Source organism: Chionomys nivalis, chromosome 11 (genome assembly GCF_950005125.1).
Source record: "Chionomys nivalis chromosome 11, mChiNiv1.1, whole genome shotgun sequence".
NCBI lineage: Eukaryota > Metazoa > Chordata > Mammalia > Rodentia > Cricetidae > Chionomys > Chionomys nivalis.
The window spans coordinates 29,000,083-29,141,813 of record NC_080096.1 but is presented as its reverse complement, the minus strand read 5'-3'; the positions used below and the strand labels follow the sequence as shown (position 1 = coordinate 29,141,813).

Genomic DNA, 141,731 nt, shown 5'->3' with positions numbered 1-141,731 from the left:
CCAAAGATGCTCCCAGGTCAGCCACTGGCAGTAAGGAAGTTGACGGGCATGTCTGAAGGCTTCCTGGGGGAGCTGAGAGCAAGCCATCCTCCCGGCTGTTCACAAATATGAATGCAAAGCTGCACTAAGTTGCTGGCATCCTTGTTTTTGCTGTACTGACCATTCAGACTCAAATCCTCCTTTTATAACCATCTCTAAGCGATTGTGAGGTCTGGGGAAACCCCCCTCATCCCATCATGACTAGGGACCAGCCTGAAAGACCCCTTCATCAGTACCACATGCCCTGTACGCACCATGATGGCCAGGAGGAGGTTCTGGAACTCATTTCGGAAGCCCAAGGTATAGGTGCAGAACAAGGCGAAGTTGCCCTCCACCAGCTGGGGAAAGGGGCAGGACAAGGAAGTGAAAGGGAAAAGGTGACTTGGAGATTCCAGAGTCCTCGATGTGCCCCACTCCTTCCTGCCTGCCCCTCAGCCTCACCCCAATCCAAATCCTCTCCAATCCCATCTAACAGACCTCCTCTCAGCATGAGCATCTCAGGCCCCACTCACCATGAACGCCAGGGAGGTGAAGAGAAAGCCCGCGATGAGCTTGACGTAGGGGCCGTGACTCATGACCAGCCGGAGGCCCTGAAAGAAGGGCATCGACTCGGCCTGCTGGGCCTCATAGGGCTCTAGGGATCAGAAAGGGTGATGAGGAGGAAGCAGAAGTCCCTCCCAAAGCCTGGAGACCAGGCAGAAGGGGACCACTGCTCCCTGGGCTGCGGGCTGAGCCCTCCCCAGCACGCTTCTCACCTCTCTGCTCCCGCACGCCTAGAACCAGAATGACGGCGCAGATGACGTAGATAGAGGCAATGATCCCTGCTGCCAGCAGGTATGCATTTTGCTATGACATACAGAGACAGGGTCAGTCTGATCTCAGCCCAGCAGCCCCACTCCACGATCTCAGGCCAGGCCTTTCTCCTGTGGGGGCCTCACTGTCTCCATCTGTGGACCAGGGGGGGTCATCCTGGACCTGCTGCTGCTTCCCAAGGCTGGGCTAAGTCCAAGTATACAAAACGTTACACGGCCAGACTACGTAGTGTGTGAGCCCACAGCCCAAGTCTTCCCCCCATCTCTGCAACTCGCTGGAACCCCAGACGAGTTACTCAGCCTCCCAGGCTTTACTTTCCTTGTCTATAAAGTGGGCATATGTACATACTAATATTTACATTTACCAGATGCCCACTAATGAGTAAACACTAGCTCTATTACTACTTTTAGGATAACTGCAAAGTGCCCCATTTGTTCTCCCCCAACAAAGCCCTGCCCAACCAGGGCCTCACCGTTTCTTTGAGGGAGCCGGTGCTCTGTGTGCGATTGACAGCTTCCAAGGTCACTTCAGAGTCGTTCTGGTCCTGAAGGCAAGGTGCTTTGGCTTGGCCCACAATTTGTCCTTGGATCGCCGTGCCTATCACTGTACCCAGCACCTCCACCGTCATCCCTAGACAGGAAAAGGGTCTTTTTGGATGTGCCTCAAGGCCCGTGGGCCCAGGGAAGAAGGTCAGATGGGAGCCACTGTTGGCTCCAGGTCAGGTGGGCTAGGGGACAGGGTGGTGACATTTCAACCTACATTCATGGCCTTTCTCTGTGTGACCTTCAGAACAGTCCCTGCATCCTCTGAGTCTCGCTTGAGCAATAAAGGGATTGAGTTATTTTTAATATGCTTTCATAGGCTGAGGGATATAATTCAATGTTTAAGTGACTGCTTAGGAGAGACAAGGCTCTGGGATCAATCCCCAGCATTGAAGAGACAAGGGACAGCAGAAGGGGGGGTTTGCCTCCCCCACCTTCCCAGGCACACACATGAGTAGAGCAAAGAGCTGGGCCCACAAAGTACAAGGTGTCTGTGGTGGTAGGCTAGGAGCAGAGCTGGGCCCACAAAGTACAAGGTGTCTGTGGTGGTAGGCTAGGAGCAGAGCGTGGGCCCACAAAGTACAAGGTGTCTGTGGTGGTAGGCTAGGAGCAGAGCGGTCCAGGGCCAGGCTGATGAGGAAGGGACTTACTGTAGGCCGTGGCGGAGTCTCGCTCACTCTGATCTGTGCTGATGAACATGGTGAGGGCTGAGTAGGGAACGTGGAAACACTGTTGTGGAAGAGAAGCTCTCGGCCAGTTAGATGGATGGAGAGACACGCAGAGGCCCCAGGGTTCACCCTTGACTCCTGCCCCTCATCAAGTTACCCACACTCACCGTGACCAGTGTCTCAAAGAGGCAGTAGAAAAGCAGGTACCAAAGGAACCCATGCGACCTTTCCATCCCTAGTGGGAAGTCAGGCACGAACCAGATGAGGAAGTAGGCAATGATGGCCAGGGGAGTGGAGAAGATGATCCTGAGGAAGGGGAGGGTCTGAGCGGAGGCCGGAGAATTCTAAGAGCTCAAATCTGTTCCACAGTTGCCAATCAACGGAGGAGGAAATTCCTACTCTGAACCTCCCAACCCAGAGCCTCAGGGGAAGACTGAGGGCCTTGCCTGAAGGACTGGAGTGGGGCCAAGTTCATGAACCAAAGTCCTGAGCAAGGAACTTGAAGGGGTCCAAGAGAAAGGAGCATGAGACATATCTTTCCTGATGCGAGAGTCCCAGTGAAGGGGACAGGCCTGTCCCCTACCCTCCGTGCTCCATCTGTACCCACACGGGGAAGCTAGAATGGGTGGGCGAGGCCAACTTGTGGTGAAGGAGGAGAGAGGGGCCACGTGGGAGGATTGGACCCAGCCACGGAACTATAAGGAGGGTGGGGACAAATGCCTGGCCTACATGTGAGTTCACCTCATCACGAGAGGTTATTAATACCTCAGGCTAGACCAACTTCACAGCATCAGCAGAGTACAAAGGTTAAAAGGAAGAAGGCTTCAGACCAGCTCAGTGGGTAAAAGCACTTGCTGCCAGGCCTAACAACCTGATATTTTCCCCTGGAGCATGCATGGTGGAAGGGAAACACAAGTTGTCCTCTGGCCTCCACATGTACCATGGCATGTGCACGTGTAGGCACACATACACACACATACACGCACACACACAAACACACTAAATATTTTTAAAAAGAGGAAAGTCCTGTGTTGCATATACTTCTGGGATCCATTTCTGAGTCTGTTACTATAAAAACTTAGTCTTAGGCAAGTTACTTAACTTCTCTGAGAGTCACTTCCTCACATATGAAATGAAAACAAGAAATAATACACTGCCTACATTCAACATTTGCCCAAGTATTTATGAAGCTCCATGATGTCCTTGGCACTATTCTGACTGTTGAAGATGTGTCCATGAAGGAAAAGCACACTGATCTCGCAAAACTCACTCTAGTGAACAACATAAATGACATATTCGGCCCTGAAAACAAAAATCTTGACACATGCTACAACACAGAACCTTGGCCTTCATAGGTCAATGAAATAGGATTGTCTCTAAAAAACAAGTATTGTACAGTTTAACTTATAGGGGAGTCACCAAATCCATAGTTTCATATTCATCCTGCAAGATACGTCAGCTGCTAAGGGTACTTACTATGCCTAATGACCTGAGTTCAAATTCATGAATCGGCCGGGCGGTGGTGGCACTTGGGAGGCAGAGGCAGGCGGATCTCTGTGAGTTCGAGGCCAGCCTGGTCTACAAGAGCTAGTTCCAGGACAGGAACCAAAAGCCAAAAGCTATGGAGAAACCCTGTCTCGAAAAATCCATAAAAAAAAAAAAAAAATTCACGAATCAACTCCTGAAAACTGTCCCCTGACCCCATCCTCCCCCCATATATCCTTCTTGAACCCAAAAAAAAAAAAAAAAAAAAAAAGGAGGAGAGAGGGAGGGTTTGACAGGTTGACAGGGGGAGGGTAATGCAGCAGGGATTATTTTTTGACGAACTCAAAGTTTTGGTTTGAAAAGAAGAAAAAGTAGTGGTGGTGCACACCTTTAATTCTAGTGCTCAGGAGGCAGAGACAAGGGGATCTCTGTGAGTTCGAGACTAGTCTGGTCTACAAAGTGAACTCCAGGACATCCAGGGCTATGCAGAAAAAGAACAACAACAAAAAATAATGGGATGGAAGACAGTGATGGTCACACAAGGATGTGAACGTTCTTTTTTTTTTTTTTTTTTTTTTTTTTTTTTTGGTTTTTCGAGACAGGATTTCTCTGTGGCTTTGGAGCCTGTCCTGGAACTAGCTCTGTAGACCAGGCTGGTCTCGAACTCACAGAGATCCGCCTGCCTCTGCCTCCCGAGTGCGATGTGAACGTTCTTTTTTTTTTTTTTTAAATATTTTCTATAGTTTATTTAATGTGCATTGGTGTGAAGGTGTCAGATCCCCTGCAACTGAATCTTCAGACAGTTGTGAGCTGCCATGTGGGTGCTGGGAATTGAACCTAGGTCTTAACCACTGAGCCATCTCTCCAGCCCCCGATGTGAACGTTCTTAATGCTACTTTATTGGACATCTTAAAAGAGCCAAGTAGTGATGCCTCATGACTTTAATCCCAGCTCTGGGAAGGCAGAGGCAGGTGGATCTCTGTGAGTTTGAGGCCAGTCTGGTCTACAGAGAGTTCCAGGAAAGCCAGGGCTACACAGAGAAACCCTGTCTCGGGAAAAAAAAAAAAAGCTGGGCATGGTGTTACAGGACTGTAGTCCCCACATTCAAGAGACAGAAGCAAAAAGATCATGAGTTCAAAGTCAACCTGGGATACAGAGTGAGATCTCTTTAAAAAAAAAAAAAAAAGAAGGGCACAGGGACTATTGGGATGGCTCAGCAATTAGGAGCACTTTTCTTGCTCCTAAGATTAAATTTTAAATAAGACATAGATTAAATTTTCAGCACCCACATGGTAGCTCACTACCATTAATAACTCCAGTTTCCGGAGACCCAGTGTCCTCTTTGGACCTCAGGTACCAGGCACAGGTGTACATCCAAACAAAACACTCATACAGTATTGTGTGTGTGCGTGCACACACATATGTTGATGTATTTGGTGTATATAGTCTCACACACATATGTTTGATTTTGCTTTTTCATCTTGACACAGGATCTCTCTATGTGATCATGTAGACCAGGCTGGTCTTAAATTCAGAGAATCTCCTGTCTCTTCTCTCAAGAGGCAGGCAGAAGCAGGTGGATTTCTGTGGGTTTGAGGGCTACTTGGTCTACATAACAGGTAGTAGGGCAGCCAGGGCTACATAGTGAGACCCTGTCTCAAAAACAAAGCGAACCAAGCAAGGGTTGAGCTGGAGGGGATGGCACATGACTATAATCTGAGCATCCAGGAGGTGAAGAATCAGGGGTTGGAGGCCAGCCTGGGCTACAGGGAACCTAGTCTTCAAGGAACAAAACGAAGATCAAGGCTGTAGAATGCTTGCCCAGCATGTGCCAGGCCCTGCATTTGAGTTCTACCACAAATAAATCCATAAATAGGGTAAATGCTAAGCTTGAGGTTTTTTTCATAGTCTTTATACACTTAGTCAACATAATAAAAGGTGGCAAATGCTATGGAGAAAAGAAAGACGGCTACAGCAGGCACAAGACTTGGGGTGCAGTTCACAACCGGCTGAGGGGGCAGTAACTGAGAAGGCGTGGATGTGATCAGGGAGTCTGCATTGCAGATCTCTGAGGCAAGTGTGGGTCCAGGCAGGGGACAGTCAGTACAAAGGTCCTTAGGCAGGACCCGTGGGCTGAAGGGCAGTGAGCAAGGAAGATGGAATCAGGAGATAATGTGGAGAAAATGGGACACCTCACAGGCAGATGTAAGGACTTCAACTCTGTGGGTTGAAGTAGGCTCAAGTCTTAAGTAAGTTGATAGAAAAAATGTTGAACAGTACTTGGGGCATTAAGTGTTTGCCATGATCATTTCAGGAGGGCTCAACAGGAGAAGTGGCATTCGGGAAACTACAGGCCAGAGCCACAAGTGGGCAATGCCTGGTAATCACTTCATCTCAGTCTCTCAGTGTGACCCTGCTGACGGTGTCTCACGGGCGGCCTTAGGAAGTTCTGGGGAAAGGAATGTCAGCATTTCAGTGGTTTGCAGGAGGGGTTTGGGAGTAGGAACTGCACTAACCTGGGAGGAGACCCAGCTAAGGCTAACACTAACCAACCGGCTCAGACCCAGCCTCTTTATGGTCTCTGGGCCTGAGCAGATGCAACCTGGGAGGAATACAAGGGCCCCTCAGCCTATGAGCCACCCCATGCGTTTCTGACTCACACCCGGGCACTTGCTACCCAGACAGCAGCCTAAGGGTTTCCAGCAACTTTCCTGGGGTAGCTGTCATAACTGACCAAGCAAAAGTCCTCAGGTCCCCTCTCACAGGGAGGCCTTGCTGGCCCTCCTCCTCCTTCCACCCCGCCACATCGCCTCCTCAGAGAACAGGGCTCCTCCTCAGCCTTCCCCAAACACTCCATCCTCCTAGGCAGGCAGCTGAACAGCAATGCCCGCCTAGGAACCCGATTTGACTGCGAGTGACCCTGTGCGGCAGTGCATCAGACAGCGGCTTCCTATTGGCTGGGCCTCATGAGGCGATGTGGGAGCAGGGCCCCGCCCTCCACCAGCTGCCAGGACGCCGGCATGGGGCCAAATCTCACAGGCTGGCGCTCAAGGCTCCCTGAGCAGTTTGCCCAGGTAAAGGAGGTTCTCCTGCCCTCCCCTCCAGCCCCTTGGCCATGAGGCCTGGATCAAAGGCTCCAAACTGGGCTTCTGCCAGGGGCTGGCAGGATTGGGGTGGGTGGGGGGCCTCGTGGGAAAGGAAACTGTGGAGGTGCAGAAGCTGCTGGAAGAGCTTTGAAGGCCGGAGACCAGGTATGGGCGCCCCTGGGGCAGGAAGGCGCCCACTTAAGCTTGGATGGGCTGGAGATGAAAGGGGTACACCCCCCACCCCCTGAAGCAGGATGTCCTGGAGGGAACCAGAGCCCCGGCTTGGCTTGGCCTGTCTTGTGCGTCTCCACGGCTGTCTGATCTATGGTAACTGCCTCCCACAACTTGCCCCACAGGCTGAATCTGGCTCCGCAATTCCGTTCTCAGAATGGCCCCTACCCGTGTCCTACCATTAACCACCCTGGAGGAATGTCAACTCGTATATCAATGCCTGCCCGGCACTCTTCTGAGTGCTGTCTCTATTAAAATCCTCACCATACCTCCGTTTTACCTAAGGTTCAGAGACGTTAAGTAACTTGCTCGTGACAGCACAGCTGTTGGTCATGAAGCTGCCATTCAAACCCAGGCAAGCTCCTGACCAGTCTGAAGACCTACTTCTGCCGCTATAGAGGTGCCAAGTGGGAGAAAAAATAAAATGAGGGTTCCAGCTTCACCAAAATAACTGGCTGGGTGTCCCAGTGCCCACGTCTGGGGCCGCTAAGGCCTCAGCCTGGGCTTTCGACACCTTCGAGCTTTTCTGTCATTCCTTCCCCACAAGCCCCATCCTGTGACAAGAGACAGGACCTAGGGCCAGAGACAGCGAAGCCTGGCCTTCAGCCCGCGGTAGGAGAGCGTCTCTACTTACCAGGGCATGAGGCGGCCCAGGCGGGTCCAGGAGGACTTGCTGATGCAGAAGCCCACCAGAGGGTCAGTGAAGGCATCCCAGGCCCGGCCCACGAAAAGGATAATGGAAGCAGGGAGTGGGTCCACCTGCCACGGGGAAGAGGACAAAGAAGAGTCATTCCCCTCAGCGGGGCTTCCCTCAGTGCCACAGCCAGGCCATCAAGACCTGCTTCCACCTGTGTCCATTAACATCTCCGCTCAACCCTTTCTCTGTTCGAGACAGGGTTTCTCTGTGCAGCCCTGGCTGTCCTGGAATTCGCTCTGTACACCAGGCTGGTCTTGAACTCAGAGATCCACCTGCCTCTGCTTCCCGAGTGCTGGGATCAAAGGTGTGCACCTCCCAGTTTCACTCACGTTCTTAATAGTGACAGGAGCGGATCCAGAGGTTTAGCTCAGTGGTAGCTTGATTGCTTGCCTAGAATGGATGAGGTGTTGGATTCAATTCCCCCACACTGTAAAAAACCAGCTGGGCATGGTGGTGCACGCCTTTAATCCCAGGATCCCGTGGACAGAGGCAGGCAGATCTCTGTGAGTTCAAGGCCAGCCTAGTTTACATAGTGAGTTCCAGGACAGTCTTCATAGAGAGACCCAGTCTCCCAAAAGCAAAATAATAGTAATAATAATAACTAATAATAATGATGATGATGACAACAGCATTTCTCTGGTAACTGTATTATCAAAGTAGGACTGTTTGAAGCATTTCTGGATCTTTCCTTCCTTCTGATGCACTGAAAAACATCTTGTCAGGGCTGCAGAGATGGCTCAGTGGTTAAGAGCATTGACTGCTCTTCCAGGGACCACAGTTCAATTTCCAGCACCTACGAGGCAGCTAACGATTGTCCATAATTCCAGTTCTAAGGGGATATTCTGGCACCTTCTTCTGGCCTCGTGGGCACTGAACACGCATGGTACCCAGAAGTGGTATACAGACATTCATCCAGCCAAAATACCCATGCACATGAAAAAAATCTCACCTAACAGAATGAACACAGAATCATTCCCTCCTTCCCTCTCACAGCTCTGAGCCCCTGACCCCCTGATGACAGAGCTCGTATGACAGGGCAATCGCAGTGAGCCTCAGTTTCCCCATCTGCATAAGAGTTATGGGTTGTAGTGTATTTTATGAGGTCAGGCTTTATCTTGGGTATGGTAAAAGGAATCGATAGGTGCTTTCTTCATCTTCTTTTTAAGAATTCATTTTATTTTAAATCATGTGATTGTGTGTGTGTAGTGGGGGTGCTGTTTAAATGAATACAGGAGGCCAGAGGCACTGGAGCCCCTAGAGCTGGAATTATAGGCAATTGTGGCTGTGAGTGGCCTGGCATGGGTACTCACAACTCAGGTCCTCTGAAAAAAGCAGTAAGCCCTTAACCACTGAGCAGTCTCTCCAGTGACTTCCTCACCATGACACCGTGTGTGTGTGTGTGTGTGTGTGTGTGTGTGTGTGTGTGTAAGGGGGGCAGTCTCCTTTGTAGTCCTGACTAGTCTAGAACCTGGTAAATAGACCAGGCTGGGCTCTCACTTAAAGGATCCTCCTCTTGGCTCTCCCTTCCCAGTGCTGGGATTGCAGATGTGTGTCACTATGCCTACCCTATAGATGCTTTTTAGGAAGTGGCTGGTCACCTCCAAATACTCTAGGTTCTAAATACAGAATTTCCAGTTTCAACCTCATCCATAAAACCTTGATTGATTGATTGATTGATTGATTGATTGATTGGTTGGTTGACTTTTACTTTGTTTTTGAGACAGGGTCCTGGGCTGGTTCTGAAATCCCAATCCTCCTGTCTCGGCCTCCTAACCTAAGTGCTGGGGTAACAGGCATGTGCCGCCATGTCCAGTTGTTATAACCCTGCTCTGGAAAGCTGGCAGCCTTCCCAAACTGTCACCCCACTTTAACCCCACTTTATGCTCAACTGCAGGTTCCTCTTATTTATAACCCCCTTAGGGCCCAGCCATGGGAACTATTTGAAACCTAGCTACTGAATAGGTCTTCTGTCCTTTCTGGGGCTCATTGTTCCACACCTGCAAACGGAAACGAATATGCACTAATAGCCTCGCTTGCCCAGGGATGCTACCCAGAAAAGAGCCAGCGAGGGCACCCTGGAGCCATGGTTACTCAGTCTCCCACTCTCTCATCCAGACAGGGTGAATTCTTTGGATGCCAGGCTGCTGGCCAAGGCTTCTCAAATACACACAGTAGCCCTGCTTCTTCAGATGAGACCCCGAGTGCTGGGGCACATTACATATGCCCGCACAGGTTTCCCTACCCACCACGAAGCTGCCACTTCTCAGGTGAGGGTGGGATATAGTTCTTCCAAGAGCCTGGCAACACCCACTAAAAACCCTGAGCCAAGCCAGCTGACTGTCTTCCAGCCAGGGACATGGTGTGCCAGTCTCTTCTAAGAACAGCGTCACCAACGGGTCCCATTCTCCCTCACAGCCGCTGCTTAGTCCTCCAGGCTCTCTTGCTCCTGCCAGGCAAGGACAAGTTGCCAGCTGTGGCTCCTGGGGCAGAAAGACTCCCCTTCCTGGACACTTCCTAAAGCCTTCTTTCTCATCCACTGGGGCCCTGAGTGGCAGCCAAGGAACACGATCTGGTCCTGTTTTGCCAAGGGAGAAAACTGAGTGAACCTACCAAGAGGAGCCTACCACTTCCCACCTCTGCATATTGGAGGTGCCTAGGCCCTCAGGACACTCACCTTAGCCACATCCAGCAAGTAGATCTGCAGGAAGAACCCCAGGGCGCAGCCTGTCAGCTGGTAAGGGGCCCCTCCAACTGCATAACAAAGTTTGTTGCAAATGGACAATTGCTGCTTCTTCTTTGGTTCCTTCTGGGGAGAGAAGGAAAGACTGAAAATATGCTCAGGATTCTGGTCTCCAACCTAGAAGGTGCCAGAAGCACACAGCCCTTTCTCCAGCCAACTGGGCCAGGAGGAACAGCTCCACCTTGGGAAATCCCACTTCCCCTACCCCAGAGGAAGTTGCCCTTAAACGCAGACTCCCCCACCCATCTCCAGACTCTGAGAAAAATTATCACCCTCCATCTTTAAGGATCTTCTTCCTGGCCAGGTGTGTTGTCACACTCATTTAATCCCAATACTTGGGAGGCAGAGCCGGACAGGTAGGTCTCTGAGTTTAAGGGCAGCCTGTCTAAGGAGCGAGTTCCTAGACAGTCAGGACTACATAGAGAAAACCTGTCTCAAACAAACAAACAAATACAAAAATTCTCCTGGGCCCTCAGTCGTTGCTCCCTTCCATTTACTCAGAGAGAGCATGTTGAAGCAGTGGACAGGTTCCCGCCCTGCACTAGCTGCCACAACCTGAAAATCCTCTCGCTGCCAAAAGCAGCCTGAGCCCAGCCCAGGCTCCCTCCCCTACACCCCTCAAGAATCCACCTGCCTACTGGGTGAGGACACCAAGGCTGTGGGGAGGCCCCAATTGAGCCACCGCAGTCACAGCTGTTCCTTCCATCTGTCCCAAAGTTCCCGGGTCCCTGCAGACAGTCTTTAGCTCCAGGCAAACCCTTGAGCAGTCCTACCCTCCGGCTCCCTGACACAAACCCATTCCAGCTCCTAGGGGACCTTGGAGAGGGGTGGAAAGGGCTCCAGGTGCAGGGCTCTGCCTTCTCCAGGCAGAGCACTAGGGGAGGCTGAGGTTGCCCGGGGAAAGTAGAGATTACTCATACATGGTAACAGCATAATTGCTCACTGGCTCCTTCCAAGATCAGTTAATAAAATTAAAAGGAAAAGTTAGGCACCTCCCAAGGAGATCTATTGTCAGTGATCCCTTTCCTGGGGCCGCATGGTTTCACCGGGGTGGTTAAATAGATCCACAGAGCTGGGACCCGTCAGAGTCAAGACAAGCGATGAACGCTGTGAGTGTTGAACGCTTAAGAGTCCCACAAACGCTTTCGGTATGCGGTTCCTTTAAGAGCAGAGCCCTTGTTCTTATGAATGAACTTGAGTAGCCCTTCTCAGAGTTAAAACGTGAGAGTAGAGGGGGCGGCGGGGGTGGGGGAAGAGATTGAGAACGAAGGGGACTCTCAAATTTTGGGGATCTCCCCAGATCTAAGGAGAGAAACAGCGTGGCTCAGCATAGGAGAACCTAGAGCTCTAGGGAGAGCCCCACGCCATGTAGAGTTGCCGCCGCTCTTGGCGCAAACCCAGCGTAGGGGTGAGCAAAGGGGCTATATATACAGACTTTCTCCATCACTCCCCGGTTCCGGAGCACCCCTTGGACTTTCTTCTTTTTCCAAGTCTCACTGTACCCTGTTACACCCCCCTCCCCTCAGTGTCCCAAAGACCAAGCCTAATCTCTGACGCCCCTGTGCCCACCTCTCGGTCTGCCCACCATCCTTTACCCTCTCGGGACCTCACCTTCACCTGGACCGGCCGTTCACTGGCTTGGAGGATGCCGGTGGGGAGCAGTCCTGCCGCGGAACCGCTCTCGGCGCCCTCTCCTTTGGCCATGACCCGCGGGCCACGCCGTCTGGAACCGGGACGCCGGGATGCTCCTGTGTTCTGCCGGCCCGCACTCGCCTGGGGCTCCCCGTTGTAGACGCAGCCGCAGCTACCAGCACGCTCGCCAGCACTGAGTAAACCGGGAACGCCGGCAAGGAAAACTGGCGTGCCCCCTCCGCGTCTCTTAAAGGTTTGGTCCTGAAGCCTCCAGCCAATCCCCGCACGAGCCTGCCCTACTCGTCTGGCGGAGCCTAGCTGCACAGCCACGTTCTCAAAGCCGGCATCCGGCAACGCGTGCTCCTAACCATCTGAGCAAGGCTGAGACACCCACCTGACTCGCCCAAGGAAACTGAACCCCAGGGCTGAAAGTGAGCTGCCGGAGGTCCCCCAGAGTGAGTTCTCCCCAAGTCGAGCCTGCTAGCCCGTAACTTTTGAACCCCGACGCCCCCTTTAATAAGCTGGAGTCAGGTGGCTTCTCCCTTCCCCCAAACCTGAAGTCATAGGCTGTAACTTTCACTATCAATGTCCCTCTTTTATATCTCAAGATCGCTCGTTCTTCTTTTTGCCTGTGATATTTAGGGAACCTTTTTCAACGGGACAGGAAAATTTGCCAGCTCCGTGGCTGCCCTTTCCAGCAGGGAAGCTATCAAGTTCTACGAAGAAGTCAGAGCCACAGAAGCCTTTTATGGATAGCTTCTAAGAGGCTTGACACGATCTCATGAACTCCATCTGAGGGTGGTACTATTATTGTCCCCATTTTACAGCCGAGGAAAGGGGGACACAGAGAAGAGCGGCAGCTTTTATGACAGAGTGTACAGGCCAGGAAGGTTTTGTCCAGTTCCTGAGTCTGTGCTCATGACTCTCCTGTTCTGCTCCTCAGTATAAATTACAGAAGACTGAACTGGGTATATGTGCTCCCAGACAGGAAGAAGCCCTGGGAGATACAAGACTCCAACAGCCTCTGTGTCAAAAAAAAAAAAAAGCTCTGAGGAAGAGAATACAGAGGAATGTGGTCCTTGAAAGAAAGGAGGACCTTCATCTAAACAGGCCAGGCATAGCTGCCAGCAAAGAACGGCCTTTTCTTCCACCTCTGCTAACGTCACCCCAGGCTTCCCAGATCCCCAGCAGCCTGGGTGAAGTCCAGCTCTCCTTCATCAGTGAAGTTACTGCTGAGATTCTCAGAGGCCGCTTACACAGGACCTGTGTTTCTCTCCATGCTGGGCTCCTTTTTTTTTTTCTTTCTTTTAATTCAAATTGCAGGGAAGAGATATTGAGATCTGACTCCCCCACAATGACCACAGCACACTCCCTGATGTGCCCTGACCAATCCCATCTGGGCACATCACTGTACAGAAACAAACAGTGAAGACCCTCAGAAGGCATGGATGGGACTTTGTGTCTCCACTGTGAGCTGTGTGACACTACCCTGTCCCATCAGAAAGCATGGACAGGGTTCTATGTCCCCATGTTTTTTTTGTTTGTGTGTGGGTTTTTTTTTTTTTTTTTTTTTTTTTTTTTTTTTTTTTTTTTTTTTGGTTTTCTGAGACAGGGTTTCTCTGCAGCTTTGGTGCCTACCCTGGAACTAGCTCTTGTAGACCAGCCTGACCTGGAACTCACAGAGATACACCTGTGTCTGCCTCCCAAGTGCTGGGAGTAAAGTCATGTGCCACCACAGCCCAGCCCATGTCCCCACTGTGAGCTATGTGTTACTACCCTGTCCCATAAGAAGGCATGGACAGGGCTCTATGTCCCTACTGTGACACTATCCTGTCCCATAGGAAGACACAGATGGGGCTTCACGTACTCACTGTGAGCCCTGAGACACTACCCTGTCTCTCTTCCCTGCTCTAGTCTTGATTTTGCTAAGGAGTTCTCTCTGTTCCCTCCCAGCCCTAAATTCTTCCCTGCCTTGAATCACAGCATTCCATAAACGATCTGAATCACCAGGCCAGAGCATGCCCTCCTTGCAAATAAAAACTCTATCTCTTTTACTTCCACATCCCACTAAACTCCAGGGAGTGGATGTGCAAAGAGCAGAGGAGCCCATTCAGAAAAGCCACAGCGTCTCCGTGCACCAGCTATCCAGCCGACCCTGGGCAATTCTGTTAACCTCCCTGTGTACAAAGTAGGGACCTGACTAATGGGTTGTTTGGGGGCTATGGCAAGAAACTGTACAGGAAGCATTTAGACTAGAGCTTGGGAGCTGAGGCTGGGCTGGTCCCCTCCTGGCCTGATTCCAGTCTGTCAGTGTAGCAGCGCTAAGATTCCAGATATGGCCTGACCAAGCCAGCACAATAGGCCTATTATGTCCCCCAGTCTGGACACGACACATTGTTAATGCAGCCTAAGACTGCTAGGCTTCAGAGCCTTCTCTCCCATGACTAGGTCCCATCAGGTTACGGTTAACTAAATCATTCAGACCCTTTGCACCAGAGCTTGGGGTCAAGTCGCGTTGTTTCACCGTCCTCTACTTCAGGCTCTCGGCGGAAGAATGTCATCTCGCTTATTTCAGCCTGCAGAAATTGTTTTGGACTCTGGCTCTATGGCCCACGGTTTTCTTCCACTCTAAATTTAGGTCCAGCTTGCCCTTACAACTTCAGTTCTGTCTGTATTGGCGAGGACAGAGCCCGGTAACGCAGCACTAGAGACACTCATTCACCATGAGCTGAGCCAGGGCAGCTCTGACACAACAGTCCCCAAGTACCACACCCGCCATGCACGGGGCAAGCACTGTGCTGTGGGCTTTGCTTTGAATAGTCAGGGTGTTCTTATTACCTCCATTCTATAGCGAAACCGAAGACTAAAAGAAGAGAAGCAAGGACTTGATTTTATTTTATTTATTTTATTTTATTTTTTGTTTTGTTTTTTCGAGACAGGGTTTCTCTGTGGTTTTGGAGCCTGTCCTGGAACGAGCCCTTGTAGACCAGGCCGGTCTCGAACTCACAGAGATCCGCCTGCCTCTGCCTCCCAAGTGCTGGGATTAAAGGCGTGCGCCACCACCGCCCAGCTAAGGACTTGATTTTATAAACTTGATGATAGACTTGGTTGTTACCCTTCAGGTTCCTACTACAGGTCTGACCATGTGACTCCATTAACCCCTTTAGACATCCCTTTTCCCGCTTCCTCATATCCACACCACCAGGCCCAGAGCCCAGCTCTGGAAACCTCACCAGCCTCACCAGCCTCCGAAGACTGGAGCATTAAACCTGGGCCGCTTATTCACGGCCACCACCTTCTCATGGGAGAAAGAACTTCTCCCTAGTGGGCAGGTAGCTAGCCGTCCAGTGGTAGAACTTTCCTTCTAGCCACCAACACCCTTTTCAGGTCTAGCTCAGGCTCTCAGTTAAGGACAAATGAGTGTACATTCCCTGTGTTGTTCGGCACCTCTCTGTATCCATGCAAGGCTGCCATTGGGTACACCCCCAGAGACCTTCTGGGTCTCCTGACCTTTCTGGAAGTAAAGAAGTAGAGTATATACACAGGTTCTGGAGGGGATAGGAATATTGTTCCCTTGGTAGAGTTCCCAGTAACTGGCATCCTGGTGCAAGCCTGTTATCCCAGCACTTAGGAGACTGAGGCAGAAGGATTGTTCAAGATGAGCCTAGCTGGAGGGGGGGGAGGGGAAGGGGCACACCTTCAGTCCCAGCACTCAGGAAGCAGAGGTAGGTGGTGAATCTCTGAGTTCAAGGCCAGTTTGGTCTACAGAGCAAGTTCCATGACTACCAGGGCTACACAGAGAAACTCTGTCTCAAGAGCAAAACAAAACAAAAGGTAGAAAGCCATAGAGGAAAACCCCAGATGTTGACTTCTGGCTTCCACATGTGTGTGCATGGGTGAATATATACTCTTCTTCCACATGCATGCACACAGACACACACATACATACACACACACAATACCTATCTCATTGGGTTGGCATGAGTATATGAAGATCTTTTTTTTTTTTTTTTTTTTTTTTTGGGTTTTCGAGACAGGGTTTCTCTGTGACTTTGGAGCCTGTCCTGGAACTAGCTCTTGTAGACCAGGCTGGCCTTGAACTCACAGAGCTCCACCTGCCTCTGCCTCCCACTTGCTGGGATTAAAGGCGTGTGCCACCACTGCCCAGCTGAGTATATGAAGATCGAATGGAATGCTTAAAATAGTAATATACTGGAAGCCAGTGGTTCTCAACTCGTGGGTCCTAAGCCCTTTGGGGGGGTCACATAGCAGATATTCTGGTTTTTTTTTTTTTTTTTTTTTTCTTTCGAGACAGGGTTTCTCTGTGGCTTTGGAGCCTGTCCTGGAACTAGCTCTGTAGACCAGGCTGGTCTCGAACTCACAGAGATCTGCCTGCCTCTGCCTCCCGAGTGCTGGGATTAAAGGCGTGCGCCACCATCGCCCGGCTCATAGCAGATATTCTGAATATCAGATACTTACATTTCAGTTAATAACAGTAGCAAAATTACAGTTATGAAGTCACAACAAAATCATCTTATTGTCAGGAGTCGCCACGCCATGAGGAACTGTCTAAAAGGGTCTCAGCATTAGCAAGGTTGAGAACCACTGCTGTAAGCACTTTATGAAGGGCCTCATTGTAGCTGTTGTTGTCGTCCCTATTTCTATACTGGGCCAAACCTCACTAAGCCAGGCTCTTTTCGCCTAAGAGATAAAATTTGCTTGTAACCAACCAGCTGTGTATCTTTAATCCCAGCACTCAGAAAGCAGAGGCAGTCAGATAGATCTCTGTGAGTTTAAGGCCAGCCTGATCTACACAGACAGCTCCAGGACATCCAGGGCTATAGAAAGACCTTGTCTCAACAAGAAAACCTGTTTCTGTTGTAAATGGTTGGGGGCTAGATTACATCTAATGACTCAAGATGGTGTTTCTGGCCCAGTGGGATGCTGCCAGGGCAGGTTAGCAGGAGTTGGTACTTGCACGTATTTGTGGAGGGCAAGCGTTACTGAATGCCATTGCTGCACTCCGTCACTTAGTGGTGAGATTGATCTATAGTCCCAACCTGTCAGATCTATGACCCTGACTTCTGGAGAAGTCAAGCCCACACTTTGCTCAACAACTCACTTGCAAATTTGTTTTTTTTTTTTGTTTTGTTTTTGTTTTTTTGTTTTTTTTTTTTTTTGGTTTTTCGAGACAGGGTTTCCCTGTGGTTTTGGAGCCTGTCCTGGAACTAGCTCTTGTAGACCAGGCTGGTCTCGAACTCACAGAGATCCGCCTGCCTCTGCCTCCCGAGTGCTGGGATTAAAGGCGTGCGCCACCATCGCCCGGCTCACTTGCAAATTTGTATCCTGTGTGCAGATGCTGTAGGGAGCGAGCAGGTCCTGGAGCAAGGACTTCCTGGAGTAACTGCCCGTTTCTGATCTTGTCCCTTTGTCCCATGAAGAGGAGGTGGGGCAGAAAATTAGAAGGAGGGAACTTTGAGGGTCCCGAGAGAGGCTCCTTGGAGAGGAAGTGTCTGAGGGCCCTTGAAGTCACCTGAGGCTGCTAGTTCCTGGAATACTGGTTAGGTAATTGTGGATCAGGAGAGGCCTCAGGACTGATCCATCTGCTCTCACAAGGCCGTGGACCACTGCACAGGAACACTTTTTGAACTGGATGACAGGTGATTCTAACCCCCAGTTCTCAGGGAACTGAGGAACGTGGAGAGTACACAGAGATTCTGTGGGACAATTGGTGCCCCTGCTTCCAACTAGTACCTAGGAGGGGTCTTCTCAGTCTGCAGTTCACAGTTCCTGTCCCCAGACAAAAGAGACAGTCCTACTCCCACTGCTGAGGAGATGTAAAGATGAAGGAATGGCAGAAGCTGGAAGATGTCACCCTTGGCTCACAAAGCCACGCTAAGCCCCACAGTGTTGGGGAAGCTGCAGTGGTTGTGCCAAGCTACAGATGTCCTCGGGGCTCATGAGATCAAATGAGACGCTCCTTGAGCAAGAGCCCAGGCAGCTAACATCAGGAGAGAGGGTGAGGATTAGTGCCTGAGCAATACCTCTCCCTTCCTGGCTAGCCGGCATGAGGCCCTCCTCATGCTCACACCATGTCTCTGCAAGGAGTCCCTGCCCTACTTTGATAGCCTTGGCCCATTCATAATTGGAAGAACCTAGACTCAGGTTAATTGGATAGGCAGGAACAGAGCTTGCCCGGAGTTCCTGGAGTCCTGCCCACTCTTTGGGCTTCCTTTTTATCCCTCTGATAGCTGTTTGCCATCTCCAGCTCATAAAAGTCGTGCCAGGACCTTTTATGATAATGTTTGATCTCATCCATATTGATTAAAGGCAAGAAGAGATAACAGCGTAGCTGGGACCCATCTAGGTTAGCCGGGTTCCGTCACTGGTTACATATGTGATTTGGGGCAGGTCACAGCTTCTCTATGCTTCATGTATCTCTTCTGTGCTTCTGCTTCATGGTGCTATCCTGATGATCTAGTGAGACAACATGTGTGTTCAAAACAAACTTTACAGGTCGTAACATATGGTAGCTTCTTTGCTTTACTGTCAAGATGTATGCCTTTGATTAGTAGGTACTGAGAGAACAAACTTCTTACCATGTTTTGAATTGTAGAACTTAATGTACAGTGGCCTCACATGCTGGACAGAGTGGACAGAGGTAGGAGGGGTGTGGGAGCCGGAGAACACAAAAGGATACTTAAAGGAAGCAGGATGGCCATGTGGGTACAGTCGTGGAAGCCTTCTTTGAACCAGCACGGAGATGAACAAAGTATGGCCCATCTTGACTTTTCAGAGATCACATCTAGTTTTGCAGGGAGATACAGGCTGAATATTAACCATGTGGTAGGACCAAGGCCTGGAGAACTCTGTCCGGGTGCCCAGACTTGAGAACCCTAGATTCTGTTTGAGGGATAGAGGTCTCGAAAGGCTTCCCGGAGGAGGTAATGACAGAGCTACGCTCTGGAGGATGAGGTCAGGAAGTAGGATGTGAGACAAAGGGAACGCCTGGGACACAGAGGAATGATGGGGTCCGAGAGTGCGCGAGCCGTGAGCAGCTTGCACTGGCTAGTGTGGAGATTGGTGGTCTCTGAAGCTGCAATGGCAGGACCTTTGCACCCTATCTTACAGGCAGAGGGGAGCCCCAGGAAGAATGCTAAGCAGAAGAGTGAAGTTACTGCAGCTGCAAAGGGAGGATTCCCATGCAGAGAATGCATGTTTGGGGCCTGAGCTGGGTGCTGGTGACTGCTGCTGAGCCTCAGTTGTGTACTTGGTGAAGACACTTGCTCCTCCTCCTCAGACTCTCATCCCATCCTCCCAGATGACAGCGGCAGCATGTCAGTCTCTCTAATTCAAGTTTTCTTCTGTTTTCTTTTTGCAACTGGGTTTCCCTGTGTAGTCCAGGAACTCACCCTGTGGCCCAGGCTGGCCTTAAATTCACAGAGATCCACCTGCCTCTGCCTCCCAAGTGCTGGAACTAAAGGTGTGCGCCACCACTATGCCCATCTCAATTCTTTTTTTTTTAATTGAATTATTTTTTTTAACGATTTATTTATTATGTATACAACTTTCTGCCTCCATGTATACCCACACACCAGAGGAGGGCGCCAGATCTCATTACAGATGGTTTGGAGCCACCATGTGGTTACTGGGAATTGAACTCAGGACCTCTGGAAGAGCGGACGGTGCTCTTAACCACTGAGCCATCTCTCCAGCTCCCTCAATTCTTAATAATAATCAAAAGATTTTAAAAAAAAAATCTGAGTCAGGCGGTGGTGGTGCACACCTTTGATTCCTCCAGCAGAGTCAGGCAGATCTCTGGAGTTCGAGACCAGCCTGGTCTACAGAACAGCCAGGGCCACACAGAGAAACCCTGTCTCTGGATATTCACGCAGATCATCCAGCCCGAGGAACTCCCCTGCCCTTCTGGACCTCCTTCCCAGGGGCTCTCGCCAGGGGTTAGGTTGACATCTGAAACCCCCTCCTTGACGTCTATTTTTGGACCCCTTTGGCTGGTGCTAGGAAGAGTGTCAGGGAGCTGGTATCCTCTGGGCCGAGTGTAAAGTGCTAGGCTTGAATTCTGTTCAAGTTGGACTCTCTTGTTTTTGTTTTTTTCAGGACAGGTTTTCTCTGTGTAGCCCTGGCTGTCCTGGAACTCACTCTGTACACCAGGCTGGCCTCCAACTCACAAAGATCCGCCTGCCTCTGAGTTCTGGGGTTAAAGGCTGTACCACCACACCCAGCTTAAAGTTGGACTCTTAAATCTGGAGTTAAAATGGGGCCTGGCAAACCTGGCAGTGGTGGTGCATGCCTTTTAACCCTACACCTTTAACATGGAGGCAGAGGCAGGCAGATCTCTGAGTTTGATGCCAGCCTGGTCTACAGAGCAAGTTCCAGGACAATCAGGGCTACATACACAGAGAAACCCTATCTCAAAAAAACAAACAAACAAAAACAAAAGATGGGGCCTGGCCTGGCTTGGGTTCTAGGTTTGGAGGTGTGTTCTGAGCTGGAATCAACTGCTCTGCTCTGGTTTAGCTTTGGTCTGAATTCTAGGGCCAGGGCGTTGGGCTTTCTGAACACCAGGCTTTGAGTCTGTGAGCTGGATTCAGCTTAGGACTGAACATAAATTCTGAGCCTTGGTCTTTGGCTTGGGCTGGACTTTGGGCCTGGTCCAGGTGGTTTTCCAAGTTCTGCAAGCTGGGTCCTGGGCTTGAGACTTTGAACTAGGGTTGGGCTGGCTTGGGCTCTGGGTTCTGGGGCTCCTAGTTGTATATTATTAACACTGGGATGTTTTTGAGATCTGGGCTCTGGGTCTTATCTCTAGATGAACTCAGGGGCTGGGCAGGGTTCTAGACTGAGATAGTCAGCTGTAGTCTCTGAAGTACAGCTTATGTTGGTTATAGTGGGGTACTCCTGAAGGGAGCAAGGCCTCTCACCCCACTCCTCTTGGGAGCTCAGTCTTGCTCCTATTGGGACAGTGGGGCCATGCGAAGGTACTAGTAGGTTCACTGAGTTGCTAGAAGGAAGTAGAAGGTAAAGGTAGGGCAAGTGGCATGTGAAATGTCCTTAGGTGACCAGAGACCATCCTGCCTGCTGTCAAAACCCTTCCACTAAGCAGAGAATACCCTCTAGCCACAAGTGGGGTTAAAGCTTTCAGACTTCATAAGCGTCTATTTCCAGGGTCTACTCATGCCTGGATCACTTCTCCCTTGTGTGTGTGTGTTGTGATGTGCATGCACACCTGAAGATGCACTTATGCACACACATGGGAATCAGAGGACAACTTTAGGTGTCACCTTCCACCTCATTTAAGACAGGGTCTCGGCTGTTCACAGTCCTGGGAGGCAAGTTAACAGGGCAGTTTCTTGTCTCTGCCTACCATCTCGCCACACGAGCACCGGAATGAGAGGCACATGTCACAGTGTCTGGCTTTCTGTAGGTTCTGGGTTTCGAATTCAAGTCCCATGCTTACACAGCAAGCCCTTTACTCCTCCTAGCCCCACTGGTCTTTATCCCCTTGGCTGTCCCCTTCCACCTTTCAGGTGCTCCATCAGTGCCTGCCCAGTGAGATTCCCCTGCTGGTCCTGTGCACTCTCTTCCTTCACAGTGACTTCCAGGGGAGTGAACAAGGGGTTGGAGAGCTGGCCTCTTTGTTTACCCTACACGTCCTCTGGGGCAGGAACCCAAGGCAGCCACCTTCACCAACATGACAGGAATTGCTGCAGGGAAAATGTTATTAATAAGAGATTTCAAGCTGTACATGCCAGCCGGGTGTAGTGACACACACCTTTAATCCCAGCACTTGAGAGGCAGAGGCAGGTGGTCTCTGTGAGTCTGAGGTCAGCCTGGTCTACTTAGTGAGTTCCAGGACAGCCAGGGCTTTGTAGAGAGGCCCTGTCACAAAACAAACAACAAACAAGTTGCGGGTGTCATTCCTCCATAAGGGGGTTACAGCAGCATCACCTGCTCGGTTTTTCACAGCTGTCTTTTTAGGGGTACACTCAGTTCCTAACTTGATCTACCCCGCTGTCCCAGATCCTCTTTACAGTCCCAGGAAGACACCACCGTTCAGTTCTCCACCAGCAAAATCCCCAGTAGCCTCTGTACAGAAAACCATACTCCCCAACATACACGGGGCAAGCTCAACAGGAGAAGAAATGGTAGGAAACTCCCAAATTCTGTTACTCATTCGGTCCAGAATCATATCACAGCAGAATGGTGGAGCGGAGGGAACAGGATGCAGCAGACAGCTTGGGGCAGGTGTGGCAGTTTTAAACTTCAAAGTTTTGTCCCTTTAAAGTCTTTCTGCCCATGAGAAATGACAAGCTATGCCTGCTCGTCATTGTTTAGTCTTGGGCTTTTGGAACAAGTGGGGATGGCAGTGGGGTGGCTAAATGTGGATCAAACAGACACTTTGAAAGTGGTCATTCTGTCCAGCAGTACAGTCTAAATCCATACTGAAGAAGAACTACTTTCTGAAAGGTCTTTATAATCCAGTACCTGCCTCGGGTGATACTAGGGCTCACATGCCAAAGCCTCTGCATGTGCCCTTTTGTTATGAGCCTGTACCACCACCTACCATGCAATAGCAAGAGATCTGGCAGAGAGCGTGAACCTGTGATGGTTCCTTTCAGGTGCATAGTGTTCCTATAAGAGCTTTGTAATGATCATACCTTTACCACAGATCAGGGCACTATCATGTCTTAGAACTGGAATTTGTCCCGCCGCTGATCACAGTGATCTAGAGTGTGGGCCTTTGGTTGTTTAAGCACATCCCTCTTCCTTTTGCCTCTGTTCCAATCCCCACTGGGTCCCATGGTCCTGGCAGCCCTGTTTATATGTTCTTAAAAAGCCTTAGGGAGAAAAGAAAAAAGAAAAAGGAACAAAAACCTCAAGGTTCAAACCTCTGCTCTCATTTTATTTTCTTCCTTCTTCCTTTCTTTCTTTCTTCCTATTTTTGTTTGTTTTTTTGTTTTGTTTTGTTTTTTTGTTTTTCAAGACAGGGTTTCTCTGTAGTTTTTTGGATCCTGTCCTGGAACTAACTAACTAGACCAGGCTGGCCTTGAACTCACAGCCATCTGCCTGCCTCTGCCTCCTGAGTGCTAGGATTAAAGGCGTGCGCCACCACCACCCAACTCTTTCTTCCTTTTAGTATTGGGGATTGAACCAAGGAGTCACACATGCTAGGATAGGAACTCTACCACTGAGCCCCTTTCCTTTAAACCGCATTTATTTATTTATTGCCTGGAGGGTGCACACGCCACACTGCCAGCAAGTAGAGGTCAGAGGACAATTTGTGGGAGTTGCTTGGCTCCTCTCCTGTGAGTTTCAGGAATTGAACTCCGGCTGACAGGCAGGGTAGCAAGTGCCTTTACCCACTGAGCCATCTCAACCTTCTTGGCCCTTTTTAACTTGTATGTGCATGTGTGCATGCATACCCACAGGCATTTAGAGAAACACATTTGCGTCTTCCACCTTGTTTGCAGCGTCTTTTGTTGCTCACAGTTGCATAACCAGGTGTTTTCTCTTGAGTTTCCATCTTGCCATAGGAGTATCTGGTTATAGACTTGGGCTACTCTGCCTAACTTTACATGGATGCTGGTCATTTGAACTCAGGTCTTCACCCTTGTGCATCAAGCACTTCATTCCCCGAGCCATCTCCCCACCCCACACCCTATTTCCCCTTGTTATTTTGAGACTATCTTCATAAGTTGCCAGGCTGTCTTTGAACTTGCTCCCGTAGCCCAGGCATACCTTGAACTTTCAGCCCTTCAGTTTCTACCTTTGCAGTAACCGGGATTACAGGCCTGGATTTTGCATTTAGTTCTTACATGTCTCATGCTGGTCATTCTGCCTTCCCTGCCATTCAGTAACTAGTCGGGGATGCCTTCACTCCAGACACCATTTGCTGAGCCATGTGTCGGCCAGAGTCCCTCAGTTCAGAGTCTGAGGGAGGGTAAACGTGTAGTTTTAAATCACTAAAGTAAGAGTAATTTTAAAAAAGCAAAAAATAAAAATAAAAAATTAAAAAAAAAAATTTAAAAAGCCAGGTGGTGGTGGCACTCACCTTTAATCTCAGTACTAGGGAGGCAGAAGCAGGTGACTCTCTGTGCGTTCAAGGTCAGCCTGGTCTACAGAGCAAGTTCCAGGACAGGAACCAAAAGCTACGGAGAAACCCTGTCTCAAAAAAAAAAATCCAAAAAAAAAAAAAATTAAGACATAGGAAATAAAATAAATAAATAAATAGATTTCTTTTTTTTTTTTTAGATGATGACATAGGGAAACAGGAGAGATGGGAATAAAGTTGCTGTATTGCACAGCCCAGGGCCAGATGACTGGTTCCCTCTACAGAGCTTGCAATGAGATGACCTTCAGCAGGTGGGAACCCAAAGAAGTTCCAAAAGCAAGTTCTCCAGGTAACTGAGGAGGTAAGGGCTGTCAGCGCAGAGCAAACTACATGTACCGTGAGGAAGTCTTCGGAATATATTGTGGCTGATGCACTGAGCCCATGCCAGGGAAGGATGCCTAGTGCTCACTTGCTCAAAGAGTTAATGAATGCAAGAACCATAATACTAGAAGTCATAATCAGCAACCTTTGTTAACTACTCATCGGAAGCCCAGCACCAAGCTAAGGGATTCACGTGCGTTTTCTCATTATAATTCATAGCAATCCCAGGAGGTGGACTCTTTATTATCTTACCTCTACAGACAGGGAAACTGAGACTTGGAAAAGTTAAGCATCTTGTTGGTCCCAGAGCTACTGAACTACAGAGTCAAGATGCAAACCCAGGCCCCCTGACTCTAGAGTCCTGTGCCTTTCTGTCAGCACCAATGCCCTTGACTTTGGACAGTAGCCTCTGTGAAGACCAGAGATACACACCCGCTTTCTGGTCAGGTCTTCTGGAGGTTTCTCAGCAGCAGTGAGCCCCAGGGAGTATTGGCATCGATCAGGCTCAACTCCACTGAGAGCTTCAGAAGAGAAAGAAAGCAGGGAGGGGATTGTGGGAGCCCAAGCATATAGGAAATGACCCTGGGATTCTTGGAGTTCTACAAAACAAAACAAAACAAAACAAAACAAAAACAAATAAAAAACCAACAACTATTTGGCGAGTTTATTTTGAATCCTAGCTTTGGTGAGACTTCATTGTGCTTTTAAAAAGACTGTCTAGGGGCTGGAGAGATGGCTCAGTGGTTAAGAGCAATGACTGCTCTTCCAGAGGACCCGGGTTCAATTCCCAGCACCCACATGGCAGCTCACAACTGTCTGAAGATTCAGTTGCAGGGGATCTGACACCTTCACACCAATGCACATAAAATAAAAGTTAAATAAACTCTAAAAAATATTAAAAAATAAATAAATAAATAAAAGACTGTCTAGTTCTCAGCTCCTTTATGTGCACCTTCCTTCCCACATGGCCTGCTGCCTAAGCCCTTAGGACTCACCAGCCCTCTACCCCTCTGGCTTCAAGATTTTGTTGTTGTTGTTTGTTTGTTTGTTTGTTTTGTTTTTCAAGACAAGGTGTCTCTATATAACAGTTCTGGCTGTCCTGGAACTCTCTTTGTAGACCAGGCTGGCCTTGAATTCACAGAGATCTACCTGCTTCTGCGTCCCAAGTGCTGGCACTGGGTTTAAAGGCATCCACTACCATGCCCAGCCTGTCTTCGAGATTTTTTTCCTGATCCTTTTCCCCAGGATGCTGAGACACCTATCAGTGCCTTCTTCCACCATCTTGGGCCAGTTCCGAATGGTTCCTTTTGCAGCTCCAGACCATTGTGAACGACTAGTAGAGGTGATGGGGGTCACACATACTCCGTGGCCTTTTACCTGGGTCTTGCCCACGCACGGACTCTCCCGCCCAGCCTTATTCAAAGACTTTTCTGCCTCTCAAGGTGTCCTTAAATGATAGTATTCAGAGGGCCTCTTCTCTTAATCCTCTTGTCTGCGTCATCCCTCTTCCAGCACTGCAACAACCATCTCGACTGTACGATCAACGGGCCAGATCTATAGCCTGTTTCTATCCAGGTGCTGAAATGTGTATTTTATACTCTTATTCATCGAATTAGCATGTCCTTTGTTAGGACACGTGTCTAGAAGACAACGTGAACCTTAACCTTATGAGCTCAGGACCTAACAAGCAGATATATTAAGCAATTAGAATACAGAGTGTCTACAGAGAAAGCTGGGAAACATATGTTGGCTAATCTAAGAGCCTTATATCAGTTAGATTTGGCTATAGGTGACAAACTGAAAAGCTCAAATCCAGGCCAGTGAGCTGGCCCAGTGAGTAACGGCGCCTGTCAGCAAGCTTGACTGATGGCATGAGTCGATCCCCAGAAATCACATGGAAGAAGGAGAGAACCAACTCCCAAAAGTGCACCCACATTTTCACATGCATGTCTGTGCCCGCACATACGTATACATGCACACAGGCATGTACACACACACACACACGTACACACATTTCAACTAGTTCTAAGTCTGGGGATAATTATTAGTTCAGAGCCAGTGTAATAGCTCCAAGGTCATAAAAGCCCCTGTTCTTTTTATTATGCCTCTCTTCCAACCCCTGTCATCCTGAATGACAGATACTTCCACCTCCAGGGCCCGATAGTCAGTCAGATTCTAGCCAACCTAAGGAGGTGGAGTGGGAAGCAGCACACCCCCCCATTTGACACCAGTTCCCTAAAGTGGCACAAATGACTTCTGCCTAAGCTGTTGGCCAGGACTCAGTCACACAGCCACACCTAACTACAAGGGATTCTGGAAAATAAAGATGTTTTTACTCCATGCCAAGCCATTGGGGCAGCTAAAAAATAAACTTCAGTGACAAGTCCTGTAATGGCTCTTAAGAAACAGCAAGTAGTTGCAGTTTCAGAAAGGCTCCGGCCGAGCTGACACTGAAATTGAGATAAGAGTCCAAATTAACCAGGCAGAAAAGGGTGTTTAGACTACACAGGGCATTCAAGGATTTTGTTTTCTTTGAGACAACAAAGTAACCCAGGCCTTGAATCAGGTCGGCAGCTGAGGATGACCTTAAACTGTTGCTCTACCTGCTTCTCACTCCAGAGTGCTGAGAGTACAGGTGTATACCGCCCAGGTGTGTACCACCCAGGTGTGTACCGCCCAGGTGTGTACCACGCAGGTGTGTGCAGCCATGCCGCTTGTGCTTTGCTGCGGGTTGAACCCAGATCTCTGTGCACGCGAGTCACAGCCCCATTCACAGGGAGCCCTTCTGAAAGTGCTGATGCTTGGGAGGTGGGGAGATGTGCCCCGCATCCCACTCTTTCCCTCTCTGCCCTATCCCCTCTAGATAAAATCTTTCTCTAATCCTGGAACTAGGCTGGCATCTAGAAAGTCCCAATGGTCCCTGTCCCCAATGATGCTGGGGTTAGAGAGGCAGCACAGGTGGCCGCTCCAGCACTTTGTAAGGATTGCTGGGATCTGTGGGGGAGGTCCTCACGTTTGAGCATGCATGCTTACCACTGAGCTATCTCCCCAGGCCCCAAGATCACACATTTAGTCATCTTGAGAAGGGAGGAGTGGCCCCTGCCTGCTGAGGAGAGAGGCACACTTAGGGGTGGAACAGAATTGTATTCCTGCAAAAAGCAGCCCATGTACATTTTGGACCTAAGAGTGTCCCTAGATTTCCCTGGCACAGGCTTGAGTTTCAAGAGATATCGATTTGTAATTAGACCAAGTACCCTAGGCAAGGAAGCTCTGGAAAGCCAGAAGCTGGCCACACGCGCTGAACAAGAACCCAGGAGTGGTCACTGGCAGGATGGCCATTGGCCCTAGCACCTCAGCTGCTGGTCAACAGCAGGGCAATTTGTGGGGTGCTGAGGCTACACAAACTGCCAGTTGGGGCCTCCTCCCCAGACATACCACAGGCCATCCAAAGGTTATGTTTATTTCCCTGATGTGGCCACAGACATGAGGGCAGGGCAGCCAGCTGGGCACAGCAACTCTGGCTCTTAGGAATGAACTCAGTCCCCAAAGCTCTGTCTCTCCCGCCCTTCTTTCTTCCTATAACAAGTGGACAATGACTTTGGCTCAGGTCACCTCAGAGAGTTCAGCTGGAAATCCCGAATATTTCAACACCTGCTTACTGCTTGACAGAGCGCCACAACTCACTGTTCCCTGACCCCTTCCACAAACAGGCATACATGGCATACAGACTTAATACACATGGACACCCAGGCCCTTATCTGATTCCATGTCTTCATAGACATACTTGTTCTCACACACAAGTCTCATCTGCCACACACCTGTGACATAAAGGCAGAGCCCTCCCCCTACACATATCACATATAGACCCTATAGACTCCAGACCCCAGCACGTGTATTGCAGACATAGACACACTAAACATGCAATATTCTAACATGTCCATGCTCTCTCTATATATTTCATGTTCTATGTATGTATACCACACATGTACCTATAGCTAGCTACTCATTCACCCACACATCATATCCAGGCCTCTACCAACACTGGTCCCTATGTTTTCGAAGCAAAGTTCCCAAGCTCTTTTTTTTTTCTTTCCAAGACGGATTTTCTTCATGTAGTCCTGGCTGTCCTGGAGCTCACTCTGTAGACCAGGCTGGCCTCAAACTCACAGAGATCTGCCTGTCTCTTTCTCTTGAGTGCTGGGATAAAAAGCTTGTGCGGCCATCGCCTGACGTTTTTCTTTTGGTTGTTGTTTTTGAGACACGATCTTTTTGTATAACATGTAGCCCTGACTGTTCTGGAACTCACCATGTAGACCAGCCTGGCCTTGAACTCACAGAGATCCTCCTGAGTGCTGGGATTAAAGGCGTGTGCCACCACTCCTGGTGCCAAGTTCTTATATCCATAGGAATCTTTGCCCTTTGAGCTGTAAGGAGACAGAGACTCAGAAAGGAAGTTGGAGAAGAGTTGACAATGTCTCCATTACTCCAACCCAAACATATCTACATGGCCCATAGGAAAGAAGGAAGACTGGCCTTTCCCCTACTACCCTATGAACCATTGTGTGTTCCTGACGTCAGGGACATGGAGTTCTGGCAGGAGATCCAGCATGATGCCTGGGCTCTGTATCTACTATACAAGATACCCTGGAGACTACAGTCCCAGTCAGCAGCCTGGAAGCCAACCTGTGCCTGGCCCACCAATGCCACGGGGGCAGAAGAAGCCCTTGTGCAATAGCAGTTGACCCAGGGGACCAGAGGACAGGGCAAAAGGCCTCATAGTCCTCACATTGCAGGCACTGAACCTGGACAGCCACAGCTTCGTTTCCTGTCATCTCATCGCCACATTGGATCTCCTTTTCATCTTAGTCTCTTCAGGCATCGAGGATAGAACCAGGGCCTTGAGTGCATCAGGCCACAGAAATACACCTTTGCTCCTCTGTATCCACTCAGACATGAAGCCAGGGAGATTAAACCTCAAAGCCAGTAAATGGTAGTTCCTTCTTTTTTTTTTTTTTTCTTTTTAGTCAGGGTCTCACTATGTAGCCTTGGTTGGCCTGGAACTCACTGTTGGCAAGACTGGCCTTGAACTCAGAGAGATCCACTTGCTTCTGTCTGTTTAGTGCTGTGGTTAAAGGCACCACCAAGCCTGGCAATGGTAGTCTCAGACATTGAACTTGGTCTGTTGGTTCCCACAGCACTCAGAGTATCCTGAGGACTAGAATGCTGGCTGCGGCTAGGTGGTCCCAGGCCGGGGTAATGACTGCAGGCTATGGGAAGCTCTGTTTTAGGCTTCTCATTTCCCATCCTCTCTGACTAGGAATACCGAGACAAGGGCCTTCTCCTAAGGGAAGTAAAATTGGGGATCAGGAGAGTGGGGAGACGCTTGGCGGTGCTAAGCTCTTAATAGACTGGGATATTGAGTCAAAGCTGGCAGCAGGCCAAGAACTAGAGCCACAGTTTGAGGCAGGTCAGGGCTAGAATCAGAGTTGGAACTAAATCAAGAACCAGGCCCAAAGCTACTGCCACTGGCTGGAAGAGATGCAGGCCAGGACAAAGGGCTGAACCAGACCTGGGAGGGAGGAGATGGAGACCCAGAGAAAGGCAGTCTGACCACGTGTTGGCAAAACCTCATTGGAATGTCAGGCGCAGTGCTGCGAACAGAGGGAGGAATGCGGGTGCTCACCTGTCTACCAGAGGTGACGGGTTTATCATGGCAAAGGACCCTGCATGGAGCTATGCCTGAAGGGTGGTCCAAATGTCAGTTGGCAGAGTTGGGTAAGAGAGATCAAACCGTGGAAGGTGGAATCGGTGGTCGGAGCCAAGACCCTAAACCAAGAAAGCCCAGAACAGGGTCTGTTCTGAAAGGGTAGGCAATCTTTCTACCTGGCTAATGTGCGCAGCTGGGCTCAGGACAGTGGCGTTAGCTCTGATGATAAGAACTCGCAGACTCTGGCGACTTGGTGAGGAATGTGAACTTTATTCAGAGGGCAAGGGGATATCACTGGCAGACGTCAAGGGTGGTGATGTGGTCGGAATCGTGCTGTAGTAGAGCCCTCTGGCTGCTGATATGAACAAGGAACTGAGAGTGGGGAGACCAGAGGCAGCCAACGACACAGTCAGGCCAGTCACCCATACGTGATGGGAAAGAGGGCAGATGCTGGGTCTGTAGAGAGGCAGGATCTACAGGCTGTGGCGATCCTCTGGAGGTGGGTGTGAAGGAGAGGTGGACCTAGCCAGACACCAAGTAGGCTGGAAGGCTGGAAGCCCATTGCAGAATGGGGCCACATCGGGAGAAACTAGAGGGACGAGCTTGTCCTTCCAGCTCTGCCTTTCACTAGCTGTGTGTCCTTGGACTGTGACTTCTGCTCCCTGAGCCTCAGTTTGCTCTTCTACAGAACGGGAAAAGTTCTATTGCCTCCAGAGGAAATGCACGAGGGCTAGACAAGACATTTCTGAATGTGAGCAATGAGGGTGAGCCGTGAGTGTGAGCGAGCCGTGAGGGTGAGCCAGCCATGAGGGTGGTGAGCCGTGCATAACCAGTTATTGCATCTGGTCTCCGGCTCCCAAGCAAGATGCCGGCTGACCGACCTCAGCTGTGTTCCTGAGAGCTCCGGGAAGTGAGGCACGAACAGTCTGAGGAGCTGGCATGTCAGCCCTATCACTCCTGGCTGAGAAGAATGTCCTGGAATCCTATTTGCTCACACTCCAGCCAGTTGGGTTCTTCCCCCTCTTCCCAGCAGGGTTCCACAGCCCATCAAGTGGCCCTGGATGGCTGGAAGAGCACTCAGAGGTCATGAACTTGCCTGGAAACTTGCCCCACCTCATCCTTTGACCACAGCAGGACCCAATCAAAGTCCCCTTGGCCTACTCCACAGTCCACCTCTGCGGTGAGATACCACCGGGAGCAGCCCATTTCTGCAGGATGGAGATATTTCTGACGCCTCTCCTCCTTTGACATCTTCCCAATTCTCTTCAATATAATTTCTTAACTACAAAATGGATTCTCATGGCTGGTCCTACCTGACTCTACACACAATCCTGGGGCTGGTGGTACCCCTCACTCTGTAGATCAGACTGGCCTCAAACTCACAGAGATCCCCCTGCCTCTGCCTGGGCCTCCCTCTGTGCTGGGATTAAAGGCGTGGGCCACCACAACCTGGCCCAACAATGACTCTTAAACCCAGCTCCCTCTCCTGGCCACTGGAGGTCTATTGGCCCATCACTCTCTGTGTTACTGACCCAGATTCTCTGCCCCTCTGACTCTCTCAGGCTACAAGGTAGACCTTTCTCTAGACCCTCAAAACAGTGAATGCGACCATCTCTTGCCCATTCTCCCAAACCAGAGACACAGACATCAGTCTTGCCTCTTCCCAGCTCCGTGTTCCGTCAGTCCTATGTTTTAAGCAGCTGTCTGTCACCTGTCCTGTCCACTCTACCCATGTGAGATGGCTGCATCTCCCCTGTTACAGACTCCTGGCCTCAGGGCCAGTTGTGCCAGCTCGGATCTTTTCCTTGGTTTGGGGACTCCCATGGGTACACACGCTGCCCCACTATGACATATTTTAAAATTCTTTTATTACAAGATTGTCCCAGAAGGCCATTTTTGAGAAAGGTCAACCAATCAAGGATCCCAACGAAAAAACAAAACAAAATGAAATAAACAAACAAACAAACCAAAGTTTTAAAATAAATTTATCTTTCAGATCCTTGCAACAGGGAATTGCCCAAGAGGTTTTCTTTAAACTTATATAACAATTAACATCATTTTGCAAGAGGACACTCGAAAATACAATATGAGAGAGAGAGAGAGAGAGAGAGAGAGAGAGAGAGAGAGAGAGAGAGAGAAAGAGAGAGAGAGAGAGAGAGAGAGAGAGAGGGCCGCCTCTAGGATAACCCAACAGCTTATAAAAACACAGCCTTCCACATTTGTCAATTTTTTTTTCAAAAGACCCCAAACTCTGAGTTGAAATGTCACAACTTTTAAATGTTGCATATCAATTTGAAAGGTTTTTTAAAAGCATTGTGCAGCTTTGGGCTCTCCCACCAATGGTCTTTTGTCATAATAAAAATAAAAATTAGTGTTGAAAGATCCTTCCCTTGCCTGCTAGCGGATGTGCTGCGCACCGGATTCACCGATTCCAGCACTCTCTAGAGCAATGGAGCTCCCTCCACACTTTCCCTCCAAGGCAGAGAAACGTCTTGGAGCAGCTCAGAGTTCATTTGTCAGTTGCACTCTAGGTTGGTAGAGAAGCCATGATTCCAATCTACTCCGTGGAGACCACCTCCAATTTCGAAGAACCAAAGACTTATGGGATCATGGGCTGTTTACTAGTGCCTCTATTCAGTGATTGACGGGTGAAAGAATAAGCGAACTCCTCGGGGAGTGAAAGAGTAGCAATCCTCTTCCGGTTCGGTCTTTATCTGCTTGAGAACCACCGCCCTGAGCAGGGAACTCCCGCCAAGAATGTGCTTAGGGGGTCCTCGGTGGCTCAGCGGGGAGCGGGCCTCGCACAATGCAGGTGGTGGCTGCTCCCTCCCTTCCGTTACTTTGAGGCTCAGGACTGTCCCAGCCACTGCTTCCTGCAGAGCAGCCTTGGGCCTGCCACGTCCGGCTGCCTGCATCCCAGCTCCAGAGACCCAGGCAAAAGTGGAGGACATGGCCACAGGGAAGAGGTGCCCCTTATCAGACATGGAGCACTCGGCAGTATCTTGGCTCAGAGAGCTCATGTCCAGTCGAGGGTACATTTTCCCAGCTGTGTGACACTCGAACATACTCACTGCTGAACTTGTTAATTCCTTGTCTTTTGCTCTCCCACCTCCCTACTTCCTTCCTTGACACACAATGTCAGGGTAGTGAGGCGCGTGTGTCCCTTTAACTTAGCACCTTTTACATCACAGGGCACCTTGTTGGGTACGGAAACAGCCGCCTGAGAGCTTTGCTTGGATGAACTCATTGTGTCTAAGTGGAAGTCAGACCTGATGATACACAAGGATTTACCTGGGTTGGGGAGTGACTCAACAGGAAAGGGTGTCTTTCTTCAAGTCTGTTGATTAAGTTCAATCCCAGGATCCCACGTGTCAGGGGACTCCCACAAGTCAGACACAGACACAGACACACACACACTCACACAGACACACACACACACAGACTCACACACACACAGACACGCACACACAGACTCACACACACAGACACGCACACACAGACAGACTCACACACACATACACACTCGTGATTTTTTTAAAATATTTATTTATTTATTTATTATGTATATAATATTCTGTGTGTATGCTTGAAGGCCAGAAGAGGGCACCAGACCTCATTACAGATGGTTGTGAGCCACCATGTGGTTGCTGGGAATTGAACTCGGGACCCTTGGAAGAGCAGGCAATGCTCTTAACCACTGAGCCATCTCTCCAGCCCCCGTGATTTTTTTTTTTTTTTTTTTAAAGAAGTGTTCAGAGAGCAGGACGTCAATCTCCGGGTCACAATGATTATGGTGTTGATCACCCAGGAGCAAATTAAAAACGGATGATGTTGAGAAAGGCAAGAGGATTTTTGTTCAGAAGTGTGCCCAGTGCCACTTGGTGGACGAGGGAGGCAAGCATAAGACTGGCCCAAACCTCCATGGTCTGTTTGGGAGGAAGACAGGTCAGGCGGCTGGATTCTCGCACGCAGATGCCAACAAGAACAAAGGCATCACCTGGCGAGAGGACACCTGATGGAGTGTTTGGAGAATCCCAAAAGGTACATCCCTGGAACAGGAATGAATCATCTCTGGACTTAAAAAGAAGGGAGAGAGGGCAGACCTAATAGTTTATCTTAAAAAGGCTATTAAGGAGTAATTTATGTCTCATGATTTTTTTTTTTCTGAAGCTGAGGACCAAACCCAGGGCCTTGCGCTTGCTAGGCAAGCGCTCTACCACTGAGCTAAATCCCCAACCCCTGTCTCATGATTTTTTAATGTATACCATAATTTAATTCAATCACCAAAATTCAGATCATGAATGGCTAGGAATGTTTCTGTCACCGTCTCAGAAACGAGAAGACTGGTCTGTGTTTCAGTGTGTACTCCCTGGTCTGTAGCAGGCAATGTCCAGGAAGCAGCTGTCTATTCTTGACTCGATGCTATTTTAATTAGAATTCCCTAAGTCAAAGGATGCTGCCTTTTACCATTGAAAGGCACTTACAAAAAAAGAGAGAAAGAAAGAAAGAAAGAAAGAAAGAAAGAAAGAAAGAAAGAAAGAAAGGAAGGAAGAATTCACCTTGTTTTCCAAGTTAAGTGGCAAAAGACCAGATCTTTCTCTGGTCATACTGCTAACAGGTGGCACAGTTTAGCTACCACTTCACGGTCTCCTTGTATGCTGTGTGGGGTTTTCTGTTTGTTTGTTTGGTTGGTTGGTTGGTTTGGTTTTGGTTTGGTTTGGTTTGGTTTGGTTTGGTTTTTCAAGACAGGGTCTCTGTGTGTAGCCCTGACTATCCTGGAACTCACTCCATAGACTGGCCTCAAACTCAGAGATCCGCCTGCTTCTTCTTCCCTGGGATTAAAGGCATGCTCCCAGCACTGCTGTGTTCTGAGGCCAGCTTGGAGGCGTAGATGAAGGTGGAAGCCAACCCTGGTCCTCAGGAAGCTCCCCTTCTGATGGGAAAGCATGTTCCATCCCAGGAGATGGCTGCGAGACAAGCAGAAAGGCAGGGCTGAACCGGAACAGGTCTCTGGAGCAGGCGGCAGACCCTTCAGGCCATGCTTGGACAATAATAGCACAGCTGTGACTCATTCAAGGGGCTCCCAACAGCCTGGCCTGATGAAATGGACCAATCCCTCCCCAGGGATATCTGTGAGCGTGTCTCTGCAGACCTGGAAAAGCCCAGTCCCTCCGGACAGTGGCTGGTGTGAGAAAGACCTAAGCAGGCATTTAGATCAACCTATGGAGGAGGGGAATCAGAGATGGGAAACCCTGGTTTGTAGTTTGTGTGAGTTTGCATGCAGTAAATAGTCTTCCATGGCCAGTTTCAAGTTACCAGTTTTGAAGACAGACAGTAGCGTACTACTCTGTAAGACTCCATGCATAACAGAGAGGTGGTACCAGTTAAATAGAATAAAAATTAAAAATTTATGTTTAGAGTCATTTTTTTTTTCTAGACAGGGTTTCTCCGTAGTTTTTTTGGTTCCCGTCCTGGAACTAGCTCTTGTAGACCAGGCTGGCCTCGAACTCACAGAGATCCGCCTGCCTCTGCCTCCCGAGTGCTGGGATTAAAGGAGTGCGCCACTACCGCCCGGCTGTTTAGAGTCATATTATTTATTTTGAGACAGGGTGTCATGTGGTGTAGGCTGGTCTTGAACTCACTTCATGTCAAGAAGGACCCTGAACTTTACCTCCCAGATGCTGAGATTACAGGCGTGTGCTACTGTGCCCAGCTGCAGTCATTTTTAATAGAGTTGATTTAAGTATAAGTTTGAATGGCTTAATTTTTAATGACTGTGTTTAACAACCAGCTCCCATGAGCTCGGAAAATGCAACAAGTGGCTCTCGTCAAGCTGATACAAGCCAGCTCCCACACAGCACTGGGCATGTATCATCCCTCAGCTAGGCAGCTGTGCTCTCTCTGGCTTTATCAGCCTCCTGCTGGCTGGATTTCACCATCTCTCTAGCCTGGGTTTCCCTCTAGTGGACAGAAGAGTCATTTTCAAATAATTCTGCACCTGTGCCCAGGAGCGCAGCAGTCCAGAGCAAAGTCATGACTCATGGGCAAGAGTTTCTTTCTTTAAAAAAAAAAAAATGCTTAAATTTATGTGCCTTTGTCTGAATTTATGTGCATAAGAAAGTTCCTTCAAGCCGGGCAGTGGTGGTGCACGCCTTTAATCCCAGTACTTGGGAGGCAGAGACAGGTGGATCTCAGTGAGTTCAAGACCAGCTTGGTCTACAGAGTTCCAGGACAGCCAGGCCTGTTACACAGAGAAACCTTGTCTCAAAACACCAACAGAGAGATAGATAGATAGATAGATAGATAGATAGATAGATAGATAGATAGATAGATAGATAGATAGATAGATAGATAGATGATAGATAGATGATAGATAGATAGATAGATAGATAGATAGATAGATAAATTTCCTTAAGAAAGACCATAGTGCCACAGGGGTGGCGCACACCTTTTATCCCAGCACTTTGGAGGCAGAGGCAGACAGATCTCTCAATTGAGGCCAGTCTGGTCTACAGATACAGTTCCAGGACAGCTAGAGCTACCTACACAGAGAAACCCTGTCTCAAAAAACAGAAATCAAGCAAACAAACAAACAAAAAAGGACAATAGTTTTTCAGTTGTCCTGAGGCACTACACACCTGATATTCCATCCCTGTGAAAGGAATTGTCTCCAGAATTTCTGAAATCGTATCCCTCAACTGGAGAAATAGCTCAGTGCACAAAGCTTCTGCTATCCACTTGTGAGAACAGGAATTCAGATCCCTAGAATCCACACAGAGCCAAAGACATCGTATGTTTCTGTATTCCCAGAATGTCAGTGATGAGAAGGGCGATAAAAACAAGAGAAGCCCAGAAGGCCAAAGGGCAGCTAGTCTGGGCTAAATACCGTGATGTGCAACCCTCACACTTTTATCTCAAAGACATTGGAAGGGGACTGTGACTCAAGGTCCTCTCTGGCCTCCATACAAACGCCATGCCATGTAATCTAGTACCCTGTGTAGCAGTTCAGGATGGCTACACCAGCCCTTCAGGCTTGAGGGCCAGCCCTTCCATTCTGCTTATCAAGTCTCTCTAGGAAAGCAAACTGGAAGGGCCAGTTTGGGAAGCAAGGGTGGATGTCCACACCGAGGGGAAAGGAGCCAATCAGATCCCGAGCTGACCTCAGAACACCCCCTTCCCTCACTGTGCTTGGAATCTCCGTAGTGATCTTCCCAAACTGGAGATCCACCTGGCTTCTTCTGTCCCCAAACCCGTGACTGTCCCTCATGCTCCTTTTCAGCTTCTCTGCCAAGGAGTCAAGCCTTGACTGGGAAATCGGCAGATCATTTGCCTCAATTCCCACCCCCCCCCCAAAAAAAAGAGCAGAAAACTGACCCTTTGGAAGTTGTCTGGGCCAGGCAAGACAGCAGGCTAAGCAGACTGAGCTTTAATTCTGCATGGCACCACAGCTGGGGGTCACCACCACCTTACAGATGGGAAAACTGAGGATAGGTACAAGCTAGGCTAGTTTGACACGGCTTCCAAATGGAGATGTCGTCTGCGAAACCTGCTTCTCTATAGGAAAGCTCTTGCTGTCCCGCTGGGCCTGCCTGCTTCCTGGGGTTGTCTGCAGAGCTAAGCAGAGTCCCCAGAACCCTTTTCCCACTGCGGCTTAGGGCAAGGCCACATTCCTTAGAGGGTTCAGAGGGAAGGGGGGCTCTGCAAGGAAACCCAAGCAGAGATAACAGAGCCACTAATATGGAGTGGAAAATTAGCCCTTAATCTGGTTAAATGCTCCAAATGTTCCTTTCTCGTTCTCTTCTACCTTTCCCTTTCTTTCTTTTTTTTTATTAGCAAAAGTTACATTATTGAGATAGAATTTTCTTTTCTTTTTTTATTTTTATTTTATTTATTTATTTTTTATTCTTTCCCTTTATTTCTGTTGGGAGACGTGTGTGTGTGTGTGTGTGTTGTGTGTGTGTTGTTTTGGTTTGCAGTGCTAGGCCTCAGACTAAAGCCTTACCCATTCTACATCCCCAGCTTCTGGAATCCTCAACATCTTCAAGGCTCAGATTGAATTTTCCTCCTCCAGAAAGCCCTCCACACTCCCTGGCCCAGTCTGCAGAATGAGAGGAAGAGCCACACTGTGAGAGGAAGAGCAGGTTTCTGGCTGAGTTCACTGTGCCACGAACAGTTTGGGGAAAAGATGTTTACACTCACAAGGACAAGATGAAAGTAAGATTTTAAAAAGTTAGACACATGCCTATTATCATATATGGAATAACTCGTGCTGGGTGTAGTGTCTCATGCCTGGAATCCCAGCACCCCAGAGGCTGAGGCAGGAGGATGGAAAGATTCAAGCCAACCTGTGCTACATAGCAAGACCTTCTCAAACAAAGAGAAGATAGAGGAAGAACGGGAAAGAAAATTCACATGGATCTAAATATAGGGGCGGGAGAGATGGCCCTGTGTTCAAGAGCTCTTGTTCACAAGCAAAGGACTGGCGGTCAGGGGCCATCCAGGAGCCAGGTGCAGTCCCACACAGACCTGTAACTCCGCACTGAGAGGGGCAGATGCAAGATGATTTCCGGGGCTTGTTGACTGGCTGCCATGCTATCAAAAACACAAGTTCCAATTTCAGTGAGAGACTGTTCCTCAAAGGAAAGGAGGGATGACAGAGGAGGACACCCCATGCCTTCCTCTGGCCTCTATGCACACCTTTACACACACATGTGCATACCACACACACCTATGCACCACACACACCTATGCACCACACACACTTATGCACCACACACACACAAGACACCACACACATGCATGCACCACACACACATAGGCACCACCCATGCATGCACCATACACATAAATGCACCACACACACCTATGCACCACACACACAGACACCACATACACATATGCACCACACACACATAGGCACCACCCATGCATACACCACACACATAAATGCACCACACACACAAAGGTACCACATACACCACACACACTCATAGGCACCACACATACACATACATGCACCACACACACAGGCACCACACACATAGGCACCACACATGCATGCACCACACACATAAATGCACCACACACACATAGGCACCACATATGCATGCACCACACGCATAAATGCACCACACACACATAGGCACCACATACACCACACAACACATAGGCACCACACACACACATACATGCACCACAGGTATATAGGCACCACACACACACATGTACCACAGATACACATGCACCACACACACATAGGCACCACACACACACATGAATGCACACAAAGATCTAAATCTAAATAAAAGAACTAGAACTCTTTGAAGACCATAGGGATGAATCTATAAGGCCTCGGATTTTGCAATTGATTCTTAAATATGACATCAATATTTCTTAAGTAACAACAGCAAAAAAAAGCAAATTAGATTTTATTAAAATTAAAAACTCAGGGGCTGGAGAGATGGCTCATTGGTTAAGAGCACTGACTGCTCTTCTAGTGGTCCTAAATTCAATTCCCAGCAACCACATGGTGGCTTACAACCATCCTTAATGAGATCTGGTGCCCTCTTCTGGCCTGCAGGGATATGGGCAGAACACTGTATACATAATAAATAAATCTAAGAACAAAATAAAATAGTTATAAAAAAAAAAAAACTCAGACAGGCATGATGGCTCACACTTGTAATCCCAGCACTCTGAAAGTTGAAAAAGAAAGATTTTGACTAGTCTGGATTACATAGGCAACAAATCAGAAAAACTTCACACCCATATAATTCTTATAATTATATAAAATTATATATATATATATATATATATATAAAAAAGCAGGGTGCAGTGGAGGTTCTTGTAATCCTGAAACTTGGAAGGTGGAGGCAAGAGAATAAGGAGTTCAAAGCCAGTCTTAGCCAGGACCCTGTGTTAAAATGAAAATAAATTTAAGAGAAAGAAGAGAGAGAGAAACCTAGCAGGTCGTCTATTGTCTCACAAGCCTGAAAGCCTGAATTCATCCATTAAACCCCATGAAGGTGAAAGGAGAGAACCAACCCTGACCTCCACACGTGCGCTCCAGCACGCGTGTCCACCCACTACCACTGCCTCACTATTACATAAAGGGAAAGGGGCCGGAAGGATGACTCAGCAACTAAGAGCACTAGCTGTTCTTCCAGGAAGCAGAAGTTCAATTCGCAAGCCCCCCATGGTGGCTCACAACCATCTGTAACTCCAGTTCCAGGGGATCTGATGCTCTCTTTTGGCCTCTAAGGGCACCAGCCACACACAGAGCCCACAGAGAGACATGCAGGTCAAACACCCATATACATAAAATAAAATAATAAAAAAAATTTAAAAATAAATAAAAATTTAAACCCTGAAGCCAATTTTTCATAATTAAAAAAAACTTTTATGAACCCAAGGCACTATCAAGAACATGGGAAGAAAAGGGGCTGGGCAGGGCTAGAGAGATGGATCAGTGGTTAAGAGCATTGCCTGCTCTTCCAAAGGTCCTGAGTTCAATTCCCAGCAACCACATGGTGGCTCACAACCATCTGTAAAGAGATCTGGCGCCCTCTTCTGGCCTGAAGGCATACACACAGACAGAATATTATATACATAATAATTAAATAAATATTAAAAAAAAAAGAAAAGAAAAGGGGCTGGGCAGGTGGCTCAGTGTAAGGAGCAATCACTGTTCTTACAGAGGACCCAGGTTCAATCCCCAGCCCCTACATGGTAGCTGGCAACCATCTATAACTCCGGTACTAGGGGATCGACCCTCTTCTGACCTCTCTTACAGTGCCAAGTATGTATGTGGTGCATACACATACACACAAGCAAATACTCATACGCATAAAATAAAATCAATAAATCTAATTTTTTAAAATAAAAATTGAAAAACAAGACAGAAAGACTCATTATGCATTTGAGGAAGGCCTCCAACAAAACAAAAACAAACCCACATAGCATAGCAAACAATGAAGAATTCAAAGGGAATAGAAAAAAAAAACAGATGAAAAGGGAAATTTTTCAAGCTTTGTAATTATTGGGAGAACAGGGAGCTACAAAAGAAAACATTGAGGGAAGTGTGGCATCATGTTCCAGACCTGTGGTTCCAGCATGCAGGGGACTAACCTGGGCTCTACTATTATAAAGTCAAACCCTGCCTGAAAAACACAACAAAATAAAACAAAAGCAGAAAAGAAAAAGTGGGGAGAGAAGAGAAAGAGAGGGAATATTTAGGAAATGAAGAAAAACATTTAAGAAATACAAAACTATAATGGTAAAAAATAATTAGTAACCCCACAAAAATCCTGAGCTTCATTGTTCATAGTTTGAATGGGGGAAGGAGGTCATGATCTGGTAAGGTATGATCACAGAACCATTATCCAAATGACTGAACTCAACTCTAGCCCTATATCACCTGTCCCAGAGATCAGACTGATACCAGATGACTCAAAGCACCAATTTTTAATCACATGGCTGATCTCTCTGGCATGAGTCATATTAACTTTGTAAGGATCTACCACGAATCACCTTATTAGTACAAACTATCTGGGGGCCACCATGAATAACGAACACACTCTGAAACTTGGGGAATTCCAAGACTCACTTCCTGCCTCCCAAGGACAAAGTCTAGTCAAATTCTTTATTACAGTAGACTCACACAAGAGCACATTGTTGAGTTCAGAATGTCAGAGTACAACCTCAAACTGTTCAGAAAAACAGGTGACATACAAAGGCTTGTAGAACAAATGATGTCAGACGTCTCAGCACACCACTGGTCGCCAGGAAACAAGGAAACAACACCTTCACAATTCTCAGGGGAAATCTAAAATTTTATACCAAGCCAAACTATCCACCAAAATTGAGGTTATGATAAACAGCGTTTCAGAAAGGCTGCATCTCAGAATCTTATTTCCAAGTACACTTTCTCAGGCAGATGTTGGGTGCTGTGCTTCACCAGGGTGAGGAAGTAAATCAAGAAAGAGGAAGAATTGAGTTCTGAATGACAGGCCATCAACGCAGAACAGAAGTAGCGGGGATTTCCAGGATCAGAGAGAGGGGAAGTTCTAGTCTGAGAGTGGTGAAGCTGGCCAAGAAACCATGAAGTTCAGATTCCGATAGGAAGACGAATGGTTCCCAGACAGTGGTTCCAAGAAAAGAGAAATGTAACTGACAGATTGATAACTCGGTATGCTGGGCTGAATGAAGTAATCTTTGTAGCTGGTGTCTGGTCTGAATGGGAGGCAGGTGTTAACACCTAATAAGTCCATAGAAACAAAAGTGAAGCAATTCAATGCTGAAGAAATGTTTTAAAAGGAGTGCTAAAGTCGGGCTGGTAACACACACACAGAGAAAGAAAGAGAGAGAGAAAGAGAGAGAGAGCGCTGAGCCAAGTGGGCAAGATAGTTCAGCAGGTAGCAACACTTCCATGCAAACCTGACCACCTGAATTTGATACCCAGGAGCCCACAGAGGAAGAAGTAAACTGACTCCCAAAAGTTGTCCTTTGACCCGCACACTTAGAGGTAGTGGCAAGCATGTCAGTACTCACACACATACCCCTAACTACTTTCTAATTACAGGCAATAATAAAGTTAAATTAAATGTAGTCCTAAGGCTTGAAGGCCAGCACTCGGAGTTACCTAACTAGCTCTTTTTTTTAAGTAACCATATAGTCAATGTCCATGCTATTTTGACTATATGGTTATACTGCAACTAAATGCATAAATCACCTCTCTCTGTCTCACTCTCTCTCTTCCCTTAGGATTGCCATGAGTTCAAAGCCAGTCTGGGCTATGGAATGAGACCCCATCTCAAAGCAAAACAAAAATAAATAAGTAAATGATAGATAATTCCAGTACTTGGGAGGTTGAGACAGAAGGATTGACACACATTCCAGGCCAGCTTGGGTTCAATAAGACCCTGTTTCAAAAACAAAACAAACAAAAATCTCACCTAGATAAATAACATCTTAAAAAACGGAGACCATGCCAGTACATGGGAGTGGAGGCAGGAGGATCAGGCGTTCAAGGCAGTCTTAATTACATAGTGCGTATAAAGGACAGCCTGCACTAGATGAGACTCTGTCTCAAAGCAATAAAAACAGAACATCAAGGCACCTACTGTCAAACCCAGTGACCAGAGTTTAATTCCCAGAACCCACATGGCAGAAGAAAAGTACTGCCTCCCACAAATTGTCTTCTGACCTCCACAAAACCCCCTGCCATGTGTGTGTGTGTGTGTATACATGTATAATGTATATGCATATTTTTAATGAATTAGAACAACAACAACCAAATTGCAGATAATTTGGATGTCTCTAGGGTAGTATTTGTTACCTTGGTGAACGTTCTGGGTCCAGACATTAACTCAGAAACCACAGTTGTTAGTCCTAAAAGCAGCAGCGTCTCCTCGGAACAGACACACATTAACCAGGCTCCTGAGACTGATATTTCAAATCAGATGCCAATTCATTAATTTATAAGGGGAAGTGGGGCTTTGGAACAGCCTGGATTTCTCTGTTTGTTGCTGAGTGCATTCTCTCCCAGTGGGCGGATTCACAAGGAGGGCAGAACAGCTTTCTGAGAACTGCTGTGTGACCCAGAGCGTAAGTAAGGTGGGAGGATGAATTGTGGGGCTCCAAAATAGGATGCCTCCATCTCCCCAGTCTCTGAGGCAGCATTTTCATAGCCAGAGACATCTTGATAGATGCTGGTGATTACCGTGGCAACCCTCCTTGACCTCTGACTTTCTCTGCTGCTCAAACTCTTTTGACTAGCACCAATACTTTCCTAGCTATAGTAATACTTTTGGCCTGGGGATATGGCTCAGGAGTAGAGCCTTTGTCCAGCTTACATCAGGCCTAGGTTCAAGTCCCACCACTGAAGAAAAATCATTTTATTTTTGAGACAGGGTTTCAATATGTTGCCCAATGCTCAGTGATCCTCCTGTGGTTAGTTTCCCAAGTAGCTAGGATTACAGGCGTGTGCTACTGTCCCCTCATTACATTAATATTGTCAATCAGGCAGTAGTCTAGATTGTCTCCAGCAAGGGAATTGGTACATCGTCGTGTTACAGTTAGAAGTTTGTGTTGGGATTATAGCATAAGCCACCATACCTGGTGCTGTATAGTCAGTTCTAGGCCAGCCTGGGCAACAGAATGAGATTCTGTCTAAATAAATAAATAAATAAATAAATCGAATAACCAAGTAGGCCCATTTTCCAAGTATACATTCCTAGCCTCCTATGAATTCTATGCAACAAATTCTTCCTGCTTATATTGGTGTCTGTCATCATAACTAAAACCCCTGGCCTCTACTGCAGCCACCCCAGACAACATCCCAGACACCAAAATGAAGTCTAGTCTCTCTGCACCAGGGCTGCAATCAAACTCGGAGCCTTTTCTGGGCCTCTTGGTACAACACAGAACAGGACATACAGGTCGTCTCAATAAAATCTGGTTGGCTAGGTCACTCAGAAATCAGTGCACAAATACTGCCAGCCATCATTTTAGATGCTGGGATTACAAAGCAACTAAGAGCCAATTCCTGCCTTCAAGGATGTCCCAAACACACCTTAGACACAACAAACAGAACACAGAGAGTCACACACACCCCTGCCTTCTCACCCAACTCATGGGTCATCTCACACCTCCTGTTCCCTGCCCCAAAACAAAGGGAAGTGTTTGTACTTTTGGCTTCAGTCTGTGGGGATGGCAACAGCGTGGAGTTTGGACTAGTCAGACAAAAAGGGTGGGAGGAAGAGAAAGATGGCAGACAACCAGACACCAGACCTTGATGCCAGGTGGAAGATTCTAGATGTGTTGGCTGCTATCCTAAGTTCCTTGGACCTAAATCTCAGGCTGTATAGCTTCTTCCTTTCTCTGAAGGTAGCCTGTGTAGGATAACACAAAGGAATTATATCGCCATCATCTTGGCCAGGGTTTCCAGGCAAAGCTTCAAGTACCTTGAGCCCACAGCTAGAAGTGCAAAACAGAGGCCAGAATGAAGTTACTACACCCCTAGGCCCCTATCTCTAGAACAGCTCTTAGGAGAGTTTTGTGTAGAGGATGATTATTGAGAGTCAAGGAAGTGAAGGAGGGGTCAAGTGTCAGTTATGACCTGGAAGGGGCATCTCACTATCCACCCGAGGCTAAGCTGGTGCTGGTGCTGTTGGTATTCTCACACGTCCCTTCCCAAGATGCTCTTTTTAGTAAACAAATTCTCCCAAGCGACCCTCTGAAGTTATGGCCATCCCTTCATCTCACACGTAAAACCGAGGCTCAGAGACGTTCTGTACTGCAGGCTTCATAACCCGGAATCTTCCCTTGCTGTTCAGGTTTGAGACACCCTGCTAAGAAATGGGCTAACGGTTGCTGAAGCAATGGGTTAATTCAAAATTCCGGGTTCAGTGCAAGGGCCGCCAGGTGGCGCGGTGGAGGTGCAATGTGTCCTCCCCCCGCCCTACCCCACCTCTGTCAGGGGTGGGACGCACCTGAACCCTTTGGGGCGCACCCTGGGAAGTAGGCTATCAGGGTGGGGCGGGGAGCAGCTCTAGGCCCTGGGTCTGAGTAGGCGGAGAGAGCGGCTTTAGTTAGGTCGCCGGGACCGCAGAAGCCTCTCTGAAGAGTCACGCCTCCACCAGGAGACTGCGGGGCTGCATCAGCTCTTCTGCTCTGCGCTCCCCAGCGTGCAATTTATTAGGGGGGCTTCAAGGGATAGAATAGAAACGATCAGTGCAGCCAGGAGGTGGGGCCAGCCCCACCTGTCGCCAGCGGAGAGAGGGGAGGGAGGGAGGGGGTGGGGCTTGTCTCCTAGGGACCACCCCCCCTCCTGGTCCCCGAGCCCCGGGCACGCGACGAGATATAAAGCAGTCGGGAAACAATGCGCCTGCAGATCGCGCTCCCGCGTCGATCCCGGGAGCGTCCTGGCTGCCGTGTGCGAGCGAGGCGGGGGGAGCGCGCGCAGGGGGCGCGCTCGTGAGTGCGGGGCCGCGCGCTCGGTGGCGCGCATGTGTCTGTGTGCGGGCTGCCGGGCTTCCCCGAGCCGGCGGGGAGCCGCTCCGCTCCAGGTGGCGGGCGGCGGGAGCGAGGTGAGGCTGCGGGTGGCCCAGGCGCGGGTCCCCGTGGGACGGGCGGTCTACAAGGCTGCAGGCTGCCTTCGAGACAGCGCGCCCCCGCCCGGCCCTGCTGTGCCCCAGGAGCTGCGCTCCGGGCGGTGCTGGCAAAGTTTGCTTTGAACTCGCTCCCCGCAGCTTGGCCGGCCCGCTGCGAGCTGCCCTGAGCGTGCTGACCCCAGGCCAGGCTCCCCAGGACCAGGGACCAGGGCGCGGGTTGCCAGCCGGTGGGCCTGGGGAGGGACCGGAGCCCCGCAGCCGGCTGCAGCGAGGGTCTCGGAGCCGCCTCTTCCCTCGGCCGGCGCTGCAGTCAGCACGTTTCTCCTTCCCTCCCGCAGGGAGCGGACATGGACTTCGACTCGTACCAGCACTATTTCTACGACTATGACTGCGGAGAGGATTTCTACCGCTCCACGGCGCCCAGCGAGGACATCTGGAAGAAATTCGAGCTGGTGCCGTCGCCCCCCACGTCGCCGCCCTGGGGCTCGGGTCCCGGCGTCGGGGACCCAGCCTCTGGGATTAGTCCCGGGGAGCCTTGGCCCGGAGGGGGTGCCGGGGACGAGGTGGAATCTCGGGGCCATTCGAAAGCTTGGGGCAGGAATTATGCTTCCATCATCCGCCGTGACTGCATGTGGAGCGGCTTCTCTGCCCGGGAACGGCTGGAGAGAGTAGTGAGCGACCGACTCACCCCAGGCGCGCCCCGGGGGAACCCGCCCAAAGCGCCCGCCACCCCGGACTGCACTCCCAGCCTGGAAGCCAGTAGTAACCCGGCGCCTGCCCCCCCGTGTCAGCTGGGCGAACCCAAAACTCAGGCCTGCTCCGGGTCCGAGAGCCCCAGCGACTCCGGTAAGGACCACCCCGGGCTAGTTAAGAGGGAGGCATCCCATGGGTGGCCAGAGCTCTACAGCTGTCTGAGGTCAAGAATTGGGTCTTAAACCTTCCCATCACCTCCCCATTTTCTGACTGAAGCTGTCGGTGTAGCCCCCAGCTGTGTCTGTCTGGCACGTGGGTGTGTTGGTAAACAGTTTGGAGAAGTGGGGAGGGAGCCAGCGTCCCTCTGATGGTGATTGGAGCCCCAGGGGACAGGGGCGACATGCTGAGGGCTGGCGCTTAGAGAGGACAATACTGGGGTTGAACTGTAGGGGATTTCTGTCTTTGGAAGGTTTAAAAGGGTGCCCTTAAGAGTCACTTCAAGCTTGAAGCTTTTTTGTTGCTGCCTCTTTCTCTGGGAAACTCACACTTCCCTAAGGGAGAAAAGACTAAGGAACCTTTTGTGCAGAACCAAAGTCTTCATCCTCTCGGAAACCTCTATCTCCTGCTTGCGTTACCTTAAGTTAAGTTGCTTAGTCTCCCCTCCTACCCCAGTTCCACTGATTACCACTTATGCACCCTCATCACCAGTGACCTATGAGACAGGTGGGGGAAGAATAAACGCTCCTCTTAACGGATGGGAAAACCGAGGCTTAGAGACAGGAAATCCGAGTGAGCCCCAGCCTCCTGCTGTCTATCCAGCTTCTTTTCCTCAACCCCATTCTCCCCTGATATTTAGAGGGAATATTTATTCCCCGCAGCTTATTTGGGAAAGGCTCCACCATGCCTGTTGCTTTGGATTTAGCTAGTGTTCAAGCTCCCTCCCAGCACATCTGTGGGCTTCAGCTGCTCCGCTGCATTCAACAAATGTTCAGTGATTCCTACTTTGTCCCACCTCTGGGAGAAGAGCTGCCGTTGAGGTAACGGTCATAGTGCTCCAGGCCTCCCTCCGTGCTGATGAAGGGCACAGTTCGCTAAGGTCAGACCACCCAGCCTCTTAGCCCCCTCCCTACTCATGAGAAGGACTGGAGTGGGTGCTATTGCAGGTGCAGAGGGAGGCTTTGGGCACAGTCACTAATAGTGAAAAGTCACTGCAGCGATAAAAAATACCTTACATGGGTATTTGGTAGGGGACTGGGGAGTTGGCTGTGGAAGCTGTTGTACATTTATTGGGGGGGGGGGTAAGAAGAACACAATTAAAAGTCGCTTTTTCTTCGATCCATTGTGATAAAAATCATTTTTAACCTGCAACAAGAGCTTGTGTGTTTGTCTAACGGCTCGAATGGGAATCTTGAGATCAAGAAACTAATGAAGATGCAGCTCTACCAGGGGGGTTAGAGTAGAAAGCTCATCATCTTGGAAGTTTGGAGTTCTTTATCTGCGGTCCAGACCGCTATCAAAATGACAGGGAGCGGGTCTGCTCTGGGCCTCCGTTTCTTCTGGTGAAAATGAGGAGGGATGGACTTGGTTGTCCCGCTTGAGGACATCCCTTATCTTGTGGAATCTGAGACTATGTTCTGCAAAGGAGAATGGTGTCTTAAATGATACCTTCCTTAGATACAGCCCTGTGTGCTGTGAGATTTAACAATGAAAAATAAAGGCTTGGGATGTACAGAAACTTGAATCATTTTCTGACCTGCCCTTTAACCTGAACCTGTTTGTGGGCTCCTGGTTCACTCTCTGGCCACATGGCCTAGAACAAAATGCAACAGATTGCAAACAATGAGGGGGTGGGGTGGGGAGTGTGACTGACGGCACAGATCAGCCAATAGGGATTGGGGCTGAGGAAAACAGCATTCCAAACACTCCTTAGCCAGCCAATCACAGGCTTTGAGGCCAGGGGGCTGAATGGTCAGGTTTTATTAATGGAGAAATAATGCGATTGTCCACACAATGGAAACCTTCCTGACAAAGGGGCTCAAGCCTCCTGATATGCAAAAGAGGCAGAGATTGGAGCTCTTCTGTTGTCAGCCAGAATGCTTCCAAGGTGGCCTTCTGTATTGAGGGCTGCAGAATGTGGGGAGCAGGAGGTCTTTCCCTGATTGCCTGACCAGATTGGGTTCATCTCACAGACCCTCCAGCTAGGGAATGGTACAGACACTTCTTGGTATCTCTGAGTCCCTGGCATGTTGGCCCTTTTATCTGGGTCATTCTGCTGTTCCTTCTCTGCCTCTGGTGCAGCTTGTTGGGAAACGGTTGTTTTTGTACCTTTGTGAAGTTCCCAAGGCTCTTGTGACCTGTGATTATAAATCCAACCCTCTTCTGGTCCAGAGGTGGGGGTGGGGCAGGTGACCTATACGTGATGGATGGCTTTAGAAACCCATTGAACCCGGGGACAAAATGCTCCTGAGGGAGACCCTTCCCCTCCCCTCTGTGGCTGGAGAGAACCGGTTGTCACCCTCCCTCCTCCGGCGTCTTCAGCTGAAAGGATGGTAGAACAGAGAGGTGGGGAATAATAGGATTTATAACTTGTGAAAAGTAACAATTCCCAAGCGCAGGCTGTGCTGGGCAGGAACAAAGGGCAACTCTGCCCACAGACCCCTCATTTACAATTCTGATGGGGCATGAAAGAGCCCTAATGGGGAAGATCTTTATAGCTAAACTTTGTCCTAGGCCACTGGCTCTTTCCATCTCCTCAGTGGGGGAGGAGGGAGCTTGTGCAGACTGGGGGCTGTTGGCTGAGGTCTGCCTTTTGTTCTTATCCAAGCCTTGTACAGAAGGAAACTGGAGACTGTTTTCCTTGTTTATTTCCCCCTTCACGCTGCCATTTTCCTAGAATAAATGAGTTGGCGGTCTCTCTCCTCACTTCAGTTTGGTGATAACTAAATCATGGACACATCACCTACTCTCACAAGCCGAGACATTGCGAACTGAGGCTGTAGGGTGTGTGTATATGTGTTCCTCATGGGATATGTTTCTTCTCTTCCTATCTCTTCTTGGACAGAGGGCGAAGAAATCGATGTGGTAACGGTGGAGAAGAGGCGGTCTCTGGACATCCGAAAGCCAGTCACCATCACGGTGCGAGCAGACCCCCTGGACCCCTGCATGAAACATTTCCACATCTCTATCCACCAGCAGCAGCATAACTACGCTGCCCGCTTTCCTCCAGAAAGTTGCTCTCAGGAGGGGGCTCCAGAGAGGGCTCCCCAGGAATCAGAGGCTCCAGAGGTAGAAGCTCCCAAGGGGAAAGAGGAAGAAGAGGAGGAAGAGGAGGAGGAAGAGATTGTGAGCCCCCCACCTGTAGAAAGCGAGACTCCCCAGTCCTGCCACCCAAAACCTGTCAGTTCTGACACTGAGGATGTGACCAAGAGGAAGAACCATAACTTCTTAGAACGAAAAAGGAGGAATGACCTCCGTTCGCGGTTCCTGGCCCTGAGGGACCAGGTGCCCACCCTGGCCAGCTGCTCTAAGGCCCCCAAAGTCGTGATCCTAAGCAAGGCCTTAGAGTACTTGCAAGCTCTGGTGGGGGCTGAAAAGAAGATGGCCACAGAGAAAAGGCAGCTCCGGTGTCGGCAGCAGCAGCTGCAGAAAAGAATTGCGTACCTCAGTGGCTACTAACCTACCAAAAGCCTGACTTCTCTGTCACACACACACATGCACGCATGCACACACATGTTTATTTTCTATCTTCTCTCTCCCTTTTAGTAATTTGCACATTTTGGTTACAGCAGGGCAGACTGGACAGTCGATCCCAGAATGCATTGCAGCCAGTGCACACACAATAAGGGCTTGCATTCTTGGAAACCTCGAAACCCAACTCGCCCTCTTGCCTGACTCATGGGAGTGCTGTCTTCTGTGGCGCCTTTGGCGGCTGACTGAGGAGACTCGGGGTCTGCCTAGCTCACTGGCTTCAGAGGAAAGGCTGATGGATGCTATGCAACAGGTGGTGGACGATGCCAGGGGCTGCAGCCTGCGTGAAATCTCACACTGTGCTAGAGCTTTAGGCTGGGAAAGGATGCTGCTCCCATTGGTGTCTCGGGATGACACAAGGACAGCTGGGCCTGGAGACTGTCCCTGACGCCCTGTTTTCCAGGACACAAGCGAGCTGTCCTGGGTGAAGACAAGCTTGCAGTCTTGATCAGCATGGACCATTACCTCACTGTCAGACACTTTACAGTGGCTGAGGAGTGGAAACCTTTAAGATACTTTAGGACATTAGGCCACACCCTTCCCTCCACTCTCAACGCTATGACTTTGAAAACATTTAAAGGGCTGGGGCCTATAGAGTCTTTGTCTCAGAACTCTCTGAGCCTTCTCAGTGAGAGACCTGCCTATCCTTACAAGGTAGTTTGTTTGTTTGTTTGTTTGTTTCTGCCTTTGTTATGCAGTTGGCACCACAGCACCCTTTCAGACAGATCAGAAATATTTCTGCAGGACTTGCGAAAATGATTCATGGGAAAACCTTGGCATCCTGGCTCATGAACATCTTCCTTGCCCGTGTGTTTTCTGCAGGGCCATTTGAAGCCCAGCTTGGAACCTTCTCTCAAGGCAGACACAAAGAGCCCAGGAGGAAGTGCCCGACCACTTCCTCTTTCCCTCCTGCCTCTCAAGTCAGTTCTTGATTTTTGACGAAATTCTGCAGGAACAGTGTAAACCTGTCCTTCTGAAGCAACTTCAAGGAGTTTGCTGGCTCTGAAGCCACCATCCTGGTTCTCTGGGCCACCTCCTTCTCCCAGAATCTGGGCCTGATAGATACTCTGGGGGGAGCTGCTGGAATTCATCGGGTGTCCCAGAAGGTACATGTGGGTTGTCAAGATGCCCTAGGAGCAGAGCTCAGCCAACCCCAACTGGTTTTGCTCCAGCTGTGTTCTGCAGCACCAGGTGGAACCTAGGTACAGCCCTCAATAGGGAAAGTCACCCAAGCTAGCGGTGGTCATGTGGGCGTCCTCAGGAGATCCTAAACTTTGTCTGAACGAAGAGTCAACCTTTTCGGAACTCTGCCCAGAAAGGCCAATTCCTTCCTGCTGGTCCTGCGTTTGGAAGTAGGGGAACAGTGTGGGGGGTGAACAGATGGTAAATACTACCTGTGCCTCTCAAAGACCAGCTGCCACTTCCAGATCTGCCCACCACGATGGCTTGGCATTACTTCCTGGCCTCAGAGAAAGCTTTGGAAGTAGCCATTCTGCCTGCTGGGGCAGGACTTTCAGGCACCAAAGGGCTCCCGGGACTCTGTTGGAAGGGTAAGTGGGAAGCAGGCTACTGAAGACTCATCTGAACGGCTTGTATTCTATAAGCTGCTGCTGGGTTACGTGCTGCGCGAGTTTTTTTTTTTTTTTTTTTAATACTGTATTTTTGTATGCTTTTTGCAAAGTGGTGTTAACTGTTTTTGTACAAGAAAAAAAAAACACAAAAACCTCCTGTTGCAAGGGTCTGGTTTATTTTGAAAGGCAAGTTTACCTGAAATTTTGTATTTAGTTGTAATCATTAATTGCTTGATTTTAAACTGTTGCCTTCTGGGACATCTTCTAATAAAAGATTTCTCAAAAATGTCAGAGTGGGGGTAGCATATGCCATCTGAGTCCTCCCGAACCGGAGAAAACTATTTCAGAGTAGCCACAAGCCATCTGGGTGGCTGCATTTTTCTACCACGTTGCTAACCTGGTCATTCCACTCTGGGTCCCCGAATGCCCTTTCAGACATGCCTAAACAATGTCCTGTCTGCTCAGGGCTCAGGGTTCAGTGAAAACAAAATTCCCTGGTGAATTGCAGAGTGCTGAGCTGTACGTTCCAAGGCTGGAAGCCCCGGCTGTGCCGTGGCTGTGGCCTTTACTTTTGTCTTTCTGAATCCTCGATGCCTTATCTGTGAGATGAGTAGAAAGAGTTCCCTGGGTTTTTGCGGGTTTCAAGTGAGGTTGTAGATTTTTAATTTCTTTCTAAGTTATACAGCCTCATACGGGACTGTTCTTACGGAGTCCTGGTTTTATTTGGTTTTTGTCTTTTGTGTGGGGGGTTGTTATTAATTATTTTATTTTATTTTGAGATAGGGTCTGTCTCTCTACACATAATCCTGGCTGGAACTTACTGGAATTCTCAGACATCTGCCTGCCTCTGCCTCCCACATGCTGAGTTTAAAGGCATGTACCATCATGCTCAGCTTGTTTTTGGTCTTTTGAGACTGGGTTTTATTATTATATAGCCTTGGTTGGCCTACATAGACCAGAATGGCCTTGAACTCAGAGAGCATCTACCTGCCTCTGCCTCCTAGGTACTGGGACTAACGGTGTACAACATCACACCTAGCTTCATAAAACATTTGTAGGATGGTTTTATTTCCCTATCTATCTGTATGCCCGTCCGTCCGTCCATCCATCCATCCATTCATCTATCTGGTTTCTCAGGGTTTCTGTGTAGCCCTGGTTGTCCTGTAATTGACTGTGAGGACCAGACTGGCCTCAAAATCACAGAGATATGCCTCCCTCTGCCTCCTGAGTGCTGGGATCAAAGGTATGAGTCACCACCACCCAGCTAGCTGTAGGATGGTTTTAAAACAATTCTCTGAGAATTTCTGGTGTAATGATTTGTTTTGTTTTCTCTCTCAATTAATGAAAGGAAAATTAAGGCTCTGCAGAGTTCTCCCATTAATTGTTGTGAATGCAAGGGGAGAGGATTTGTCCATAGCCCTTCCTCCTGGATCACTGCCTATCCCTAGAGCCAGAGGTCGTTATCCTTTACATGATTCTGATCAGCTCTTTTGATATGGGAAGTGCCGAATAGGAATAGGAGATTCCACAGTCAGTTGCTTGTTCCACTGCCTCTGTTTGGGGCCACTGTGCCTGGCCCTTTCTGGGATGAAGTGAAACAAATGTCCCAAGAGCAGCCTGCCACCCCGCAGCAGCATCTGTGGCCTGGGTTGGATCATTTCACTCCAAAGATGCCCTCTGTGAAAAGAGAACAGTTGCTATTCAAAATGCCATGGACACCATGGGGGAGAGAAGGCCGCTTGGGTCTCCACTAATCCTACCTTACAGTTGGGGCCTCACTGCCTGCCTTAATGCCTGGATGCCTGTGGAGCTTCTCTTGGGGCTTAGGACACACAGTAGTAGAGCACCTGTTGGCGTGTGCAAAGCCCTAAGTTCAATCTCAGGCAGCATCAAAAATGAACAGAAAAGCTCTTAGCTCCTCAATCTCCAAGGTTTATCACAGCCTGGTAAGTAAGCAACAGCAACAATCGCGGCCGTACTGTACTGCACAGTACTGTACTGGGGCCCAGAGTGTTTTCTTGCCCAAAGTCATACAGTAAAATGAAGTTTACAGGTCCGATCTTTTGTCGAGTGAGTATCCCATCGAACTGCCTCTTTCTGGACTGACTGCCCCTCTGTCACACACCTAGAACCTCAGAAGATATTTCAGAAAAGCTTTTCTTTTCAATTCTCAAAGATTTATTATTTTTGTTTTGTGTGTATAGGTGTTTGCCTGCGTGTATGTCTACACCGGCCTCGGGTCACCAAGCGTTATGAATGATAACAGGATCTCACGTAGCCTAGGTCGGTCTTGAATTCACTATATAGTAAAAAATGACCTTGAACTTCTGACACCCCCTCCTCCACCTCTAGTATGCTAGGATTAAAGGCATATGCTCTTATACTTGGAAAATACGATCTTTCTTAAAACTCCCAATAGCTTCTTTATTTGCTGTGGTGTTAGGAATTTATTTGGTGATGGTGCTAGGAATTGAACGCAGGGCATGGTACATTTGAGGTATATACTCTTCTGAGCCCATTTGTCAGGAGACTGGTTTGAAGGATTACCCACACACACACCTTGAAAGAATCCCTGAGCCTTTCTAGAGTAATAAGGACCCAGGGAGAAAGGCGGCAACGCTAGCTTCTGTGCCGATCTTCATCTCTACGATAACCTAGAGAGCAGGGGCCGGGGGTGGCCCCATTTCACAGAAAAGCAAACTGGACAGTTCGGAGGCAGTAAAGCTGCTCTCTGAACTCACACACAGCACCGTCTGGAGCTACCCAAACTTCAGCTCCTCTGAGTCAGACTGAGAAAGGAAAGGGGGAATAAAGCCGTCTCCTGGGGGGGAAGGGAGGGAGTTTCTGGAATGTGAAGTATTTTAAGCTCTTTCCTAGCTCCTTTCTGCGAACTCCTACCTCCGTCTTTGTCTGTGAATAACTCAGAGTTTATTCCTGGATTTCAGAGACCGGTTGCTACAAATTAGGTTTGCCTCTGAAAGGTATACCTGTAGGACTGCACACCCACCTTGACATGAACACATTAAGGGGCCATGGAAAAGCTACATTCAGGGTAGAAAACAGGTCATCCTTTTTGAACAATAATATGAGCGAGGCTAAGGTGCATGCCATACATGCGTAACTCCGGCTCTAGTTGGCTGTTACAGGGGAACTGAGATGCGTTAGACTCTCCTATTTGATCTGAAGTGGTCATAGGTGCGGCTAAGAGCCGGGTGTTCCAGAATGTTCGCTTTAGAAAAGGAAAGCGATCAGGATGCCTGTAATGATCTGAAAGGTGACAGGCTGGCTGGAGGTGTTTTTTTTTTTTTTTTTTCCTAAGGAGAAGATAGCCAGAGATCATGGATGTTTGAGTGGCTAGCACGGGGAGAGGAAAGTATCTAAATGTGTCAGTTTAAAGTTCCCTTACCGGTGGACATAGCTACTGCAAACTCGGTGGGCGGCCTTTCGTTAATGTCTGTTTATTTAGGATGACGCTGCCAAAGGGATCTACCATATTAATGTTACCATTCTCTTGGCAAGGAAATGTAAGTATGTTCTTAAAGTCTCTAATCAGGTATGCTATTAAACGATGAGGCGCAGGGCCAGGGGTCTACTTGGAGCCTGGCAAATACTGGATTGCCTTTAAACTTGAGGAGATGGTAAGCTAAGGGGCCACTCAGACCCAACAGACCTCAATTCCAAACGTTGGCTCTGCATTTTTCTAGCTGTATGATTGTTGGCAAGTTACTAACCTCGCCTGGCTCCAATTTCCCCAACTATTAAAAGTTTTAAAAAGATAAAAAGAATAACACCTTCCTAATTGGGTTGTTGTGAACAACGGTAACTGTTCAGTAAATGACTGGTATTATCGAAACAATATTAGCAAGCCAATTTAGTGAACTAGAGTTGACTCAAGAGGTTAAGAGCACTGGCTGCTTTTCCAGAGGACCTGGGTTGCATTTCCAGCACCCACATGGCAGCTCACAACTGTCTGTGACTCCAGTTCCAGATTTCCTGGCCTGCACAGGCATCAGACATGCATACCCATGGTACACAGACTACATGCAAACAAAACGCCCAGATACATATTTTTTTAAAAAAACAAGCCACATTTAGACAAGATTAGTCATATTTGAAAGGTGATGGACAGAAGGAATTTTAAAATGAGAAATGTTTCCAGCAGGGGATGGGGAGATGGCTCAGCTGGTAAAGCACATACCCCACAAATGTGGGGCTCTGCGTTCAGTCTTTAGAACCCATTTAAAAGCAAAAGCTGTGTATGGTGGAGTCTGTTTGCAATCCCAGTGCTGGGGAGGTAAAGAAAGGTAGATGGCCAGGAAGCCTAGCCTATCATCAAGTCCCCAGTCCCAGTGAGAGACTCCATCTCAAAACAAAAGGGTGGATGAGCGGTGGTGATGTACGTCTTTAAATCCAGCACTCTGGAGGAGGCAGAGGCAGACGAATCTCTGAGTTTGAGGCCAGCCTGGTCTACAAGAGCTAGTTCCAGGACAGGCTACAAAGGTACGGAGAAACCCTGTCTCAAACAAACAAACAAACAAACAAACAAAACAAAAAAGAAAAGAAAAAGGTGGATGGTGTCTGAGGGGAACTGACCGCTGGCTTTTACACATTCTCAAATGTATCTATCTGTCCTCCTCCTCCCCACAAACACGCACCCCTCCACCTGCGACACATGAAATTTTCACGAATGAGTTCTTAAACTGTAATGCTCACACTGATGTGCTCATGTGATGCTGAGTCATCACGGAAGGAGCATTGAGGGTTTGGTAGCCTGAGATAGGCAGATGAGGAAGGTGAGAGCAAGTCTGGAGACTCTGACTGGCCCCGGGCATCCTGGGTTCATGGTAGGCAGAAGCTGTACCTCTATAAACCTGTTTTAAACCCTCCATTGTAAGACACAGGGCATTGTGGTGCCTTTGGACAGACATAGCAAACTGACCCCATTCAGTTGTTCTGGTTAGACTCTTAATTGGTTTGAGACAAGATCTTACTCAGTAACCTGGGCTAGCCTGGAGCTTACTATTAGACCAAATTGGCCTGGAATTTGTTGTAATCCTCCTGCATCAGTCACCCAATGTGCTAGGATTACAGGTGGGTGTTAATCATGCCTGGTGCTCTTTGAAACTTTTATTTTGAGATAGATCCACCCAAATTGCCCAGGCAGGTAGGTCCCTTGCCATTCTCCTGCCTTAGCCTTCTGAGAAGCTGGAATTGCAGGCCTTGCCTTATCAGGCCTGGCAGAGGCAAATGAATGGTTCTCAAACTTCTGTGTGTCTCCCCACCTCTAAGACTGTCACAGAAGTTCAGGGTCTGGAATTTGTCCTGTGTCTTAGCGTTACTATTGCTGCAACAAAACACCATGTCCAAAAAGCAAGTTGGGGAGGAAAGAGTTTATTTGACCAACACTTCCTATTGCTGTTCATCATTGAAGGAACACAGGACAGGAATTCAAATGGGACAGGAGCCTGGAGACAGGAGCTGATGCAGAGGCCATGGAGGGTGCTGCTTACTGGCTTGCTCCTCTTGGCCTGCTCAGCCTGCTTTCTTTTAGAACCCAGGACCACCAGCCCAGGGATTGACCCCCCCACACACACAGTGGGCTGGGCCCTTCCCCATCAATCACTAATTAAGAAAATGCCTTCCAGCTGGATTTTATGGAGTAATTTTCTCAATTAAGTTTCCTTCCTTTCAGATACTTCTAGTTCGTGTGTCAAGTTGACCTAAGACCAGCCAACACCATACCGCTAACCAGGCAAGCAAGCTGGTGGACTTGGGATGATACTTAGAAGAACATTGGTGCAGGCACTCAGAGAATCATCCGCCATGCAGCGTGCAGTATGTGCAGCTCTGGTTCCTGCTTTCTGCCTGGCTGCCTCAGTTAGGGCGGCAATTGCTGTGGTGAAACACCATAACCAAAAGCAACTTGGGGGGAGAGGGTTTATTTGGATCACACATCATGAGTCACAGACCATTGAGGGAAGCCAAGGGAGGAACTCAAACCAGTCAGGAACCTGGAGGCAGAAGCTGATGCAGAGGCCATGGAGGATGTTGCTTACTGGCTTGCTCAGCTTGCTTTCTTATAGAACCCAGGACCACCAGCCCAGGGTAATACTAGCCACAGAGGCCTGACTGTCCCCCATCAATCACTAACTAAAAAAAAAAAAAAAAAAAAAAAAAAAAATGTTCTCTAGGCTTGACTATAGCTCAATCTTATGGTAGCATTTTTTCAATTGAGGTTCATTCCTCTGAGATGTCTAGTTGACATAAAACTAGCCAGTCACACTATTCAGGAGCCTGGGTCACAGGGTCACAGATGAAGGTTGCAGACTCTGAAAGAGAAGAGAATGTCAGTGGTTATCGCATCGGTAAAGTCCTTGCACAGGTGTTGTGTTTAAGTATACTTGGAGGGGGCCGGGCGGTGGTGGCGCACGCCTTTAATCCCAGCACTTGGGAGGCAGAGGCAGGCGGATCTCTGTGAGTTCGAGACCAGCCTGGTCTACAAGAGCTAGTTCCAGGACAGGCTCCAAAACCACAGAGAAACCCTGTCTCGAAAAACCAAAAAAAAAAAAAAAAAAAAGTATACTTGGAGGGGAAGACGCTCTGGTATCAGGGAATAACTTCAAGAGAACAAATTGGGAAGTCCGCGTCAGATCTAGGCAGAGGGGAGCAATCTGGTCTCGTTTACCAGCCAAGTGCTCTCATTTTGACAAATTAGAGTCAAGCAGATCTCTGAAGGGGTCCTGTCAGAAGCAAACATCCTCCTGAAATTCTCTGAAAGGGAAGTCAGAGCTGGGAATGCTCAGTAGGAGCATTTGCCTAGCACACACAACAAAGTCCTCAGCTTTGTACTAAGCAATGGACACACACATTCACATACAGATCTCTGTCTTAAGCATTGGAGATATATATATATATATATACACACACACACACGTACACACACACCTCTATCCTAAGCAATACACACATACTCGCACATAGACCTTTGTCATAAGCAATGAACACACATACACACACAAACCTCTGTCCTAAGCAATGGACACACACACACACATATATATATATATACACACACATACATAGACTTCTGTCCTAAGCAATGGACACACACACAGACCTCTGTCCTAAGCAATGGACACACACATATATATATACACACACATACACAGACCTCTGTCCTAAGCAATGTATACACGTACACATACACACAGTTTTCTGTCCTGAGCAATGTACACACACACTCACAGAGTCCTCTGTCCTAAGCAATGGACACGCACACTCACAGAGATAGGAAAGTCAAGGGAAGAAACTGAAAATTGATTGTGGTTTGGAGCACAGAAAGACTGAGATGATGAGGTCATCCAAAGTGAAGCTCCCAACAGAAAGCTGGAAATAGTCTTAGAAAGGGCTTGAGGCTGAGGCAGTTGTGTTACCATGAGTTTGAGTACATGAGTCAGAGCTACATAGTAAGACCAAGTCTCAAAAGACAAACCAAAATCCAAAAACTATCTCAATGGTGATGTGGCTCAGCCGGTAAAGATGCTTACTACCAGACCTGATGACCTGAGTTCTATCCTTTGGACCCATAATGTGGATGGAGAGAAACCAACTCTTCCTGCAAGCTGTCCTCTGCCTTACAAACACACACACACACACACACACACACACACACCACCCACGTGCATACATATGCAATGAAAAAAAAAATAAAACATACTACAAAATTTAAAAGGATTTCAACAGCCGGGCGGTGGTGGCGCACGCCTTTAATCCCAGCACTTGGGAGGCAGAGGCAGGCGGATCTCTGTGAGTTCGAGACCAGCCTGGTCTACAAGAGCTAGTTCCAGGACAGGCTCCAAAACCACAGAGAAACCCTGTCTCGAAAAACCAAAAAAAAAAAAAAAGGATTTCAACAGAAGACACAAGCTTGAAACTCACAAAGATATAAAGACGTGTAAGACCCAGAATGTCATCCAAGAGAGAAGAAGAAGGTTGACAAGTAGAGAGAGAGTTTGAAACACCCACGAGATGAGGATGGGCGAGACCCTCTGACAGGTCTTTTTGACTCTCCACCATTTTAACTGTACAGATTTCCTACAAAGCTGAACAGGTTGTCTCTGAGAATATTCTGGTGTGCTCTGGAGTCAATGCTATGGCACAACTTTTAGCAGAACACAAACTCAAGAACAAAGGGAGTATTTCTTTCTTCTTCCCTCGCTTATATTGAGCAATTATGATGTTCCAAATCTTAACTGGTCAATCACCAGTGCCAACTCAAAAAACAATATAACACACTGTGATTACTTAATCCATCTGGACCAAACAGAACCTGTGAGTGTCACCTCGTTTAGCAATAGGATAGTTGCAGGTGTTATCAAGTTAAGAGTCAGACATACTGGATTGGAGCGGTCCTCACTTCAGTAAATGTTATCTCAAGGAGAAGGCACCTCAGACAGATAGAAAGAGGGGAACCAGGTGGTGGTGGTGGTAGAGCACACCTTTAATTCCAGCACTGGGGAGGCAGAGGCAGACAGATCTCTGTAAGTTCGAGGTCAGCCTGGTCTACAGAGCTAGTTCCAGGACAGTCAGTGTTACACACACACACACACACACACACACACACACACACACACACACACAGTGAAACTGGTGAGCCTTGGGTTCAATGAGAGACTGTCTCAAAAAAACAAGATGGAGCATAACTAAGGAAGACACTTGAGTCAGCCTCTGACCTCTGCAGACATTCTTGCACGCTGCACACATGTGTATGTACACCCCCCCATGCACATCCAAACTCTAACAGAGTTGGAGACAATGCAATGAGCACTCATGACATCATCTCCGAGCATGTTTCATCCTGGTGTCTGTCTCTGGTGGGGCTATGCCCTCCCGCCTACATTTGTTTTCTTTTTTTTTTCTTTTTTTAAAGAAGGTGAGAACGGTACAGAGAGATCCAGCCTAATAATATACTTCCCCCAGGGAAACACACACAGTGAAAATTAGGTTCCTGTCCTTTGTATTTCAGAAGGATAGGAAGGAATCACTACTCTCCAAGTAGCCTGGATATTCCTAGAACCGAATTCTTTTTTTAAAGTTATTTTCATGATTTATTTATTTTTATGTGCATTGGTGTTTTGTCTGACTATGTCTGTTGGATCCCCTGGAACTGGAGTTACAGACAGTTGTGAGCTGCTGGGTGGGTGCTGGAAATTGAACCAGGGCCCTCTGGAAGAGCAGCCAGTGCTCCTAACCACTGAGCCATCTCTCCAATCCCTAGAACCTAATTCTTATGTTTCTAACATACTTTTTCTAACTCAACCTATTTTGGCATTTTTGCCTTTAAAACTAAGATTTCTTTTTTGGGGGGGAAGGATAGAGATTAGTACCCAGACCACTTACTTGCTATGAGTCCAGCCTGACCTCAAACTGGTGACAATTCTTTGGTTTCAGACTTCCAAGCACTGGGATTATAGGCATGTGCCACCACCGGCCATTTAAAACTAAGATCTCTGAGAGCCTGCCATGGCGCTCATATTTCTAATGCCAGTGCTTGGGGGGCTGAGGTAGGAGGATGGTGGAGGGTCGTCCTGGGCTAGGTAGAGAGAATCTGCTTCAGAAATAAGCAAACAGAAATAGGATTTCTTAGCTGAGGGTTTAGACTGGTGGCCGAGTGCCTTCCTAGAAAACACGAACCCACTGGGTTTGTTCTCCAGCACCCACACAAGCAAGCAAGCAAACAAAACCCCTCTAGGATTCCTTTGTTTGCAATAGTCTGACATGAAACATGAAATATGTTAGAGGTGGGTTTCTGCAGCGTCCTTTCAGCCCGGGGTATGAACATACACGTTAAGTGACATACATATTCTTTTCTCTTGAACTTCCTTTCAGAACAGAGTGAGTTTCTTCTCCTCTGGTCTCATGGAAGAGAGGGTCAAGCTCTGTACCTGGGAATGAGTACAAACAGCACTTCTGACTCCCCGTGCGCCTTCCTTTATTTCCTCATTACCCTGGCAGTGCTTCCTGTTCAAAGGCTTTATGCTGTTGCTGTCTCAGAAGCACTTATCAACTCCTGGTTATAGACTTCCATTTCCTAGTTTTCCCTTGAACACAATGCCTCTGATTAGAATTTCGAATTACAGGATATCTTTCAGGAACTGTTTTTAGTATAATTCAGAGTTCAGAAGATCACTACAGTAGAACCACAAATAAAAGAAGCGTGTGTGTGTGTGTGTGTGTGGGGGGGGGTGGCTAATGCCCTTGTTTTCTTTCGGTAGGACCAGTGGAGATGCAATGAATGGAGACGGCGCTGTGCCTTTTCTCGCTTCTCCTCATTTGTTTTGGACCACAGGCTCCATTCTGATTTAGGAGTCTCTGCTGCTCAGCATTTCAGTGATAATTCTCCCCATGGTCTACAGGATCCCTGTTCTCCTTGTTTCCATAGCAACAGCCCTGTGTTGCTTGGCTAGAAGCAATTTTCTGCTGCTGTGGTGAAGCCCTATTTTTTTTCATTCCTTTCTCTCCAGTTGCCTTGGTAACCAGCCTCTTCCTCTTCTGGTCTCTTGGTGGTAAATTCCACCCTCCTGTTTATCTCTTTCTCTAGTAACAGCCACCTGGTCGTGACTTGGACAGTGCGAGCCGTCTGTGAGTGAGCGTAGCCTGTCGTCGTCTGGCTGTCATCATGAAACCAGCCTCCCCTTTCTCTTTATGTGCATCATCCCTCTGCCCTGCCATCTTTCTGGTGGTTGTCATGGTAACCATACCCTCTGAAAGTCTCCAGGCAAAGGCTCTACAGTTAACAACCGTCATGTGAGAGTGTCTGCCAATATGTGGCCACACATCTCCATTTTAAACTCAGCCCCAGGCGGGTACCACAAATTAGAGAGAACAAAGCTTTTCATCAAAATAGCCTGGATTGAGTAAAGGAGGTACTAGGGACCCAGAGCTAGTAATAGGAGTTCTCTAAAACAATATATGTCACTACACTGTTTAGCTTAGGTTTGTAAGAGTGGTCATTTTGTCTGAAGAAATTCAAGTAACTGGAAAATATAATGACAGTCACTCTAGACAGGCCAGTCACATGCTGTGGATTGGGGGTGGGGTGGGAACACTATTTTGACACAATCAATTCTGGCTTTACCTGGGAGCTAGACAGAGGCAGCCTCAGAGAAAAAGCATTTATGTCCCCCTCCCCATCCCAAGTGCTGACTGAACCCAGAACCTCACGCTTACTAGGCAGATGCTCTACCATTAACCTGTACCCTCAGACCCCATAAACTGCCTGACTAGACAGAGGTTGGCAGAAGGGGTCCTTAAGGGTCTTCACACATTATTGGAACATTCTCTGCCCTCAGGCTTTTGCTCTTACTTATGTAGGGAGGCAGATGGGGTTGTACAATGATAATAATACAAACTGTTCAACAAATGGTGGCTGTGCCGTGCAGGGCATTTGCAGCAAGCACTTTCCAGACATTATCTCACTTTTTCCTTACGGCAATCCTCAGAGGGACTGAAAGAGAAATCGTTGAGGTTAGGAGGTGAAGTAAGGGACTGCGGGTACACTCCGTGCTAGAGTGCATGGTGGGCATCCAGGGGGCCTGGGTTCAAGTTCCAGACCAAGAGGGAAAAGAGTGATGTTAGCAGAAGGTCGCACAGCGGATGAGTCTCAGAGCTGAGATTTGAATCCAGGTTCATCTGGTTCCACAGGCGTTCATTGTTCATTTTAAACTTCATTTTGAGTGTGTGTGTGTGTGTGTGTGTGTCTGTCTGTCTGTCTGTCTGTGTATGTACACAGAGGTCAGCATCAGTTCTCTCCTTCCACCATGTGGATCCTGGAAATCGAACTCAGGTCATCAGAGTTAGCAGCCAGCACCTTTACCTGCTGTGCCATTTCACTGGACTCCCCTGAGGCTGTTTCTTAAAGGGGTGTGTGAAATCTTTTGAATTTTGTTCATTTTTGGCTATAATTTTTCTTTCCCTCACTTAAATCTGCTTTATTCTGCCCCCCCCCCCGACTTCTTCTATTTTGTGGGTTGTTCACTTGCTTGTTCTTAGCCTACCTCTTGACGGCGCTGCCTATGCCAAGGGAAAGTTGTGTCCTGCTTTCTGATTGTGTCTCAATGACTGTGGAATGACAATATTAGAGCCAAGCCCTTGCCTGACAACTGGACAGATCTGACTTTGAAGAATGCCAGTCTCTGAGCTTAATAGCTCCAACATAAGTAGGTAAGCTGTTTTTCTCTGTGCATTTAATCATTATTGGGTGTCTGTGCTAGGCTCGGAAGATACTGCAATGACCTAGTCAGAATTTGCCCCTTGTTTTTTGTGAAACTAACAGCCTACAGTAGAACTCAGACAATAAACTCGAGGCCAGTTCTGCAGTTTTATACTGGAATTGATGCTATTAAGAAAGCGAATTGGGTGTCTGGACGCAGTGTAGACAGAAATATTTTAGATGGGTTACCATCTCTTTTTTGAGAAAGCAAGTCTTTGGGCTGATCCCGGCTAGTCGAAGGCAGTTACGTCATGAGCCTCCCAAGCTTGGTACCTTTGTCCGGCAGTTTCCTCCTCCTTTGCACCCTCCCTTCAGAGCCGGAGATCCGCGCCGGCGCACTGACTGTTGCCATGGGGACAGCTGCTTCGGCGCACGCGCAGTTCTCTTCAAGATGGCGGCGGCTGCGGCTGCACGAGCAGTTCCTGTGAGCGCAGGATTCCGGGGCCTGAAGCGAACATTGCCACTTGTAGTGATTCTCGGGGCCACTGGCACTGGCAAGTCCACCCTGGCTGTGCAGCTAGGCCAGCGGTTCGGCGGCGAGATCGTCAGCGCAGACTCCATGCAGGTATGGCAGCGTGCTTGGCCCAGGGCCTGGGAACCATGGAGGTCGCGTGCGGGCCTCTGGACTCATCGACACCCTGTCGCGTGGCTGCAGTGGGTGAACCCCGGGGCTTGTGGGGATGCGGATGAAAAGAACCCACACCTGCTAGAAACCCAAACCCACCCAATGGCAGACAGTGCCGACTGTATCTTGTGATCACTTCTCAGGCCATTACTGTTTCACAGATATTACCAATAGTTTTGTTTGTGGATAAAAATGTTGGGGCTTGGGAGGGTGAAGTGGCTTTGTGCGTGGCACATTGCAAGTACGCGGAGGAGAGGTATTTGAACGTGTAAGGTTGACATGTATCCGACAAATTTCAAGAAATGAAAATTATTCCGGAACTTTTGCCATAATCTTAATTCTAGCCCGGTGAGACCAAGATAAATCAGATGCCACCTGTGAGTGGGCAGCGGACTAGGCAGGCGACCCGGATTGCAGTCAGAGGCAGCCATTGGGGCTGCGTGACTTCAGATTAGCAGTGCCCTTTATTTGAACATTACTTTCTTGGTAAAGTGGAGGAAATGTCCTTCAGTCACGAGGCTGCAGTGATTGAGGTGTTTGAGTGTGACACGGGCGAGCCAGGGTGGCCAGCTCTGAAAAAGGTCAACAATTGTGGTAAATGTCTCCTGGAGCCGAGGATTTTTTTCTTGACCCTTTTGTCCTCTTTGAGATAAGACATGCAGAAGGGATGTCGTACTCATCTCCCGTGGAAGCATTCTAGGTGACATCTTGGGGGAAGGATTACAAAAGCCATTAGGCGTGTTTAAAGGTTCAACAACTTACACAGTCACTGAACCTAAACCGGTGGGCACTAATCAAAAAGGGTGCTTCTTTACCCCAGTCCACCTCCTAAGGTTCCTGGCGTGGCTTCTACCCTCATTGTTTCGCTAAGACCAGCGATGCTAAAGTGGTAGATAACGCAGCAACTCGTGTCGCTTGCAGCATGTTTTGTGCCGGCTTTGCGGGGACAGAATTTAGCTTGAATCTCAGCCTTAGTTTCCCCAACTTTGGGCTGACTTGAATAAAGATGCATTTTCTTCTTTTTCTGTAAAATAGGAAGAATAGCAATAACAGCATTGGGATGATTATGAAGTACAATATATGAAGCATTTGATACAACTTAGTGTTAAAAAATATGGTAATAGTGAAAAAATGTGACCGCCATTATTTTTTGTGTGTCCTTATATTGGAGAGTGGTAGTCTGGGTAGACATGACCCAAGGCAGAGCTAAGAAGTGGACAGGGCTATTTCCAGAGCATTTGTACGTGGGCAGGTTCAGGAGAATGGACTACAAGTGCTGGATTTCATGGTAAACTATTACATGTTATGGAATTCTTGAGAAATCACTGAAGGTCGGGGAGAGTCTCTAAAGAAGGGCCGAGGCTGGGGAGGCAGCTCAGTCAGCGAAGTGTCTGCTACACAGGTGTGAGGACCCGAGTTCAGATCTCCAGGACTCCTGTGAAGAAGCCGACCCTAGCATGGGGGGCTGTAAGACTGCAGGATCCCCAGAGCTCACTGGCAAGCTAGTTCAGTCAACTGGTGAGTGCTGGATTCAGTGAGAAACCCCGTCTCAAAACATAAGGTGGAGAGCAGTTGAGGAGGACGCCTGACATTGACCTCTCTGGCCTCTACCTGCATTTCTGTACGTATACATGCATGCATACACACATGCACACACAAATTCAAAAAATAAGAATGCATAAGTAAATATGAATTTTAAAGAAGAGCCTGAAGTTGGACAAGGTGGCATACATCTTTGATCTTGGCAAATCGAGGCATGAGAAATCGAGGCCTGAGAACTGCCGTAAGTTGGAGGTCAACCTGATATACATAGGAAGTTCCAGGCCAGCCAGGGCTACATAGTGAGACCTTGTCGGTCTATAAGAGCTAGTTCCAGGACAGGCTCCAAAGCTACAGAGAAACCCTGTCTTGAAAAAAAAATTAAAAAAAAAAAAGATTAAGGTTTGAAAAATAGGAAAATGTTACAGAGAAACCTTGTTTCAAAAAAAAAAAAAAAAAAAGAAGAAGAAAAGAAAAATGGAAAGGTATGTAACAGGAAGTAACCCAAAAGAAGGCTAAGACTGAGTGTCAGTGGGGTAGTGGGAAGACTTCAGTAGGGCGGGGTCATAGAGTCTTCTGCCCTGGGAGATGAGGACGGGGTCAGAGCAGTCTGTTAGGAACACTGGTCTGTGAGCAGTGCATAGTGGTTGGGAAGGGCCTCTGAAGGAATTCAAGTGGTCTGAATTCTAGTCCTGAGCCCTGCACCTTGGAGACTTGATTGCTGAGGGCTTCAGTGAGATGGAGCCACACTATGCTAAGAACCATTCCAGGCCTTGTGTTCTGTAGTTCTGGGCTGGTAAAGCCTGAGTGGAGATGGGCCAGTTGAGGCACAAAGAATGAACCTCGTGTGGTGCAGGATTCAGGAGTTGGGGGCCTGGGAGCGTGACCAAGCCCCAAGTCAGGAAGAGTTTGCAGGGCATCCAAGGTCAAGTCTGTTCGTGGCTGTTTGAGGAGTGTTGTAGACAGGACTCTTGGGTTTGAGCCTCCAGCGATTTCGTATGCATCCAGCGTGTTGCGTTTCTTTGTTCAGACTGTTCTCAGAATCATCCCTCATCTGTCAGACCACTCCCTGTCAAACACGCTTTACGTAATTTTTCTTGGTTGTTTGTTTCGTTGTTTTCTTGAGATGGGAGCTTCCTCTGTAGCCCAGTCAGGCTTCACACTAGTAGCAGTCAGCTTCAGCCTCTGGAGCACTGGCGTTAGAGGCACGAGCCTCCACGCCTGGCTAATCATTTTAACTTCTGTTAAGTTTTAAGTAATTGAGGGGTTGTGGGGTTGGAGACGGGGTGCTCTCTGTAGTGACTGTAGTCTCAGCAATGGTTATTTATACGTAGCTGTGTTATCTAAGGGCCGGTCAGAGTTCTTGGTTTTACACTGCCCTGTAAATCGCTCACAATGTGGTAGACCTTTCGTTTATTACAAAATAGTTCATTAAAATGGTACTTTTTTTCTTGTGGTGTTAAGAATTAAACCTAGGGCATGCTAGGACAGTTTATAACCATTTAGCTACACTCCTAGCTCCAAATAGCACATCTTTTGTGTGTGTGCTTGTGTATGTGTGGGCGCCTGTGCACATGTGCACATGCGTGTGGCGCCAGAGGGCAACCTTTGTGTCGTCGCTAGGTGCTCTTCACCGTTTTGTTTGTTTCTGAGCTAGTCTGTCTCAGAACTCTACCACATTCTCATCTCCCGCTCCCCTGGGTCCTTCCAGTGCTGACCTTCAACATTCACGCCACCCCCCCCCTTTTTTTTTTTAAATAGCTCGCTGTGTGCATTTAGTGCTGCCCGCAAGGGCATCCTATCAGTGGCCACAACCCCAAATTACTTCCCTCCCTCAGCCGCCATCACTTGCCAATATCACCTCAGCTAGGGTCGGAACTTCGTGAGTTTCTCCTCCATCCACACTGGAATTTTGACAGCATGTGTAGGTGAGCACAGGTTCTGTGAGGCCGTGAGCGCAGCAGCCATGCCGTCATGCTCAGAAGACAGCACTGTAGCCTTCTGCACCATCCGGTTCTTCCTTCTCTCTCTGTCTCTCTGTCTCTCGTTTTCCTTTTATGTGAGTGAGTGTTTTGCTTGCATGTATGTCTGCACACTACATGCATGCAGTGTCTGTGGAGGCCAGAAGGAATTAGATCTCTTGAAACTGGAGTTACAGATAGTTGTGAGCCACCCACCTCATGGGTGCTGGAAATCGAACCTGGGTCCTCTGAAAGAGCAGCAGTGTTCTTAACCTGAACCACGCCTATCAGCCCTGTCCTTCAGCCCCGCCCCTTCAGTGCCCCCTGGGCTTTGTGGGGCTTGATACAGATGGCTTGTTTAGAGCTGAATAGTTGACAGTTACTTTGAACCCATCGACCAGTTAGTTACTCATGAGTCTGTGCCCTGACTCCTGCCCGCTGCGAAGAGTGACCCTGACCAAGCTCGAGAAAGCACTAGCTGTGGAGTGACTTGGCTGGCGCACAGTGCTGGGCTGAAAGGTGAATTTCTCAGACCCTCTGATTCTAGCAGGGTCCATTCGGTGCTGAGTAGGAGGCGCAAGTGGGTTCTGTGTGTAGGGAAGGGGAGGCTTTAGGTCCTTTGCCGGTGGTTCTCTCAAACCCGTGTATTCCTCCCACTGTGGCCTCTTCTGGTTCTTGGGTGCATACAGGCACATTCAGAATTGTATGTTTGTGACTAGAACATGAGGATTAAATTTCCTTTATCCTTGAGGGTTATTAATATATGAGAAACATAGAATATTTTTGATCTTTTTGAGCTGTGTTTAATTTTAGACTGTTTAATTTTGGATGTTCATAACATTTCCTCTTGGTCCCAGTTGAAGAAGACTGATCTTTGATTTTTTTACTTTTAAGTGCAAATATGCGATAAAATACTCATGTCCTATTGCCTGAGTGTGCAGAGTTACACCCAGTTCTGCTTTCTGTCTTTGCCCACTATTGTGCTCTGTTACAACTAGAGCGCATTTTCTAGCCAGTGAAAGGAGGGGATGCTTTTTGTTGCTGTTGTTTTGTTTTTTTGAAATAGGGTTTCCTCCCAGTGTAGCCCAGGTTGGACCCGAACTCACAGTCCTTTTGTACAGCTTCTCAAGTAGAAATACTATTTTAAAAAAGATTTATTTTATGTACGTAAATTTTCTTTTATGTAATGCATAAATGTATGTTTATTTTATGTATGTTTGTTTACATATATGTATTGTAGAGGCCAGGGGAGGGCATAGGATCCTCTGGAACTGGAATATAGATGACTGTTAGCCACCATTTGGGTGCTGGGAACTGAACTTGGGTCCTCTGCTAGAGCAAGAGCGCTTAACCTTTCAGCCAGCTCTCCAACCCCTAGGGATAATTTTCAGTGCTTTCACAGAATATAGTTTATAAATATGTAAACAAAATGTCTTTTTGAAGAGAAGGTCTCAAGGAGCACGTCAAACTGAGTGTGTAACTGGAGAGCCAAGAGAATGATATTGAATTCCTATTCCTGCTCCTAAATGTTGGGGTTGTGGGTATGTGCTACTACATTCTCTCTCTCTCTCTCTCTCTCTCTCTCTCTCTCTCTCTCTCTCTCTCTCTCTCCCCCTCTCCCCCTCTCCCCCTCTCTCCCTCTCCCCCTCTCCAACCCTATCCCCATCCCCATCTCTATCTCTTATCTCTATCCCTCCCTCCCTTTGTGATTTTTCAAGAGAGGGTTTCTCTGTGTAGATCTGGCTGTCCTGGAGTTCCCTCTGTAGACCAGCCTGGCCTCAAACTCAGAGATCCGATGCCTCTGCCTCCTGAATGCTGGGATTACAGGCATGCGCTACCATTGCTGTGGCTTTATACTTTCTAAAAAATTTTAAATTATTCTTATGATTTTATGTGTATGGGTGTTTTATCTGCATGCATCTTTGTTTATCACTTGCTTGTCTGGTACCTGTGGAGAGCAGAAGAGGGCATTAGATCCCCTAGGACTGGAGTAACAGGTGGTTCTGAGCCACCATGTGGGTACTGAGAATCAAGGCTAGGTCCTCTGGAAGACCAGCCAGAGCTCTTAATCACTGAGCCATCTCTCCAACTCCTAGATTTTATACTCTGGAAATTAAAAAAAAATTATTTTCAATTTATATGTAATAATTGTTTGTGTGAATGCTTCCTATATGGGATGGCTGTGGGAGCAAGAAGGTATCAGATTCCCCAGAGCTGGAGTTCTAGGTGGTTGTGAGTTGCCATATGGTGCTGAGAACGGAACTCATCTTCTGCTAGAGCAGTACATCTTAACAGTGTGCCATCTCTCGAGTCCCTTGAACCTCTTTTATATCTTCCCTGTAAGTAACATAAAGTAGATATATTTAACAGTTCAGGAACTGTGCCCAAGACCTGTAGATCTGTTACTGAGCATAGTTCTCTGCTTTACATGTTGGATTTTCCTCTTTAGATGAGGCAAGGGCTGTAGGATTCAGTCACAGGGAATGAACGCTCTCAGTCATCCCTCACGGGAGTATGCTAAATTTTAATCAGGATCTAAAATGCACCTTAAGATTCATAATGTGAAGCCTGACTAGGCAGTATACAAACTGTAACAGCACTTGGGAAGCAGAAGCAGAAAGACCAGAAATTCAAGTCATTCCCAGCAATATAGTGAGTTTGAGGCCAGGACTGCATGAGATCCTTCCTGTCTCAGAGAACGACAGGGCTGTTGAGATGGTTCAGCAATGGTGCTTGTTGCTAAGTTTGATGACCTGAGGTTGATCCCTGGCACCAGCATGTGGTAGGAGAGAGCTGACTTCTAAAAGTTGTTCTAAAAACCCATACAGATTCTGTGGCACAGTGCACTCTCCTTCCCCATGAGTAGAGGTTTGGGTTTTTTTTTTTTTTCCTTTGGTTTTTCGAGACCTGGCTGTCTTGGTACTCACTCTGTACACCAGGCTGACCTTGAACTCAGAGATACACCTGCCTCTGCCTCCCAAGAGCTGGAATTAAAGGTGTGCATCACCACCACCTGGTTAGTAGAGGTTTTTTTTTCTTACCAAAAAAAGAGATTCATCATGTAGATCATGGTGATGTACGTCAGATGGAATATTGAGCGGACTAGTGGTCACTGGATGTGTTCTTAGGGACTTAAGCTTGGTATAGCCAAAAAAATAGAATTTAGCATCAAGTTGGTACCCAAGATGGATGTTTATTCAGACAGAGGAGAAACTCAGTCTGTGGGGAGCCCAGACAGTGCTGGAAACCTTGTTAACAGCCGTAGATGAAAGCGAGATGAGTGGAGAGTGATAATTAGAAAGGCTTTTCAAGTTTCCAAGTAGAGTTTTAATTTATTTTTATTTGTTTATGTTTTCAGATGGGGTCTGTTGTATTGTCCAGGCTGGTATTAAATTCATGGGCTCAAGTGATCTTTCACCTCAGCCTCCCAAGTAGCTGGACTATAGTCCCTGTGATTATTATTTTTGCATTTTCATATTCCATCTAGATGTGCTCCTTGGATGTTTATGTTCAGAAATGTGCCAGTAACTAAATGAAATTTAAATAGTGTCTCGTGTAAGTACAGATTGGCATGCATACGTGCCCACATACACACACACAGATTGATGCCAGGCATCTTTCTTTGTGACTTTCCAGATTTTTGTTTTGTTTCGAGACAGGGTTTCTCTGTGTAGCCAAGGCTGTCCTGGAACTCTGTGGACCAGGCTGGCCTTGAACTTAGAGATCTTCCAAGTGCTGGGATTAAAGGTGTGTGCCACCACCGCCTGACCCACGGAGACCTTTTACAAGCAACTTTTCTAGGGAAGACTTTGTTTTGATACGCATTGAATAAATATTTTAATAGCACAGCTTATGCCATTAAATACTTGTACTTGAGCTGAGGCAGGAGGATTCCCATGAGTATGAAGCCAGCCTGGGGAGAAAGAAGGGAGTGCTGAAGTTCAGCCCTGAGGTAATAGCAGCATACTGCTAAGGGTTACAGGTCTGAAGTGGGCGTTTGTCCTGAGAGCCTGATGAGCAATGACTTGAGCCTCGCTCTGCTTTAGGCCTGAGGTTTGTGGACTGAGGTGTCAGAGCGATTCTTTGAGGATCACTCCTGTGCTTTTCTGTGTGGCTCTTTCAGAAGTGACCCTTTGTACTGATAGTAGTGTGATTTTTCCAAACCTCAATTGATTCTCAGTGTATAGAAACATAAATATTCTCACTCAGCAATGAGGGTCAGAATTCAAGGGGAGGCCAGTAACACAATCCTTGCTTTCCAGCATGGAAAAACTGAAGTGCAGGAAGATTAAAGAGCCGCCCAGAGCTCATACCGCAAGACATCTGCGCACCTGGGAACTGGATCTGGTAGAGTCTGCCGCAGTGCGGGAAGATGATCCTGAAGGGCTTCCTTTCAGTCTGGGTTGTCATCTTGGTGTGCAAATCCAAGGCAGAGTGCATCGCCTTCAGTGACCGCGAGACCTGAACGCGGTCGCCGAGCGTGTACACTGCCTTCTTGAAAACGGAGACCGTCAGGTGTATGTTCGGAAGAGATAAAACATTCTGTTTGGGTTTGTAGAGAGGAAATGTCTCTAATGCTCCAGTTCTTCGAGTCCTGGGGATAAGTGCTGTCAGACATAGGCGCCCAGTTCCCTTTGTGTTTTCCCAGAGCTACAGGAGAGAGGCAGAGCGGCTAGTCAGCAGGCTGTGTGTCAGCTAAAAGACTGGAACTCTGTGTTCTGTTCGTCTGCTTTGGGACATAATTTAGGAAGTGTTCTGTACTAAAGGACTGTCTGTCTGATAGTGCTCTAGGGAGATCTGGGAGGCACGGGGAAGGATAGGAAAGGCTTCCTAGGACTCAGATCAAAGGCACAAAGACCTGTTAACCAGAAGAGACAAGTCCTGTCTAGAGGATTCCTATCACTGCCGGCGGCTGCAACCTTTAAAATGACGAAATGCGACTAGAGGCCAAAAAGGAAATTTAAAATGTTTTTGACTCGTGGAGAGAGACAGAGAGAAATGGGTTTCTAGGTCACTTGGTTTACTTCCATATTAAGTAAAGTTTTATTTTGTGTAGGTTCTGCATATGTGGTCACTTTTTGCTACTACAGGGAGACCCTCCATGTTAGAAAGGAGAAGTGACTGCTGGCTGATAGAAACCACAGGGGAGAGAGCACACATGAGGCTTGAGACTGAGGTTTGTGAGCAGCCCTACAGCTTCAGTGACAGTTAAGTGTCAGAGATGGTTTGCCACCATCCAATTCCCCTGCAGAGGATCCCATGCCCTCTTCTGACCTCCTCCTGCGCCAGCATACATGTGCACATACATATGTGCATGCAAAACACTCATAACCTAGAATAAATAAACCAAAAATTATTTTTTTAAGAAGGAAACAGCATAACGAAGACATTGCATTGTCTCCCATCTCCTTAGAAGCACGTGTCCTTCTTCAGTTCAGGAATGGCCGGCAGCCCTCTGGCACACAGGATTCTTGAGGGACTGAGGTTTGGGGTATAAACAGGGAAATGAGAGTGACTCTGGCTGAGTGGAGAGTGGGTCAGAGAGGAAGCTTGGGTTCTGAGCATTCGCTTGCATGGCTGAATGAATTAGACATTTTTTTCCCTAGAATTTTTTTAGAGAACAATGATTTTGATTCATTGATAATTGAAGTCTGTTTTTAGGTTTCTTTCTCTAGCATACTTGCATTTTATTAAAGAACAAAGGCCATATAGTCCTCAGATGGTCACCCAGCTTCATCTTGACTGATCTGGAAATAGTAAAAGTCACAGTCTCCTTGTCAGATGCCAGGATTCTTCTGAAGCATCTTTTGGTAAGGTGTTCAGTGCCTTTTAGAGAACTGCTCTCGGAAACAGCTGTGATTTTATTCTCCCAGCCTTCAGTGAGAACATTCCTGAGATCTCCAGTTTCCCATTGACTTTAATCCTCTCCCTAGAAACTATTCAACATTTCCATCTTCTGCGATGAGCAGGGACCAAATCAAAACTCCTAGGTGACAGCTTAGGCTTCTTGTCTTTCTACTGCATCATCTTGGCCAGGGCTCTGGGTAGAGCTTTCTTTCTGGAATCTCCCAACCCCCAAGACAGGGATTCTCTGTGTAGCCCTGGCTGTCCTGGAACTTGCTCTGTAGACCAGACTGGCCTTGAACTCAAGAGATCCTCCCGTCTCTACCTCCCAAGTGCTCCGATTAAAGGTGTGTACTACCACTGCCCAGCTCTTTCTAGAATTTTAATTTGTATTTATTTCATGTGTGTGTGGCTCTCTGTGTGTGTGCTTACAAATGTGCCCCAGTGCGCGTATGGGGTGGGACATGGGTGGGTCTGAGGACAACCTGTGGGAGTTGGTTCTCTCCTTCCACCAGCAGGTTGTGGGGCTTGAACTCAGATCCTAAGGCTCAGTGCTAGCCACCCTTAACCTGCAGGTTTGTTTTTTAAGACTGTCTCACTCCTTTACCCAGGATAGCCTCACATTCATAGTACTCCTGCTTCAGCCTCCAGAGTGCACGTGTCACCATTCCCAGTACCACTGTCCCGATTTTGCTGTCTTTCTACAAGCATCCTGGCCTGCTGCCATCATCCGTCCTGCTGGGATGTAAAGTTGTAATTCCTCTTCCATTCAGCGTTGGATGGTTTTGGCAGCTCATTTCTAAGGGACTTGGCCAGGCGCTGTCGTATAACTGAAATGAGAAGGCAGAGTAGCATGGAAAGAGAGATAGTAGGACAAATACAATTTTAATTAAATGGTCGAAGTTCCCTCCACTGATAATAACTCGTGTTGATTATTCCTAATGTAATGCAGTGAAGAAAGTATCAGCTGTCTAATTCTGAGAAACCAAAACTCAAATTGAGGAATGGTCAAGAAAAGAACTGACTTACCAAGGACACGAAGATAAAGAAAACTGAAAGCTGTCCTGACTTGAGGAGACCGAGGACATACGAATAGACGCAATATGGTATCCTATGCTGGGTCCTGAACTGGAAAAGCAACATTAGTGGGTAAAATCCACATCTGTAGGTCAAGGACCAGGCTCGAGACCTGCTCCTAGTCTCAGTGTATCATGGAGGTGTCAGGTGAGAGAACAAGCCGGATGAAGCCAGACAGACATTCCCTGTATTGCCCCCGACCTCCACACATGTGCCCACACTTACGCACACACATCACACACACTCACCTACTAATAAAAAAAAATTAAAAAGAAACCAAACCAAGAACTAAACAATATTTAAAAAAAAAAAAAATCAAACAAGCAAAAATTCCTAAGCAACATTTTGGCTAAGGATGTAGCAGTTAGCAGGCAGAACGCTGACCTAGCATGAGCCCAGAGCTCGGGGTCCTTCCCCAGGACCACAGTGAACCAGATGTGGTGGCACATGTCTGGAGGTGGAGACAGAATCAGGACTGCCAGGTCAGCCTTGACTACTTAGTGAGTCTGGGGCTAGCCTGGGCTATATGAGACCCTGTTTTAGAAAGGAAAATATAGAATACCTATAATATATTTACTTTTTATTGAAATTTATAACGTGAAAAGTAGTCTCAGCAATTATTTCTGTGGGAACCAAAGTTACCAACTACAATACTGTGTAGCCTTATGTTAGCCGCAGAATTTAGTTGTAAGCTCCTTTTACTTTCACCTGAGTGCATGTGTGAGAGAGAGCACAAGTGTGCAAACATGCGTGCAAGTACATATGCTGGTCTTGAGCTGTTATCCTCCTGCTTCAGCTTCCCAAATATTCCTATTACCAGCGTACACCGCCACATTCAGTCCCTACGCCCCATCCCGATGTAGTTGTGGTGGACATTTGTACCTGATGGATGCTGCAGTCTATAGTTTTGGTATGTGTGTGTGGTGATGGGTCATACATGTGCCATGGCAGTCCTGTGAAGTCAGAGTCGTTTCTCATCCTTTACTTTCCTTCACCAGAGAGTTTGTTTGGTCTGCCAGGAAAGCTGGCCTCCCTGGACTGTAGCTTGGCCTGTCTCCACTTTTCCTCCCACAGCAGGAGTGCTGGGATACAGTGCACTGCAGACATCCAGCTTTTCATGTGGGCTCTGAGCAGATCAAAGTGTCTGAAGATCTGTCAGGCTTGTGGGGCAAATAGTTTTACCTGCTGAGCCATCTGCCCAGTCTTGGTGGAAGGAGAACACTGACTTAGAAAAGTATTTTTGACCTCCACACAGACACCATGGTATGGGCCCCTAAATAAATTTAAAGTTACTTTTAAAAAATTCTAGGGGGCTGGAGAGATGGCTCGTGGTTAAGAGCACTGACTGTTCTTCCAGAGATCCTGAGTTCAGTTCCCAGCAACCAATGATATGGTTGCTCACAACCATCTGTAATGAAATCCGGTGCCCTCTTCTGACTTGTATACACTGCATACATGATAAATAAATTTTTAAAAAAGCTATTCTAGTGCTTGTGAAAGTGGTATCTAACTTCAGTTTTCATGTATAGTTCCCTAATGATTCTCGATAGTTTTGTTGACCTTTTCCCCCCAGGCTTAGGGATGGAACCCATGCTAGGTTAGCACTGAACTACAAACACCAGCCCTGCCCCGAAATCTGAAAAAGTTGCTAACTTTTCCTGTCCAGTACAGGGGAGACTCGTGATCTCATACATGCCAGGCAAGTGCTGTGCCATGGGGCTGTAGCCCCTCGCTTGTTTGTTTGTTTACTTATTATTTATTTTTCTTTTTTGTTTGTTTTTAATTTGAGCCAGGGTCTCTGTATGTAGTTTAGGCTATGTTTAACTGTATAGCCCAGACTGGTCTCAGAGTTGTAGGTATCTTCCTGTGTCAGTCTGCTAGTGCTGTACTTAGCACGGACCTCTGTAGGCAGCTTCTGGCTGCTTATTTTTAATTTGGTTGTTTGTCTTTTGTTGTTGATCTGCATGTATTGCATTATATTTCTTTCAAGAAAGTTTGTATCTATGATTTGTGTCTCCTTGCCACTGCCCTCTGCTAATCCTGTATTATCTATCTTTTGTTTTTGTCAGTCTGGTAAACAGTAGCCTGCTTGCCTTCCCCCTCTTCCTCCTCCTTTTTCTAGTGGCGGCAGTTGCCTTTTCAAGGGTATATGGATTGGCCATCTGTATTTTTCTGCTTTTGAATTTTCTGTTCTTAGTCGCTGTGTTCACTTCTTTATAATGGTTTTCATTTGTATGTTTGTTGATTTGCAAGCCTTTTCTGGGTATAATACTTGGTATTTTGTTGGTGGTGATGGTGGTAGTGGTTGTGTGTGTGTGTGGTTTTTTTTTTGTTTTTTGAGATAGAGTCTTGTGCAGCTCAGGCAAGCCTCAAACTGACAGTGTAGCCATGTTTGAACTCCTTATTCCTCCCAACTCCACTTCCCCAGAGTTGGTGTAGAGGAAAAGGTCCTGGCCCACTTCCTGGTGAAAAAAAACTTGCCAAACCCCACCAGTCCTTGAACATGAAATCCCACCAATTCCCACCCTGGAAATCTCCAACCTGGAAAACTGCTCCCCCAAAAGATCCCATATAAGCCTGCTCTGCTCAGCTCCTGCTGCTTCTTGCTGGAGCAGAGGCAGCCACCCTCCTGTGATTTTCCCTCCTAATAAATCTCTTGTGTGAGGTTTGTTTTGCTTTATGACTGGGGAGTTCCCTGGCTCTCAACTGCCAGGATACCTTTTCACTGCAGAGCTGTAACACTTCACTGAGGGAGCCTCTCCCTCAGAGCTGTAATGCTTAGAGCTGGGACTATAGCTATGTGCCGATATACCTGGTTGGTATTGTCTTGTGCATTAGTTTTTTAGTCATTTGCCCCACCCACATTTTTTTGTCATACAAACATAATTTGCATATTATTGTAGATTAAATTTTTTTTAAAAATAATTCACATCTGAAATTTATGCTTCTCTAAAGTGGTGGAGTTTACAGGCGACTCATATTTGTAATCCCAGCATTTTGGAGGCTTCCACAGAAGTATCTATTTGAATTTGAACCAGTCTGTACTACACTTAAAAAAAAAAAAAAGGCTGGAACTACCATACCTGTTTTCCTCCCTTACCTTGGGGTTTGTCTTAGTCAATGTTCTATTGCTATGAAGAGACCCCATGACCACAGCAACTCTTAGAAAGGAAAGCATTTGGTTGAGGCTTGCTTACAGTGTAGAGGTTCAGTCCACTGTCATGGTGGGAAGCATGACAGCACCCAGGGCAGATTGGGTGCTAGAGAAGGAGCTGAGAGTTCTGCAACAGACTCCTCAAGCATCAGGAAGATAGGGAGGGAAGGAAGGGAAGCAAACAGACATAGACAGAAAGATAGAGACACTGGGCCTGGCTTGAGGATTTGAAACCCCCAAGGCTCCCCCCCACCCTCCCTACTGCCTCTAACAAAGCCACACCTACTCCAACAAGGCCACACCTCCTAATCCCTGTCAAGTAGTGCCACTCCCTAATGGCCAAGCATTCAAATATATGAGCCTCTGAGGCCTGTTCCTATTCAGACCACCCCAGGGCTCCCTACGTTGTTGTAGACCATTGCAGATGACCATGAAGCCCTTCTTTGTCAACGCTCTTTCCTGTCCCCGTTCTTTCCCCTCTCCTCTCTCTGCCTGCCGGTTTCTTTCATTTCTTTCTTTTGTTTGCATGTGTTTGTGTGGCAGTGTCTATGTGTGTTCATGTATGTGGGGTGTTTGGAGGTCCAAAGTTGATGTCAGGTCTCTTCATTCCTCTCCTCTTTACTTACTGAATTAAGGTCCTCTGCTGAACCTGGGGTTTGCCAGTTGTGGCTACTCTAGCTAACCAGCTTGCTCAGGATGCTATCTTTGCCACACACTTCTGCACTTTATGTGAGTTCTGGAAATCCAAACTCTGGTTCTCGCGCTTGTGTGCTATATTCACAGAGCCTATTCCCCACCCCTCCTCTTTCCTTATTTGCATCTTGTAACCTTTGCTGCACGTTAGGGTCGCTGAGGGTCACTGGGGAGTATCAAAAGCACTGCTATTGGTTAATGCCTAGCAACTGTTGATGGCAGTATCCTTTCCTAATCTACAGTTTGTTGTTACTCTGAGGTCTTCCTTTTACCCGGTAGACACATTTGTTTCCCTGGAAAGCTGGGTTTTACTCTTTTAGCCCTGATAGATAGATAGATAGATAGATAGATAGATAGATAGATAGATAGATAGATATAACTTTGAATAAGTCATGACTCTTTGGGTCTCAGCTTTCTCTTTGGGTATGTTAGGATGGGAAGATGCTGGGTTCGAACAGCAGCTGTCAATATTTTGTTAAGAAACACATGTAAATATTTAAGGCTCTAAGGGTCATACATTGTCTTAGTGTTTAAAGCCCCTTTTGTTATTGGAGCTGTTGGGGCCCCAATACTTGAGTTTAGCCTCTTGTCTTTTGTTTGTTTTTGAAATAGTCTTACTATGAAGCCTGGAACACTCAATGTAGACCAGGCTGACTTTGAATTTAACAGAGATCCTTCTGCCTCTGCTTCCCTAGTACTGGGATTAGAGTGTCCTGCCACCACTGCCTGATGCCTGGCACCCATCTTTAATAGGGCAGTTAAACAGGCAAGCGTAGTGAACAGCATGGCAAGCGGATTTATGCAATGTGGCCACAATGGGAAGAGGAACAGATAAAGAATGGGGTCCAGTGACCCCCCCTCCCCGTCCCCACCCACATTCTAGTCAAGGTGTGCTGCCACCTTGTCACCATCTGGGCTCCAGACTTGCCTGCAGGCGATCCAGCACGGTGTTGGAACTCTGAAATGTCTTCCTAGGAATGCAGTTCCTCATCTTTGGTACTAGGGTTCAGCCAAGTTCCTCATCTGGTGATACTAGCGTTCAGCCTTTTCCTTCTCCCAGCACGGGATTCCTGGGGAAATTCCAGTTCCTTGGGGATCAGTATTTGAATAGTCTGATAGCCAAAAGAAGGGCACTGGGGTCTGTTTGGAATAGCCTCATTCCTGGGCCATTGATTTGCTGCCCAGCCCAAGGACCACTTGGCAGGAGGAGAAACCACCTTCTGCACTTGTCCTGCCTCCCAACACTTTTAGGCCAGTTACACTTTTAGCTCCAGTAAATTGTGGTTCTTTTCTTTCAAGTACTTGCCAGGGGGCTCACCTCCAAGAGCCAAGGAAAATCATGTTTAATCACCAGTAATTAAATATATTAAATATAATGCCATGAAGTTAATGTAGTACTTACCGTCTGCTGGCACTGTTCTAAACACTACATATATTAGCTAATTACCAGACTACTCAGTGAAGAATGTAGATGTGTTCATTAGCCTCACTTTACCGATGAGGAAACTTAAGGCAGCATAAAAATTAGATGCTTAACCTGCCAGTTGAAGGCTCCAGATGGGTAAGCTGCCTGAATTTAAAGCTAACAGCCTGCTCCTTTATACTGTATACACAGCTGCCTTCTCTAACTCAGACACACACTTCCAGGTAGTTCAGTTGCTCAGATATCACTGAATACAACGTCAGAAGTAGGTCACCAGACCTGGCCTGAGCATCTCTGTCTGCATACGAATCGTTTAGCATGACTGCAGCTGCATTTAAAAAAAAAGATTTATTTTTAGTTATGTGTACTTGTGTATGCATGTGTGTACTGGCATTTGAGTGCAGATGCCCATGAAGGCCATAGAGGGTGTTGGATCCTGTGGATCTGGAGTTACAGGTGGTTGTGAGCCATTTATTATAGATGCTGGGAACTGAATTTGGATCCTCTGCTAGAGCAGTGCTTGCTCTTAACGACTGAGCAAGCCCTTCAGCTGAATTTTGCTAAATAAAGCTAAAAGACCTAATTACCATGATTCCGTAGCACACTCATTCTTTGTAACCAAGAGAAGCTGCAAATTTGGGACTGGAGAGATGACTCAGCGGTTAAGTTCACTGGCTGTTCTTCCAGAGGATCTGTGTTCAGTTCCCAGCACCCACGTGGTGGCTCACAGCTGTCTCTGACTCCAGTTCTGGAGAATCTGACATCTTCATACCAATGCACATTAAAATAAGGTAAATTATTAAAAAAGAGAGAGAGAAGTTGTAAATTTAGAAAGCTAACCTTTGAAGAAAGTGAAGTTAGCGGGGTGAGATCAGCCCTCTCGCTCTTGAGCATCTGCTTAGTTGAATTTGATAAAAGGAAACTCAGTTTCTAGGTGGACCTGCTACTCTGTAATCCCAGTATTGGTGACTTCTATAGAGGATAGCCACCAGCTGGAGGATGATGGCCTGACCCACGGAGAGAGTACCAGGTCAGTCAAGGCTATATAGTGAGACTCTAGCTTATAAAACAAAACACATTTTCTAGTGCCAGTATTCTGGAAAAGAGTTTTTCATCCTTTCATCTGCTTATGTTCAACCCCCACCCCCCACCCCAGCCCATCCCCTGAAACTTGGACTGTTGAAGTGGTTAGATGTGAGAAACACGAGGCTCCCGGGGAGAGAGTGACCTGGCCCAAGCACAAGCTGATTTGTGTAGATCGGGTATTACAGCAACATGGCTGCAAAAACCGTTGTAACCTGGGGCTACGGGATATATTGTGATTTCTTCAGGAAAGATGGAAGCAGGGAGATGAGACTTCTGAAGTCGTATATAGTAAGTTCTGTGATGGTGGGAAATGAGGGTTCTGTGGGAGCAGAGAGGGGAGGTGGGGAGGCCTTGAGGATAGCTCAGCTCTCACAGGGACATGGTTTGAAGGAATTTGGGGCTGGATGGAATCTGATTCTCTTTTTAGAAAAATGTAATGTGGACCTTTGTTGGAGAGATTATACTTTGAAGATCAAAATCAATGAGGCAGCTAATAGAATAATCTAGCGCAGTCGTGTAGATCAGTTTGTAATGGCAGTGGGAAATACGATGGTGCTAAGTGTTCAGATTTTTATTGCATTTAATTTTTGTGTGTTTATATATATGTATGAATGTGTGGGTATGCATGTGCCATGGTGTGCATGTGGAGGTCAGAGGATGCCTGACTAGAAGTCTTTTTTTCTCCTTTTATCTTGTTGGTTCCAGGATTCAAAGACAAGTTGTCAGGCTTGGTGGCAAACATCTCTTCTTAACAAGCCGTCTCACTGTCCTGTTGAGGTCGTTTTTTAAAATTAGCATGAGTTGGGTATGACTTTAATCCCCGCACTTAGAAGGCAGAGGCAGATGAATCTCTGTAAGTTTGAGGCGAGCCTGGTCTGCATAGAATTGTCCAGGGCATCTAGGACTACACAGTGAGACCCTGTCTCAAAAAATAAATAAGTAGCTGGGCGGTGGTGGCACATGCCTTTAATCCGAGCAGGCAGAGGCAGGCAGATCTCTATGAGTTCAAGGCTAGCCTGGTCTGCAAACTGAGTTCCAGAACAGCTAGGACTGTTACACAGAGAAACCGAGCCTCGAAAAATAACATACAAATAAATAATTTAAAAACTGGTATGGGCAAAATTTGAGGTAGATAGGGAATGTGAGAGAAATAGAGCTACCAGGAGCCCTTTAAGGGTTTTGATTTATTGCCTAGGTGGTTTACTCAGACACAGGAGGAGATACGCAGCTCATTTTGCGGCATGCCAGATTTTAGGTACCTGTTTGGGGGCAAGGATGGTGACGGGTGACAACTGCCTCTAAAGGAAGGCTGTACTCCGAGTGCTTTTGTTTATGTGAATCATTTCATTGCAACAGAAACTCTTGGAGGTTAGGGTTAAGATTACCCTACTTTGTATGTGGAGAGTCTGGGGCACAATGGTTAAATGACGGGGCTCGTCTAGTGAGTGGCGAAGCCTGAGCCTTGTCAGGCATTCCGAGCCCTGTGCTGTTGAGCCCTTCCTTGCACTGCGGGCAACTTTCACTGGGATGGAAATGTCCAGTTCCGTGGACAGGCCTGGCACAAGGAAGACCTGCACTGCAGATACAGGCTTGGGAATTGTCAGCACAAAAACAGTTGTAGAAGCCATGGTATCCAGAGAGTTTGTGGATAGGCTGGCACATGCCATAAAGACTGCGCTTGTCGATAGTGTTCCCGTGGTAGGCATTGCTAATAGATCACTGGTCAGTAAAGGAGACTGAGGAAGGACTTGTGCGGTGAGAAGAAAGCCTGGAGAGAGCGGTGCTGTGGGAACCCAGAGAAGCACTCAGCAGCAGTGTGTTGCTGCTTTTCCAGAACTTGTTTTGGAAGTTGAGGGAGCAGTGTTGCTTTTGGCAGGCCGGTTCCTTGTGACTTCAGTGACATTCACCGAGCACTTGAAGGTGGGGCCGCGAGAAAGAAGGGTGGTGGTGGTTGTATTGGTCTGTAACCGAGATCGTGGTTTTCTAGGTAGGTAGGACCGCAGGATCTAATGTGGGGAGGGAGGGAAATGAAGTATAACAGGCCAATGACTTGGAAGTAAAGAGCCAAGTTAGGGAGAAGCCTCTCTTCTTACTGTAGATGCTATACTATGGTGTCCTAAGCCAGCCAGCTCAGTCGGAACTCCAGAGTGCCTAGGGCCAGGGCATTGTTGGTACCACAGTTACAGGATGGCAGCCTTAGGGGATTGGAGCTTTAAATGGATCCCTCAAGATCTGGGAAGAGATTCTCAGGTGGATTTACTGGACAGGATCTCCCTTTCAGGGCCTGTTGACATTGGGGCAGGTAATGCTTGATGGAGAGGCCAAAGTACTCTTCTGTTTATCATGATTTATTTATCTTTTCAGTATAACTGGTCCACAGGCAGTAAGTAGTAGCACTCTTTCTCCTACAGTTTTGATAGCCACTGTGTTTGCAGGCAACCACCAAGTGTCCCCTGGTGGACAGAATGGCTTCCAGTTGATAGTTACCACTTCCTAGTTCATCTGGCTTCCTTCACTTCTGTTATAGTATCCCCACCCTTGTTAGCATCTTTGGGCACTCCAGCTCTGTTGATTTAAAGAGGTCAATTTTCTTAAGCTTCCTGGCCTTTTCCTGAAAAAATTTCACTCTGGAAATAAACCATCAAACAGGCAAGACAGAAATGTATTCCCCTAAAAAGTTCAGTTTAATGTTAAATGTTTGCTTTTGTTGTTTTGTTTAGTTTCCTTAACAGGGTTTCTCTGTGTTGCCCTGGCTGTCCTCGAACTTGTCTACAGACAAGGCTGGCCTTGAACTCACAGAGTTCCACTTGCCCCTGCCTCCAGCATGCTGGGATTAAAAAGGTGCGATAGTACTGCCTGGCTTAATGTTCAGTGGTTTTCACGTGGTATTTAGGGACTACTACATTGCACAAACTTCAATATCTCAAGAACTGTAAAACCTGTCAATTAATTATGTGTGTATGCTTGCGTACACGCATACCTCGGGCAGGTGCCTGTGATGCTTACATCATGCGTGACTAGTTGTAGGCACAGATCTTTTCCATCACTCTGCCTTTTCCTTTCTCATCTGAGTCTCTCCCTGAACCCGGTCCTTTCTTGGCTAGGCTGGAAACTAGTGAGCTGCAGGGATCCTGTTGTTGCCCTGGTTAGAGCAGGGTTCCCATGGTTGCAGAGCAAGTGCTCTAGCTGTGGAGCCACCTCTCCAGCCCTAAACATTTTATTTATTTTTGAAACACATTACTCTTTAGCCCAGGTTGTCCTAGACTTCACTGTGTAGTCCAGGCTAGTCTTGAGCTCACAGCAGTCCTCATGCCTTAGCCTCCCAAGATTTTTTTTTTTTTTATTAAGATAATTTTAGTATATGCCTAGGCTGGCTTCCAACTCAATATCTCTCTACCTCTATTTCCTAAGTACTAGGATTGTAGGTGTGCACCATTGTAACCAGCTTTAATCAATGCTTATGCTGCTTGCTCTGTTGTTACAGGTTTTTGTATCTGTCTCTTGCAAGCATGACTAATTTGGCCTCAATGAGAACAGGAACTTTTTTTTGGTAGGGAGCATTAGGCATTTTGGGCAAGCATTGGACCACTAACTACATAACTACATTCTCTCAAATTTGCTTGCTTGCTTGCTTGCTTGCTTGCTTGCTTCCTTCCTTCCTTCCCAGTTTTATTTTGATGTGGAGTCTTAAGTTGTCAAGGTTGATCTTGGACATGTAGTCATCCTGCCTCAGCCTCCCAGACGTAGTTGGGATCAGAGCAGGTTCCACCATGCCCAGCAGGAACTCTGAACCTTGTTTGCATGTCCAGCATCTGACAGAATACCCGAGGGTAATGGCCTTAGTAAATGTGTGCTGGGACAAGGCAGGTTAGATGATTGACTGACTTAAACCTCTAATTTTAATTGTTTTTAAAACATTTTTAAACCTTTATTTAGTGTACACCATGCGTGTTTGTGTGTACCACAAATTATGTAGGTGACGGGACCACCCACAGCAGCCAGTTCTCTCCTTCCTTCATGTGGGTCCTAGTGACTGAACTCAGGTCATTGGGCAACAAGCACTTACCTGCTGAACCATCTCTCTTCCTTAAACTAAATTCTGAGAACATTGCAGCCATCACAAAGAAACCAGTGCTGTCATAACTGGCATGTACCACCACTCTCAGTTATGTAGTGCTGGGAGTAACTCATGACCTCATTTGTGCTGGGAGTAACTCATGACCACTCTGCCAGCCCATCTTCCTCAGCCACTTCTGTGTGCTCCTGTCACAAGTTCCCTTGGGAGCAGGGGAATGGAGCCGAGTGACTTGTTGTCTTTGAAAGATTTCTCTTTAGCTCTTTCAGCTTCCAGACTAACTGTTCTAAGAAGCACCCTGAAGCTAATTGGAACTGTGTATGAGAGTGTATGCAAGGCATTAAGCCACAGGTCTAATGCGACCTGGTAAAAGAATGTCCTAAACATGAAAAATAAATAAATGATAAAATTCTAAGCATGACTGTGGCATTTGAGATACAGATGTCACTTAAACCTGGGCCCCAAAATAGCACTTTACAAAATGATTTTTCCTAGGTTTTGTTATTATTTTTGTTTCTATTCTCTCTCTGCGGTACCAAGGATTGAACCTAGGATGTGCTAGACAAGTGCTTGCTCCCCATTGAGCTGTGTATGCCTTCAGCTCCCTTTAGGTGTGCTTGAATATTATCTTTAATGCAAATGAGTAGGTGCTTATTCTTGTGATTTTACTGTTTATTCATTTATTTTTACAGGAATGGCTGTTTTGCCTACATGCCTGTCTGTGTATAACATGAGTGCAGTGCCCACAGAGGCCAGGAGAGGGTGTCAGATTCCCCTGGTTCGGGAATTACGGCAGTTGTGAGCCACCTGAGTGAGTGCTGGGACTTGAACTCAGGACTTTTGCAAGAACATCATGTGCTTGAGGTTGGAGGGATGGCCCAGCGGTTAAGATCTGGCTGCTCTTCAGGGGTCCTGAGTTCAATTCCCAGCACCTACATGGTGGCTCATCACCATCTACAATGGGATCTGATGCCCTCTTCTGACAAGCAGATGTACATGTGGAGTACTCAGACATAAAATTAAATAAAGAAGAAGAAGAAGAAAAAAAAAAGAACATCATGTACTCTTAACGACCAAGCTGGCCATCCAACCCCCTTTTTTACTTAGCTTTGCAAGCTGATTTTAACAGACAAAAAATAAACTAGGTGGTAATGGTGCACACATTTAATCCCAGAACTCGGGAGGCAGAGGCAGGCGGATCTCTGTGAGTTTGAGGCCAGCCTGGTCCATGTAGTGAGTTCCAGGACAGCCAGAACTGTTGAGAGAAACCCTGTTCAAAACAAAACAAACAAACAAACAAAAAGAAAAAGTAAAGGAAAGAAAAAAACCCAAAGCAGCAGACAAAATACCCATAAAATGTATTACTTATATCCATACAGCTCAACAAGTTGTCAGAGGGAAAAAATGGAATATTATCAACTCTCTGAGTAGTTCTGAAACTGTTGTCTCATTGCTGATATTCTCTGCTTTCACACCGTGCCTAAAAGCTGTCATCAGTACTTTTCTGAGATGGCGTGAGACACACACATATAAACCTAGCACTTGGGAGGTAGAGGCAGGAGGATTTGAAGTTCAAGGTTAGCCTCAGCTACAAGGTGAATTTGAGTTTAACCTGCGCTGCATGAGATCCTGTCTCCAACAATAAAGATTAAAAGTAATAAATTCGGAATAAGTATACATAGCTTTGTATATTTAATCTGCATTTTATATGGATACATGTACACATGCCATGGCTTGCATATGGAGGCTGGAGGACAGCTTGCACGATTTACCAGTAGATTCTGGGGGTCAAACTCAATGTCAGGTATGGTGGCAAGTGATCCCTCAGTTAAACACAAGTTTGCTTCCGTCTGCTGCAGTTGCCCTGTGTGAGTAGAATCATGTTCATGGGGCCTCAGAAGCTTGTGCCCTTTTAGGGCTGGTGTGTGTCACTCATCAGTCGCTTGTCTTCAAGGCTTGTCTTTGTTTTAACACAAATCACAGTTCCTTCTTTTTAAGGCTGTATAATATCCCATCTTAGGATGTATAACATACTCCATTGTGTGTTTCCATTCATCTATTCGTGGGTATTGGGTGTCACTTCTGCTTTTTGGCTTTGGAGAATAATGCTGTTATGAAGATGGTTACATAAATATGTGTTCAGTGCCCTGCTTTCATTATTTTGGATATAAACCCAAAGGAAATTTGCTATGTCATGTAATAGTTCTGTTATTTTTTGAGGAACTTCCACATTATTTCCTAGCTCTACCATTAAAAAAAGGTTTGTTTTTTTTTTTTTTGTTTGTTTGTTTTTTTGAGACAGGGTTTCTTTGTAGCTTTAGAGCCTGTCCTGGAACTCACTCTTGTAGATCAGTCTGGCCTCGAACTCACAGAGCTCTGCCTGCCTCTGCCTCTGCCTCTGCCTTGTGAGTGCTGGGGTTAAAGGTGTGTGCCACCACTGCCCCGCTTAAAAATGATTTTAAAGATTTTTTTTTTAATGTGTCTTTCTGTCTGCGTGTGTGTATGTGTACCATGTGTGTGTGTAGTGCCAGAGGAAGTCAGAGGAAGGCATTGGATCCCCTGGAACTGTAACCACAGTAACAGTTATAAGCTGCTCTGTGGTCTTGAGAATTGGAGCCAGATCGTTTACAAGAGCAACAAGTGCCCTTAACTGCAGGGCGATCTCTCCAGTCCCTGACTCTCCCACGTTTGTTTTTTCATAGTCTATATCGGTCTATCAGGTTTTACTTGTAGAGGCTGATGGACTTTAATCAAAGCTACGAAAAACGTGGTTTAGCAAGTATAACAGGGCCAGAGAGAAGGACTCATGGGAACAGACACTTTGTTCGGACTCCTTATTGAGGAGCCCTTCAGTGGAGAACAGAGGGTATTTGAGGCAGGAGATACCTGTGGTGAGTAGAGAGACAGCAAAGCTGAACTGAAAACCTGAGGCCCGGGCAGTGGGGCTTGCCTTACCCCCACTCCCCTGCTCCTGTACATCTCAGGCCGCAAATTGAACTCTAGCACCACGAACACAGAAAACTTGTGTTGCTAGTCTCCCAGAGCAGAGAGAGGAAGAACTGTTAGACCTCAGAGATAAACCATTGGCAGGCCACAGCTGCCCCTGCAGCTGTCTTGGTTGGCTCTGGCATGGTCTGGGGTTGCCCGTAGGTTGTCTGTCAGCCTGTGCAGGATGAGGTCATAAATCAGAGAACTCTGATCTCTCCATGAGTCACATGTGCCCTTCATGCTCGTCACTTTGATACAGCGATGCCAAGGAAAGTAGGCTAGAGCATGGGCCACTCAGCTTCATGGTGGCCTTGTAGGCAGTGGGCTGGGAGCCTGTTGCATGTCCCCAGTGGCAACTCAGCTTCTTCTGTATGGGGATCATAAAGTTCAGATAGCCGAGCGCCTGCCATCTCATCTTGGCTTTCAGGGTCAGGTCAGAGAACCATAGGACCCTTTGGTGGTTATTTCTTCTTCCCTTCTCCTCTTCCTCCTTATTTTATTTAATTTTTGAGACAGGGTCTCATAATGTAGTCTTGGCTGGCCTGGACCTCATGCATAGACCAGGCTGCGTTTAAAGGCGTATATTACCACACCTGGCTCATTTTTGTGTTTTGAGGCAGGATCTTGCTCTGTAGGGCTGGCCTAAACTTGTGGTTTTTTTCCTTCCACTTCTTGAGTGCTAAGATTATAGTCGTGAACTACATGCCTGACCTCAGGTATCTTACAACTCATCATAAGAGATTTTTTCCATGGAGACTTTTAAGGGGAAAGACTCCATGTTTTGTTATCAATATTTTCTTCGACTTGGCAGACAGATGGCATCAAGAAGGACAAGCTGTCTTGCAGCTGTCTGATCTTGTGGTTGGTGCTGACAAACTCCTAGCTGCCACCACTGTCATTGCCTAGGAATTTGGGGCTGCTGCTCTACTGGCTATGAGGGACGCTCACAGAAGTGTCCCTTGTGGCCAGGTCTGGACTGTGGCAGAGCCCAGAGACTGGGCGATGCCTTGGATGTGAAGGCCTTTGGGGCCTGGGAGATTCAGACAGAGTCCTTGCAGTAGTGGGATAGGGTGCTCTGCAGTCTTCTGCATGCTGTCTTCAGTCTGAAGGGGAATCTGGGTATGAGACTGGCAGTGCTGAGTAGAGAAAGGCCATGTTGATCTCAGCCTTCCTTATTGCTGAGAAGGTGTGGAAGAGCTTCAGGGAGAAATCAGTGACAGCCTCCTCTGTGTCACCTCCAGTGAACGACAGCCTGAGTCTCTGCAGAGGGCGTGGCTGAGAAATGGGAGGAGAATCCACAGGGAGGTGGATAGCTGGTTAGGCAGGGTGGGTGAAGGTTTAGATTGTAGGTTCATCAGTAGTACAGCTGTTATTTTGCTGGTTGAGTTGGTTGTCAAATTGGTTGTTGTCCAGATGACAGATTCCATGATGTGGTCAAGAGGGAGACCCCTGAGATGCTCCCTTTGCTCTCCTCTAGCACACACTGGATGATCTGAAACTGGCCTTGAGCCGACTCTTTGTAGCCAGCAGGAGCTGCTGTGCCATAGGGAAGGGTCTGTAAGGTCAGCTTAGAGGCCTGGTGATGTCAGTGACATCAGCCAGGAACTGCAGAGCCAGCCCAGAGCCTGAGAGCTTTGCCCTGTTCTGGGGTGTATATACTGTTTAAATTTCTAAGTGTCCCAAAAGTTTCAGTTTCTTTTTCTTTCTTTTTTCTTTCTTTTTCTTTTTTTTTTTTTTTTTATTTTTTTATTTTTCGAGACAGGTTTCTCTGTAGCTTTTGGTTCCTGTCCTGGAACTAGCTCTTGTAGACCAGGCTGGCCTCGAACTCACAGAGATCTGCCTGCCTCTGCCTCCCGAGTTTCAGTTTCTTTACATCCTTCTTAGCATTTGCTTTTCTGTACTGTTTTTTCTTCATTTCTTTCCCTCTTTCTCTTTGTAATTTTGTTGTTGTTGTTGTTATTGTTGTGTTTCAAGATTAGGGTTTCTCTGTGTGATAGCCCTGGCTGTTCTGGAACTCAATTTGTAGATCAGGCTGGCGCCGAACTCACAGAGATTACTTGCTGCTTCTGTTTCCTAAGTGTTGGGATTAAAGGCGTGCGCCACCACTGCCCAACCCTATTTTTAATTGTTTCTTGTGGTGCTAAGACTCTAATTTAGAAAGCCTTTCCTTTGCTAGGCACGTGCCCTTCACTTAGTTACACTTCCAGCCTTGCCTGGTGCTTTAAACAAACAAATAAATAAGCTTGGCATGGTGGCACAGACTTGAAATCCCAGCACATGGAGGGCAGAGGCCAGCCTGGTCTACAAAGCAAGATCCAGACCAGCCAGAGCTGCTCAGTGAGACCTTGACTGGGGTTTAACTAATATGAGATAAGGTTTGAGCTGGACTAAAACTATCTTGTTTCAGATTTATTTATTTGTTCATTTATTTTGTTGATGTTGTTGTTGGCTTTGTTTTTTTGAGACAGGACTTCTCCGTGTAGCCTTGGCTGTCCTGGAACTTGCTTTGTAGACCAGGCTGACCTCGAACTCACAGAGATCTGCCTTGAGGTTCTGACCCTCCTGCCTCTGCCTCCAGAGTGTGGAGATTACAACAAGCATAGGACACCATATGTTTCTCCCTCACACTGCAGTGTGCGGTTGTGACTGAACCCGGGACTTTGTGCATGTTAGGCAAGCACGGCATTTCCAGCTCTATTTTAGATTTGCTCTTTTAGTGTGGGGGTTGGCGTATAGGCCATGGCTTTCAAGTGGAGGTCAGAGATGGAAGATGGGGATCAAATTCAGGCTTGGTGGCAAGTGCCTTTACCCACTCACTGAGCTGTCCTGTTCTCCTACCTCTACCCTCCAATGTAAGACTGTTCCCTAGTATATGCGTGTGCACGCGCACACACACATTCAGACACACAGAGAGACTTTGACAGAGACAGAGATACACAGAGAGAGATACAGACACAGAGACACAGAGATGGAGACCAAAAGTAGTAGGTTAAATTCCCATGTCTGTCACCTAGTTTTAGTTTGGGCAGCTTGGCCGGTGTTGCCGGTCTGCCCTTCCCTCATTCCTGCAGTGTGCATTTTCAGTTGCGTAGAGTCACACAGTGATGTGTAGGTCAACCTCCAGAAACTAGGTATAGAACACTGTGCAATATGGTTAAAGCATCAGTGACGCTGTAGCAGACCTAGTCTGTAGTCGTGTATTCTGTCATCGTCACATAAGAAGCCTCGTGACTCAGACTTTAAGTGACATGTGTCATTTTGTGCGTCCTTTAGTTTTGTTGCTTTGCGATAGGAGCTCTCTGCGCAGGGCAGACTGGCCTTGAATTTATGATCCTTGTACCTCAGCCTCTCCAGTGCTGGGATTACAAGTGAGTGCCACCGCCTTCATTCAGCTCATCATATTTTATGTCCTGTCCTGATTAATCTGATGCTGTAGTAGACAAAGGATTAACAAATCGCTTAAAGATGACAATTTTTTATTTTTATTTTTTGGCCGGGCAGTGGTGGCGCACGCCTTTAATCCCAACACTCAGGAGGCAGAGGCAGGTGGTTCTCTGTGAGTTCGAGGTCAGCCTGGTCAAGAAGAGCTAGTTCCAGGACAGCTAGGACTGCTACACAGGGAAACCCTGTCTCGACACCCCCTCTCTTACTTTTTTATAAGTTATGGATTTTTAATTATAGTTTTTAACTCTATGACTACAAGTTAAACTGTGATTTCATTTTTCCTGATATTTCTGGCTTTTGTAAATACTTTGAATTGCATGATAGGCAGTTCTATTTCTAGTAACACAGGCCTACTGGGGCTCCTTTGGCTGGAGTTATGCTTACGTGTTTGCTTTTCTATTTTTTGTTTGTTTGTTTGTTTGTTTTTGTTTTTTCGAGACAGGGTTTCTCTGTGTAGCCCTGGCTGTCCTTGAACTCTTCCCACAGACTAGGCTGACCTTGAACTCTCTGCCTGCCTGTGCCTCCACAGTGCTGGGATAAAGGTGGACTCTACCACATTTGACTGCATTTACTTTTTCAAACTTGTCATCTTAAGGGCCTCTAGAACAGTGGTTCTCAACCTGTGGGTCATGACGCCTGAGGTTATCAAACGGCCCTTTCACAGGGCCACCTAAGACCATATGCATACCAGATATTTACATCATGGTTCCTAACAGTGGCAAAGTTACAGCTATGAAGTAGCAGCACACATAATTCTATGGTTGGGTCCCCATGTTAGGGGGTGCAGCGTTAGGAAAGGTGAGAAGCTGCTCTGGAAGATATTCCTCAAGGCAGGTCGGCCATGTGAGGGTCCGATAGAGAAGTGTGGACGGTGAGCGAACGACACAGATGGAGTGAGTGTGTGTCACCCCTCACAGTGCTTAGTGAGCACCGGGTCAAAACGAAGTGCATTCGATGTGGGTGAAGCCATGTTAGCCTCACAGCCCTCCGAGTTCGTGTTATTATCTCCACTGCACTTAGGAGTGGTTGAGGTTCAGAGAAGTTAGTGCCTGTGTGCCCCAAGAACAAAAACTGGTAAGTGGCAGAGCCAGGATTGATCTGAGGCAGCAGGGCACCAGGGCTCCCTGGTAACCATAGCACTGCCCTAGCTGCTTGACATTCCAGTAAGTAAAGGGAAATGTGAGACAGAAACCAACCGCCTTTAGCATCCTGTGCGCTCCACGGAGCTTGCTCTTTGTTGGTTCAGTGCTCCTTGTAGGATCAGTGATCACAGGGAAGAACATTTCAGCCCAAACATCCCTGTTCTCAGACTAGTATTTTCAAATCTGGTCTCCATCAGAGACCTTGCGTTCAGACAAAGAACACTTTAAGTTTTAGTTGAACTGGCAGATGAAGATGAAGAGCTTGCACGTGGGCTGCCGCCCGTCATGTTTCGATGTGCATGCTGCCCTGAGCACTCATTGAGCACAAGGCCACGGGGAGAATGCACATGTTTTATGTGTCTGCATAGACTGGCCACTTCTTCATAAGATGGAGCCTCTCTTATATGAATCCTAAAAGCCTTTTAGAGCCCCTTAAATCCAAGAACTACTGAGCCTTTTGGAATAGAGTTATGAACAATGCAAAACGTTCCCTTTTCTGGAGACCTGTGATAAGTAGAATAAATAAGGAAGCTGTTTGATTTTAGATGCTTAGGAGTGGCGTTCCTTCTCCTGGCATGGATTTACATACTTCCTTAATCTTTAAGCCAGGCTAACAACTACAGTGTGACAAGCAAGCTAGCGCTCTGTTTTATTCTTTCTATGACTTAGCTTTTGTACCCCTGGCCCAGTTCCCAGACACAAGCTAGACCTGTTGCTTGGGGTCAGCCAAGGATTTGGCTGAAGGGAGAAGTAGACAGTCACTTCTACTCATCAAGTGTGTATTTTGTGGAGGGCGATGACTTTCTCACATTCGCTTTCTTTCTCATAGGTCTACGAAGGGCTAGACATCATCACCAATAAGGTCTCTGCCCAGGAGCAGAAGATGTGCCAGCACCACATGATCAGCTTTGTGGACCCCCTTGTGACCAGCTACACCGTGGTGGACTTCAGGAACAGAGCAACTGCCCTGATATCCTTAAGGAGCTAGAACGCCCAGGCTGGGTGGGCTTCTAGTGGTGCCTTCTACGCGAGAGCACCCACTCCCAGAGGCAGCTTCCTTCAGGTCTCATTAGCAATGCTGACTCAGGCTCCACTCCAGATCTGCTAAGTTAGAGTTTGCACTATCACAAGAGGTCTGCATGGTTCTTTCTTTTAAAGTTTATTTTTACTATTGCATGTGTGTGCATGCGTGTGCCATGTCTATGTGTGCCAGTCAGGGTACAACCTTCAGGAGTCATGTATCTCCTTTATCTTGTTGAGGCAAGGTCTCTGTTGTTTCTGCTACCCTGTGTACTCCAGGCTGTCTGACCTGTGATGAGCTTCCAAGTGATTCTCCCGTTTCTGTCTTCTTATTTTTAAGTGTGCATGTGGGGATTATAGTTGTGTGCACCGCGTCTGGTTTTTTATGTGGTCTCCAGGACCGAACTTAGGTATCAGGCTTGCTGGACAAGTGCTTTTAGCCGGTGGGCCATTTCACCAGCCTACACATGATTCCTAAGGATATTTGGAAAAAACATTTTATGACAGAGATTGGAAATATAAAGTCTGATCTAACTCTAAACTACCTCTTTGGGCCATGTTGTTTTTACTGGGTAAAGCGCTTGCTCGCACCACTGAGCCTCAGTCTCCTGCCTTCTCAGCGGAGAGACGAAGTTAGAGATCTGTACTGGCAGTGAGGTCGCTGAAAACCTGAAAGGGCTTGTTGGGTGGGAACGACAGTCCTGGATAAGAGTGAGAAAAGGAAATAAGAACAGATTTGAGATTCCTATTAAAGAATATTTATTTTTATTTTGCTTTTTGGGATACATTAAAACATGAACTAAGTTTTAATTATTTAGAATCTATGTCGGGGGCACATGAAGGGATGTTGGAGTGAGGACATATGGTTATACATGACTATTTCATTATTTACATGTATACATTTTTTAAAGAAAAAATAAAGAAAAATAACTTCAGCAATCTTTAAAAAAAAAGAGTGAGAAAAGGAACTTGGGGATGGGGTTTACACCTATCATTTTAGCTCTAGGGAAAGCTGAGGCAGGAGGATTGTGCATTCAGTGCCAGCTTGGGATACATGGAAAGACAATCTCAAAAGCATAAAGACAAATTAAAAAATGAGTGATGTAAGAGGCCTGCTTTGTATTTTAAAATTCAGATTATCTTTATTATCTGAACTGCCAACTATTAAAACAAACATTGAAAATTTATGATAATCACTGGGGGATATAGCTAGTTGTCAGAGCACTTGACCAGTATGAATGAATGAAGTCCTAAATTCAATCCCCCATAATAGGGGGGGGTCTTAAACTCCCCATTGAGGGGACATTGGCAATAACAATTATAAAATTATAAATTATAACAATTATAAAATACTGGGTGAATTTGTAACACGAGCCGCTGAGAGCGCAGCAGGTAAAAGCACTTGCCATGTAAATCTTAGGACCCAAGATGGTCACCAGGTCCCGGAGTAGAAAAGGAGAAAACTGATTCCCAAAAGCGCACCACACAGCAGACATACCTAAACATAGACAAACACACACACACACACACACATACACACATGAAACAAAACCCGTAACAGAATAGGAGATATAGTGTAGATTAAATTCAGTATAGTGTATGCATTTATCTTACACATTTCAGAATGGTAAAGAATGAATGGTGTTAGCACCAGGGGAGGCAGAGGCAGGCGAATCTGAGTTTGGGGTCAGCCTGGTCTACATAGAAAAACCTTGTCGCCGGGCGGTGGTGGCGCACGCCTTTAATCCCAGCACTCGGGAGGCAGAGGCAGGCGGATCTCTGGGAGTTCAAGGCCAGCCTGGTCTACAAAGGGAGTTCCAGGACAGGCTCCAAAGCTACAGAGAAACCCTGTCTCGAAAAACCAAAAAAAAAAAAAAAAAAAGGAAAAAAAAACCCTTGTCTTGAAAGAAAAGAATGAATGGTATTGTAATTATTCTTAGCATGGTTGTTTTGGAAGAAAGTAAAATTAGATCTTTTCATATGAGTTGTATTTCATAAAACATTAAAGATTTCAGATGAATTTTGGGGTCAAATATATGTACACATATGTATATTATGAAACTTGGAACAAATAGAACATACAATGTATGAAGTAGTTATTTTATTTTTGATTCTAAAGTATGGTTGGGCTTTCCCTCTTTTTTTTTCCAGACAGGGTTTCTCTGTGTAGCCCAGGCTGTCCTGGAACTCGCTCTGTAGACCAGGCTGGACTCAGAGGAAAGCAAGAGGACCAGAAGTTCAAGGTCATGACAGCATAGGGAGTTCTAGGCAAATCTGTGCTAGGAAGCTTGTCTCCAAACATAAAATAAGAAGACTTGTGAACCAGAATGCCTAGGCATATGCTCTAGGGACACTCTTGTCAGAAGGTTTTTCTTAGACGTGCATCTCAGTTCTGCACTTAGTAGCAATAATCACCCGAATTCTCTCTCTTAGAAGAATGTGCAAAGTTTGCTTTGCTCATAGAAGTTTTTTTTTTTTGTCTTTTGTCTTTTTGTTTGTTTGCTTTTATTTTGTTTTTGGGGTGGGGGTTGATTATTTCTTTCAATACAGTTTCTCTGTGTAGTCCTGGCTGTCCTGGAACTCACTCTGTAGAGCAGGCTGGCCTCAAACTCATAGAGATCCACCTGTCTCTGTCTCCCAAGTGCTGGAATTAAAGGCATAGACCTCCACTACCTGGCATAGAAGTTCTTTGTAATAGTAAAAAATGAATAAATTGTAGCCACATGCATCAGTCAATATGGAAGAATTTTATAAACTATAAATGTTGGAAATTATAGGCTACATGTCTGTTTTGCCACTGTTATTATTATAAAAGTTAAAAAGCAAAACTATGCTTGATGTGGTGGTGCACATCTGTAATCCCAGCACCTAGGATTGGAAGGTCAGGCCACTGACTACACAGCAATTTGAAACCAGCTTTGGACAAACAGAACACATAAACTTGGGGGAACAAGTGACTAGTGTTTTTAATACATGAGGGACTCTTGCAAATATGGAAATACTTCCAGGGCCTTGTCTGTAATTCATAGGAGCAAGTATAGATATGGTGATAAACATGGAAAAGGTTTGCCCTCCTTGCTTTGCTGTAGGCATGCAAATCCAGACAATGAGGTAGTGTTTTTGCCTTTCAAATGGACAGATTAAAATGCAGATAATAGGGGTCTGGAGAGATAGCTCAGCCGTTAAGAGAACTGACTGCTCTTCCAGAGGACCCGGGTTCAATTTCTAGCACCTACTTGGCAGCTCACAACTGTCTATAGGACCCAGGTTCAATTCCTAGCACCTACTTGGCAGCTCACAACTGTCTATAACTTCAGTTCCAGGGGATCTGACACCCTTACACATATGTACACACAGGTAAAACACCAATGCACATAAAATAAAAAATTGCAGATAATAATTTCAGGTCTATCTACTTTGCAGGGCTGTTCTGTCAGATGAGATAGTATATGTGAAAGTCCTAGCCGGGCGGTGGTGGCGCACGCCTTTAATCCCAGCACTCGGGAAGCAGAGGCAGGCAGATCTCTGTGAGTTCGAGACCAGCCTGGTCTACAGAGCTAGTTCCAGGACAGGCTCCAAAGCCACAGAGAAACCCTGTCTCAAAAAACCAAAAAAAAAAAAAAAGAGCTAGTTCCAGGACAGGAACCAAAAGCTACGAGAAACCCTGTCTCGGAAAATCCAACAACAACAACAAAAAAGAAAGTCATTTGGAGATTAACATCTATCACCAAATATGAGGTCTTAACTATAAGATAACTGTATTCATGAAGAACTGACGGAAACAGCAGAGAATGACATCATCAGACCAGCGCTGGGTTAGATTTGTGAAGTTTGACTAAGCGCATAAAAATCACAATGTCAAACTAAAAGTTCTCAACAAGCTCCAGAATCCCAGCACTCAAGAATCCAGTGCAGGAAGATGGGGAGCTCAAAGCTAGCCCATACATAGGTCAGCAAGCTTGGTGGCAAGCACCATTACCCACTCAGCCGTCTCACTAGTCCCTGTCTGTTTTTTTTTTTTTTTTTTTTTTTTTTTTGGTTTTTCGAGACAGGGTTTCTCTGTAGCTTTGGATGTTTTTTTTTTTTTTTTTTTTTTTTTTGGTTTTTCGAGACAGGGTTTCTCTGTGGCTTTGGAGCCTGTCCTGGAACTAGCTCTGTAGACCAGGCTGGTCTCGAACTCCCAGAGATCCACCTGCCTCTGCCTCCCGAGTGCTGGGATTAAAGGCGTGCGCCACCATCGCCTGGCTCCCTGTCTGTTTTTGAGGTAAGGTCTATGTAGCCCTGGCTGGTCCTGTTCTTACTATGCAGCACAGGCTGGCCTTGAACTTAGGGAGTTCTCCTGCCTCAGCCTCTTGAGTGCTGGGATTGTAGGTCTGGTGCCTGGTGTCAGTGTTCTCACTGGTCCTTTGTTAGTAGAATCTTCCCACCTATTCTACCAGTCAGAAGGATTCTGGTGGAAACACTTACCTAGTTCTGCAGGTTGTCTGGGAGGAAGGAGTGAGGAAATGATTGACTGCATACCGGCAGTCATCTTTCTTTTTAAACAAACAACGTCCTAGTTAAAGCAAGTAATTATCCCAAGAAAACTCTAGAACAACGGTGGCTGCAGTCATTTGAGGACTCGCTAGTTTTCAGGCATTACGTAGATGCTTGCTGCACAGTTACAGTTAATGTCCCTGAGCACTCTGGGGCTTTTACAGGTGAGGAAGCTGAAGCTCAGATAGGTTGAGTAATTCACCCAGGAATGGAGCCCGAGAAATTGAAATCTGGTGAGGTCTTGGTGGCTGAACTCACTATGGCTCAGTAATGATAGAATCTGACTGAGAACTGTGGTGTGGGAACCAGCCTGCGCTTTGTTTTAGCAGGCCAAGTCCCATACGAGGTGTCACCTTAGTGAGCAGCCTTGCCTTGGGCTTGTTAAACTTACTTAGAAGACCATCAAAACAAGAGTCTTAACAGCAAGGCCTAGACATTTGTAGAACTAGATACCATTGTGTATTTATGCCTGGTGTTCTTTTTTTTTTTCTTGTTTCTGTTTTTAAATTTTAAAAAAGATTTAATTTATTTTATTTGTATTATTTTATGTGTAAAGATGCTTTGCCTACATGTGTGTTTGTGCACCAAGGGCATGCCTGGTGCTAGTGGAAGACAGATGAGGGCATTAGATCCCCTAGAACTGGAGTTACAGATGGTTGTGAGCTGCCATGTGTGTATTAGAAACATCAAGCACTCTGAACCACTGAGCTATTTCTCCAGCCCCTTCTTTTTTGTTTGTTTGGTTGGTTTTGTGGTTGTTGTTACTTTTTGAGACAAGGACTCACATCCCAGGCTGACCTTGAACTTCTGATCCTCCTGGGGCTTCTGCATGTTAAGCAATCACTCTTAAAGCTGAACTACATTCTCAGATGCTGCGTCTGGTTTATACAAGTCCCTGCATGTCTAACTGAAAATCATTCCATAAAGTTCAGGAAACAGTGAAGTCAGTGCCACTTCCTTTTGTTTCCTCCCTTTTAACCCCAACTCTCCAGACAAATGTGATTTCTTGTTTTGTTTTTTAAATATTAACCATTTTATGTGTTGTATGGTTGCTTTGCTTGCATAAGTCTGTGCACCACATATGTGACTGGTACCTGAGGAGGTCAGAAGAAGACGCTGGGTTCCTGGGGGCTGGAGTTGCAGATGGTTGGGAGCCACACACAGGTGATGGGATTAAACCCAGTCCTCTGGAAGAGGAGCTGGTGCTCTTAACTGCTGAGCTGTTTTTCCAGCCCCTCTGCCTGCCTCTCTCTCCCTCCCTTTCTTGTTTTCCTTTTTTGATGTGTGTGTGGTGTGTGTGTGCTTGTTAGTGTGAGTATGTGCACATGTGTGTACATGTGTTCATAAGCATGGGTGGAGGCCCGAGGTGTGATCCACATGCTGACCTTTGTGATTTCTTGCTAATACTCTTCTTCCCACGTAAGTCAGGATTCTCTTATTGATATTAAATAATTTTCTTAATGTTTACATTGAAGATATTTTTGCTCGAGACAAAATTCCTATTGTTGTGGGAGGAACCAATTATTACATTGAGTCTCTGCTCTGGAAAGTTCTTGTGAATACCAAGGTAAGTCTAGTTCACGAGTAACTCACTAAAGGAATGGTTCCCATTTTTCTCGTGCCAAATAATTTTAGTGGGAGGAAGGCTGACTCTTACCTGTTTCTTAGAGTCAGCAGCTGTAATTTTCCTACTTAATATTCTGAACAGATGCCACCTCCGTACGTGAGTGCACTCCTCCAAGCCGGCCCGAGGGGAGTGCTTGTGTGTGGGAAAGGGTTCTGCGTGGATTAATTAGCCCCGGTGTAAGTAGCGCTACAGCAGTCTGACTCAGCATGTCCTGGCTGCCAGCACAGTTGTCAGATGTCCAGCACTGACCTTTCTTATGGAGGTGCCACTGGGTAGGCAAGTCTTTGCAAGTGGCTGTGTGCTGGCAGTTCCGGTCAGTCTTCCTGGGAAGGGTGCACTGCATTCCTGGATATGTTAGAGTAGACATGGTAGCTCAGGTAAGATAGTCAAACAGGGCAGCAGGGTACTTCCCTGGGAGGGAGCTGCCCTTCCTCCTCATTTATTGTGGCCTCCCAGCACTTACACAGCGTATTGGAATTTTTGGTTTATGATCTGTCCCTCGCTGGATGGTAAGATCTTCAGATCCATCTCTGTTTTTTATTTCTAAGGCTTAGCAAGATGCCTGACCCATTTATAGTCTCAGTGTTTATTGAATAGTTGGGATGAATTTATTCTAAACTTTCATGTACTAGCGCCCGGAGATGGGCACCGGGAAAGCGGCTGACCGGAAAGTGGAGCTTGAGAAGGAGGACAGCCATGAACTCCATAAGCGGCTCAGCCAGGTAGACCCAGAGATGGCCGCCAAGCTACACCCACATGACAAACGCAAAGTGGCCAGGTAAGAAAGCCGGGGTCTTCCATTCCCCGGAGTTCCTATAGAGCTGGGAGGCCAGGGGGTGGGGATTGGGTTGTTCTGTCAATGGGCTTGGAGGTTCTAACTTAGGCCCCGTCTCAGTCCAGCTCCCTCAGTAAACAGTTGCACCCTACTTTGTTGTTACATTTTAAAGGCATAGTACAATATTGTTTTTCCCCAGGGCCTATGTAATCTTGCTTCATTTTCTATTTGATCTTTGCTTGTATAACAGTTTTCATATAAATTTTTCTGGCATGCAGTTCGTTTACATTGTGACTTGAGTTTCATAATTGGTTGTGCAATGCTGAGTTGTGCCCAGCAGCTTTCCCAGTGGAGGTGGAGTTTATAGCTGCCTTGTAGGTTGGCTCACCTTTGCACATGGAAACTTGGCTGTAGAAGAGAGGGTGGTGAATGAACCCTCACATACTGTTTTAGAGTTGTTTGGTTGTTGGCTGTAGAGGAGAGGGTGGTGAATGAACCCTCACATACTGTTTTAGAGTTGTTTGGTTGTTGGCTGTAGAGGAGAGGGTGGTGAATGAACCCTCACATACTGTTTTTCTGCGGTGTTGGGAGTGGTTCCTGTGTTTGGCACAGGAGACCATCTAAGGATTCACTGTGTCGTGGCTACACATGTCCCTTGTTATGCTTACATAAAACATTCTACTGAAAAAAAATTTTTTGTTTTTTTTTTTTTTTTGGTTTTTTGAGACAGGGATTATCTGTGTATTCTTGGCTGTCCTGGAACTCACTTTGTGCACCAGGCTGGCCTTGAACTCAGAGATCCGCTTGCCTCTGCCTAGGCTAGGATTAAAGGTGTGTGTCACCACCGCCCAGCTTCAAAAAATTTAATACTAGTGTTTCTTATATTTTTTTCATTATTCTGCCTTTGAAGAACCATTTAAGAATACCCTTACCTCATTGCGCCCTATTCCAGTGAAATTTTATATTAAAGGAGAAAGGCCTTTCTCATACAGAGGTGTCCTTGGAGGGCCACATTCTACTCTAAGTGTTTTTGTCCTCATTGAAGGGCTTTCCACCCTGGTAGGAATGGTATTCTGAGGGAAATGCTGCTTGTACTAAGTAGCCACTCTTTTTCTGTTGTTGAGACAGGATCTCTGTAGTCCTGACTAACTTAGCGAAGGATGGCCTTGACTCCTGCACTTCTTTTTTTTTTTTTGAATAATTTATTTAACTTTATTTTACATGCATTGGTATGAAGTATCATATTCCCTGGAACTGGAGTTACAGACAGTTGTGAGCTGCCATGTGGGTGCTGGGAATTGAACCCAGGTCCTCTGGAAGAACTGCCAGTGCTCTTAACCCTCTGAGCCATCTCTCCAGCCCCCTGCACTTTTTGTAGTTGTATGACAGTACTTGGAATCGGGCATCTGTCACCATGCCTGACTCCAAGTACTTTATTTCAAGTCAATATTTCCATTTTATTTAAACTCTAGGTCATTAACGTGAACCTTCCATTCCCAGTTCTGCACACTGGGACGAGAACTTGTCTTTGCTTTCTTCTCCTTCCCTAATCAGATCTCATTTCTTAGCGTGTCCCCTTGTGCTGTTTGAGAACTGTGCCTCAGGAAGGGTCACTAGGCTCCAAGCAGGAGCTCCAGTGTCTCCCATAGGGGAGATAGAGACCTCTTATCATCTCTCTTGGGTAGAGTCTGTATTCTTCCTGTAAATAAGTGAGGTACTGTTAAGTTTTACCTCGTAGATGCTCTGAGTGGCCATGGGGATTGAAGGACAAGGGGTCTCACTCTGCTGTTGGGGTTTCAGGAAACAGAAGTGGGTCAGGAAGGGAAAGATCACTTTCCAGCTGATAAATTGCAGTCACCTGAGTGGAGAGTGTGGCTTTGGGAGTTCAGTTACCTGGTGCTGTAATATAACAGGATGCACACAGACGTGGACGTCAGCTTAAGAATGAGCGTGTGGGCTCTGTCTCCGATAGTCTTTGTTCCAGGAGAGTGTGCTGGATTAACCAGGAGCATTCTTGATTAATTTTAGACATATTTAAAAAGAAAGTGGATGAGCTGGATGTACGGCATGCCTTGGTACTGTGGGAAAGGCGTTCCGGCGAGACCAGACATGTTGGCTTGTACAGAGTGTCCCAAACAAGCTTTTACTGCTCACTTGAAAGTGAGTCTCCTTCTGTTTGTGTAGAGGAAACCTGTTATTTCTGAACCCATGTAACTAATTCTAGAATGTGTTTTTAAAAGAACAGTGTTATTTCTCACCCAGAGTTTAGGGCCTTACTGAATAACTGTAGGATTAGAATAAAGCTGGAACTTCTTGGTTTGGGAATTTATGCGTGAAGCTGACAAATGAAACTAAGGATGGCCTTGTCTCCTGGTCTGCTTGTATTAATATCCCAGTGCTTGGAGTCAGGATCTGTCACCACACCTGACTCCTTCCTGTGAGATAGTCTTTTTCTTTATTCCAGTTGAGAATGAATATTTCCTAATGGGTTCCCTACCCCACCTCATATCTTGAACAACTTAGGAGCTTGCAAGTGTTTGAAGAAACAGGAATCTCTCACAGTGAATTTCTTCATCGTCAACATGCAGAAGAAGGCGGTGGTCCTCTCGGAGGCCCTCTCAAGTTCCCTAACCCATGCATCCTCTGGCTTCATGCTGACCAGACAGGTAAAATATCTTCTGTCTGGAGTTCATCCAAGGTAAAATGTAGACTGCTAGGTTCTTGTGTATCTACTTAGAACCACGTGGCTGAAAATGAACACTAACGTATCTGCTGGGTTTATTGTGGCAGTCTTCCTGCCTTCACTCAGGCTCTGTGCTGTTCCCGTAGGTATTTCTGGAAAGGGTGGAGGAGAATGCTGCTTCTCAGACCAGTATGATTCTCAGTGCAGTAGATGAGAGGTACAGAGTGGAAGAGACTGCTGTTTAGAGAAGGTTGAAAGATAAGTAAGGGAAGGTTTCCCAGAGGGAGGTCTGACCTTGAGGTTGACTGAAGGCTGATTGATAGACTTGAGAAATAGGTCTGATGGCTAGCTAGCTAACCTGGTAGCATTTGTTGCTAAAATATTATGTTGCCATTTGGACGGTGGTAGTGCACACCTTTAGTCCCAGCACTTGGGAGGCAGAGGCAGGTGAATCTCTGTGAGTTTGAGGCCAGCCTGGTCTACAAGAGCTAGTTCCAGAACAGGCACCAAAGCGACACAGAGAAGCCCTGTCCCTAAACTCCCCTCCCCCCAAAAAAAGTATTGTGATGCCCTGTTTGTTTCCCCAGCAAGCATTCAGTGAGCCCTGAGTAAAATGCTATGTACCCTGTAGTCGCCGCCGTGCTGAAGAGAGGAGAAAGAACTCCTGCCCTTGCAGATCTCCTGGGGGTGAGATGCTAGACAGTTCTGCAACAGAGGAATATTCAGAGTGCTTTGGGCCTAAGATAAGAGATGGTGACCATTCTCTGGGGAGTAGGGACACAAAATGGCTACGTGGGCAGGCAGTGCAGTGTGTGGTGAATCGCCCGGGCTTGAAGACATTGTTAAACTTCACACACTTGCTCCACTGTCTCCCGGTTTTGTGAGTTCTTTTTTGTTTGTTTGTTTGTTTGTTCTGTCTTGTTTTTAAAGACAGGGTTTCTCTGTGTAATAGCTCTAAGCTGTCCTAGAACTCAGTTTGCAGACTAGGAAACTGGCTTTGAACTCACAGAGATCCACCTGCCTCTGCCTCCCAGTGCTGGGATCACAGGCTTGTACCACCACCACCTGGTCTGTTCTGTGAGTTAAGACCAATTAGTTTACCTTTATGTATTCCAACTCGTCTATAAAATAGAAGTGATAATAATAGTACATATTTCATAGCATCCATTAGGGATTCAGAATACTAATACTACACAGACTTGTGGGATGGGAATATGGCTCAGTAGCAGAACAGTTGTCTGGTACGCACAGAGCTCTCTATTCAGTTCCTAGCTCAGCAAAATAAATGAGTAAGTCAATGGAATTCAGAGCACTTGCAGTGAGCTCCATACATGACCAGTCCTCAGTCAACAAATCTCAGCGAGGCAAGAACAAAGCTGTGCTCATTAGCGGCTGAGAGGTGGCAGCAATGGAGACACAGGCAGATGGTCATAATTATAAGGATAGTTTGCTTTTAAATCACTTTCAGTTATACGTTTCTGGAAAAATGTAACTTTTCCATAATGAAATGTTTAACATCAAACCTTACCCTGCAGTTCAGTATAAACTAATGGCTTTGACTCATGGCAGAGCCACGCCTGGCTGTTGCGTCTGAATGATGTTCTACCCACTTGGTAGTTCAGGATGCACCAAGATGTCATCTGGGGGTTCTGAAATGAAATAACAAAGTTAGAGTAAAAAAAAAAGGACAGAAGTTAAGAAAAGTCAACCCCTGGATATGGTGGTGCATGCTTTTGGGAGGCAGAGGCAGGAGGATCTGTGTGAGTTGCAGGCCACCCACTCCACACAATGAATTCCAGGACAGCCTGGTCTACACTTTGAAAAGCAGTGGATGTGCAGTCTCCATAGTGAAGTGCTCGCCCTCCATTCCAGCTAAGGCACGTGCTTCATTCTGGTTTGCTTTGCTATGCACAATCCAAAGTACAAGTAAATACAAATATGAATAAATAAATATGAATTGTTATATACTCTGAGATCTGAATTCTTTCATTTGGATAAACCCCGTATTGGGGCAGCCTGTTCAGTTCGCCATGTGAGTGTCAGCCGCTGCCGCGTGCTGCTCATTCATGGGCTGTTTTGGCTCAAGTTCTAGATGAACGCTTGGACAAGAGAGTGGATGCCATGCTCGCTGCCGGACTCCTGGAGGAGCTGAGAGATTTTCACAGGCGCTATAATCTTAAGAACATTTCAGAAAATAGGTGAGGATTTGGCTGCTGTTCTGACCTACTCTCCATTGCTTGCCCATAGTTGCAAGACCGTAGACATAACACTGGCTTTGGATCTACTTACCAGTCTTCAGCCTTGGCATTGGCAGGGCTCATTGAAGGAGGTTTATTCTATACCTGTTACAAGAGTAATTTGTTTTTCTTCAGGCATTCCCAGAAGTTACTTTTAAGAAAGTAACCTGGAGACTGGTGGGGTGGGAAGGGGAGAATTTCAGACATTCACTTTTCTCATCAATGAGATAACATCAATCCAAGGCCCCTGCTAGTTTTCAGAGGCTGTGGCTCACTGCTGATGCTCTCCTGTTCCCAGCCAGGACTATCAACATGGTATCTTCCAGTCAATTGGCTTCAAGGAATTTCACGAGTACCTGATCACTGAGGGAAAATGCACACCAGAGACTAGTAACCAGCTTCTAAAGAAAGGTGTGAATTCCTCCATCTAACCTAGTCTTGGACATCCTTGGGTGATAGTCTGGGCTGAGGCTAGAAGAGTCCCAGCTAAACACTGAGATTTTTGTCTGTGAAGTCTAACAGTGTGCTCATTTCTTTTGCTCTTGACTTGGGAGGGGTTGTCTCCTGACAGACAGAAATGCTCACCTGGATACCACTGTGTCTGCTGTATCTTCCAGGTATCGAGGCTCTGAAACAAGTAACTAAGAGATACGCCCGGAAGCAAAACCGATGGGTTAAAAACCGATTTTTGAGCAGTAAGTCCCACTTCTCTTCTTCTCTTCTGGATCCGTTTTGGCAGAACATTGGTATCTTCTCACTCAGCACATGAACAATAGTCTCTAGATCTGTCCTGAGAATTTAGACCACAGGTGGGTCTTTTGCATAGAATATTATTCAGGGGTGTTATCTGGTGATGTCTTGGGAAAAACCAGATAAGTTTCCATTGAAGAGTTTCCTTACTCCTTGAGCAGAAAGTGGTGGCTGTAAGGACAGGTTAGAAGAGCAAGACAGCAACATGTGAGCAGGTTGGGCGTTAGCTCCAATTCCAGCTTCTGTTTTACACCTGAGAGCAGGCAGAACGCTGCCGGGAGCTTTCCTAGTTAAAATGGTCCTGGGTCTGGTGATCTTTAATAGAAAGGATACAACATTCTCTGTTTACCCTCTCTTTATCTTTGTGGTCAGATACACGGTGGGTACTTGAGTTGCTTCAGCTGACACTGTAATTGGACAGAACTTTTAAGGGATAGGGAAGGAAAGTCTCACGCTGTCTCTGTCACCAAATATTGTGCTGTAATAGTTGTATTGAGGCTTCATTTATTTCACAGGTAAGAACATGAAGAAGACCTAGCAAAAGTCCAGTAACTCCCTTCTCCCACCCCCAACTAGAAGGCAATAGAGCCCAAATACAGGCCTGCCTTTTTTAAGTCTAGGCTCATGTTTCTTTGAGCTATGCTGTTGGCTAACCAGCATTCGTACAGGCCCCCAGGTCCCCAGTTGTGTGCTTATGAGCTAAAAGGAGATAGATTTAACTGCAGTGAACTCTAGTTTATCCTGGGGACACTTTTAGAATACTCTTCTGCGTCATCTCCGGTTGATTTTACCAGCAGACCTCAGCCTTCAGCTACAGCCTCCAGCCTTGCCCTTCGGTGCCCTTGACCATGAACACCTTAATACATGGTGCCACTTCTTTCGATTTCCCCTTTTCTGCCTGTCTTGATAAGTAGTGGGGATCCCAGCCTAGTCTCAGCTGAACTGGAGGTTCAGAACCACAGATTTCAACTGCAGCTTCCCTTCCCAAGTCTGACAGTAAGTCTGAAACAAAAGGCTTTTTTGTGATAGTTTGGAACTTCCTCTTGTGGTAAGGCCACAGTAACTCCTGTCTCTCAACCAGGAGGGGTTAATGGCACAGTGTCATTTGCCTGCAACCTCATTCTGTGCAGGCACAGTTCTGGTGTCAGAGAGAAAGGCACAGCTGCCCTGTAAGTCAGGAGCCACATTTGATTGGGCAAGGCTAGTCTTCTGGGATATGGTCTGGCAGAGAGCCAGAGGGACTTCCCCACCCCAGCTTGGCCTTGGACCCAAGCCAGAAATAGCAGCTGGGAGCCGAGAACTTGTTGAAAGGTGCTTAGACAGGGCACAGAGGCCCAACAAAGGACTTAGAGGAGAAAGGAAAACGTAGAGTGGCCTAGAAACAGGTGCAGAGCTTAACTAAGGCCAGGTGTGCTGTGGGCACTGCCTGCACCCTCCTGGTCTCACCTTTCCATGTGCTGGCAGGTGTAGGCCAGTCCGGCTTATGAAGAATCTTATTTGTGGTTGGCACACTCAAAAGGCCAGCACCTGTCAGCCGTTGGCATCCCAATGCCTTTGATGTTTTTTGTCCATGGGACAATGCTTCTTGCCTTCAAGTAACTGACTTCACCTAGCTGTGGAGATGGTGCAGTGTGTCTGTAGAGTGTGGATGAACTGAAGCTAAACTATCACAGCACAGTTGGCCCAGGTGGGTGGGTGTCTGCTCTTCCATACCACCAGCCTTGTGTCCGTTCACGAGGACACATGAAACCTCCCTTAGATATGGCTCTTAAAAGAAGGTGTTTAGGAACCTGGCATTGTACTACATGACTTTAATCCCATTGTTTGGAAGGTAGAGAGGCAGGAGGATCATGAGTCCAAGACCAACTTCAGGTACCCAGTGAGTTTGAGGAAAGCCTGGGTCACGTATGTCTCTGAATCAAAAAAAAAAAAAAAAAAAAAAAAGAAAAGAAACAGTCATGAAGGTCAGAGTGAGATTCAACTAGACCAGCCCCAAGACTAGTTCTTGAGTTCAGTGGTGCATTGGTTAATGCTTGTGGTTATCCAAATGTTATCAATGACATAAAGTTTAGAGCAGGCCCTCACTCAGGGCTCTTTGCTTAGTTCCTCCTGTGAAGTGCTGTTTCTATCACAACAGCCCGCACAGCGGGCACAAGACCTGTGATTCCATTTTGATTTCCTTACTGGTCAAAGATTCTGCTCTTGAGTCTGTTTGCATGGTCAGGCATGATGGCTGCATACAAGTCAAGCTTGTGGGTCTTGGGGATTGTGGCTCATATTTATAGTAGGATGAATAACATGGTCAGAATGTCACCCCTTTGGCCCTGTGTGTTCCTCCTGAGGGTTTTAAGAGTCCTGGAAACAGAGTAGATTGGGTCTCATAGTCCAGGCTCACACAACTTTTCTTTGTCATCATTAGGACCTGGTCCCAGTGTCCCCCCAGTATATGGCTTAGAAGTATCTGATGTTTCAAAGTGGGAAGAGTCTGTTCTGGAACCTGCTGTCAATATAGTACAGAGTTTCATCCAGGTGACTATTAAGGAGGCATGGTCTGTTGTCAGGTTTGCAAAGGACTTTCTTCTGTTGACACTTGCTGCTAATTTGGGGAGCCAAATCTCTTTTCAGTGAAGTAAAGCATCAAGCTGGCTGCTTTTAAATTCCCGGAGCTTGTTTTAACTTTCACGTTTAGAAAGGTTGTTGCTAAAATCTGTTAACAGCCCACCTGTTCTCTGGGGGATGAAAAAGGAATCTTGGAAAAATCCCACTCCCCTTAATATCAGAGAATTGTCCCCAAATCTCTTGAGCTGAATGTCCTTCCCCTTGCTCTCTAGGGTCACAAACCTACAGCCATGCCAATGAAGATGGCGTATGATGAAACTGAGAACAAGAGAAGTCACCACATGTGTGACCTGTGTGACCGGATCATCATCGGGGACCGGGAATGGGCAGGTGGGGATAGATGGGGGCTCTGGGGGGGTGTCATGGGTTCTAAATTGGGGGAGTCACACTTCTTAAAACTTAGTTGAATGCTGGAGTCAGCTTTGTAACAGGACAGATTCCTGAGAACCTTTCCCAGACTAGAGAATTGCCCCATATCCTGAAGTGCAGAAGACCTTCGCCCTCCATTTGTGTGGGAGCAGAGGCACAGCTGGGAGGGAGCAGGTGTGCACAGGGTCCTCAGAGGCCGAGGGGGTCTTTGTAGCACTCTCAGGCTAACTTGTCAAACTGTGATGGTAGGTGGGGAAAAAGCTGTGAGAGCTAGTCTGAGCTAGCCTGAGCTAGCCTGATCCAGCTACAGGAAGCCTGCTCAGAGTACAGTTTTGCTTGGATTCTCAGAGTAGATGTTTCTTTCCATATCGGCCCATAGAATGATTAGGTTTATTAACTGACATCTCTGACAAAATAAACCCCATTGTCAGAGACTGGGGGCGACTGTGTGCCCATCCAGCAGAAGAAGCCTTGGTTGTTGGTGGTGTATAATGATGAAAGGGGAAGAGAGAGGGCGTCTGATTGCTTTGTGAAGGAAACTTAGTGCTTCGGTTTGTCGAATGTCCTTTGGGGAGAGCCTTAGAGAAGCAACATTTGTGAGCCTTTGTGAGCTTGGCTGTGTGAGCCTTCTATAGTGCCATCTGTCGCGTCCTTGCTCCGTCTCCTGCTGCCATGGAAAGCAGCCCAGAACCCAGGTTTGCCTTACGCCTAGAGAATAAAGCTGCCTCTTCTTCCCACACAAATTTCCTCAGTTTATTTCCTTACTTATACTTCCAGCCCCTACCTCCCCCAAAATGATGCTTTTGCTATGTGTAAAAGAATTTTAGCTTAGGATCTGTGGGTAAAGAAGCTTGCCAGCAAGCAATCTCCTACTCTTGCATACATGCACAATTAAGTAACTAAATAAATTTTAAAATTAGCCCAGCCATCCCTCTCTTTAGGTGTTCCCAGAGGATAATTCTTGCAGAACAGCATAGTAAAAATGAGCCTGTATGAGATAGTCATTGGGTAAGAGTGAGAGTTTTGGCGGGTCTGTGCCGCGGTGGACTGGGTACGCTCACTGCTGGCCTGCCCCGCAGAGCCTCAGCCAGTGTGCAGCACAGGCTGGGAGGTGAAGGCAGGAGCCTGAGCGTAATGCCAGTCTGGGCTACAGAGTAAGGCCTTGTCTCGAGCAAACGTGTCTACTCTGTTATTTATTAATAGTTAAAGAAAAAGATTGTATAGTTAAATTCAAATGTTTGGTTGGGTTTATTATTTTTTGTTTGTTTTTAGAACTCTAGAAAGCTGATATCCTTTTGTTTATTTGGTTTTTGTCTTCTCAGCACATATAAAATCCAAATCTCACTTGCACCGATTGAAGAAAAGAAGAAAGTTGAACTCAGATGCTGTCACTCCCATAGAAACCCAAAGTAGTTCCCCAGACTGTGACCCGGAACCTGAAGAGGGGAAGTCCCCAGGGCAGCATGAGCAAGAGCTGAAAGCCAGGGTTTGAGAGACGTGCCTGGTGGCGTTTGCAGAGATGTGGCGATCAAGTGCAGGAGAGAGAGGAGTGTTGGTGTCCCACGCCTGGCTGGAGGAGGGTTGGGCAGAAGGTCCCACTATCTTCTGTTCTGTGGTATGACCTGCAGTGGGAGCAGCAGGCCTTTCAGCCCTTGTGTGGCTGTTGTGTCTGCTAGTGATGTAGTGCAGGGTGGGATTTTTTTTTTCTTTGAACCTTAAAGGTTTTATTTTAGAAAGAGGCACAGATTGCACATTTTCTACTTGAGGATCTTTTTTAGTGGTGAATACCAAGATTCAGTACATCCTTTAAAAAAGAGTTCTTGTCCCGGGTGCTGGCTAAAAATATCTCGCTTCCAGATGCTTTTGTCAATGACTGAAGTATTGTAAGGCACAGTCAGGAGTTCTGGATGTGAGAGAACGGCAGGAAGGAGCAGCCCAGAGAGACGACGAGGCGAGCTGTCCTAGCTCTGAGTCTCAGAAGACGGAGGGGTCAGGCGGAGGTGGTTGTGACCCAGGTCTTGAAGACTAAAGAAAGAATCTGAGTCTGCTGAGCTAGCTGCTCCCGTGCAGAATGGCTGGCGCTGCTGTCTTTCTAGGGCAGAAAGCTATACGTTCTTTTGAAATGTAAATAAAAAGGTTTGCCAAAGCCTCTAGTTTATTCACAGTGTGCCCTGTTGTCAGTGTGGTAGCTCTTTCTCCAGCTCTGCATTCAGCATAGATACGGCATATACCCAGCACTCCCACTCCTCATTCTCCTGCAGGGTCTTTCCCTGGGGGTTTGTTATCTGAAGCCTTCTGTTCATTTATGTAGAGCATAGGATCAGTGTGTTGATGTTTTGCTCGGTATTCCACATTCACAGTGCTGGGTGTCAGCGCTACAGTTTTCAAAACATTTCCATCATTCCGTTAGAGAGCTCTGCACCGGAAGCTGTAGTTCTTCAGATGCGTTTGTTCCAGGTCTGTTGTGTGAGACCCTGGCGTGGGCCAGAGGGAACAGAGAGATGTCAGTCGGTCTGCTTTTGGGGAATCTTAGGAACATCCTTGTAACCAGCCAATGTACCAAGAGTACTTAAGGTCAGAGAGACTGCAGATTTCAGTGTAAACGGGAGAAGAAGGAATCATGCAAGAAGGAGCATCTTGAACTGGGCATGGTGGCCCGATACTTGGGAGGCAGCAGGGGCAAGTGGATCTCTCAGAATTTGAGGCCAGCCTGGTCTACATGAGTTCCAAGACAGCCAGGACTGTTATACATTGAAATCCTGTCTCAAAAAACAAACAAAAAAAAAAATGAGGAAGAAGGAGCATCTCTCAAGGGTGTAATTTTAGAACCCCAGCACTTGGAAGGCCATCTGAGAAGAATCGTGTGTTCCAGGCCATAGTGAAACCAAAACAACCCACACAATAGCACAGCATGAACAAATTGGGTCTGTGAATTACTGGACACACAGGTATGAGACCCCCACCTGACGTGGTGCCAGCCTCCTGCTGATCTTGTGTGTGTCGTGTTTGTGTGCACGCCATGAGCGCTCCTTTCATCCAGTACCTGGAACTTAAGTTACGGATGATTATGAGTTACTGTGTGGTTTGCTGGGAATCAAATCCAAACCCTCTGGAAGAGTCTCACATGCTCTTAACTGGTGAGCCATCTCTTCAGCCCCACAACATGCCTCTAATCTCATTGCTAGGGAGCTAGAAACATTATCAGGCCCACTGGCTGGCTAGCCAGAAACAGTATCAGGCCCATTGGCTGGCTAGCCTAGCATGGTATATGCTGCTAGAGGCAAGTGAGATGCACTGTCCAAAAAGGAGGTGGTACGGCAGAGAGGCAGGCAGATTTTTGAGTTCAAGGCCAACCTGGTCTACAAAGCGAGTTTCAGGACAGCTAGGACTGTTACACAGAGAAACCCTGTCTTGACAAACCAGGAAATAAAGTGGTGGTAGGGCAGGTCAGTGACTTGGTGAGCGGAGCACTGGCTTTGGAAGGACAGGGACTGAGTTCGCCTGAGGGGCAAAGGGATAGAGAGTGAAGCTCTCATTGCCAGCCGGCCTAGCCAATCCATAAGTTCCAGGTACACAGGCCCTGTCTCAAAAAAAGGGGGAGGGGAGCTAGTGAGGTGACTCAGCAGGTGAAAGTACCCATGTAAAAAACTGGATGTCATGTAGGCTTCTGTAATCCCGAACTCCTGAGAGATGGGCGCGGAGGACGGGACAGTCCTGTGAAGCTGTCAGACTAGCTGATCCGGGGCGCTAGCGTGTACCAACAAGATGCACGCAGTAAGGTAGTGAACTGACTCCCCCACACACGCACAGCACACACACCTACAAAATACTAACTTTTTAAAGTCAGAGAGCGCCTCCACATGCATGCACACACAGGTGTCTGCCCACCTGCACACGCACAAAACACAAACTGGTGCCTGAGGGGGAGTGTCACTTAAGGTCATTTCTCTGGCCTCTGCCCATGCATGCACACACATATATACATGCCCCCCCACATATACAAAATAGAAGCAAAGGAACCCTTCAAAGTGTGGTTATGTGTTTTGGATGCTACATAGAAATCAGGGTGGAAGCCGGGAGGTGGTGGCACACGCCTTTAATCCCAGCACTCGGGAGGCAGAGGCAGGCGAATCTCTCTGAGTTCGAGACCAGCCTGGTCTACAAGAGCTAGTTCCAGGACAGGCTCCAAAACCACAGAGAAACCCTGTCTCGAAAAACCAAAAAAAAAAAAAAAAAAAAAAAGAAATCAGGGTGAAAGATTTCAACCTCTTAGCCGACTCTTTTTTTTTTTTTTTTTTTTTTTTGGTTTTTCGAGACAGGGTTTCTCTGTGGTTTGGGAGCCTGTCCTGGAACTAGCTCTTGTAGACCAGGCTGGTCTCGAACTCACAGAGATCCGCCTGCCTCTGCCTCCCGAGTGCTGGGATTAAAGGCGCGCGCCACCACCGCCCGGCCTCTTAGCCGACTCTTAATAAATATATTCTCCTATCAAAGAAGCCAGCGGTGCACCCCTGCCATCTTGTTCTTTGTGTCTGAGTTCCCCAGCCGGTGTATTGCTTGAATCAGCAGGCTGGAAAGCCACATCTTGGGTGCAGAGTGCTTACAGTGAAGTCAAACAGTGCCAAGCACTTCAGGGACGTTATCTTCCTCCAGCCTTGGAGGGAGAACTGTGGGAGATGCAGGCCCAGGGGGAGCGCGGCTAGCCAGCTAGCTGGGGGCAGGGAGGGGGGTGAGCAGCCTGCAGATTGTAGCTGTTGAGTGTTGTGTAGTGTTGGCTTTGTTTAGGGAGGAAGCTTAGTTTCTGAAATGCCTCACTTGGCTTGCTAAATATATTTTAAAGCCTTAAAAATGTCAGCAGACAATCAAGAAGAACAAGTTTTACTAATTCTACCTCAAAAGACCTCTTTAATCCTTCCATCTGAAATACCAGGAGCGGTGGCTTCTCTGAACTCACTTCTCTGTCTGCTGGAATCTGAGACTGTTTTACCTCTCGCACCCCACTAGTCAGTGTCTAATGGAACTTAAGTGCCTGTTAAGTTCAGGGCACGGTGGTTGAACCCACTGCTCACACTGGAAACGGTGAGATGGGAGATGAAATTCCGGCAGCAACCGTGAAAAGGCCTGGGGCCCCGCATCGCCCTGCTGCTCTCTGGTGGAGGCGGCCAGGGAAGGACACAGTCTTTGGCCACTCGGTTTCCATCAGGGGACCGAGAGACACGTCAGCCTTTGCACAGGTAGAAGCTGAAGTGAGAATATGGATGTACCAGTCACAGCAAGTGTGGAAAGCCGGGACACCTGGGCTCCCTTCACCAGCACGTCTCTGGTCAGCTGGGAAGGACCATTGCGACTAGCAAGGGCTCTGCTCACACTACGCCGTCTGGCCTCAGCTAATCCCTGGACGAGCAGGGTCCTTCATCCAGGTCCCTTGAGTTTGCCACCAGCGGTGTTGTCTGAATGCCTTTGGTGATTAATTCCAGCATACAATGAGCAGTTAGACTCGTCTTCCTCGTAGTAGTAGAAGGAGAAGGAGGTAGTGGCAAAAGAAGAAATTAAGATTTATTTTTAAATTGTGTGTGTGTGTGTGTGCACATGTGCACGCGCCTGCATTTTGCTGCAAATGCCCTGGGGGCCAGAGTTGTCAGAGTTGTCAGAGCCTCTGGAGCTGGAGCTACAGGTGGCAAGGAGCTTCCTCATGTGGGTGCTGGGCCAAACTCATGTCCACAGTCATAAAGCATCTTTTAAAAAAAGAAGTACTCTGGGACTGGAGAGATGGCCCAGCAGTTAAGAGGCCTGTTCTGTTCTTCCAGAGGACCTGAGTTCAATTCCCAGCACCCATACGGCAGTTCACAAGCATCCGTAATGGGGTCTGATGCCCGCTTCTGGCATGTAGGCACACATGCAGGTAGAACATGCATACATAAATAAATTTTAAAAAATCTCTCAAGGTACTTTGAAGAGTTGAGGCTAACTCCAGCTGTCTGACTTGGGCCTATAAGATGCCAGTAAGATGCCAGCCAAGCCTGGTGACCTGTCCTGCGTTCATCTTCTGTGACCTTCAAGGTAGTGGGAAAGAGCCAGTTGTCTCAGGCCTCCGCATGGATGCCCATATATACATATATACATACACACACACATATATACATATACATATATACAAGGAGGTAGAAACTCTAAAATGTAAGTTTAAAAAGAAATTATTTCTTTTGAGACCTAATGAGGAAGGGTTCATCTTTGGTCGGTGCACACAGTTTGCCCCGTTGTAATGCTCAGTAGGTAACTGCACACCGTCTCCTTCCACAGTCAGCAGTTTTCCACTTAAAACACATTCCATACAAACTCCTGAAGGCTGGGCTACAGTGTGCTGCTGGAATTACTTGCCTGTTGTTTGTAAGGCCCTGGGTTTGATCTATAGCACAACAAAAACAAAAAAAATCACAGCATATTAAAAGCTAACTACACAACAGACACACACATGAGCTTTTGTGAATACAGTGGCCGTGTCCCCAGCAGGGAGAAATAGTCAAAAGCTTATTGAGTCAGTTCCATAGAGGCTAAGTGAGTCTTAACATAAGCAGTCTGTTTCAACCATGAAATAGTCTTCACACAAGCTGAGGAGGACTTGGGGTGGTAGCTACAGGCAGGAATTTCCTATTTGACTAGTGCCCACTTGGATGCAGTTTTCTCCAGTGGTGGCTGGTTATTTGTAAAGCCATTCTAAATATTCACAAAGAAAGGGGCTCGGTCGTGTGAGCTGAAGTGAAAGGCTAGGCTGCTGTAACAAAGAGACTCAACAGCACAGTGGCTTAAAGGACAAAGCGGTCATTCTTCCTCACATAACAGCACTGGGTTCTGAGTTAGCCTCTCTGAGGAGAGCAGACCAGGTCAGTAGGACAGCTCTGCTCCTGGTGGTCATTCAGGGACACAGGTTCTCTGTATCGTGTTGCTTCAGCGTCTTCTGGAGCTCAGTCTCTGTGCTTGAAGCTGGTCATCCCTGCTCATCCCTGGTCCCAGCGGGAAGAAGGGGAAAGAAGACTGGAGAGGTATGCTTGTCTCCCCGAGGGTCCCCGCCAGTCTGCTCACTGCCCACTAGCCATGGGCTCACTATCCATATGACCACACCTACCCACCAGAGAGACTGAGAAATGAGCCAAGTCCCATGTCAAGAACTGAGGAGAGCAGATTTGGGTAGACTCTGTAGCCTTCGCTAAACTACTATCAACAAAAACTCAATTCCAGACTTGTTTAGTGAATTGCCTCTGCTAACTTGTTAGGGGCCAATTTTATTTTTTTCTTTCTCTTTCTCTTTTTCTTTTTTTTTTCTATTTGTGAAATAATGGGTCAGGCAGGGTGGTGCACGCCTTTAATTACAGCACTTGGAAGGCAGAGGCAGGAGGATCTCTGAGTTTTGAGGTCAGCTTATTCTACAGAGAAAGTTCCAGGATAGTCAGGAGTAAACAGAGAAACCTGTCTCAAAAAACCAAACTAAAAAAGAGAAAAAGTCACAGTCACCTAAGTTAACCTCTGAACTATCATAAAAGTCGAACATGATGAAATCCTGGCTGGTAGAACTTTGAGAATAAAAGCATTACAAAGATGTGACGCTCTTGAGCCGTGGCCAACCACCAAGGTGCTGAAGGGAGGGGGGCATGAAACTGAGCCCCGATAGGACTACTACAGGTTTCTTTTATGAGGGAAACCCCACTATTTGTAATTGTAGCTGCTCACACTCCTACCCAGTCTGTTCTCTGTATAGTTAAGTAGCCTCTTCCTATACAAAACAGAATTACCTCCCTTGAGGGGTGGGGCATTGCAAGAATTAAGTGAGGCCCTTTTGTGAGTGGTCCCTTGACCTGTCAGTCACTGCAGTGTCCAGCAAGTAGTAGGTATGGCTTAAACTGGAGAGAACCTGTGAACGCTGCTAGCATGTGGACTTGGGTTATGTTTTCGGTTCTCAGTACTTAACCAGGGCAAGTTCTGACTTGGCCAACCGAACACCTTAAGGCCAAAAATGATGCCTCCTTTTCACCTCCCAGGTTTGGTTGGTCAGTGTCTTTGCTTGCTTGAATAGTCTGTTTTCGTCTGTCGCGGATCTGGCTCCTGCCGTTTATTCCGCTTGAAGTGCCGTGTCCCCTACTCTTTGTCTAGTAAGCACCTGCACACACTTCAAGGCTGAGATCTCATGTCCTCTCGTCTAGAGAAAAAGCTTTGGGATGCAGAGGTGGCTCAGCAGTTAAGAGCACTGGCTGCTATTGCAGAGGCCCCGGATTCAGTTCCCAGCCCCCACACCAGGTAGCTCACAACAGCTACAGTGAGACCCCACACCTCAGGCTTTTGAGGGCACCTGTGCTTATGTGTACACACACACACACACACACACACGCTCTTGGCATGGTTTTTCCTCCCCGTGTGGTCACTGGCAGCTTACACAGCACACTGGCGAGGGCTTACGCAGCTCTTGCTGCCCAGCACCATCGTAGGTGTCTTTACCCACACTAACTCAAGCTTCACAACAGCCCAAAGGAGCCACGGAGCCACTGCTATTATTAGCTCTATTTTACAGTTGAGGGAAGCTGTTAAGGGCAGGCTGGGATCTGAAACGAGGTGGGTGGCTCCAGTCCGTTTAGTGTTCCCTCTTCGGCTGTGACACGTCCTACCTGGAACTGTCTTGCTCCCACTGGACTGGAAATCCTACCAGAATGTGAATCCTTTATCGTAAGACCAACCTGAAACAGTCATGGGTAGTCAGTAGATAACCAGGCTGGATCCTGGAAGGCGTGCCTCCCTAGTCAAGGCTACCCTTCAGCCAGGCATTGTAGGCGACACATGTGTACTTCATAATGTACCCCTAACAGCCCAGGCATTGTGTTAGCACCACTTTGCAAAGGGACGAACGTGCAGAGAATGCTGGCAGAGCCGACATCCAAGTAGTAGCTGGGTGCTGGAAGAAGCTCTGGGGGCAGGGCACCTACGAAGGCCTGCTTCTGGAGGCTGTCTGCAACGGTGTGTGAGCTCGGGCTGCAACTCACCAAGAATCTGAGGTCGGACTTCTACTCCTGACAATCACCCTGCTTCGACTTCCCAGGGGCTGGGATTATAGGTATGTGCCTGCACACTCAGGGTTTTTTGAGTGTGTGTTTTGTTTGTTTGTTTTTTGTTTGTTTTTATTTTTCGAGACAGGGTTTCCAGGGTTTCTCTGTAGCTTTGGAGCCTGTCCTGGAACTAGCTCTTATAGACCAGGCTGGCCTCCAACTCACAGAGATCCACCTACCTCTGCCTCTCAAGTGCTGGGATTAAAGGCGTGCGCCACCACCACCTGGCTCAACCTGGCTTGTTTTTTATCCTTTTTGCTTTAAGCCAGTCTTTACATTTTTTTCTAGCTTAATTGAGATATTATTTAAGGTAGACATTTTGATTATATCGTATGAAGTGCTTAGTCCATTTAGTTAACATCCAGTAACTAAGATTTGAAGCCAGATTGGGTTGACTCCAAACTCATGCCCTACTTGCTTCACTGGACTTCAAGCATGTTCCTGTAGGTGTTTTTAATGTACAAATTATTTATATTGTGTCTACTTCCAAGAGAAGAAAAGGTTAAAAAAAATCCTAAAGTGCTAACTATATTAAAGACTCATGATTACAAACTAAACAAGCCAACTTGAACTCAAAAAGGTGAATTTATCATCAGATCACTGAACTGCCTCATCAAATGCAGAGATAGAGCATTCGGTGACTCTTGCCTTTAATCTCAGTGATCAGGATCCTGAGGCAGGAGGAATGGCCCAAGTTTGAGGCCAGCTTGGGGCCCAGTGAATAAGATTGCTTCAAGTTCATCTCCACCAAGGCCAGGAAGACATCTAGTCCTTAGACACTTGTACTACTTAGCCCATGGCTATGGAGATGCCCACAGCCCATCAGCTCTCCCCTTGTCTCTCTGTTGGGCGGAAGCAAGTCTGTTAATAACACTTAAGCCTCATCTCCTAACAGTCTGGGTACCAAGAAATATCTCACACCTGTTAGAGTTCTTGGTGTCAGGACAATAACAAGTGTTGGCAAGGATGTGGAGAAATGGAAGCTTGCACGCTGCTGGTAAGAATGAAATGGAGGAGTTGCTCTGCAAAAAGGGGGGCTGGAGAGACAGCGCTGTGATCAAAAGCACTTGCTGCTCTTGCAGAGGGCCCAGGCCCCTTTCCAGCACCCTCATCTCACAGCTGTCCGTGACTCCGCTCTAGGGGATCCATCCTCTTCCGGCCTCTACAGTCACCAGGCACGCATACATACCCCCAGATTCATACACATAAAAACAAATCTCTTTTTAGAAATTAAAAACAATTGTGGGCCGGGAGATGGTTCCGTGGTAACGGTTTTCGTACCAGCATAAGGACCTGAGTTCATGTAAAATGGGATAGCTCCAGCCGGGCGGTGGTGGCGCATGCCTTTAATCTCAGCACTCGGGAGGCAGAGGCAGGCAGATCTCTGTGAGTTCGAGACCAGCCTGGTCTACAAGAGTTAGTTCCAGGACAGGCTCCAAAACCACAGAGAAACCCTGTCTCAAAAAACAAAAACAAAACAAAAAAAAAAACGACTCTTTCCCCAGACATTTTTTCAGATTCATTTTTATTTTATGTGTATGAATGCTTTGCCTGCATGTATGTTCGTGCACTCCTTGGCAAATGCCAGGAGAAGGCATAGGATCCCCTGGGACTGTTGTTATAGTTGTTAGCCGCAATGTGGGTACTAGAACTCAAACCCCAGTCATCTGGAAAAGCAGCCAGTGCTCTTCGCCTCTGAGCCATCTCTCAAATCCCCAATGAGAATAAACTTTGTTTTAAAAAAGGAGCCAAATGTGATGTTATGCTTTTATAATCCTATAACTCAAGAGCCTGAAGCTTCCAAGTTCCAAGAAAGCCTGGGCTACCTAAGAAATATGTCTAGGGGGACGAGTTCATAGAAGAGATTCATTAGCTCAGGTTGGATGCCGTACTTCCGCTGAGGCCCATCAGTCATACCGGGATGGATTTCTAAAAGGATGAGGCAGTTCCCATGGAAACCAAATGGACATAATGGATTTGTAGTCGTTCCTAGAAGGCGTGTGGGGTTGGAAGAAGGGGAAAGGTGCTGGATGCAGTGTTGCATCTCCACTGTGGAGTTACTGCCTGCAGGGAGCATGGCCTGTTCTCTAGCAGCAGAGATGGGCTTCAGATTCAAACTCCACGTAGGTGGCTCTGCCACGTCTCCATCAGATAATCTGTAATAATCACTCCCTGCAAATGTGTAGCTTAGCAGTGTTTGTACAGAACAACTTACCTCACAAGCTCTTGCCAAAAACCCTTTTGCACAAATGAAGAAACAGAGTCAGCATTTCAGTGACTTAACAGGGTTGGCGTTATTTGACTGGTGAAGGCCCAGAGGCCAACGTGAGTGAGTGTAGGCATAAAGGAGGATTTATGGACTCATGGGATCTAAGGAAGAGTCAAGCATATGTGTGTCCCCCACTCCCTAAGGGCAGATGATACAGCTGGGCTTCAGAACAACTGTCACCAAGGACTCCAACGCTGCCAGCTCTGTCTCTGCCATGCTTGCCTGCTGCGCGTTCCCTCCTTGCCAACCAGTGTTGCCCAAATGGCCACAAAGCTCCCACACTTTGTGCCCATGGCAGAGACACAGTCCCAAGTCCCAAGTCTGTCCCCAGGGAAAACTGAAGGGTGTGTGCTGCTATCCCCACTTGGTCCTCTGAGGACCAGTTATCTCCCTGTGGGAGTGTATGACGCGAGTGGGCCTGGGGCAACTTTCTGAGTGTGCTAGGGATGGGGCCATAGCAGTGACATGGCTTGAAGCCCAAGTCTCGCAGATGCTGCGTTTGGCAGCACATGTTACCTAGGGCTTGTCTGCCCTGGTCAGCTCCATCTCTGTGAGGCCCCTAGGATGCTGCATGACCAGGAAGGAAGCTGGGGTCAGACTTTGAGTCACCAGAAGTGGGCTAATGAAGTCTATTGAATGAAGCCTTTGCTGTCTGTCTGAGCAGCGGCGTTATTTCAAGGGAGTTGAGGGACATAGACTTGCATATGAATGTTATTTCTGATTCGAACTGTCTCTTCTAGTTTGGTCTGGTGGTAGAAGGCCATCATCCCAGCTTCTTGGGAGGTTGAGACAGAAAAAGGTCAAGGCTAACCAACCATGGCTATAGGAGTTCAAGGCCAGCCTGTGCAACTTATTGAGAAGCTATTTCAAAGTTTAAAAACAAACGAACAAGGGCTGGAGAGATGGCTCAGTGGTTAAGAGCATTGCCTGCTCTTCCAAAGGTCCTGAGTTCAATTCTCAGCAACCACATGGTGGCTCACAACCGTCTGTAAAGAGGTCTGGTGCCCTCTTCTGGCTTTCAGGCATACACACAGACAGAATATTGTATACATAATAAATAAATTTAAAAAATTAAAAAAAAAAAAACAAACGAACAAAAACTTTGAGTTTACAGCTCAGGGGTAGAGAGCTTGCCTAGTATACGTGAAGCTTTGGGTTGGTTCAATACCATTACCAGTGAAAACCAAAATGTCTGTCCTGCTTGATCTGTATGGGGCAAAGCCGTGTAGGAGCTGATGGGTTCCCATGGCATAGGCACCAGCCCACTCTCCAAGCCTTCACAGTCATAACTAATCTCTTCTCTACCCTCTCTTCCCATCCCTCCCTTCTCCTCTCCTCTGTCTTCCTCTTTCTTACTTATTTTCCTGAGTTGGATTCTCTCTATGTTGTCTCAGCTGATCTCCTGGTTTCAGCCTTTCTCTTGCCTCAGGGACCAATGGTGTTCACCACCATTCCTGGTTCAGTTGCGAGCAAACTTTGTAAGTGTACTTCAGAAACCGCATTCTCCAAGGCCAGGCAGGCTGGTGTGTGGCTCTGATCCCAGCACTGAGAGACTGTACAGTGAGACCTTGACTCAGAAACAAAAGCCCAAAACAACCCAGAAACCATGGGAGTCTGAGAAGAAGGCTCCGATATTTTCAGATAAGTTTTTTTCTGCTGTAACACAACTTTTTAAATTATTGTTTTGTTTTTTGAGACAGGGTTTCTCTATGTTTCTCCAGCTGTCCTGGAACTAGCTCTGTAGACCAGGCTGGCCTCAAACTCACAGAGATCCACCTGTTTCTGCCTCCCAGTTGCTGGGATTAAAGGCATGCGCCACCACCACCCAGCTTAATACAACTTTTTTTAAATTAATAAAAAAAAACTTTGACTTTTTTTTGTTTTGGTTGTTTTTTGTTTATCTCACTGTGTGGCCCTGGCTGTCCTGGAACTCACTATGTAGACCAGGCTGGCCTCGAACTCACCAAGATCTTACTGCCTGCCTCCCAGGTGCTGGGATTAAAGGCGTGCGCCGTTGTGCCCAGCACGTATATTATTTGTTTGTTTGGCAGGGGGAGTGTGCACTGACATGAAGACCAAACAATGGCTTTCTGGAGTCAGTGCTGTCCATCTACCACGTGAGTTCTGGGATTTGAACTCAGGGCATCAGGGTTGGTAGCAACCTCTTCTTCACACGGAGCCATCTTGCTGGCCCTGGATATGAACCTGTCTTATCTGTAGATCACCCTGCTGGGTGAAACTACACACGAGTGCCACTGTTCTGTGCAGAGCTTGGATTTTGGTCCCCGGGTCCCTCTGCTTCAATCACCTCCCCTGTCACTGATTAGATGAACTGCTTCATAAAGCAGCAGATGAAGAAACAGAGTCCCTGAGAGGCGAGGCAGTCAGTCACCCACAGCAGACCCGAGTGAGTGCAGAGCGGCCGCTGGAGCCTTGGTCTGCGGGCTTAAGAGCGCGTGTGTGTTGTGTGTGTGTGTTTGCGTGTGTGTGCACGTGTGTGTATGTGCGCGTGTGTGCGTGCGTGTGTGTTCATGTGCGTTTGTGTGTGTGTGTGCGTGTGTGCACGTGTGTGCGTGTGTGTGCACGTGTGTGCGTGTGTGTGCACGTGTGTGCGTGTGTGTGCTCACGCGTGCTTTGTAGTGTGTGGTGCCACTTCTCTGGATCTTTTGAATAAACCTCCCACAAAAGTCATATTTTTCTTCTATCGCATCTTAATTTGTACTGAACTAGCATGAAGGCAAGTAGAGGATTCTGGGAGTCTACTCTAATAAACAGATAAAAGCTTGATAATTAGGAATGTGTTATGTATTCAGCAGACTTAATGAGTGCTTGCTGTTCACCCGTTCTAGGTGCCAGACACCAGGGAACAAGACAGTTCCTGTCTTCAAAGAGTTCCAGCCTTCTGTGCCATTGTGGGGCGCAGAGTGTGTGTGTGTGCGTGCATGAGTGTGTGTGTGTGTTTGTGTGTGGGGCAGTGGTCAATGATAGATGCTAAAGAGAGGCCATCAAGGGAAACACACATGGCTTTACCGGACCTATGCAGGGCAGTCTGGGAAGGCTTTCCCTAACAAAAGGCATCTAAGATATATTGGGAGCGAGACAGGTCTCGCACGTCCGTCAGAAGATAACAACAGTCGGGTGGGTCTATGGGAGAGATCACCAGAAGCTGTGTGGACAGTGGGTGGCCCAGAGTAGTTCAGACACTTAGCAGGTAAGGCTGGGACTGTAGCTCATTAGCAGGATGACTCTCAAGGTCCTGGGTTCGGTTCCCAGCACAAAAGAAAGAAAGGCAAGAGAAAAAGACTCTTAATGAAAAGAAAGGCAGAAACTGGGTGTTCAGGTTGAGCCCGGTTCCCATTCTGGTCTGGAGATGGTGTCTGTGAGCCAGCGGGATTCACTGTATCTGAAGCTGTGGGAAATGAGCTTGCTAGAGCAGGGGTCAGAGTGAGGGGAGGACGATCCAGAGGGAACCTTGAACAAAGACAAAACATCTCAAAAGAGCTTTGAGAGGGGAGTACGGAAACTGGAGAGAGACCAAGTGACAAGGACATCAGTGGTGACCTTGGGGTTAGAAAACAGAAGCCACATTTCGGTGGCTTGAGGAGAGACAGGAGAGGAGGTGGCGATGTGTCTTTGAAGTCCTGAAGGGAAGGAGCAAGGCCTGGGGTTCGGAGGAAGCTTTTCCTTTGTTTCCGAGACTGGCCCGAGATTAAATGCTGGCTGGTAGGAGCTCGTGGTGGTAGCTGTTAGATATGGCTTCCTCCTTCCCTGAAAGACGCGGAGGCCTGTTGGTGGGAACGGCGCTGTCGACTCAGTCCTCGTCCTCCAGACGCCTGTCTGGCTTCAGGACCGAAATCTGGGAAACCCCTCAGAGAGGGCAAAGCAAGATGGCTGCCACCCTCAGTACAGATGGGATAAGAACTCTTCCAAGTCGCAAAGCGAGTGACCTCCCCGAAGGCTGTAAGGAGCTACCACCCGCAGAAGAAGCTTGCTGCTAGAAGTGGCGATGAGACGTGATTGATTTTCAGTTCAAAGGATGCTATACAATGAACTTAGAAGCAGCAATCCTACAAATGGACTAATTGGAGATAAAGAAGGAGTAGAAAGAGATTACTAAAAGAGAAAAGGGGGTCTGGAGAGATGGCTCAGCAGTTAAAAGCGTTGGCTGTTCTTCTAGAGGACCCAAGTTCAACTCCCTGCTCCTATATGGCAACTCACAGCCGTCTGTAATTCAAGTTCCAGGGGATCTGACACCCTCACACCCATGCTCGGAAAATTAAATAAATTGTTAAGAAAAGAAAAGAGGAGGGGCTGGAGAGATGGCTCAGAGGTTAAGAGCATTGTCTGCTCACCCAAAGGTCCTGAGTTCAATTCCCAGCAACCACATGGTGGCTCACAACCATCTATAATAGGGTCTGGTGCCCTCTTCTGGTCTGCAGGCATACACACAGACAAAATATTGTATACATAATAAATAAATAAATATTAAAAAAAAAAAGAAAAAGAAAAGAGGAGAAAGGGGGAAAAGCTGCGTGGAAGAGTGAACGGCAGGATGAAGCCAGCAGAGAGATTCGATACGAAACATGAACTCACATGGTCACCGTTTAAGAAAACTAAGATCTAAAAGGGGATAATGATGGAGATGGAGTTTAAGAAACCATAAATGGATGAACTCTTGACTAGTAATGAACTAACTAGATGATAGACACATGTTGAGTGCCTGCTTGATGGCAAGCCTCTCCAAGTGAGAACGTGGCCGGTGGTATGGCACCGCAGGGTAAAACTGCACCCTCTGAGTCCTGCCCACGGTGGGAGCTGAGAGCGAAGCAGAGAAGCTGCATGTGCATGAGTTTGCAAGGGCAGGAGGCGGGAAGACTCGCTCTAAATTGCTGCGTTGTGTTGCCTCTTGTCTTACTTTGAGGTCAAATTACTTAGGCAGGCATTTGAGTGTTTTGTACTGTCTCCCAGCCGCAAGACTCATTTCTGCTGCAGGGAAAACATGGAAGAATGAGACGGACTAGGTCCCTGCTTAGCTAGAGCTTACTTCTAGGGGAGAGAGGGAGAGAAAATATACAGGCAAACATCAGAAGGGCTCAGTGAGTCCTGAGGGGCACACCTGGAGAAGCTGGGGAGACTGAGCAGCTATTGCTGCTTCTACCTCAGAAGGGAGGGTTCCGGAAGACCCTGTGACAAGCGCCATTACCTCAATCAGGCTTGACGCCGAATCCGTCACACGACAGCACAGAGCAGAGGGAACTGTAGGCATGGCAGTGTCCAGGTGAGGATGATTTTGGTGTCTGGTCAAGGACTAGAAAGAGGAGAGTGGTGACCACAGTGTTGATGCAGAAAGTCAGTGAAAGGCAAAGTCTGTGTATCTGGGTAGATTCAGGCAGAGCCTGGTAGGCTGAGGAGAGGAATTTGTATTTTAGTTTAGTTGCAACAGAAGGAGGGCAAGAATCTTTTTAGGCTTGTTTCCCTAGGGAAGAATATGATCTAATTCGTGGGTTAAGGATGAGTCTGAGCCAGGTGTGATGACACCTGCATGGATTCCCAGCACTTGGGAGGCTAAGGCGGAAGACGGAGAGTTTGAACATAATGACACTCTACCCTGAAAACCAAACCATGTCGGGTGGCAGTGGTCCACATCTTTAATCCCAGCACTCAGGAGGCAGAGGCAAGCGGATCTCTGAGTTTGAGGCCAGCCTGGTCTACATAGTGAGTTCCCGGACAGCCAGGACTACACAGTGAAACCCTGTCTAATATATATATATATCAATAAGCAAGAGGTCATGGTGGCATGTGCACTTGGAGAGCAGATGTATGGATCTCATGAGTTCGAGGCTAGCTTGGTCCAGGTCTGTATAGCAGGTTTCAGGCCAGCTAGGGCTATATTGTGAGAAACTGTCTTAAAAAGCAAGGAAAGAAAGAAATAAAAAGGGAGGGGAGGGAAGGGGAGCAGAATACCCTAGCTGGGATGAAGGCCAGGAATTCAGAAGATGAGGTGGTTAATATTAATTTGTCTTCATAGCTCACAACTGTAAGTCCGGAACGTGAGAGGCAGAGGCAGCCGAACCACCCTGAGTTCCACAGACAGAAAAACTGACTAAAACAAGAGAGAGAGAGAGAGAGAGAGAGAGAGAGAGAGAGAGAGAGAGAGGAGGAAAAGCTGTTTCTGTGCCTTGGGGCTCCCTCTCCAGTTTATCCTGTCACACTCGGTGACTTACACAGAGATGACAGATTTTCCTGCAGAAAAAGGGATTAGAGTCCCCGAAGTCCCTTAGAACAATAAGTGCTCCACTCAGCACCCCACCCCCAGTTCCTAGCTTATTAGACCAATGGGAGACCAACAGGTTCAGCCACTTCCACTGCTCCCAGGAAGGCGGCTGCAGCTTGGTCCAAGCTGGGTCTGCTTCAACACAGGACAGCCATGTTTGGGCATACACACAAAATAAATATTTGGTGTATGAACCCGCAAAGCAGTGAGACTAGTCCACAGAGGAGGAGGAAGGAGCAGATGTGGGAGCAGAGCCCAGCAAGGAGGAGCGTGAGATAAAGAGTTTCCTGTTGACCGCCTCCCTGGCTCTGTCGCTCTTGAGGCCTAGAGTCTGCCCTTGGGTTCTGGAGATAGCTCTGTTCTATTAGAAAACACCCCACTTTCCTGTGAACATCTTCTATATACACCCTGACTGCTCTTGTTCCTGGATGGCGCGTTTCTGGTTCCCAACCTTCATGACCATGCTGCTCTGTGTGTGTGTGTGTGTGTGTGTGTGTGTGTGTGTGAGAGAGAGAGAGAGAGAGAGAGAGAGAGAGAGAGAGAGAGTACCCTAACTTTCCAAAGCCTTGGCAACATGTACTTATCTTTGTTTCTAGATTCATAGGTCTATAACAGTGTCTTAAAGGTAACTGAATTTACCTTCTATCCTTCCTTCCTTCTTTCCTTCCTTCCTTCCTTCCTTCCTTCATTCCTTCCTTCCCTTCCTTTCTTCCTTATTTCCTTTCCTTTCTTTGAGGCAGGCTCTCACTATGTAGCCCTGGATGTCCTTGAACTCACTATGTGGATGAGGCTGACTTGGAACTCACAGAAATCCACGTACTCTGCTTCCAGAGTTCCTGGGATTAAAGGCATGCAACATCACACCTGGCCCCATTTATTTCATCCACTGCTCTGGACTAGTTTTCCTGAGTTACTTTCAAGATAAAATGTTATTTTTTTCTTAAGTCCTTTCTCCTTTATTAAAAACTTTATTTACTTTATGTATATGAGTGTCTTATATGCATGTATGTATGTGTACCCCATGTGTGCCTAGTGCCTGAAGGGGGCAGAAGAGGGCACTGGTTCCCCTGGGACTGGAGTTACAGTTGGTTGTGAGCTGCTATGGGGATGCTGGGAATCAACCCCAGGTCCTCTGCAAGTCCCCTTTTCTCCCTTTCAGGTCTTACCAGGCCCTTCTCTGTTTACTTCTAAGACCAGTCATTTCAGGTTGGGTTGGCATAGACATTTGAACTATTTCTAAGTAGAGTCCAGTTTCACACTGACATGCGTAATTCAGTTATTTGGATTATTAAAATATATATTATTTTTTGTTGCTGTTTTACATACAGTTGGCACTTTTTTCCCCTGGGTGGTGTTGTTTGTGGTTTCTTGGATAGTGTCCCATGTAGCCCAGGCTTACCTCAACCTTGCTAAATAGCTAAGGATGACCTTGAACTCCTGATCCTTCTGCCTCCACTTCCCAAGTGACAGATATCACAGGTGAGTGTCACAACACAGATTTGACACAGATTTCCTAGTTCTCTTTTTGTTATGTTTGACAGAAGACAAAATACACATGCATTCCTTTGTCAAACATCCTTTGATGGGCACGGTGGCTCACACCTGTGGTCCCTCCACTCTGGGAGCTGAGGCAGGAGGACTGCAGTTGAGTTCTCAGCCAGCTTAGGTGACATAGTGAGTTCCAGGCCTGCCTAGGTTAAAGAGCGAGGTTCTATCTTAAAAACAAAAAACAGGGGACTGATGAGATGGCTCGCAGGTAAAGGTGCTAGCCCCTGAGTCTGATTCCTCCAGTTCAGTACCTGGAACCCACATGGTAGAAGGTGACAGCTGACTCTTCAAGGTGGTCCTCTAACCTCCACATGCATGGCTTTGCACTTGAGGACACACACACACACACCGAGTAAGTAATGAATTAAAACTCATCTATTGAGTTATCACGCAGAGAAATGAGGATACCAGAGGTCCCCTTCCCAAGTCCAAAGTGTGCCTGGGCCCCTCTCCTCTTAGGCCAGGGGTCCTCCCTAGGTCATCTGCTTGGCTCTCAGGCCTTAGCTCCCACCTGTTCGGCAGGCCGAGCAGGCTCTTTTCATGACAAATGATAAGTGACTTTTACCCCACACACGTGTGTTCACTGTTGGAATGTGCACCGTGACTGGTGGGACCACTGAGGGAAAGTGCGGTGCCCTCTCTCTCTCTCTCTCTCTCTCTCTCTCTCTCTCTCTCTCCTCTCTCTCTCTCTCTCACACACACACACACACACCCCACTGTCTACAGGTGTGTTTGGAGTGGAACAGCCTCGAACCACCAGTAAGTATCCTGAGGTGGACCCAGGAGCCAGAGGGCCTTCAGGAGCCATTAGGACTCACCCAGAGCAGCTCATTAGAGCTCATCTGCTTTGACCTCTGGCCTCTGACATGAAGGCCCTCCTGGGCCAGAGACTGCATTGCAGGTGTAAGATGTGAAAGAGTCAGTGCGGCTTCTGCAGTCTGGAACAAGTCTTTTCCACACAGATAAAGAGGGCAGATGCAAGGGGTGTAAATGCCCTACTGTTGCATCTTGGAGAGACTGTGGTTCCCACAGCACAGATTTGGAGCTAAGAAAGAAACCCTGTCTGGGTTCCAGGCTCTCCTGGACAGCCTGTGGCTTTCCAACTTGCTAAATCCAAGATGGAACGCACCATGGTCCTCCCAGCCCACTCTTCCCAGACCTTCTTTCTTACATTTATTATGTGTGTGTTTATTTATGTGTATGGAGTGTGTATGTGTGTTACCTGTGTGCAAATCTGCAGGAAGGCTACCGGCAGTCATGGAGACATCAGAAGCCAACCTGCCGGAGTCGGTTCTCTCTTACCATGTGGATCCCAGGGATGGAACTCAGTCAGTGTCAGACTTGACAGCAAGCCCCTTTGCATCCTGAGCCACTTCACAGGCCCCTCAGTCCTGATTATAAAGGTCACACTCCGTGTCTCATCAGCCAAACCAAGATCTTGGTCATTATTCTTAACTGTTCTGGTGACCCTAGCCTTTCATAGCTACAAGGACACCAGAAGCTGAGCATGTTGGCATCTTGAACTTCTGTGAATTCAAGGCAAGTCTGCTCTATGTAGAGAGTTCTAGGAGTACGTAAACGAGACACTCTGCCTCGAGAAAAAGGCCCCAGGAGCTTCGCCGTCTAGATCACTGTCCAGTTGCCGATGCAACCACTACCTGGTGGTTGGATTTTTACTGTGTAGTTCCAGTGGCTAGAAATCTGAAGTGAGCTATGAGACTGAGTGTTCAGGGGCTTGTTCCTTTCAGAGGCCTTGGGGTAGAATCTGTTCCTTGTCCTTCTCAGCCCCTGGAGGCCACCTATGCTCTGTAGCTCGGTTCTGCTTCCACTTCTGTCAACACACGCCTTCTTCCTCTGCCCGCGGACATCCTGCCTCTTACTTTAACGTGCCCTGTGACTGTCTCTGGCCCATCCAGCAAACCTAAAAGTCATCTTATCTCAGGGCTCCTTAATTTAGTCACATCTGTAGGTCTCTTTGTCACAGAAGGCACCCACAGGTTCTGACGACCAGGATGTGGGCCTCTCTGGACTCCTTTCACGTTGTCCTACCCATGTGACCTCTTAGACCTCTCTGATCCGCCGTCCCTGGACTTCAGGCTGGAGACCGTACTAGCCTGCCCTAGTTGGTCTCTGCCTCTGGTTCTGCCCCTCCTACCAATTTCCATTATTGAATTGCGTGTGTGTGTGTGGTGTGTGCATGTGTGGTGTGTGTGTAGTGTGTATGTGTGTGTATGTTGGGATGTGTAGTATGATGTATTGGACTGTGCAGTGTGTGTGTGGTGTGTGTTGGTGAGTGTGTGGTGTGTGTTGAGGTGTGTGTATGTGTAGTGTGTGTGGTATGTTGTGTGTGTGTGTGTAGTGTGTATGTGTGTTGGGTGGTGTGAGGGATGAAAGTCGAAACCTCGCACACTCTAGGTAAACACTCTACCATAAACCTCAGCCTTAGTTACAACTTTTTCTCTTCCTCTTAATGGGGAGTCTTCCCTACCCTCCTTTCACAAACAGGGCTCTCTCTGAGCCTTCTGCTCACTCCCTTGGTCAAGAATCTCCCTAACTGTACAAAGCTGCTCTCAGCAGCACCTGTCAGGAACACGTGCGTCACAGGCCTTCCGGAGTAACACTCAGGCTAGAGTTTCAGCACAACCACTTGCCAGAGAGGAGGTCTTGGGCCAGTTACTTAACCTCTCTGAGCCTTACCTGGTAAAAAAAAAAAAAAATTTCACCCTCAAAGGTCGTGACCATTACACTGCCATTGAGAGGACGCTTAAGCAGGGCTTGGCACGCGTTAGCTTTTCCTGCCTTGTTCTGGGTTCTTCCAGCCCTCTGGATATCTTCTGCAAGGCTTTCTCCACACCCATTGCCCTGGGAATTTTTGCCCATTCCTTCCCTGCCCGTCTCATGCGTGGCTTCCTCTGCACAGACTCCTTCTGAACCTCCCACTGCACGCAGGTGCTGGCAGTTTCTTCCTCCACAGCTCTTGAACTCTGGGAAGTCTGTCACCCCTAACCAGAGGCCCTTGGACATCCTATTTGCAATCATTTGACTATGTGTGTAGGAGGGAAACATCTTGAAATACTAATATTTGTGCTTTTGCTTTTCTACACTTCCTCATATGTGACCCTCCCCTACCCAGTCTGCCAGAGGCATGCACATCGCCTTTGCAAGCTCTCACTGGGGGCCTGGGAGTTCAGTTCAGCAGGAAAATGCTTGTCAGTCTAGGGACAAAGACCCCAGGATCTGAACTTGGAAGGAACTGGGCAGTGAGGCCAAGCTATTCATGTTACTACAAGGGGAGCAGGAGGCCTCGGGAAGGAGTGAAGCCGGGAGTCAGGGTCCTCCTGTACCCCTCACTCCAGGCTGATGTTGTCTAGACACTATTTCAGGGAAGGAACCAATGGAAAGCTCAGCCTTTGGAAGGAGACATCACATCAGCAATCTAAGTCAGGTGCCGGAATAAAGGACTGCCGGGGTTAACAGCTCTAAAGCGGCACCAGCACCCTACACAGGTCGCTTGACAACCTCTCCAGATCACCACGGGGTAGATCCCTTCAGGATGCCTGCCCATCCAGTTCTGCTTCCCAGGGTTCTTAGCCATAGTTGCACTCTTGATGCACAACCCCAACTGTTCAATAGCTTTCCCTCACATTGCTAGGATTCAGAGGTGCCAGTTTGTATTAGCTCGTTTTCCGTTACTATACCATAATACCGCAGTTGAATAGCATCGATAGAAACAAGGTTTATTTAGCTAAATACCAGGGAGAGTATGGTGGTAGCTTCTGCTTCGTTGTGATGAAGGCTCATTGGAGAACAGCATCACAGTGGCAGACTTGTTCAGAAGAGCCCTCAGGAAGGCAGGGGGTCAAGAGGGCCAGTCTGTAGCGCTCCTCTCCAAAGACCTAACCAGGGTCCCCTGAGAACTACCTTGTTTCCTTCCAAGGGCAGGGCTCCCCATGACCTCATCATCTTGCTTCAGGCTCTACGTCAGGATGCCGTCATCTCAACTCCCAGCACATGGACTTCTGGGGACAGGCTCAGTCTGCTTCTGCTGCTTGCCTAACCTGAGTACCCGGAGCTGGCTGTGCTTGGCTATGTGTTCAGAGACACAGAGGATCTGCCAAGAGAGATGAAAGCCAAGTGGAAGTTCAGGGAAAGGCCAGCGGGAGACAGCCAGGGCCAGAGAGACAGAGGAGCCTCCTGGCCGCTCCTGGACCTTCGGCTGGTGGTTTGGTTCAGCAGGTAAAGAGGCTTGCCACAAGGCTTGATGACACGCTTGACCCCAGGATCCCACGTGGTGGAAAGAGGAGACTGACTCCCCAAGATGTCCACTGACTTCCACATCTACAACAGTGTGTGCACCCACACAAATAAGTGAAAATGTAAACAGAAATCCCTGTCCTCAATCCCCTTTCTGCCTGGTTGTTCCCTGTTCTTGGTGTTCCATGTGATGCCTCTGAAGACTTGTTAGAAAGTTCTGTTTCTGTGTAACCAGCCATGTTGTTTAACGTTCTCCCCGTTGATAGCAACACCATAGTCATAGCAAGGCCTCCACAGCTTTTCGTGTCCCTAGATTTGGTTCTGAGAGTGGCCGAGGCAAACACCTAATCCTTCCAAGAACCTTCTAAGTTATAAGCAAGTATTGCCCTCAGTTTTTCAGACAGAAACAAAGCACTGTGGTTAAGTGATTTATCCCCATCTGACAGCTAACACATGGTGGGGTTGAGGGTCCATTTATTTGAGTAAGAGTATATATTCATACATGCATGCATGCATACATGCATACATACATACACAACATATACTTTGGCATTTACAATTGAATTTTCATTCATATATATTCGTAATGTATGTATTCTCATTCAGATATTCATATATGTATATATTCTCATTCATATATTTTCATTTATGTATGTATTCATATATATATATATATGTATGTATATATGAAAGATAATTCAATTTTAAATACTCAAGCCCCAGTCAGTCCTTTTGTCTAGGCTTGGAATCCCTACCAGAGTTGTGGTCTGGGTGAGCTTGGAGCCTGCCCACTTTGTCTTCCCCACACACCCTGCCTCTCACTTTGCCGGACCTGGCAGAGGAAGCGCGGGAAATTGCCACAGAGCCAGGTACAAGGCTTGGCGGCAAAGCTGCCTGTGGGGCGGGAGGCCAGAGCCGCACCCTGGCACCTGGCAGGCAGCCCAGCTCCACCGTTGAGAAAAGACTTGGTACAAAGGAGGCCTCCCGCCAAGCTAGCCGCCTTCTTCTTCCCTGCCGATCCTCAGCCGAGGAACCCGACCTCAGAGCCAGGCTAGGTCAGGTCCTTACACGGCCTCAGGAGGCTGTCAAGGGGCCTTGAGGTAATGCCCAGTCTGGGACACTTCCTTGGCTGCTCAAGGCAGGCATTTAGGGGAAGAGGCAATGTCACTTCACACTGCATAGACTCTAGGGCTTCTGAATTTCTTATTACTGTCCCCTCCTCCAGGGCATCCGGTCAACCGGCTTCACGGTGTTAGGGTGGACGGTCTACCTTGTGACAAGAGTTTGAAGTGTGGACTGCACAGATCTGGGTCTGTGGTGAAGAAGAAAACACTCTACAGAGTTCAGGTTCAACCCAAAGTGGGTGTGGGGATGGATCTGAGAAGGGGATAATTGGCATAGCTGTGACCCAGCACCCGGAGGCCTATGGGGGACACCAGGCCTCTTGGGTTGGACCAGATCCTGCCTCTCCCCCAAGCAAGGGCTCAAGGCCTGTGTCTAGACGAGAGAGCATCTCAATAGGACTCTTTCATTCAGATAGGGCTGGTCCCGGTGCAGGCCAGGCCAACATCAAGTCTCCCTCCAGCCCAGTGCGTAGGGGCTGCCGAGGCCAGAGCTGCAGCTGCCTGCAGGGACTCAGAAGGAGCAACTGTTTTCTCTAGGGGGGTGCAGCCCGCTCCAGGGCCCTCCGCTGTACCCAGGAGGGCAAGGGGCAGAGCTGAGTGGCAACGCCCACTCTCTTCTTATCTCTGCAGCTCTGTCTTGCAGTGTTTTATACAGGGCCAGCGCCTGTAAGGATGATCCTAAAATCTGAGCGTGGGCTCCTGTCCCCTGAGCAGGATAGTCCCAAAGCCAGACAAAAGGAGAGGCAGAAGTGGCCTCTGTCCGTACTAGCCCACACCAGCTTCAGACAGCCAAGGGAGAGTTAGGAATGATAAGCCGCCTCCACCACCGCTGGCAGGAGCCTTCTTCCCAACAGATCCCGCTAAACCCACAGTAGACCCTGACTGAGGGACGTCCCCAAGGCTGTCCCCCAAGGCAGGATGAGCTCTGGGGGATGTCCTGACTGGTATTGTACAACTCTGTATTTAAGATAAGCAAACCCTGGACAGGCAGGGGTGGCACAAGGCACACCCCCAGGAATGGCATTCTGTACCCTGGACCCACTGCTCTGGGCCCAATCCAGGGATCCTGGGAGCTCTTGACCTGGCTTGCCTCAGTTTCTTCTTATTCTGCTCACTGGTCATTTACCTCAAGGGGGTCCAGATGAGGCACTGGGTAACCACCATAGAGCCAGGTTCAAAGCCCAGCCTGGACGTTAAGCAGCTTCAGAAGAACCAATGAGCTGCGAGTGAAGGCCTCCGGAGGCAGGCCAAGTGTGCAGTCACAGTCCAGGCGGCTGAATCTCCCACACACCGTCGCACCTCGGGAATGGTGTGACAGAAAACAGCTGCTTCCCGTGAGGTCCAGGCCACCGTTTCTCAGAATGGGCCCTGTCCCAGGTGCTCAGGTTCTTGCTCACAAGGAGCTTCACTCAGGAAACGGCTGCTCTGCCATTCTGTGGGCTGGGCAGTGTGGACCATGTGGAGCCTCCGTGTCTGTGAAGTGACAGGCGGGGCTCAGAATCCTTGCCCACTGTCTTCTCACCTTCCTTCAGGTGCTGAGTCTGAGCAGAAAGCAAAGGTGTTGGCAGGGGGTGCGTGCTGGCCGGGGGTGCGTGCTGGCCGGGGGTGCGTGCTGGCCCCACTCCTGCCTGTGATTGGTCCTGTGGTCTGGGTCAGTCCCTGTTCCTCCCTGATTCTCAGTTTATCTATGGCAAAATGAAACACAGAAGGTCAAACCATTTGATCATCAAACCTTCTTGCACAAAGAAAGGTTTAGGGAAGTTCAAGAACGCCCTGGCCTGTCTGAATTCCTGGCCTCTTTCTGCCCCCTGGTGGCCACTAGTAGACTAGCACCCAGGGGAGATAATGGAAACACTTGAGTTAACTCCTCTTGGGTCGGCCATCTCTGCCAGGGCTGCCTCCCCTCTGTTAGAAGATTGTTCTAATAGTGCTGACGTCATCATAATACGCGGAGGACTAGGTGTTAGAGGACGTATAAAACATGCTGAATCGCCGGGCGGTGGTGTTGCATGCCTTTAATCCCAGCACTTGTGGGGGGGGGAGGGGCAGAGGCAGGCGGATCTCTGTGAGTTCGAGGCCAGCCTGGTTTACAGAGTGAGTTCCGGGACAGCCAGGACTGTTTCACAGAGAAACCCTGTCTCAAAAAGCAAAAAACAAAAAAGAAAGAAAGAAAGAAAGAAAGAAAGAAAGAAAGAAAGAAAGAAAGGAAGGAAGGAAGGAAGGAAGAAAGAAAGAAAGAAAGAAAGAAAGAAAGAAAGAAAGAAAGAAAGAAAGAAAGAAAGAAAGAAAGAAAGAAAGAAAATGCTGAATCATGACTTGGGGAGTGTCCCCGGCCCCAGCTGCCATCACCTCTACTTCTCCTCCATCCCCAGACCCGTGAAGTCACTCAGCCCTGATGGCTCTCATTTTCTCTTTCCTCTGAGTTTCATCACCTTCTCCCCACCCTCCAACTCCTCCCCTACTCCCAGCCCCCCTGTTCCAACATCCAGTTCTACAACCTGTTTCCTGACGCCTCCTCACTCAGGCTGCCTGAGCCCCTCGAACCTGTCCTCAGGGCCTGACCACCGCAGCATCTTTCTGAACTTTGAACTCTGGGGGGGGGCACGCATTCTTGTGTGTGTGTGTGTTGGTAAGAATGCACGTGTGTGTGGGAGACTATGGAAGCCAGAGGTCAAGGGCAACGTTGCTCCTGGGGCCACACATATAACCTTGTTTGTTCTCTTCCCAGTGTCTCCCAACTTACTCTGCTGCCCCCAGCTCTGGGATTACCAGCACACACCAAACCACATCTTGTCTGATTTTGGTTGTTTTTGTTTTAAGATTTTTAAATTTTATTTAACTTTATTTAGTCTTTCTAAGACAGGAGTTCTCTATGTAGCCTTGACTTGTAGAGGGCACGAAGTCTTACAGATAGCGGTGTTAAACAGGCTTTTCTCTTCAGTGGAAGAATTCACCCGAACCTGTTGATTTTTGCTGTTCTGTAGAGTAGTCCTGGCAGGAATCCCCCACATCCCGAGCACTGGTTCTCAGTCAGTAGAGCCCATCCTTGTGGAAGAACTCGCAGGCACTTTGCGAAGGAGATGTAGTTTGCAAAGCAGTTTCAGTGCAACCACGCCTTAAGTTTTGTTATGGTGATTGTCATGGTGAAACTTGGAGGTTTTGCTGTGTTTAAATAAGTAAAAAATAAATCGCTCCAGGTTAGACTCCAGAAGTTTCAACCAGCCTGGCTATGTCATGCTGAACTGAGTTTCCTTACAGGAACCCCCATATTGGCTGCCCTGGAACCTGCCATGTAGACCAGGGTAGCCTTGAATGCTTCTGCCTCACAAGAGACCACCGTGGATTATACAGTTTTTGATTTTCATTCTGTTGATGTGATGTGTTGTGTTTTTTTATTTATTAAATTTTTATGGATTTTGTGTGTGTGTGTGTGTGTGACATGGTAATTGTGTAGAGGTCAGAGGTCAATCTTGGGGAGTCTTTTCTTCCACCTTTATGTGGGCTCTGGAAACTGAACTTGGGTCCTCAGGCATGTCAGGCAAATGCTGTACCCCTGAGCCTTCGTTCCAGCCCTGTGCTTTGCTGTTCTTCTTGTTTTGTTTTTTGTTTGTTTTTGAGACGGAGATCTCAGTCTGTTTTTAGGCTGGCCTGGAGCTATGCTGGCCAGGCTGGCCTTAAACTGATGGCAGTTCTCCTGCCTCAGCTTCCTGAGTGCTGGGATTATAGGAGTGAGCTGTTCTCCCAGCGAATTTACTGTGTTCATTGACTTACTTTTGGTGGATCCTTGGGTATATACTGTTGAATTTTACTGAGAAATTTTGTGTCCATGTTAGATAAGATACTGTTCTATGGGTTTTGCTGCTGTTGCTGTTTCTTTGTGGTTTGCTTGTTTGTTTGTTTGGAGTCAAGGTTTCTCTGTGTAGTCCTGGCTGTCCTGGAACTCACTCTGTAGACCTGGCTGGCCTCGAACTCAGAGATCCTCCTGCCTCTGCCTCCTGAGTACTGGAATTAAAGGCGTACGCCACTACTGCCTGGCTCTTTCTTTGGTCTTTGAAAACACTTAATATGTGTGTGTCCCACATGTAGAGAGAGGTCAGACGACACCCTGCTGGAATGTGTTCTCCCTCCACTGTGTGGTTCCGGGGATTGAACTCGGTTGTCAGGTGGTTCTAGGGATTGAACTCGGCTAGGCAGGTTTAGCAGCAAGCAGCCTTACCAGCCCAGTCATCTTGCTGGACGCCTTCTCTGGTTTCGATATCAAGATAAGTCAGGCCACACAGAATGAGTTTGGAGGCCGGGTGGTGTGATACACGCCTTTAATCCCAGTTCTTGGGAGGCAGAGGCAGGTAGATCTCTGTGAGTTTGAGGCCAGCCTAGCTATATAGTGAGTCCTCATCTAAACAATAAGAAAGAGTTTGAAGGGTTTTCTCTTTCTCAACTTTTATGATTTTGTAAAAATGTTGGTGGGTCCCCGGCAGCAGTAGGCAGGCAGCGGGCTCAGAGACAGCTGCGGGTTTCTACAAGATCCCCGGTGGGCTTTGTGGTGGCAGGCAGGAGACAGAGACATGGATAGACACAACATGTAGAGTGAGGTTGAATATTTATTCAGGGGGTTAAGGAGGGGGAAGGGAGAAGGAGGGGCAGAGAGAGAGAAGAGGAGAAAGAGACAGAGAAGAGGGGAAGCGGAGAGACACACGCACACACCAAGAGGGGACAGAGAGAATCTAAGATGGGGGGGTCACCAGGAAGAGTGGGCGTGGCTTGCCTCTTAAAGAGACGAAAACTATAACATCAACTCTTTGGAATCTTTTGAGAAGAATTGACACCAGCTCTTTAAAGACTTGATAAAATTCAGGGGGGTCTCTACCCAGACTCGGGGTTCTCATAGCTGAAAGATTTTATCTTCATCACTTGCCACTCATCTTTCCAGGTTTTTGTTTCTCTGTGGTTGTATTATAGGTGCCCAGAAATCTGCCCATTGTTAACGTTTCCATTTTGTCGCTACACAGCTGTTCAGAATAATCATAATAATAGCCATAATAATGACCCTTGAATCTTATCTACCTATCTATCCCCCCACCCCCCACCCCTGTCTATCTACCTATCCTATTTTTGATATAAAATCTCTCTCTCTGGTCCTGGAGCTCTCTGTGTAGACCAGGCTGGATCACAACCCACAAAGACCCACCTGTCTCTGCCACTTAATCTCTCTGTTGAGATTAAAGGTAGGTGTGTGCCACTACGTTCCACTTAAAGTCTTTCTTAAATGTTTCTTCTGAGTTCTTCATTGACTCGATTTTACTTAATTGTTATGTGTAGTTTGTTTGTTTATCTGGCTACTGAAGGAAAGTGTCACGGTTGATTTCTAGTTCCATTACTGTGGCCAGAGACGATATTTGCTGTACTTTTATTTTAGTTTTGAGTGTGTGGACACCCTGTGGCCTCGTGTTGGGTAGGAAGGGAGTTCCTTGCTGGGGAGGAGGTGTGTTCTGCAGCAGGGAGACGGGACAAGTGTCTGTGGGGTCCGCTTCAGGCCCCGCTAGCCAGCCTACGGGTCATGCTCCGCCGTTCAGTCACTTCCCACTCTCCACAGTGTCTAACTACCAAACCTCGAAACTCTAGGTGAACCCCATAGCCATCTCCTTTACTATGACACCTGTTTGAGAAGTATTTTTGAAAACTATTGGCTATGCTTGGCATATAGTTCAACAGTAGAGTTAGTATGCCTAACATATGAGAGGCCCTAGGTTCAATTCCCAGCACCCACACAGTGGCTTACGACTGCCTACAAGTCCAATTGCAGGGGATCTGTCACCTTCTTCTGGCTTCTGAGAACACCAGGCACACACATGGTATATATATATATATTCAAGCAAACACTCATCAAGTAAAAATAATTAAAATGTCTTTAAAAAATTTAAAAGGGGGCTTGGAGAGATGGCTCAGGGGCTGGAGAGATGGCTCAGAGGTTAAGAGCATTGCCTGCTCTTCCAAAGGTCCTGAGTTCAATTCCCAGCAACCACGTGGTGGCTCACAACCATCTGTAATGAGGTCTGGTGCCCTCTTCTGGCCTGCAGACATACACGCAGACAGAATATTGTATACATAATAAATAAGTAAATAAGTAAATAAATAAGTAAATAAATAAATAAATAAAATGTAAAAGGGCTAGGCATGGTGACAAATGCTTTCAGTCCCAGCACTCAGGAGGCAGAGGCAGGCAGATCTCTGTGAGTTCAAGGCCAGCCTGGTCGTCACTTGAGACCTTGCCTTACAAAAACAAACAAGCAGCTTTCCGAACGGATTGTGGCAGTGCTGTGAAGAAAGGGTAACTTCTGAAGTCGTGGATGTGGATGTGGAAGCTTCCGGCTTCTGTTTCCTCCTGACCTGACGCGTGGCTGTTCCATCTGGCCCAGGAACAGGTCGATGGGCTGATCAGCAGCCATGTCATGGGCATAACGATAGCTTCGGAAGCTGAGGTGGTGATTCAGGAAGTTCGAACCCCCCTCACCAGCCCCACACTGAACTCTCAGGAGATGTTTGTGCTGACTTGATCATAGGCACAGCGGAAAAGGGACTAAAGTGAGAAGACCCAGTTCCCAGGCCCCCAAGACACTGAGAATTGCTGCAGGAAAAGCCTTCTGAAGGGGTCCAGCCATGAGATCCAGGAGCAGCTTGTTGATCTCTCCATCTCTTAGGACTATTAAACAGATCACTCCTGGTAGTATTGAGTGAAGACTGAAGTCACTATTGCAGATGCCCATGTCAGCTATTTTAATAAATTGACTGAATCAGCTTTTTTTTTTAATTCTAAAGAGAGTATAAGAATAGCACAATCACTGTGTGAGCGATTAGACAATGTCTGCCAACATTTCTAGTGCATTTACTATTTTTATTTGCATTTTTGTGGTGTTGAGGCTCAAATCAGGGGTGTGTGCCTACCAGGCCAGTGCTATCCCACCGAACTTGTGGCTTGAATGAGACTGTCCCCCAGTGGTTCTTATATTTGAATACTTGGTCCCCG

At 47.4% G+C, this 141,731-nt stretch overlaps 3 protein-coding genes and 1 pseudogene across 7 annotated transcripts in view; 3 read left to right on the top strand and 1 right to left on the bottom strand.

Moving 5' to 3' along the window:
- Mfsd2a (MFSD2 lysolipid transporter A, lysophospholipid) overlaps positions 1 to 12,547 on the bottom strand; it is a 15,399-nt gene extending 2,852 nt beyond the window's left edge. Inside the window, exons 1-9 of one of the 2 annotated variants that reach the window (XM_057785353.1) lie at positions 11,913 to 12,547; positions 10,236 to 10,364; positions 7,499 to 7,623; positions 2,230 to 2,368; positions 2,045 to 2,123; positions 1,325 to 1,482; positions 795 to 885; positions 552 to 673; positions 294 to 377 (exon numbers count right to left, since the gene is read on the bottom strand). In XM_057785353.1, the coding sequence (XP_057641336.1) occupies positions 294 to 377; positions 552 to 673; positions 795 to 885; positions 1,325 to 1,482; positions 2,045 to 2,123; positions 2,230 to 2,368; positions 7,499 to 7,623; positions 10,236 to 10,364; positions 11,913 to 12,005 (1,020 nt within the window). In that variant the 5' untranslated portion in view covers positions 12,006 to 12,547. Of the gene's footprint in view, positions 1 to 293; positions 378 to 551; positions 674 to 794; positions 886 to 1,324; positions 1,483 to 2,044; positions 2,124 to 2,229; positions 2,369 to 7,498; positions 7,624 to 10,235; positions 10,368 to 11,912 lie in introns of both variants that reach the window. The other variant, XM_057785352.1, reaches the window with a different exon arrangement.
- A 20,493-nt stretch (positions 12,548 to 33,040) lies between these two features.
- On the top strand, positions 33,041 to 34,230 carry LOC130883622 (cytochrome c, somatic-like; annotated as a pseudogene).
- An 11,469-nt stretch (positions 34,231 to 45,699) lies between these two features.
- Positions 45,700 to 52,505, top strand: Mycl (MYCL proto-oncogene, bHLH transcription factor). Of its 2 annotated transcripts, none has more exons than XM_057785580.1 (3): positions 45,700 to 45,836; positions 46,542 to 47,049; positions 49,958 to 52,505. In XM_057785580.1, exons 2-3 carry the CDS (start codon positions 46,551 to 46,553, stop codon positions 50,569 to 50,571), a joined length of 1,113 nt encoding a protein of 370 aa, XP_057641563.1. In that variant the 5' UTR covers positions 45,700 to 45,836; positions 46,542 to 46,550; the 3' UTR covers positions 50,572 to 52,505. The 2 variants fall into 2 exon arrangements, with proteins under 2 accessions (XP_057641563.1, XP_057641562.1); XM_057785579.1 differs by lacking the exon at positions 45,700 to 45,836 and adding an exon at positions 45,974 to 46,179.
- Positions 52,506 to 64,866: 12,361 nt separating this feature from the next.
- Trit1 (tRNA isopentenyltransferase 1) lies at positions 64,867 to 112,423 on the top strand. 3 transcript variants are annotated; one of them, XM_057785344.1, is made up of 11 exons: positions 64,867 to 65,050; positions 94,366 to 94,508; positions 100,563 to 100,659; positions 101,352 to 101,497; positions 104,018 to 104,160; positions 106,264 to 106,375; positions 106,713 to 106,825; positions 107,032 to 107,109; positions 109,584 to 109,693; positions 109,996 to 110,113; positions 111,475 to 112,422. In XM_057785344.1, exons 1-11 carry the CDS (start codon positions 64,877 to 64,879, stop codon positions 111,642 to 111,644), a joined length of 1,404 nt encoding a protein of 467 aa, XP_057641327.1. In that variant the 5' UTR covers positions 64,867 to 64,876; the 3' UTR covers positions 111,645 to 112,422. The 3 variants fall into 3 exon arrangements, 2 of the variants coding, with proteins under 2 accessions (XP_057641327.1, XP_057641328.1); XR_009058013.1 differs by lacking the exon at positions 109,584 to 109,693 and having other exon boundaries at positions 111,475 to 111,612; XM_057785345.1 differs by lacking the exons at positions 106,264 to 106,375; positions 106,713 to 106,825 and having other exon boundaries at positions 111,475 to 112,423.
- Positions 112,424 to 141,731: the final 29,308 nt, after the last annotated feature.

What these genes read in the sequence shown, in the direction of transcription:
- Mycl (XM_057785579.1), top strand. Translation starts at nt 46,099, where the DNA reads ATGTGTCTGTGTGCGGGCTGCCGGGCTTCCCCGAGCCGGCGGGGAGCC. An exon ending in TGGCGGGCGGCGGGAGCGAG is followed by an intron (nt 46,180 to 46,541) that starts GTGAGGCTGCGG and finishes TCCCTCCCGCAG; the next exon opens with GGAGCGGACATGGACTTCGA. An exon ending in CGAGAGCCCCAGCGACTCCG is followed by an intron (nt 47,050 to 49,957) that starts GTAAGGACCACC and finishes CTTCTTGGACAG; the next exon opens with AGGGCGAAGAAATCGATGTG.
- Trit1 (XM_057785344.1), top strand. Translation starts at nt 64,877, where the DNA reads ATGGCGGCGGCTGCGGCTGCACGAGCAGTTCCTGTGAGCGCAGGATTC. An exon ending in AAGAACATTTCAGAAAATAG is followed by an intron (nt 106,376 to 106,712) that starts GTGAGGATTTGG and finishes TCCTGTTCCCAG; the next exon opens with CCAGGACTATCAACATGGTA. An exon ending in TAGTACAGAGTTTCATCCAG is followed by an intron (nt 109,694 to 109,995) that starts GTGACTATTAAG and finishes CTTGCTCTCTAG; the next exon opens with GGTCACAAACCTACAGCCAT.